At 36.9% G+C, this 113,830-nt stretch overlaps 1 protein-coding gene across 1 annotated transcript; it reads left to right on the forward strand.

Moving 5' to 3' along the window:
- The first annotated feature begins 14,422 nt into the window (after positions 1-14,422).
- On the forward strand, positions 14,423-64,392 carry LOC113231345 (runt-related transcription factor 3). Its single transcript, XM_026465634.1, has 5 exons — positions 14,423-15,114; positions 33,997-34,110; positions 59,820-59,936; positions 61,347-61,532; positions 63,215-64,392. Exons 1-5 carry the CDS (start codon positions 14,697-14,699, stop codon positions 63,841-63,843), a joined length of 1,464 nt encoding a protein of 487 aa, XP_026321419.1. The 5' UTR covers positions 14,423-14,696; the 3' UTR covers positions 63,844-64,392.
- The last annotated feature ends 49,438 nt before the right edge of the window (positions 64,393-113,830 follow it).

The raw sequence follows: 113,830 nt of genomic DNA on the forward strand, positions 1-113,830 counted from the left end.
AGTTGTAAACTTTGAAGAGAGAAATAAACATTTTTGTATTTGTATTTGTATTTATTTGTTGTTTATGATGTTAGTAACATAGTCATGGGAGGTTGGAGGGAGGAGGTCAAAATACTAACATTTTAAAAAGAACCCTGTATAAGACTGGGATTTTAAGAGCAAGTAAAGATTCTACTTCACGAATAAAACAAGTTGTGATCAAGTGATTTTGTAAATATTTATAAAAATTTATTAAATATAATTGACATAGGACATCGGGGTAACCTAAATTTCGTGGAGAGAGATTTTTGAAAAGATTTGAAGCTTAGAAACAATAAATGCTGCCCTATGTTCACAGACATTTGTAGCATTAGAGCTCCTAGTCAAAGAGTTCATCCAGGGAAGTACTGTCTCAACTATTTCTGTAATGTGAGCATTACTGCGTTCCGGTTTATAAGGGTAAGGGTGCTGGTGAAATTATAGACACGTAAGACTTATTAACGTCTCAGGGTGACGGGAGCAGCGGCAGTGTTCCTCAGATCTTTGCGATTTAAAAATCCTGAGTGGCACTGCAATTGTCATGGACAGGCGTGTCGCTTACCATCAGACACACGACCTGTTCGTCTATGGTATTTCCAGAGCAATGAGTACTCTCAGACCAGACCTGGTTAAAAAAAAATTTGTTCCCCAAATTGGTCGTACCGGGAATCGAACCCGGTGCTTCCACGTCTAGCGCCCACACTGCATGTTACTACGTAGATTTATGTTTACGTATAAAATAATTTACGTTTAACGAAAAACATATAAAATCTTTCTGAAAACCGCACCACCTGCATAAATCGTATGAAATTAGCGAGCGAACACGCATAAAACACAAAGGACGCCATTCTGTAACCCCTTCGCATAAATTCCGTGTGCGATTTCCATTTGGAACGCAAGGATGCGACTGAGGGGCCAGTTCGACCAGTGGGGAAGAAAGGGCTCATTTTCATTAGGCGACTAAGCGAATACGTAGGTTTATATATAGTACGCACTTTTAGTCATTCTCAATCTGTTAAGGTAATTAGAAGACTGTGGATTTTATCTTCGTAGTGTCATGTCCATAATATTTGCAGTAATTCAAACCCAGATAATATTATTATAGGAATAATAATAAATTTATTTACAAAACTAAAACTTTAACAAGAATAAAAGTGCATAATTAAAAATGCAGCATATGTCAGCAGGGCTGAAAAGGCCGTATTAGCAGAATCATAGCCGCTCACGCGATTCATGCGTCTCTGGAAGCATACCACACCTAGAGGTGCCGATGATGATTTTATACCGATTTATCGGATATCGAAGTTATAACAGGTAAAATAACTAATACTAATTGCTATTTCGGTAACTTTAAAAAAAAAAAAAACTTCAAAAATACGTCACGACAATCGTGTGTGTTATTGTTTGGGCTGGTGATGTCGGTGTTTATTTATTGAAAACATACCGTAAGTTGCGTTTTTTAAGTTTACCCTGAATATAAATGTTTATAAACTATACTTTAAGGAGTAATTTCCTGGTAAACGTTAGAACCACTCAAACGGAATATTATCATATCTGCCCAAGTACACCAAAAATTTCATTAGTGCTTTTTAAGTGCAGGATTTGCGGTGTATTACAGCATTTCATTTGAGATGTTTTTGTTGTAGTACGGAGGTATTTATTTAGCAATGCAGAATAATAATTTTTATTTTTAAAAACTTGTATTTAAACTGAATCCTTTTCTAATTTGCGAAACCAAATGCGGTAGGATGAGCGCATCGCGTGAGCGGATAATATACTTCCGGACACATAATTCGAGCCACCTCGCATTTTTGTCTTAAAGTCTTAGAATACAAAAGTAGTCTTATCGTCGAAGACAAAGTTTTCCCCCGGTTTTGTGAATCCAAATTTCCAACATGGATTTATGGAAAAGGCGTTTAGTATACTAATTTCAAAATTGCTTTATAGTTTTTGACCAATCAAACATTGTTTAAACGGAGGGCATTTAACACTGAAAATGCGAGGTGGCTCGAATTATGTGTCCGGGAGTGTATTATGATTATCTGACAATTCACATTATGAATTTTCAAACAAAACAAAAAACCCAATTCATTTATTTGGAGGTCTCCATAGAACATTGTTACCTCTGCTGTGTATGGATTATCAGATAATCCATATTATCATTCTGCCAATACGACCTTTTTGGCTCCCCAGAATATATCGATGCCTTACTTTCTCAAACACGTATCTTATAAAGAGTTATTATTCAGGAGATGGCAAAACTTTCTATTTATTTTAAATTTTGGATGCTTTTCTTTAAGAATAGCTAATAAATTATTAATACAAAGATCGAACACTCAGAAAAAACACTCAGAAAAATTCCTTTGATCCGGTCGGATTCGAACCGACGTCTTCTTGCATACCGTGCCAGACGCTCTCGCCAGGTAGCTGTAAAGGTACTAACTGGGTGATAAATCTGCAATAGATTTCTCATAGATGGCGCTACGACTAAAAAGTCGTTGAAAGACCAAGTACAAAGACACGACGCAAGCACATAGAAAAATTCGTGAGGTCCGTTGGTTCGTTCCGTGGCTTAGTTGGTATAGCGTCTGGCACGGTATGCAAGAAGACGTCGGTTCGAATCCGACCGGAGCAAAGGAATTTTTCTGAAAGTTTTTTCTGAGTGTTCGATCTTTGTATTAATAATTATAACAAACTAGTGGAGTAATTTTACAAAAAATAATTGAATATCAATTCAATAAAAATTTAATTAATAGCCAATAAAGCCAGTGTATCAATCAGCATGCATTTGTATATACGATGAATTTTTTGCATTTCAGTTACTTTGTGCTTTAAGATACGAGTATGAGAAGGTAAGGCGACGATACGACTCTTAAAAAAATAATTAATTTTGTGCTTTGAGTACGCTGGTACTAACTAACCTTCCTGTGTCATAGAGACGCCACTCTACTACACTGGTATCTCTGTACCACCCAAGTTATTTTGTACGGACAAGATAAAATAATGTTTAACACTCGAGCGTAACAAAAATGAAAACATAATATTAATTTATAGTAACAATAGAGTGAAGTGAGAAGTGCACGAGTTTGTTGAAATTTGTGTAAAGTTCGTGGAATAATATCACATAAATTCCGAGTGTACGCTATAACGGTTTTTTTAAATTACCTGCCGAGTCCTACCGCTTGGCAAAGGATTCTCCTCTCGACTTCCAGAGTTCCCTTTATTAGGCCAGTCTTTTATATATGCGTCCAAGTCGTCCCACCATCTCCTTCTTGGTTTGCCTCGTCGTCGCTGGCCGTTCGCCGGCACCTTTAAGGCAGTGGAAACTATACTGAAAGGGTGACGTAGTGTACCAATAGTAAAAGTTTAAATGCATAAATAGTAACCTACATTATATTAGTATTATGTCTATATAGTCGTTTGGTTTTCATGGTTCTTCTTTTCCTGGTTTTCATGGCTTTTTGCGATTATTTAGTAGCACCATTATGCTTTTTCATTGGTGCACTTATCGAAAATCAACAGCAGAATCAGCAGAATGGCAGAGAGCGCCAGCGCAATCACGTGCATGACGTTACCAAATAATTTACTATTCAGAAATAGACTTGTGTATGGCTTAGAGACAAACATTATTAAGTGACTAGTTTTTTAGATATATGTTGACATGAAATTAGTGTTAAATGTGTATGAATGTACAATGTAATTAACGTATATATTTAATATTTTGACATTGGTAGTTATTCTTTTGTTGTTACTGACTGATTGTTTCTCGTGCATATCCAACGACAGTGTTATAATTAAATTCATTATAAGTAAACATTTGCATGCTTACTTAATTAGGTAAAATATGTGTTCTGGTATAATGCTGGGTTCTATCTTTCGTTCACCATGTAAGAAGCAAATAAAATTACTTTCCATTAGTGGAAAATGTGATTATTTGCCGCTTCGAATTAAAAAAAAAAACTTTGTTTGGTATTAAGAATTTAACAGGTAATTCTTCAAAGTTTGAGGCCCGCAGTCCTCGTTAACGAGTGGCTCGCTGAGGGCCGAGGGATGACCCTCCGTTAGAAGCGGCCAGAGGCCAGAGGCACTTTTTGCCTGCACTTACATTCCTTGTCCTTCCGAATTCGAGAGGCAGGTAAGGACGCTGTTTATTACTCTTAACAACACTTGCGTTTTACACTGAATTTATTTATTTATTTAAGAAGAAAATGTCTTCAATGGCACGCTTAAGAATTTGTCCGGGTTAAGTTTACAAATTTATAGTGCTGGATTAGGTCAACTTAGAAATGATAACTTACAAAATCTAAACCAGGTACAAATAATTTTACGAAACTATGTTTTCTATTCAAATATTAACCAGGTTAGGTAGTCACAGGAATACTCATTTCTATCATATACATATATCCTATCCTATATAATAATAGATTTCATGTAAAATTTACGTTTAATTTCGTGTGTTCCAATTTTTTCAATCTGAAAAACTAACTGTTAGATGGCGCTATATTCAAAAAATCGTTAATGACTTGAAGACTCGTTTTAGGAATGAATATCTTTCGGCTCTAGTTCAAAAACGTAATAATAAAAAGGTGCAGAAATCAATACGTTGTATTAATTGGGTCTGATAATAAAAAAAGGAACAATTGGCCTTTGGGGTTAATCTTAAGAGACCTACAAGGGGGTTGACGGAATCGTACGCGTTGCCCTTGTGAGGACGGCAAACGGCGAGTTTGTTAGACCAATTCAGAGACTGTTTCCACTAGAGGTCTCCTCAGTATCAGATGGGCAAGCGGTGGTCACACCTGCAGTCACGGGTCCTGGACAATCTTCCCAGGACTAACAAATCTGAGAGAGTCTCATGTGCTGGGCGACCCATCAGAATCCCGCACAGATTAAATTTGTAACTATGAGTAGTTTAATTTTTGTGTTATTAAGAGGTAGTTGCAGATGTATCTATTAACCCTTCACCTGGAACGGCGGGAGAATGTCGCGAAACCTTAACCTGGCTTAACATATTATTTTTAATTTTCCTCATTAATGTATGTCACCATTGTCCGTATCACAATTGTTTTAGTTTTTTTTTTTGCTAGAAGACATGTCTCGCTTTTGAATACAAATATACGGAAATTATCTCTCAATTCAGTACGTGTTTTAATAAGGGAGCAAAGTCTACGGCCGCCGTATCGTCTATCCATAGCAGAACCTGAAACTATCTCGAACAACGTGAGTGTAATCAAAAGTGGCGTGTAGCGATCCATAGAACTATAGAGCTAACCACTCTGGTTTATTCCATTGCGTTCTATACCTACTACTCCAACTCTGTAAGTTCTATCTTTTTCATTATTTAAAACCTGCGCATCACATTCAACCTGGGTCACGCTGGTCCAATGAAAGTCGGGGATTTTTCACTTTTTCCGAGAGTAGTGAACCTTCTTCGACGTGCAGATATCATTGCGATGTTTTTCTTCACCGAAAGGCTCATGGTAAATTCAAATTAAATTTCGCGAATTAATTCCGAAAAACTCAGAGATGCGAGTCTCTTGCAAGCATGGCCTCTGCTTGAGAGGCGGTAGGTCAAACTATTAGGATACCACGACTTTTTTTGCTTATGTATCACAAAGAAATAAATGTATTAATTTGATTTAAGAGTATATACTATCTCAGCTCGAATTGAATTTCTTTCCCGTACTAATACGGTTCTGGATATTGGTTTTATATTCTGAATTGATTATTTTACTAACGAAATGTTAAAGCCATTTGGAAAATGTATATGGTACAGCATATGTATTCTATTTAGTTATTTATTTAAAAAAATCACTGGTACTAAGTACCTCTTAGAATAATAACGCATAGAATGATAGTTTCATATCAAACGAACTGTCACAAGTGAGGCAAAAATCAAATTCATATAGGCTAGTTTTAGTAGTAGGTTAATTTTCGGTTTTAGTGAATATTTATATAAAAATACAAGTTGAAACGCGTTACTTCCTTGTGGAATGTGATGTTAGTATCTATTTTATGTTTGTCTGACGTATTTTTACACTCATTTACCGCACATTTCGTCATTTTTAGCTAAAATTCTTGATCTATTCGCGGTGCAAGTTGACCTTGAGCACTGAAGGCCCGCCCGCTCGTGTAGGCCCTTTTGGCGCGCTTCAATTTGCCTCACTTAGCGTGTGCGGACTAGGTTTCTATGCGTTAATATTCTAAGAAAGTACCTATTAAATACAGCGGTTTTGTTGTGAAATGTCCAGGTAAATATTAATATCCTCAATTTCACTGTCATACGGAATCAACCAAAGCCATTTGAGATTGTTTGCACTCTTGTGTGTATTGTGTAGGTACGTATCACACCTAAAAAATGCCTATTCACTCTCGCCTTGAAAAGGCCTAAGTTATAACTTTCAGGGAACAAGTCTGCAGGCAATTTCGGGTGTACGAAAGGAGTCTCTCCGCATGACGTGACGTACCATTTCTTTTCTGTACGACCACGATGCATTATAGTGTATGCCATCGAAATGATAAGAAGAATTTAATTTGATTTGATTATTCGTGTATATTCTATCTTTGTAACTTTATATCACCATAGTACAAAATGTGCCCAGAAACAAAATTAAAACCTCCATTAAACAAGCGACGCGTCGTGAATTGTGAAGGGCGAACAAGCTCCAGCCATTATCATCCCCTTTGTTTCAAAACGTAGAAATTAAACTTTCTTTTTTCAGCTGTCCTAACTCGCGCCCAACTTGCGTTTTAGCGACTCAACCAGCGCCGAACCCTCACATGTTTCCTGAACTTTTATAAGTTTACCCGTACGGACTTTAAATTGTACTCATTCCCCTTACTCAGCTGGTGAATATTTTAATTGGACCTTCAGATGCAGATGAAAATGCTTTCCAGTGTGGTTTCGATAATAAAACGCATAAATAAAAACCAATTATCAGGTTCTATAATATAATAAATATTTGGTTATCCAAATCTACATAATTTATTAGATTGACAAAAAAGAAATTGTGTCAAAAAATGAATTAAAAAACCTAGTAATTGGCAAAACCGTGACACTTTTGATGGGTGTATATTTTACGGGTTCATCCAGGGAAGAAAAATTTTGAATTTTTTTAATATGAGAGCTCCTCGACAATGGCAAATTCGGTAATAATATTATATTATATTATTAAGTATACATGTATAGTGAGTAGATATTGACATAATTATTCATTTAATTTTAATGCAGTTTCCTAACATGTTTTTCCTTGTACTTATATTGAACCTCTTTATACAGAGCCCACAGTATAAACCGTTGGATCACCGAGATCGTCAATCAATCTATATAAAAAATCAACGTATCATTATTGTCAGGATATCAATGTGTATCTTTAAAATTAGAATAAAACATGTAGTTTTATCTTTGTGATTGCATAAATATACGTTGTTATACTATATACTTACTTTTCTTTATGAGTTGCAAATACCTGTAATGTCATAAAGCACCTTCCAACTACTGAATAGCCTTCATTTATTCAAGGTGAAACTGACTCACAGGTTCAGTTGATCAATAGCTCCAGCAAAGGCAAGCCAGATTAATCAATCTGGCAGAGGCGGCAGCGGGAGTGCAGGAGTAGCGGAGTGGACATGGTAATTAGATTTAAGAACAACTGGGCGGCGTCAGTGGGAGAATGGCCTGCATTAATTTGAGCTTCTGTAACGAGGGCGACGGACGGTCCGACCGACTGGGCCTTAGCACATGGAGCGGTGTGGAGTCGAATTGGGTTAGATTAATTTGCAATCTTTAAGAATGTACCAAAATCCATTCTGTGCTTAATGCAGGTAGCAATTATGTTTAGAGAAAAAATATTTTCGGATTATAACTGAGAGCAATGTTGTTCTAAATCAATTACGTCGTTAGTCTTATTTAAATTTTTCATTATTTTATTTTAAATGTTTTAGCGTGTTAATGAAGTACTGTTGTTAATTAATGTCTTTTATATAGTTTGAACTCTTTTTTGTGCTTGTATTATGCTTTTCTGTTAGTTGAGATGAGAACCTTCACGTAACAAATAAAATGTCAAAAAAAGGTAAATAAATACACACATACCATCATATTTAGCACTACTGTGTTCCGGTTTTGAAGGGTAAGGGTGCTGGTGAAATTACAAGTACTTAGGAATTGTGAACTAATGCCTCAGCGTGATCAGGCGCATAATTAAGAGGTTGATAGAGAGGGTCACTATAAAACAAACTTATGTATGTATAAAGATATGGGGCTGATCAGACATGTTGGTCTACAAAAATACGAAGTCGGTGACCGTTTGTTGCTTACATATTTATATGTTTTGTTTGATCGAAGCACCTTTAGCAAAATATTAATATAGTGGCTACTCTACAATGGGTACTGTGCTCCATAGTCAAGCTGTGTCCAGTAGCGGCTGCGTCCTCCTCTATGTTTATTGCAATCTGGCGGCTAAATGCCCGCTTACCCTGCTCATCCTGGTTTATACCGCCATTCCGGATTTCACACCCTAAAAACGTATATCCTCTTTTGCCAATTAAGTGTTATTTGGATAAATAAAAGATGTATTAAAGCATAGAGACATTTATAAAACTTTTAGAGCTAGTCTTTTATATGAACTACTTTTGTTATACTGCTTCTGGAAATTAGGACTGAAATTGTTAGTTCTCCTTAAAAAAAAAATTGAATTGTCACCTTCTTTTTTCGCAATTTTTCAGTTTTGTTTCATCTAAATATCGCACATAAGGCTACATCTGCTAAATGAACATTTTTCTTCAGGAGAGAAGTTCAAAGTTTCTACGAACTACATTAGTAGATACTTTTTTTATACATTGTATATACATATGTACATATACTTTCTAATGTAATTTATAATTGTATTTATAATTTGAAGAATTTAATTTATAAGTTGAAGTGGTTTATAATTTTATTTCATTTATTTAATTGTAATTTGTGTTGTGTTGTGAATTTAATTCAATTTAATGTTATGATAATTTTCATTGTTAACATAGGCTCTAAGTTTATTTTATGTAAATCTATGGACATCGTTTGAAATAAAAACGTTTGGATTGATTTGATAATAGTGGTTTTACCGTGTGATCACATGTGGTTTTATTAGGCCAAGGGTGCGATGGTAGAATTTAATAAATTCAATTTTTTATTATAAAATTCAATTTTAATTACGTAACTTTGAAATATAATATTATTTGAAATATTTTTTTTTATATTTTTTTATTATCACCGCCGTGAAAGTGTGTACCAAACAAAAGCCCCATAATGCTTAGAAAACATCAAATCAGTACAACTCTTGAAGTATGTAAACTCAAAAGAATGCAAGTAATCTACACAAAGCATTATATTAATTTCCTAATCGTTTGCCGACCTCTGATACCCTGGTCAGCGGAAGGGTTGTTGAACTACCCTCCCCTGCTTAAACAAAGCCCGGTCTTAAATAAAAGGTTTGATTTTGTGTTGTATGGGCCCCCTTCGCTAATATTTGCACGACGACCTGCATAGCTTTATTATCCTTTGCAATGAGATGAGGAATATTGGAATAAGGGTTATTTTGCGACTCGTCGCTATGAATAAAATTTTGAGCATGGTGGATCAATCACATCTTAAAATTTACTATATATTTTTTGTAATGTGATTGATCCAACACTTTCACTGCTATGCAGAATCAATCAAAGCCATTAGAGGTAATATAGCATACATGCGTTTTCGTTAATATTTAAAATTTTCCATTTATTCTGTACATATTATTGAACCCCCGTAGCAGGTAGAGTTGCGAGGACGTTAATTAGGTATATAAGATCTTGATGCTTACTACATTCAGACAATAAATTAAATTAAACATTCTGATTACCGTACGGTGTGAAAACACGATTCATAAAAATTTTCACGATAGAAAAAAAACACAACCTTAACTCGAAAATTTACAAGAAAACCGACGTACTCAAAAGGTACTTTACATACACCAATGATATTAAAAAAAATTTTTTTAATATCAACTGAACTAAATAGAAGACAATCATATATTATATGATATAAATTTATCAAATGGCTGTGATTTCGTTTGTAAAATAAATAAGTTCTGAAATAAAGCCAGTGTTTTTGCCGCTCCACCTAAGCAAAATGAACCGTATTACTACGGGAAACATTTGAATAGTAATAGTATGTTGATACATCTACCTCAGCCCGTGTATCTTAAGCAAAAACGATAATTAAAATACGATTCACTACCTCGGTGGCTGAACGGTTACCACGGTTACGACTACCACACAGAGGTCCTGGGTTCGATTCCCAAGCCGGGTGAAATATGTGTATGGCCTACATTTATTTCTCTCGTGATTTTGGGTGTAATTTGTGGTTGTCCATGTGTGTGTCCATGGCACCCGCGACCCGGATATAAAAGTATTATTGATTAAAAAACAAAAATATTAAAAAACATGACAAACTTAAAAGAAACCTGCTTCCTTTGAACAACGTTTCAGACTACCGGTCGGAAATGTTGTTCAATTTGCATTGGAAACATCAAGATCTTCAGTTTTTGCGACTTCGCGATTGTTACACATTGGAAACGACCTAAAATCGTGTATATTTGTTTTTACAAACAAATCTACGTTTCAGCCTTTTTACAAGGTCCCCTAGTTAAGTTGATATGTGCTACCTCATCCACCATGTTTGCCCGACATAGCCCATTCAGATTTTCTCCTGTTTTGATCTTTACAAAATTTGTTGAATGGACGCCACTTTGATAATGAGGAGACTATCAAACGACACTTAGAGCTTATAAGTAAAGACAGGAATTTTTATGAAAAATGAATTCTAGAATTACCTGAAAGATGGCAAAAAAATTGTAGATCAACACGGCTCATACTTAAAGTTTTTTTTTTATACTTAAAGTTTGACATTATTTTTTTTTATGTTTTTCGTTTATAGTTTGACAAAGACGTAACATTAGAACATTATGATCACCATCGTAAGTTTAGAAGCAAGCAATAGAGCTGTTTGTGAAAGAGTTCGTCCTGAGACGTACTGCCACTTTACCTAGCTCTGACTGCGACTGTTATGGACAGACTTACCACCAGACACACTTGTTCGTTCTGTTATAAAAATTTAAAAATGTAAGTATATATGTATGTATGAATGTTTGTGTACACAATTCGCAATTGATACGTGGTACGACGCAGCTTTGTCGTCGTTCAGTGATCGCTGTCCTCCCAGGGGTGAGTTGATAAAGAGGCCTGTCACTCCAATGCGGTGTGCGTTTGGTGCATTTGTGGATGTATTCACTCTCGACTGTGGTGTTAAATAGTTTAGTTAAACATCATTTTTGTAGTCCAACAGATATAAACTTTGGCCTTTAAACTAAGGCCTACTTCATCTATATATCTGTAGATGAGATAGACTTTTATAGAACTGTATAAGCCACTGGTCCATACATAATAGTTTATTGGTACGCGGAGAAAGACTACCAAAGAAAATGATAAAAGTATAATGGGTTGAAGTACAAAGTGTTGTGGTGGTATACTTTTATTGGTATAGTATATCGGTAAACAATTGGTAACTTAAAGTAATCTCAGTACAGAGTACTAAAAAACCGACCTCAGAAGTAAGTGGAATTCATTTATTTGTCAAGTTTTATTGATATCGATTACCGGAAAGTGCGCATACCCGGATTCATCCCTAGTTCGCCACTATGCGGAACTTGACACAGGAGATAATAAAAATCCGTTCTCACTACTCAAAGTATATTGAGAGAAAAACGCCTTGAATTGGTGTATAGCAAAATCAACCATTAAAATAATTGCTTCTTATAATAAAATTTAGGCGCTATTTATAAAATTGAATCTTCATGCGTGAACAGCCACCTTTAGAGGTGGATGATTTTCTTCAAAATTGAATAGGACCACTATGGAGGTACCCTCTTTCTAACAAAAAAAGTATCATCATAATCGGTTCACAAATACCGCAGTTATCGCGTAACATACATACAAAAAAAGCACAGTCGAATTGAGAACCTCCTCCTTTTATTGAAGTCGGTTAATAAAGTATTATTGAGGTGTTGAAACTAAAGCGCGGCACGTGGCTAAACTAGGTCGTCGCCTGCTTAGTTATCCAAAAATGACTTTTTGTTTATAAATACCTAGTGACGGGACAAACATGTCGAGCACCTGGTGATAAGCGACACGCCTATCCATAACAGTTGCGAGTTTTAAATCGCCAAGATCTTAGGGCACTGCCCCTGCACCTGTCACTCTGAGACATAAGTTGACGAGGCCCACGTGCCTGTGATATCACCAGCACCCTCACTCTTCCAAACAGTTCGCAGAAATGCTCACATTACCGCTTGGCGGCAGAAGTCTGAGTGACACTACAACTATGCTATGAACAGGTGTGTCGCTTAACATCAGGTGCACGTATTGCACGTCTCGACACTTAGTATTATAAATTTTAGCATTGTTCCGCTGCAACTGGCGGCATTTTTCATCAAACAAATAACTTTAGACACAGGAAATGAAACAATTGTTTTTGGATCTAAATTACTCATATATGATTTTCAAACGACCTAACGTTTCGAGACCTTTACAGGTCCCAAGGTCACGGCTGACTGAGATGGTAAAGTCATCAACTAGTTGTGTCTCAACCACCCCATTTTTCAAATGTTGGTTTGTTTGAAAAAACCAATATATGAACGAGATTTAGATCCGAAAAAGCAGTTTCATTTTCAATATGTAACTATTGCGAACGTATCTAAGAACTCGATAAGTAAATGTACAGTTAAGGCGTTATGATTCACGCTTACGATTATGATGCACTCCAAAGAACGATTGACTTTTGCAATCAACAATAAGGAATAACAAATCCGAGTTCTAAACTAAAGCTGTCAAGAGAAGTGTACAATGGTCGCTTGTGAAAATGTCAGCTGCCTTCCAATGGATTTTCGGACGTCCAGCCCGTATGTAGACTTAATTACAAAGTTTGAAGGTTCAAATTCATATGATTCAAGGGCGATATGAGGTTGTTACAGAGGGGTGCAAACTTCACTATCAATTTATTGTAGACTACGTTGAATGGAATCGTGTTGTGACGGAGTTTCGATGTATTAGATGCTTTGTAAGTAAGTGCACTTTGTTAGCTTTAATGTGTCAGTGTATTACGTAGGAATTATTGTGAAAATAATAATAAGATATTATTTTGATAACAATTGCACAACTCTACACATATTTATTATTATTTTAATGTTCAGTTCAAGTTAAATGATCTTGCTACGATTAAGCTACGCCGTAGCGCTACGATACCAAATCTCAAATTCAAAATTCTTGATTTCCACGCTTTAAGGAGGGTGTACGAGCTAAATCTGACGATAAGCAGATTTTCGAGCCCCGCCTAACAGGCTTCGTTAACTGCATCCTAACTAAGTCGTAGCCCAAGGGTTCCTTTTAGATTATTAGGTTTGGAGAATTAACTTATTGGGCGAAGTTTTGTGTCATTGAATTTATACGGTTTACTTACAATATTTTTTTTCTAAATTTATATGGTTTACTTACATAGAATTCTTATTTGTTTTCTATCATAATGAAACACACTAATTAATTGATACGGAACTGAAAATTACATACAAAAAACGTAATGATGGGTCATCATTGATGACATCCTAAAGATCACTGTTTGAATTATGAACACTTTTCACAGATTAGAGGGATATATTAGATTGTCACTAGTGCGATTGTGTTACTTGAAGCGGTAGTGGCGTGAGGGTGGCTAAGGGCGGCAGTAGTTTCGGCAGCGGTGAGCGTCAGTCGAGGAGCGTGGCTGCTAAATGCCGCACAGTGCCGCGCCGCCGTCCCGCTCGCTCCGCCGCGCTCGCCGCACCTCTCACTCGCGCCGGCGCGAACACGTGTTTATTTGTATGTTTTATCCTTCGGCGGCTTTAAACCCAACCCACCCTGACCGCAAAGTGCGCTCCGCCGCCCGCCGCGCCCGCACCGTCGCCGCCTCTCGCTCGCCGCCAGCACCGACTCGCGCGCGAAACTTTGGCCGAAGTCGTCGAGCGCGGACGTACGTGTGTATTAATAGCCACCGCGACGGACACCACACCGCGGCTGCACGGCCTACGCGTACTACTCGCATCACGACCGCGCGCTCCAACGCACGCGTCGCGTCGCGCTTTATTAACACAGCTCGAGTGTTAGCTCTGAATAGGAAAAGTGAGTCTCGAAACGGAACACCCAAAAAGTAAAAAAAGAATTGACGTCGAAAGCGAGAGCGACGTGCGTGCGGCGATCGTGTAAATACGTAGCGCAAAAAGAGCCGCCGTCAGTGAAACTAGTGAAAAGTTTTTTAGCCGCGCGCGGGGGAGTCACCCCTCGACGCCGGAAAAAAATCAGCCCCTCGCGTCCCGCGCACGCCGCCGCCGAACTTTTCATTCACCGGGGAAAAAAGTGTGGCAAGGCCGCTGTGACGTCACCGCGTCAAGTGGCCACGCGCGCGTTCCCTAGCAACGTGACGTCTCGTCATTAGCCCTTCGCGGGAACTTGATAAGGAGTGCGTGAACGTTGTGCGGCCGAGTATGTTTGCGGTGAGTGACAATGTATCGGCGCTGCGGTGGAGTTCGACAGTGTGGAGTGGCGAGTGACATGTAGCGCAGCGGGACACGGTGGACTTGATGTGCAGCACGCAGCGCTCGCGGGTGTCGAGGATGCACCTGACGGGCGCCACAAGCGGCGCCGTGTCGCCCGATACCAGCTCTACGCTGCTCCATGAGACGTACACCAAGATGACGTCGGATATCCTCGCCGAGCGAACGCTGGGGGACTTCCTTTCGGAGCACCCTGGCGAGCTGGTGAGGACGGGAAGTCCTCACTTTGTGTGTACTGTGTTGCCGCCGCATTGGAGATCAAACAAGACGTTACCAGTGGCCTTTAAAGTGGTCGCGTTAGGGGACGTCGGCGATGGAACGTTGGTGACGGTGCGGGCTGGCAACGACGAGAACTGCTGTGCGGAGCTGCGCAATTGTTCGGCGGTGATGAAAAACCAGGTGGCGAAGTTCAATGATCTGAGGTTCGTCGGACGGAGCGGTCGCGGTGAGTGCTGAAGGTGCAGTGAATGATACACGCGACAATACACTCATTATTCATTCTCGCTTTGAACCCAAGCCTTGTGACGAAATTAAGATTTATGAGCAAGGATTTCTTCCAAAGTTTTAATTGGCGCTAATGAAATGGTAAACAAAAACACCGAGACAATAATAACAAACGTTAAAATGGCACGTAAAGTTGTTAAGTAGGGTAAACCCGTGACATTGGGGAGAGGAAACTTTTTCGCGCGTCTCAAGATCCCGGATGAATGGCAATAAGAGAGGGCGGGCGTCTTGGGCGGTTATTTCCGCCCAAATGTCCCGCCCGCCCTACACGTTAAAAGTTAACTTTATTACATTTTAGAATTTTTATTACATTACACGTTAGAAGTATACGTTTTGAGGCAAAAATATGCAATTTCATATTTATTTTATTGATTTGTTATCACAACTACAGAATATAAATCAATATTGATAAATTAAACGACATTTATGGCACATAGAAAATTAATCTACATTCCATTATCATATAATTAAATACAGCAGAAAAAAAAATTTGCCAAAGTCAATAAAAAAATACATGATAAAATTAAATTATAAGTTAAGGTCTTGCTGACATAAAATAATTAAATTACGAAAGTAACGGTCTAAACAATTATATGCACGGAATAATTACACGGAACGTCACGGCCTTTTTTTAATAAGTTAATCAGTATTTTTTTAAAGTTTTATTTATTTTCTGTACTAAATTCTTTGATGGTAGTTAATATGTTAAACGTTGGTTACAACGTTTAATTTATTAACTTGGAACATATTAACTTGGAAATTTTAGAATAAGAACTGCTAACTAAAGACTTAATATGTCCAGTAAAATTACAGTTCATTAATCTCCGTAAAGATCAGTTATATTTTTATATCATTTAAGAATTAAATATTTGATCATTTCAAGAACTGTTACTTTAGCAAGAAAATGCTAAACGAAACTATGAAAACTAAATCAAAATAACACATGAAGACAAATGCTGAAATTAGGTCGCGATTATGTTGGAACGGAATAAAAATTCGTCATTCTACATGATTATGAAGCAATCTGAAGTTCAAGAATAGGTTGACCGATTTTGGTTGATTTCAATCTCCCATGAAATTTTAGTTTGATTTTAGAAATTAAGAAAGAAAGAAAATACATTTATTTGTTTACCACAATGACACCACAAAAGACAAAAGACAAAAAAAAAAGAGAAAACGGAACAAAACAGAACTAAAACAAAACACGATCAAAACATTCAAAGTAAAACATAAATAAATAATTTTAAATAAAGATTTCATATAGTCGTATTTAATGCACGCGATTGTACCATAGAACTGGTACGTCATTCCCTGTGTATCTCTTTGCTTGCTTTAATCCCATATAATTTGCTTTTAAATTATAAATTGTTCGGTTTGAATATTATACGTTATACTCATTGACTTACAAATAAATGGACGACGGGTCTAATACAAAAACCACGAAAAAAATGTCCCAAGTCAACCTATTCGAAATTTAAATTGTAATGTCATCGCAGTATCGCGCTGTCAGTAGAATAAATGAAGACTAAAGCGGAGTGTCGCGCTCTGTATACGATTTTAGCGCCTTGCCCTGCACTTGTAGTGCGGACACTTTTTAGCGCGGACCCGACGTCCATACAATTGTAAGTCAATGGTTATACTCGACTTTTTCTTTGTCCAAGTTCATCAGAAATTTTCACAATATTAAACGGTTGTTTTTATCTTAGTAATCTGCATATGTCACATGGGACTTGTCAACTCATGTCTCAGGGTGAAGGGCGTAGTGGCAGTGCCCCTAAGATCATTGCGATTTAAAGCTCTGAGTGGCACTGCAACTGTTATGGACAGGCGTGTAGCTTACCATCAGGCGCACAACTTGTTCGTCCCGTCACTTGATATCATAAAAAATAAAAAACACTCGTTTCGCTACTTACGCTGTCTAATTGTGTCTGCTCAATTTCATAAAAATTATCGCATGCTAATTTTCGCCACAGTAAGATAAACCAAGATTATATGTAATTTATAACCAGACCTAATTTAGCAAGCCAAACCAAAATTTAGCAGTCAAAAGCTACACGTCTATGTTTATTTCCAAGTTAAACTGACAGAAGCGATGGTGAAAATGCGCCAGCGCAAACCACATTAAGATAGTTCATTTACCAAAACTCTACAGCCAATGCTGGTAAGAGACGATGTGGACAAAGTCGCTATCTGTCTCAGTGGCAGAACGGTTACCATACTGGACTGCCACGTAGAGGTCCCGGGTTCGACTCCCGGGCCGGGAGAAATATTTGTGTGGGTACATTTCATTCTCTCGTGAGTTTGGGTGTAATTTGTGGTTGTCTACGTGTGTGTCCATGGCACCCGCAATACAGGGTTTCCCTAGTGCGGGGCTATGAGTGTGCGCGATAAGAAAAAACCTAGTATTCATTTTTATTTTACTATATTCATAAAGCTGATAGCGAGTAAGAATTTATCGAAGAAAGTTAATATGTATTTTCTCACAAATGAAACATAGGTTACTCGATTACTTACCGAAGCAAAGTATTATTTATTATTTCTGATTATTTTTCTTTTTTTCATTGTAGAGCACGCTATGTGCGTAAATATTTTTGTTATGTTATTGTTGAAATTTTTGTTTTCATTGTTCCGAATTTAATAATAGAATATTTTTCACATAGATTTAACATGGTACTATTTACCTCAATTATCTAAAGTCATAGATCGAAATTCTAATTGTGGACTTTATCACGACCTGTACAATTGCATTTTTTATGCTAGTTCCAAATTTCATGGATATCGGTTGATAAGACCGAGTATTTCGTTCGTAGATTATGTAGTAATGGGGGACTGACAATCACTCGCTTTTCTCACTGTTCTTCGAGTAGCAGTATTTAAAAAAATATAAATTGAAATTCTACATGACTAATTAATGATTCTTTTTTGTTGGAAAGAGAATACCTCAATAGTGGTGCCATTTAAATTTGAAGAAAATATTCCACCTCTAAGGGTGGTAAATCCGGTTTCGCGCACTTTCCGGTAACCGGTTTTAATAAAACATGGCAAATAAATGTAATTCCACAAACTTTTGAGATCGTTTTTTTTAGTACTCTGTACTGAGATTATCTAGGCTAAGCTTGGATTCATTTGACAAGTCTTTTATATTCATCATACGAGTACGTACCTACTTACATACTTATTTATTTACAGACTTTTATGGTGACTTATTTTATCAGTGAAGCTCTCCATCACCAGTTATCTATTGCGAGTAGACCCTAGAAGGAATCAATTAGAGTTTTCGATTACATATTTTTATAGAAATAACTTAAATAATTAATTTACAATTTATAATAAATAATTTACTTACAATTTCTGTATATCTATATGTATGTGTATTCCCATCCCATTCTAAAAAAAATGCACGTTGAGTACTACGTCCAATGACGTACAAAAGAATACAAACACAAGATAATTCTTATATCAAATGAAACTATTGTTTCGGATCGAAGTCGCATGTAATATATGCTGTTCGAACAAATCAATATTTCAGGCCATTTATAAGGCTGTTTCTGCATGCTCCTACTGGTAGGAGTACGAAGACTAATATATACTTACGCTCCAGGTTCCATGGTCACGGCTGAATAATAAAAAAACAAAAAGAACGAAACAATCTTTAAGTGCCATTTTCGCAAAATTATAATCAATCATCAAATCTATTTGTTTCCTGTAGGTCCACCTATCACAAACTCGAATTTATTTTCTCCGAAATAACGTTTGTTCGAATTTTCTTTACCCCGAAAACCGAATTATAACGAAACCGTTGTTCTTTCAGTATATGTTGGATATTTATCGCAAAGACACGATTAGGTTCAGTTAGATTTAAAAGAAAAAACATTTTCCTCTCAAAATTGTTTTCAAGGTTATGAAAATTCGAGATTATTTCTGGAAAATGTCATTTCGGACTTCTGATATGTAACCGCACTTTTGACTTATGATCTCATGTAGCTTTATAATACCTGGATATGATCCCCTTTCGTCAACTATCATCCTCCTACCCAACTTTATTTAAGTTCTCTTATACGATCTCCTACGTGTTGGACCTTAATTTGTAATAGGACTTCAATATTCGGAATCCAGTCTTTGAGCTTATTAGTTTCATACCGAGCGTGCTTAGCTTTTTTTAAATTAGTATAGAGTACTAAAAAACCTACCTCAAAAGTTATTCATCCCCTAGTTTGCCACCCTTAGAGATCGAATATTTTCTTCAAATTGAAATGGGACCACTACTGCGGTACCCGCTTTTCGCAAGGATCATCATAATCTGTTCACGAATGGAAGTATCGGTAATAATCGGTGTTACATACGTACAATTTGATTTTTATATGCATAACAGGTTATGACCCCATTTTACGTGATGTTAAATTGAAAATGGAATCCAAACGTGAAGGAACCTAGTGCGGTGTCGATATAATCACTGCCCTAACCACCTCCACCCTGCATGCCTACAAGATGCCTCTTCACACCTCGTTTGAAGGACCCCATATCGTAAGACGTTGTCAAACGTACAGTCGAACATCCTCCAAAGTCAAAGTCAAAGTAAAATAATAATTTATTCCATTGATAAAACTTTTACACTTGAAAACGTCATTTTTAAATTACTGCTCGTTCACTACGCTGACCTCTCTGAGAAGAACGAGCAAGACACTCTAGGGATTGCTCTTTTCAAATAAACTTAAATGCTATATAATACATTTTGAATCATATTTATCTCTATACATCTTTATCTAACACGTAGTCTATGATTTTGTAATATAACTTTACAATTAAAATAGTTTTGATGTAAGTTTTAAACTTAGGAAATGGTACTCTTAATATAAGATTCGGAATCTTATTGTAAAAACGTATACAGTTCCCCATAAAAGAATCGTTTACGTTAGGTAAACGAAAACGTGGTACCATGAGTTTGGACTTAGTTCTAAGGTTAATATTATGGATATCTTCTTTCTTAACGAAATTATGTATATTTTTACCGGCATACAAAATATTTGAGTAAATGTACTGTGATGCCTTTCTCTGAGAGAAATCCGAGAATCCAAACGGCATACAGAACGAATCGCTCTTTTTTACAACACAAATATGGTTTGAACACCCTCTTCTCCTTTTTTGAAGTCGATTGAAAAAAGAGCTAGCGCGTTTGAAAGTGTAGGAGAAAAGGCCGATCGAAGGGAACTTGATCAAATTGAGGACGTCCTAAAGGAAGGCTAGACAAGAACACCCGTAACCTACGAGTGTATTGATACGTATTGATGGGGCTAAAGATGTGTCAGGATCGTAGCAAGTTGTCACTGCTTATCCCAATGGGAGAAAGATTACAACTTTTTTTTTAAGATTACGTATATATCGTATTTCCTAGTTTTTACATAACGACGGGAAGTCCTTATTTAATATTTCTGTGTTAAGTGTTCTACATGCCGTTAACACAAGCGATTTGAAATTTTGTTTTCTTTAATTCAAAATTCAAATTCAAAACTTTGTATTTCAGACCATGTAAGTTAGAAAAAATAAACTTATAGTCAATTTAGTAGCAGTAGAGCTACATGTGAAAGATTTCGTCCAGGGTAGTACTGCCAATTTACCTATTTCTGCCGCCAAGCAGTAATGTCATGTAAGGGTGCTGGTGAAATTACAGGCACATGGGACTTGTCAACTTATATCTCCGGAAAAATGGTGTAGTGGCAGTGCGCCTCCGATCTTTGCGATCTAAATCTCTAAGCGGCAATGCAACTGTTATGGACAGGCGTGTAGCTTACCATCGAGCGCACGACTTGTTCGTCCCGTCATTTGATATTATACAAATATGTATGTGTATGTGATATGTAGATATTTATTGAATATTGTATGTGTTCAGTTGGGGTACCAAATAAATCAATGTGGCGGTGCTTCCACGGGCGAATTGTTTCTCAAGAAGTTCTACTGTTAAATTTATACCGATGCACATTTGTACCTACGTTTGATGATAATATATCAACGGCGCTTTTTATATCTGGTTCGACGTTCTTTTATTATATCTTATTGAAGTAATAATTACGTAAAGAATGAAAAATTCCTTTGCTCCTTATTCTCAAAGCTATTAATGCAAATGGAAGATCTACTGCTGCTTATTTCTGCAGCAAACAAAAACCGTCTCAACGGAAACCACAGCGGAACTCGCTGCGCTTTAATCTCGAGCAATATTTTAGCTGTGCAAATGAAAAGTTGCGGAAGACTTGAAGACGTCCCCCGCCCCGCGCCCGTGCCCCGCTTCCGCGCCCACCAGCCAATGGAAAAGGTTGGAAAAGCAACGTCTTCCGCGGAGGCGGGGCCCGCGCTGCGGTCGCACAGCCATTTGAATTTTTCCTTTGAAGAGTTCTTTATATTTGAATATATTACTGCATACGTTATACGAGTACTTTTATTGCAATGGCGATTCGCTTTGCGGTTTCTGGCCCCTTTTCTGAAGGAATTTTACAAGAATATTTCTATTAAAAATTTGTTTTATGACCTCCACTTTGATAATTTCTATAACTACGAAGTTGCTTGTGCACGTTTTTCAAAGTAATAAATAATACCAAATGAGGGCGCTCAACCCATCAGCGGTTTTCACAAAAATCGTTCTTACTAGCTATCAATAAAAAGTCAAACAAAAGATGCGAGAAGTTTCTACGATTAGGTAAAGCAAACACGCAAACATCGTGTAGGTTGTGGCGAGTGGCGGCGTAGAGGCGGCGTGTGGCAGCACGCAGTCACGTCAACCATAACAGGCCCTTGTCAACCGTAACGCGGCCACAGCGGCCGGCGGGTAACCATCGGCGACCCGCGCGGTTCAAGCCGGCATCGGTTACCCGCGGAAAACTACCATTTCATTTATGGTCGCCCCTCGGTTTCGGGGTAGTTGCGCTAACTAAGCAGAACCCACAAGTTGTGTAACTATGCTTTGTGATACGCGGCTTTCGCACGCCCTGTTAGCCAATCATGTGTTATGAGACGGGATATTGAACTTGCCGACTTGAATCATTTAGGTGAAACATATAAGGTTCTTGTTATGTCGTATGCAATATATTAATATAAACAAATATTAGACAACATTACATACGTTGCTCTGTTCCTAAAGAAAAGTAACTAAAGCTCGTTCGTTTCTGATCGTTATTAAGTTAATTTTGTACATTGACCCGGCCGAGGATTGAACCGGAGACCTCATAGATGAAAACCGGTGCATGCCGATCGTCCACGGAGTTCATCTTAAAGTATACTGCTAATATTTAATTGAAAACTCGCTATCTCATTTTTTTATGATATCAAGTGAAGGGTCGACCAAGCCGTGGGCCTGATGCTAAGTGACACGCCTATCCGTAATAGTTTTAGTGCCTCTCTAAGCTTTTTGAAACGGGATTTGATGGGGACTGCCATGAAACTTGTTACCCATAAAGTTGTAATATGCCTATAATTTCACTAGCACCCTTTCTCTTCAATACTGAAACGCAGTAATGTTCAGCGTTACTGCTTGGCGGCAGAAATAGGTTAAGGTGGCAGTACTTCCCTGAAAGAACTTATCACGAGCTTCCTGACACCGTTCAAGCATGTGCCGTAGGTTGCAGGTTGTAGTGTAGCCGGGAGAGCCTTGTTGGCATCCTTGTAGTTGTCATTTCGTGATGTATCAGGTACTGTTTACGATAGCTTCGACATTTCGAACTTTTCCACCAAAACGTGTATGATGTATCTGCAGAAATACGTTACATCACTATAAAACGTATATAAGAAAATTTTCACATTTAATAAAATTCAAATTTACTAGAGATAAGCACGTCTTGTCGGTTTGTGGGAGTGACGACGGAACGAAGCAAAGTAACAATGACGAAGAATAAGAATTAGAGAACGATTCAAAATTTCAAAAGTAAGTGGCCAGTAGGTCGATTCAGAACCTTACGATAACTCAGTTACGATATCTTTTCATTTTTATTCACAACACCCGAATCGAACGTCAAATTGTCGTATTCGAAACCGAACAGAAATGATGTCACACCCGGACGATTACTCATACTTCTCGACCGGCAAGGCCACAAACGTTATTCATTACACAGTTATCGAATGAAAGTTACCAAACGTCCTATTGTTAACAAAGCAAGAATGTAATATGGAAATCTCTTATTATTTTAAATAAAGTCTGGATTTTTCATTTACTTAGAAATAAAAGGACGACGGGTCTAATACAAAAACCACGAAAAAATGTCCAAGTCAACCTATTTAAACGTAGTGATATGTAAAGGAATATGAAAAAGCTAAAACGTTGAATTTAAATTGTAATGTCATCGCAGTACTGTCTAATTTTGCTTGCTTCGCTGTCAGTCGAACAAACGAAGACTAAAGCGTGAATGACGCTCTGATAACGATTTTAACTCAATATAAGTTCGGACACTTTTTAGCGCGGACCCGACGTCCATATAATTGTAAGTCAATGGGATTTTTGTTAATTTATTTTAATGCAAGACTAAGCATGAAATATATAATAGGCCTTTAAAGTCTTAAAAATGTATATAAGGGGATTTTCATTTTCTTATCTATTTCACCGACTAACTCTGTAAACGCTGTTGGATAAAGATATCGTATTCGAATCCGAATCGAACGTTTATCTCGGAATGTTTTGATCCAGGAACAGAGAGGGAAAAGGGATGAAAAAGGTGGAATGACGATGAAAGAGGTCCCATCGTCACAAACTCTTTCACGAAAAGCTCTAGTGCTATTAATTACATAGTTTTTTATTACATAGGTAGGTAACACTGTTCTTTTGTTAAAATAGCTTTTATTTTTCTTGTTTTCACGTTTGAATAAATTATCCTTTTTTATTAAAAACATTATTTCTTAAACACTTGGAACGTATTTAAATGTAAAGTCTGTCTAAACTCTAAAACTAACAAAAGACTAAAAAACTGTAAAAGTCTGTTTGTAAAAACAGTCTGTCACTCCGAAAATTACCATATATATCATTGACTTACAATTATATGGACGTCGGGTCCGCGCTAAAAAGTGTCCGCACTTGTAAGGCGCTAAAATCGTATACAGAGCGCGACACTCCGCTTTAGTTTTCATTTGTTCTACGGACAGCGCGATACTGCGATGACATAACAATTTAAATTTCGAATAGGTTGACTTGGGACATTTTTTTTGTGGTTTTTGTATTAGACCCGTCGTCTATTTATTTGTAGGTCAATGATATGTATACACAAATACAATAACATAGAATTAGCGACAAACCTTTGTTCTGTAATGTAAACAATTTATCGCTTCGATATTGACTCATCACTGCTTATTACAGTCTCACGAGGGTCCTCTTTGACACCTGTCACTTCGCAACCAGTCCAACTATTCAAGATAACGTTACAATCTCTGTCTCTGCAGGGCCCAAGTTCACTAATTTTAAATCACCTCAGTTGTGTGTGGATAGTTCCTCCTCGGTCAAACTATTTATTTAACTTTTGACTTTTGATTGGAATCGTAATGTTCGTTTGACAATTTATGAACTCAAGAATTAATGATCAATGTTAATGTGATTCAAGTGACGATTCCCGTTCATGTCGAGAAGAATCCGACGATTCATTTTAATAAACAATAAGAATTCATTACAATTATTTATAATTTATGAATAATCTTCATTACATAATCTGTTGGCTTAAGAAATATCAGAGCTAAGGAGCACGTCATTAATATTAAAATATAATAGAGTCCAGGAAGTATTGCATTTTTTGCCAATATATACAACCGTATATCAATAATTACGGAACTTCGGAGGCATGCATATATCAAAAATTAAATAAACGATTCGACAGAGTATAATGGCTGGATTTTGTAAATTTGGTATTCTGCTCAATGTTAAGAGTAGTAGCTTGTGAGCATCGAGTATATAACCAGAAATGAGACGAAATGTCAATTAATTTGTTTGAAAACTATTCTGCCATATCATTACTGTGACAACTGCGCTCCGATTGGCTAGCCCGAATTCGAAACAATTGACGGGTGTCGTCAACTGTTTCACTTCAAATCGACCAGTTAACTTTAGCTTTGCTATAATGGACGAAAATCGCAAAATTGCATTTTTAATATTAAAGTACCGCTGAAATGTGATTCCGTTTGTTTTGTAATTAGATGTTTTGCTGTTTTTCTCACACCACCGAATAGAACAGCACGGCATTGTTAGAGATATTGTGTTTATTACGATAAATACAGAATATTTTTGGAATATACGGAGACGTACACACAGGTCAGCAGTTGGCCTGTCTATATTTCAGTGCAAACGAGAGTTGATATGTATAAGAGCTGTATCGCTAATGTGTTACCAGGAATACATGGCCCTTATTTCGTCTCTATTTCTGGTTATATACTCGATGCTTGTGAGAGACTAGCCGTTGAGCTACTCAACAATTCAACTGCCATTGAAATTATTTTTTATTCTGCTCTTCAATGGCGAGTCGGTGACATAAAAAAACATTAAATAGAAGGCTACATTGCTGGTTAAACGAGATAAAATTTAAGACAGTTTCCATAAGGCAACATCGACCATTGGCAAAGATTGTTTTACAAGAAAAAGATTTACAACCGCAACACCACTGCCCAATAACTACAATTTTAGTTACATCGCCTTACCGCTAGATGCCGTTGGGATCAAAATAGAATACTCTATCAAACAGCAAGTATTGTTATTGAACGTCGCATTTTATACTGTAGACTATTTTAGGGCCTGTGTGGCACACCTAACTTGCTTCCGGGTAAGCTTCCACTTGTGGGACTCTGTTGGGACTTGCTTCTTGCTATATCGCCGTAGAGCATATTAATCTTGTAACGCTGCCTATACACGTTGTATCCATAATTAACTGCATATTCTTACCTGTCTTATGTTGTTGTCTGTGCCTACCCCGCCTCGCTTCGTAGCACTACACAACTAAATATTTGTTACAATCGAGTTTTGTTCAAATTGAATGATATTATTACAAAATGTTTATTATTTTTTTATCTAAACGATTTGATTTGCCTTTCTCTTCAATGGATTCGCTTGAAAATCGCGTTGAAATAAATCAATACAGAAAATAGATCGTATGCACTTGAATCGATCTTCATAAAACTGGAATCGTAATATGTATCCTTAGTAGCGAGAACACAAAGGATTGCTAAATGCGTATTGATAATTTTAACAAACTAGTGGATCAATACGCACACACACACACACACACACACACACACACACACACACACATTTTAATAGTTATTACATTAATAGCAGATACATAAACTGCCAGAAATAAATAAGTGTAACTAATTATGAGACAAGATACCGATTTCCGTAATACCGGTCATTGAATCTAGCTCGGAAGTCAGGGTCTTACAATAAAATGTAACGTTTCTGTTTAAAATAAAGAATTATTATTATATTATCACAAAAAAATAATTGAATAGCATGGCAGTGAAACATTATTAAAATTATAAAAGTGACATCTCTAGTCAGCGGCTGGTAGCTGTAATTATCTCCCAGAGCGAAGAAAAATAAGTATTCTTTTTTTTGTAATATGTTTAGACTTGTACTTTCAAATGCTTTACTCCACTGGAATATAACTACAGACGCCCCAGTAAACCAGTAACACCAACAAATTTACAAATCATAAACGTAGCAGTAGAGCTCCTTGTAAAGAAGTTTGCCCAGGGAAGTACTGCCCGCTTAACTATTTCTGCATGAGACTTTTTTTATAAGTGACGGGACGAACAAGTCATGTGCCTGATGGTAAGCTTAATACGCCTGTCCATAACAGTTGCAGTGCGTTTTAAGCAGTGAGTTTTAAATCGCAATGATTGAGGAGCACTGCCACTGCGCCCGTCACCATGAGACATAAGTTGACAAGTCGCATGTGCCTGTAATTTCACTATACGTAAGGTGGCAGTACAAATGGTGGCAGTAGGCGGCAGAAATAGGTAAGACTTGTCAACTTATGTCTCACAGGGACAAGCGCAGTGGCAGTGTCCCTCAGATATCTACGATTTGAAGCTCTGAATGGCACTGCAACTGCTATACTGTCCGGTCTGCCACTTGACGTCATAAAAACCAAAGATGCTGTCATGAGCCCCTAAAAATAATCTTTTTATTAGATAGATTTACCATCAAAGCAACACTTCATGACAACATTTAACCGAACTGATGATAAGGTGACGTTTAGTCGTGTTAGTGAAGATATCTCAGGTGACACTCGCGTACAAGGGAATATTAATTCACTCAATTAGCGCCTAGGATTAGCACGTCGTTAGTTGCTGTAATCGGAACGTTGACACGGCAAGGAATGTGTTTGACAGCTGTCAAATTGGATTGCATCCAGCTATTAAGGGAACGTCGCTCCGCCCGGCCCGCCTACAACGAGATGCGATGTTGGATGTGATCAGCGGTTTGATTAAAACAAGTCTATTCATAAATGTCTAAATAACACACTTTAAAATCAATAAAGTCAAACAAAAAAGTCAACTTTTGATGAATGGCCATTAAAGTGGCATTAGAACTTTTTGTGGAAGAGTTTGTGTAGGAAAATCCTTTTTTCATAATAGTTGCAATGCCACTCAGAGCTCGAAATCGCAAAAATTACTTACTACACACAATATTAATTACATCTTCATATGACATATGTATATATATATTAATAAATAGGAATGAAACTATTTTTCCGGATTTAAATCGCGTATATTTGTTTTTTCAAACAAACCGACGTTTCGGGCCCTTTACAGGTCCCATGGTCACGGTTGACTGAGTCAACACTATATATATCTATATATTTATCTATGTATGCGTATTATATATTTAGTGTAAATGTTTTAGTATACCAAGTTTCACGCACATGTTATGCATGTATTTGTTTTGTTTGCGCTCGAGTCCATGCTTCACTCGGGCTTGCTGAAAACCAGCGCTACAGGCTGAAAATCTATCAGCCTGTAGCTAATAGCTGAGCAAATTCCGTTTGCGTGCGCCGCGACACGCATTTATTATTATAATTTTTTAATTTTTTAATCATTATTATGTTTTAACTTTTGTTGTAAGTACTGTATTTTAGTTTAAAGTTTATAATATTGTATTTTAATTTTAAAATCATGTGTGTCTCCGTGCTTACGCAATAAACTATTGTTATTTTTATTCTTATTCAAAGCTTTGAGGGCCCTACCACTGAGCACTCTGAGACATAAGTTGACAAGTCCCATGTGCCTGTAATTTCATCAGCACCCTTACCCTTCAAAACTGGAACGCAGTAATGCTGACATTACTGATTGGCGGCAGAAATAGGCGACGTGGCAGTACTTCCCACAACGAACTCTTTCACAAGAACTCTTTCTTTCATTCTAACACTGCAAGTGCTAAGAACAGGCGTGTCGCTTTCCACTAAGTGCACATCGTTCACATCCGTTACTTATGGTATCGTAAAAAAAAAACAGTTTTTGAAATAAAGTTTCAATCTGATAAAGCGAGAGTTTCAATTAGTGATGGTATTGTTTTCAACGTGCTTTATTATAAGGCGAGTTGTAGACAAAAACATGAAAATTGGCCGAAAAGCATTACTAACTGCTAAAATTCATACAGTCGTATTCCTTAGAAGATAATTAGAAAGTGGGATATTCAAAATAATCCTAACAAAATTTGATGATCATATCCTTAACATGCTATCGCCCATATTAAGATGTCGCAATGTAATTGTAGAATCGCGAGCAAGGCCCTAAGCGACTAATTAAGCATTGTTCACACAACTCGCATGAGATCTAATTAGGACCAATTTGTAGTTATATAACTAAATAACGGTCTTTAGCCATTTAGTAGTTTTTGGTCATAGATTTTCTTACAATTTTACTGTTTATAAAACACTTCATAAACAATAAACCGCGCAGGAACCAAAATCGAACCTTGCGGTACCCTCTTCGAACTTTCAAACAATGTTGCACATCGTGATTTACGATTTTTCTCTCCCAGTTAACTGCACCCCAAATTTCGTGTTACACCTGAAATCTATCGAGGGAGAGTTTATAAAGTTTTTCATAAGGCGTTTAACATGACGGGTGGAAATGGTGAGGCAATAAAAAAGCAATGGTATCGTGCGGCGCGCTTGTAAGTAGGGTTATTTATTTAAGCGCGTCGTGGCAAGCCGCGGCTGGTACCGTGTGTCTGAGACTTCACTACATCATTCAAAGTCTTTAATTTGATTTGTGATTCATGTACCAGTATGATTCGTTTGTGATTCGTTGAATTTTAAATTTTATGGTGTTAGTTGAATTTGGTTCTAAACACTCAATGGTTTTTTGAGCAACTAGCAGAATTCTATACCTAAACTAATGATAGTAGCTTCTGTATCGGGCTTCCATAGAAAAATTAAGGAAATAAAATTGATAGAACAGATAAACGACGACAGTTTCCATCTAATTTATAATTATTCTATCATTTATGTTAGTTATTATAATTATTAATCAGTCATTGTTTATTTCAATTATTACAATTATTTATCATTGCTTTTAAGAACATTTATTTTAACCGACTTCAAAAAACGGAGAGGCTTCTCAATTCGCTATAGGTATGTTTTTTGTTGTTACGCGATAACTGCGGCATTTGTAAACCGATTTTGATGATTATTTTTCTCTTGGAAAGATGGTACCTCAGAAATGGTCCCATTTAAATTTGGAGAAAATAAACCACCTCTAAGGGTGGCAAATTAGGGGATGAATGACTATTGAGGTTGGTTTTTTTAGTACTCAGTACTTAGATTATTTATATTGTAATGTATACGCTTTATTAAGAGCACAATGCACATTTATAGAATCATTTTTAATTATTATTGTATTCTAGTTGTTAATTAGTTTTATCATCTAGTAACTTGTAATATTATTTTATTTTACTCCTGGTTTTTTGGAAACCATCTACCACTTCTTAGGCTCCAGCTGAAAACCAGCGCTGAGGCTCTGCCCAGCATAAAGCTGAGCTGGCTGATCTTTTCAGATACTTTATTTTTTTTATTTTTATGATTGTGTACTTTAGTTTTTAATCTATTAGTTATCTTCTTTTGTTTTTTAACGGATCTCGTGTTAGTTGTTATGTTGTAATTTATCTTTATTTTTTTACAATGCCAAGTGACGGGACGGTGGTAAGCTGTGCCTATCCATGACAGTTGCAGTGCCACTTAGAGCTTTAAATCGCAAAGATCTGAGGGGAACTGCCACTGCGCCCGTCATCCTGAGACATAAGTTGACAAATCCCATGTGTCTGTAATTTCACCAGCACCCTTAACCTTCAAAACCGGAACACAGTAATGCTGACATTGCTGCTTGGCGGTAGAAATAGGTAAGATTGCAGTACTTCCCTGGACGAGCTCTTCTGCTACTGTGTTATGCTAAGCTGCTATATTTCTTTCTTTCATATGATCATTGTACGCTACACATCAAAAAGACGTGTTTATAGGAACTAATTGGTATGTGTTTTAACCTAAAATGCTAAGCATCTAACCGCCAATTAATAATCATGCGGTGGATATCCAAAATCAACCCCAAAGCTGCGTAAACACGCGTGGCGTAGTACTCGACTCGTACGGGCAGCGGCGGTCGCTCGGTCAGGTTAATAAACTCTGATAGGCCGCAACAAGCTGGCTTCATGTAGGCCTCCATTTTTAACGAGCTCCGCCACCGAGCCCACAGAAAGTAGCCCATGAAATCACGTATGAATGAGGCTTTTTTCAGTTTTTTCGCTTGTACCCCGCGGCATGCCGCTTCGGGCCCCATTAAAGCTTACATGTCACTCTCCCTCCCCGGGGGAGTGGGCGGCGGGGGGGAAAAATCACAAAATCGGTATTGGCTGCATCCCGCCAAGCGGCGAACGGCGAGTGCCGGCAAAGCCCTCACAATATAGCTTTGACGGACGTTCATTTAATATTAACTGTGGTTTTTCCGCAGATGGAAATGTTTTTTTTATTGGCACCGTTACGCTGTGATGAAGTGGTCGGCCTGTTGTTTGTGACGCGCTCTGATGTGTTGTGGATAAGCTGCGCTTTTATACTCGTCACATTTGGATTGGAGATTGTTTCGTTTCAAGTGCAGCCTTTGTTTGTTCGCGGGAATGCTCGTTTTTATTACCATGTCTTTGTTCTGGTTAATTGATTTCTGTTGTGCTTTTCTCTTATCAATATCAACGTAGTTAATAATAGGCCTTTGAAACTTTACTTTATTTACTAGCAGTAGAGTTTGTGAAAGAGTTCGACAAGGGAAGTGCTGCCACCTTACCTATTTCTGTCTCGAAGCAGTAATGTGAACATTACTGCGTTCAGATTTGGAAGAGTAATGGTACCGGTGAAATTACAGAAATCATAAACATTTATGTTACAGGCACTTGGGAATTGTCACCTTATGTGACGGGCGCAGTAACAATGCCCGTAATTTTTTTGTGATATCAAGCTCTGAGTGGCACTGCAACTGTTATGGATAGGCGTGTCGCTTACCACCCGCCGCACGACTGGTTCATTTCGTTACTTGGTATTATAAAAAAAACTTTGTCACGAATTCAAGTGCCGTAGAGAAATATTAGACAAAGGGGCACGTCGCTCTTTTTTTTGAGGTGGTAAGCGACATCTGCCACTGCGCCCGTAACCCTGAGACATAAGTTGACCAGTCCCATGTGCCTGTAATTTCACCAGCATCCTTACTCTTCAAAACCGGAACACAGTAATGCTCACATTACGGCTTGGCGGCAGAAATAGGTAAGGTGACAGTATTTCCCTGGACGAACTCTTTCACAAGAAGCTCTATTGCTACTAAGCCTGCTACTAGTCTTCATTGCAGACAATCAATTGAACAAATATTTTTCATCCAAAATGTCCGTCTAGTTATATATTTATATTTTAGATTTGTTGCAAAAACTATTTCTAACAGAGAATTCTCCGGATACCAAACCATTCGCCAGCCAAATTGGAAACAAGCTTGCAATAAATTGTAAACTTTTTGAACAAGTGATCAAAAATTGAAGCATTACAAAAAGTGAACGCCAGACGAGAAGAGAATCGACCGCAGATTCAATTTATGGCTGCCTCCATTTGATTAAAAGTTTTTGCGATTATTTTTAACTGGACAATAAAATTCGTCGTTTTACAAACATTTTCTCTTGGCGCAAACATGGAAATATAATGCTTACGAATTAAAAAATGCATTTTTTATTATATATAGAATCACTATCAATTCGACAAATTTTAGAATCAGAACTCCTTGTGAAAGAGTTCACCATACGCATTCTTTCGCCAAGTAGTATATGAGCTTCAATGCATTGCGGTTTGAACGGTGTCAGCGAAAGTATAGACACATGGGACTTATTAACTTTACGTCTTTCCTGCCAGCTGAGCGCCGGCCGTATCTCCCGGCATGCAGCCCTCAACGACATCATGCGCCGGGCCTTAAACACGGTAAACGCGCCCGCTATACTCGAGCCAAGCGGCATGTCGCGAACTGATGAAACAACGTGTGCCGACAGACTTGGCCCATCCCATCTCCAGCACACCAGCAAGAGGGCTGTCTCCGCAGCTGAGCTGGTGGAAAGAATAAAAAGTAATAAGCAGGCCTCGGCTCCGACTACCTACCCTTCATCTGTATACAATTGTATCCAAAAAATTAATAGCCTGTCTGGGAAACCCAAAGACCGGCAGCTACCTTGCCCAACGCATTAACATACCCATACAAAGGGGGAACGCTGCCAGCATGGTGGACCTTGCCGCGGGGACACAATTTTATTCATGTAATTTGATTCTACTTTAACTTTCTAGTATTTAAGCTCTTATTGTACCTTACCTGTATATTTCAATCCATTTAAATCAAAGTCAAAGTCAAAGAATCATTCATTCTACAGGTAAAATAAATTTGCACTTCAAACCGTCACATTTAATCTACTGCTCGTTCACTACGCTGACTTCCCTAAGAAGAACGTGCAAGAAACTCTAAGGATTGCTCTTTTCAAATAAACTTAAATGCTATGGAATAAATACACTTTGAATCAAATTTGTGTGGATTCTAGAGTCATGTCGTCTTTTCGTTTTTCGTCAAGGGATTTGAATTCTAAATATTTCCTCTTAAAAAGGCCTTTGATATTTTTTTATTTTTTAATACAACGAAGACCGGATCATCAATTACTGAAGTTGAAAAATACTACATATATTAAGGCCAAGCTTATTTCGTTCTTGTGACTTTCAAACTATTTAATTAATTAATAATATTAAATTAATTTAATATCACGTTGTTTTGCTACCACGATATTCAATTACTTTTGTGAAGTTATTCTAATACTTCGTTATAATAATTATTAATACAAAAATCGGTCACGAAGAATTACAAAAATCGACCTCAAAAGTCATTCATCCCCTAGTTTGCCACCCTTAAAGGTGGAATATTTTCTTCAAATTTAAATGGGACCACTACTAAGGTACCTTCTTTTTTGAAACAAAAAGAATCATCAAAATCGGTACTCAAAGTTATCGCGTAACATATATACAAAAAAAATACATTTATACAGTCGAATTGAGAACCTCCACCTATTTTTGAAGTCGGTTAAAAATTCCTTCGATCCGGTTGGACTCGAACCAGCGACCTCGCCCTACCGTGGCTAACGCTATCCCAACTGAGCTACGGAACGAACCAGCAGACCTTACGAATTCATTGTTTGTTTTATAATTCTTAACAACTTTTTTGCCGTGGCGCCATATGTGTGAAATCTATGATGTTATTATTTAGTTAGAAAGATATTACCAGTAAGTAATTACTCCGTGTTCTCTTGTTGCAGGTAAATCGTTTACACTAACTATAACGATATCGACGTCGCCGCCGCAAGTAACTACCTACAACAAAGCCATCAAAGTCACTGTCGACGGACCCCGGGAGCCCCGCTCTAAAACCAGTTAGTATTTACAATTCACGTAAAGAAGGGTGGCAACATTCCGTGTATTTTGTGACCCAGTGTTTTTGACGACGTGCATTAAGCAGACCTATCGATACTTGTGATTCATTATCAAAGCATTAAAAAAAACTAATTAAGTACAGCCTGTAGAAGCTGGGGTTATAAAGTTCATACAGGTTATGTTTATAACATTGTACTGTATTTTGCTTCAGATGTTTGTCCGTAGTAGCAGAAAACAACAAGTTTGCATTTTGTTCCCAAAAATAATAAAAAACTTCCCGAATTCCCGAAAACTCCCAAATCTGCCAAACTCTTCCACAATTAATATAACTTATCATCTTCAGCAACAATGAAAATAAATAAAAATTAATCTTCCCAAGTGGCAGAAATCTGCCACAAATGGTCGCACTATTCTCAATATCAATGTGACATTGACATTGGCAAGAGGTCTGTTGTCAAAACGTGCCTTTGCAACTTTCATTATCTCTCATTTAAATATTGTCTAAATATTTTGTCATATTGAGTTGTATTTTTTGCTTTATGTCATTACTGCTAAATTGTTTATTTCATTAGGTATTTTGTAGCTCTAATGTTTTATGTGTGTACTGCAAAATAACCAATACTTCAGGTAGATAAACATAAAATCATGCTTAAAATAAACGTGCGTACAAGAACGTTATCTAATCTATGGTCGGACTGAATCAATTGCGCTGTGTTCTTGCATCTATTCTAAAATACAATGTTTTACAATTTTTTTATTTCCGACTTCTAAAAATATACAAAAATATATCGATAACTAGGCATAAACTAAAACGCAATTATACAGGCAAAGTCCATGAACGGCTCTTCATCGTTATTGGGGTAGCTTTCGCCATCCTTCTTTGAAAACTCTTTTTAGTACAGTGAAATAAATCAACAATTTCAAGGATTGCAATATTTTTATTTTATTGATATAAAGATCAAACAAACACAAAGAAAATGTCCTTTGAGTCCAAATGACGCTATGGCAAAAAAACCGTGTAAGGGAGTCGCCACACTTGTTAATGCTGAATCGCTTTAAGTATGACAAAAAAGCTTTATGTCCATGAACGTAAGAGCGAAGATGACTTTTTGTTTTTTATAGAATAGAATAGAATCATTTATTTCATATTATCAATTTCATAATATTACATTTCGAAATATAACGTCAAGGGATAACGTGATCGTCATTAATGTAACTAATAATTTTATTGTTAATGTAAAATAAACTAATTAAAAGAAATGAAAAATTCGTGAGGTCCGCTGGTTCGTTCCGTGGCTTAGTTGGTATAGCGTGTGACACGGTAAGCTAGAAGACGTCGGTTCGAATCCGGCCGGATCGAAGGAATATTTTCTGAGTGTTCGACCTTTGTATTAATAATTATAACAAACTAGTGTAGTAATTTCACACAAAAAAAAATTTATATGAATTCAATAAAAATGTAATAATTACAATTTCTTTAAAAGAAATTCCTCTATACTATACAATTCATTATCCAATAAAAGGTCTTTCAGTCGGGAACAAAAATACTTCATCATTTGAAGCACTTTCGAGACTTGTGGGTAGGTGTTCGTAAAATCGGGGCCCGATTACTCGCGGATTTCTTGTTGCGAGTTCGGCTCGATGACCAACGGCTTTCAGTGTAATAACTATACAAAAGTAAGCGACACGCCAGTCCATAACAGTTGAAGTACCACTCAGCTTTAAATCGCAAAGATCTGAGGGGCACTGCTACTGCACCCGACAGCCTGCGACATAAGTTGACATGTGTAATTTCACTAGCACCCTTAATCTTCTAAACCGGAATGCAGTAACGCACGCTACTGCTTGGCGGCAGAAATAGGTAAGGCAGTACTTACCTGGACAAACTCTTTCACAAGGAACTCTATTGCTACTAAAAGACACAGGTCAGCAACGAATTTCCGATCGCGTCCGTATGCATGCCGACAACAGCTGATCCTGGTTTAGAAATAATTGGCGCGACAGCGCGCGAACGGTTGCATCAATGGCGAATCGGCTTAATGCGGCAAGTGTGGTTAAACACGATCGCATCAAGACGATTCAGCCTTAATAAGTTTGATGATTCCCTTAATCAAAATAAAGGTTAGCAACAAGCACACAGAGAAATTCCTGTGGTCTGCTGATTCGTTCCGTAGATCTGTTGGGAGAACGATAAGCGCCGGTCTGGCAAACAGTTGTTGATTCGAATTCAACCGGAACGAAAGAATTTTTCCTTGTATTTGTTTGATATTTGTATCAATACTAATTTCAACGATTTTATGCACATTAAATAACACAGGACCCAGAATCGCTCCTTGGTGAATAAAAGCATTAAGTATTGTTTTGTATTAGGTAATGTATTGCTACATCGTTTAAGTACGTGATGCAAAGCAAACGATTTTATTATAAGGAAACTATTAACACGTTCGTCGCCGTGGTGTGTCAAAACGACCGGCATTTCATCTACCTATTGGGCCCGTGAAGGGTTAAAATGACCCGCACGGCGCATCTAACTTTGCGATGCTCGTTCTCGCCGCAGGTGGCAAACGTTACGTTTTTAGCCATATAACATGACCGGCGTGGCCCTGATGAACTGCTGTTGCCACTTGGTTTTTATGATTTTGGATGGCATATATACTTTCTAGACTAAGAGGAAAATCCTAAACTAGAGCCAAATAATAACATAAAATATCGCGAATAATTTATATACGTACACAAATGAGACCAAAAACAGTCATATAAACCAATGTCATATTTTCAACATTTTTGAATATAGAGAAGTATAGTCGGTGACGAACCTGTTAAGGTTGTCAGAAAATGCAAAGTATGTTTAAAATACTCTGTATTTATATCAAATTTCAAGGCAAGGAAAACCAAATAAATTCGAGTTAGGCAAATATTTAAACAGTAGTATTTCTCGGACGGTGTTTGCACAGACAACATCAAAGGTACAAATTTAGGAGCACTCGAAAACAAACAAGGGCGACCGCAAACATTCGAAGCGACCGCGTTAATGAAGGTAATTTATTAATAATTTCAGTGGTGCCCACCGGCTTTTCCTTTTCGAATGCGTGTAGCGTGAAATCGAAGTACGATGTTAGACACTCGTCCCTAATTTTCACTTTTGGAAATTGCTGTAGCTACTATATAACTTTACACAACTACGTTCATTTCTATCGTACTACAAATTGAGATCGTGCACTCATGTAAATAACTACCTGTAACTTTTGTTCTACTCTAACCAAGCTTATTTCATGTTCTTGTTGAACTTGTGTACTTATAATGAATACCTCGACATTCCGCGTGTCATTTCAAAGAATTCCATTATGGTCTTGTAATGCCTTTCTCTTGGGCGTATTGTCGTCTATTGTTTTTTTACTTCACTCAAAGCATTTCATATCAGCTCGGACGAATAATTGCCAACTTAAAACGTACATTCAGTTCAACTTTCTGTTTCCAATCTGAAATGCAAACAATCGATCAGCGAAGCAATTTAAATAGTTAACGCAGGGTTCGTGGGACGGGAACAAATGACTGCGCCCGCGTCTTGCGGGTCGCACCTAGACAGACAGACGCGCGGAAGAAATTAAAATAATTGCTCACTCAGTTGAATATTGAGGCAGGGGTGAAGTTATTGAGATCAAGATCGTTTATGAAGCAATAATATGTTTCATAAACGATCAAGAATTATTATTAACGCTTATTGGAATATGTTTTGTATTTGAAATCAAATGAGACGGTTACGGAGTTAATTTTGCACGATAACGCAAATGTTTCAGCTAAAATGATTCTAGACAAGTTAGAGTTATAACTTTGTAAGTTAGTCAGTGCACTTAGAAAATTGATTGGAGTTTGTGAGGATTATGCCGCCTCGCATGGATTGATGCACAACGTCAAAAAGACTGAGTATATGGTTTTTGGGGTCGCCGGTAAGAAGAGTCCTAACAATGTGCTTCCCATAAGTCTCAATGGAATTCCATTGAAGAGAGTAGCACATTTCAATATTTAGGACACTATATTGCCGACGACCTCAAGGACAATATGGATATAGAACGCGAGCGCAGGGCACTGTCGGTGAGGGCGAATATGCTGGCTCGCAGGTTTGTTCGATGTACGGTGGAGGAGAAGGTCACTCTTTTCAGAGTTTACTGCACACCACTCTACGTGGGGGCTCTGTGGGCCAGCTATACCCAAGTCTCGCTCAGGGCCATGCGCACGCAATACAATAACGCCTTCAGGACGCTGATGCGGCTGCCGCGGTTTTGCAGTGCGTCTGCCATGTTTGCTGAAGCCCGTGTGGATAGCTTCATGGCAGTCTTGCGCAAAAGATCAGCATCTCTGTTGAACAGAATACGTGGCAGCGGTAACAGCCTCCTGAAGACAATTACGGTTAGATGTGAGTGTCCCACAATGCGGCATCTCATTAATAATACAAAATCTGTTCTAGAATTTAAGTACTAACCTAATTATAAGTTTCATTGTTTTAACACTTATGGATCCTAGTTATCTGAATAAATGAATTTGAATTGAATTAGACTTGCGTCTTAGCCTTGGCAAAATTGAAGAGAAATCTCGGTCCACACAATTTTTATAGTAGAGGCAGAAACAAAGAAAAGGTGAGGAATGGAGAAGGGAAGGATGTAACAAAAACAGTGGTATAAAAACACAGGTCTAATACTATAAAACATTCCCTATATTAAATTACAATCGGGTATGCTTATGGATGAATATAAAGTAGACACTCACCCCAAAAAGGCCAGTATTCGTACACATATATAGCTGCTCTATAAGCAAGCAGCCAGGATGTCAGTTTACATGATTGAAGAATACGTGTTTTCTCTCCGAGAATCTTGATTGGAGTGACGACGGTACGAAGCAAAGTAAGAATGACGAAGAAAAACAATTGCATAACGATTCAAAATTTCAAAAGTAAGTGGCCAGGAACCAGAGAAAATGGTGATAAAAAGGTGGGATGAAGATGAAGGAGGTCGCAGCTTCACAAAATGTAATATAAACGGACCATGCGTCATGACATCAAAACAAATTATCATAAAATTAGTATAATAATTATAACAGTTTGTCAGCTATTAGCAGCACTAGAGCTCCTTATGGAAGTGTATAAAAAAAATTATGTACTGCCACCTTACCTATTTCTGCAGCTAAGCCGTAATGTGAGCATTACTGCGTTCCGGTTTTGAAGGATAAGGGTGCTGATGAAATTACAGGCATGAGGTATTTGTCAACATATGTCCCACGGTGATGATCGCAGTGGCAATGTGCCCTTCAGATCTTTGCGATTTAAAGCTCTGAGTGGCACTGCAACTGTTATTTACAAGCGTGTCGCTCACCACCAGGCGCACGACTTGTTTAATCCGTCACTTGGTTTCATAAAAAAAAATCTGCATTCACCTTTCAAGATATTTTTAATATTTGAATCCTGATCTACAAATTTGCAGAATAATAAAAATATGTAACCCGTGCAACTAACATATGGTTTTTTAAAGTACATACAAAATCAGATTCGAATGACCGTAAAATCCAGAAAATCGACGAGGCTTTGACGCGGAAGAAAATTAAAATAATTACCCTCTCCAGGGATAGTGCAGCTTACGACCCTCGCGAGCCAAAGGGTTAAATGTGTTAGGACAGTCAGCAAAATAGTGTTAGTGCCGCAAATTAAACGTACTATATCCCGTGACAGGGACTAATTGGCAACATCTGTGTCTTGGAACCGTGTGTAAATGTTTGAGGTGAAGTCAATACTTATTCATATATATACCAAACACAGATTGACAACAAATACCAATACATGCCTAATAATTTACATTGTTAGCATAATTAACTTCATAATAAAGCGATTACATCTAAAAGTAATTTTTGAGACAGTGACAAATAAGATTTAAACAACATATTACGTGGCAAATATCGTTACTTCAGGAAAGAAAAATTAGCTATTGATGTAATTAGATTAAACTTTCAAGTTCTTTCTACCTGTTTAGTGGAAGAAATATTTTTATATGGGTAGCTGTTAAAAATTGAAAGTACATGAACCGTGGACGTTTGTAAAGGTAATGTTTATCGCTCTCCTTGCAACTTTGTAATTTGGCTTTTGCGCCAAATTCACTTTTCTTCTCTGAAGTACCAATATGATAAAATTATTTTTGATATTTCTAACGTTATATTAGTTTTGATTTGTACGCTGTCAGTTGTCCAAAAATTTTACTTTTCAAACCATTGATTTACAAATAAATGGACGACGGGTCTAATACAAAAACCACGAAAAAAATGTCCCAAGTCAACCTATTTAAACGTAGTGACATGTAAAGGAATATGAAAAAGCTAAAACGTTGAATTTAAATTGTAATGTCATCGCAGTACTGTCTAATTTTGCTTGCTTCGCTGTCAGTCGAACAAACGAAGACTAAAGCGTGAATGACGCTCTGTATACGATTTTAACGCCCTATAAGTTCGGACACTTTTTAGCGCGGACACAACGTCCATATAATTGTAAGTCAATGTTTCAAACCTACACTTTATTATTAATAAATAAAATTTCATTTATCAAGTTAACAAGCCATTCAGTGTTAGCAATTGTCAAATGAATACTAATTTTAGTACACACAAACAACAGAGAGGACAAAATAAGATACTGCTACGCGTTTTCACGTAAGTTGGATCATAGTAACAATGTTTAACGTACGGGCAGTCGAGCCAATTTGCGATCATTCATTATTAAAATTGCGATATGGATTACATTTTTTAAAGTCATGGATGATAAAATTATTTTTGAGAATCTCTTCCTTCCGTAAAAATATTACAAATGTTAACCTTATATCTAAAGGATTAAAATACTTAATCTCTTGATTGACTACAATGCTTTCAATTCAAAATGAAATATCACTGCGTAATCTTTATTGAATTTAATTTTCTGTCTATGAAGGTAAACTCGCACCCTCGGTATAACAAGGCCACATCTGCAAAATTACAATTATTCAGATGAGAAGTTTAAAAATTCTACAAACGAAATTAGTGGATGACTTTTATATGCCTAAACATGAGAGTTATAGCATCAGTAGAGCTCCATATGAAAGAGTTCGTCCAGGAAAGTACTGCCATCTTACCAATTCTGCCGCCTTGGAACTTTTCAACTTATGTTTCAGGGTGATGGGCAGTGGCGGTGCCTCTAAAATCTTTGAGATTTAAAGTATTGAGCGGCACTGTAACGGTGAAGGACAGGAGTGTCGCTTATCGCCAGATGCCCGGCTTGTTCGTTGCGCCATTTGGTATCATAAAAAACAATACACACATACATAATTTGTTTCATGTACATCGTATTATTTTATTGACTTTCATGTGATAATAGTAGATTGCACAACAAGTGCACAAAACGCGTCATTTTAGCCGAGACAAGTATACATATATATATATATATATATATTAAGTGGACACTTAAGTCCAGGGTAAAATGGGTTTTATGAACGAGTTTTGCACTCTGCTTTTCACTTCGATTGTGAGGAAATTAAACAGCAATATTACAAAGAAACGATTATTTTCTACACGTGACACAGGTAGGACTACGTAACGCTCTATTATATTTTACAAGCTTTTATTTTTTATGCATTTCTTATAACTTATTAGAATTACTATTTACTAGCCTAATTTTTTATATTTGTAATATAACACGGATTTAAAAAATAAAAGTAAAACTTTATTTTATAAAGTTCTAGTGTACGTGGCTGTTGGCGCAGGCGTCATTGCCTCGGTCTTAAAAGACGATTTTATTTTATGCACTAGAGCATAAAATCTATTTTATGCAGCCTACACGCAGCATAAATACGAACTTTAAGAGCATGAGAAATGAAAAAGCCTTTTGACGTATTTTCATATGTGACTTTATTACACCAAGGGTACATGAACTTTTAATTACCGCGGCGAACTGACTGACAAAATTATATATTTTTTTATAATACCAAGTGACGAGACGAACAAGTCCTGTGCCTGGTGGTAAGCGACATAACAGTTGCAGTGTCATTCAGAGCTTTAAAACGCAAAGATCAAAGTGGCACTGCCACTGTACCCGTCACCCTGAGACGTAAGTTGACAAGTCCCATATGCCTGCAATTTCACCAGCATCCTTAACCTTCTAAACCGGAACGCATTAATACTCACATTACTGCTTGGCGGCAGAAATAAGTAAGGTGGCAGTATTTCCCTGGACGAACTCTTTCACAAGGAATTGTACTACTGCTGTTGTTAAATGATACATCAGAATGAAATACGTAAAAAATGCAATCGTGAATTTCCGAAAAAAAATCCCGAATAGCTTCCCGAATAGAAAATTTCGTTTTTCAATAATAGTTCATATTATCTTATATGTTAATGCTAACAATCATATTTTTCTATCTATATACACCTAAATACCTTAAAATCAACTTTGCCCAAATAGACACCGCACGGATGCTATTGTCTATTGATGCTTTAGTGTCGTACATTAATAAGGGTTGTAAAAGATTAAGTGACAACCTTAATTCCTTAGCTGCTATCTGTACCTTAGCTCACTAGACGAATGTGAGGGCACAAAGGAGGCTGCTGTAATGAATCGGTTGTTTAATTAATTAGTCAAGAAAGGGCCGAGGGGGGAGCGAAAGGGGGGAAGTGTGGTAACCACCCACGCGTGTGTGCAAGCCCTGCATATTGATTTATTATGCCTCCAGCCTCTATACGGAGGCGATAAATTATTTAATTCTAAGTTCCGATGGTAACACGGACGTCTATAGATATATGTTATCCTGGTACGTACGCATATGAATGGTACGTGTTGTACCGGATTGTTGCACCCTTTGCATTATGGATTTGACAAGTAAGTTACAGGTATATGTTCATATAGAACTACAAGGGCGTAGAATAGACTAAGGTAGTTATCACACTTCCCGGAATTAATAAAAGCTTTTAGTGAATAATGAAAAAAATGTGCTGTTCGCTGCGGCGCACATTAGGGTCCGTCCATACAAGGTAATGCTCAAAACTCAAATTTCAAAATGCGTAAAGTTCTAATGCTGAAACCTGTGCACTGTTTACTAATATACAAAGCTTTCCGTTTATAATAAAGAATTATTCAAAAATAGAACATTGCGCATTTAGAAAATAGTATAATTTAAAATTTAAAATTCCACAACCAAAAATCTCGTACTAAAAAAAAAATGTTAAGAAACTCAACATACCTTGCTTGGTCACTGACGTAATGTATTAAAATCGATTTTAGCATCAAAAGTGAGAAATAAATATCTAAAGATTGCACATAAATTAACGTACGTTGCGGAATAATTATTATTTAGCCGTAAAGAGCAAATTTTGAGCTGATGAACTTCACAATTGACAGTATTTAGCGACTCAGTATTTTTAAGCATGATGTAATACTTTATTACGACTACGTCAATGCATACATTTTTTTAAATACCCACTTTTTCAATATTGAGTTTTAAGCACTACCTTGTATGGATGGGCCACAGTGTGCGGAGACCCGAATTAGCAGATGCATGTGAATAAGTATTATAACTCTAGTAATTACAACGATTACTTTAGTATCTACTAAAAAGTGTCCGAACTTATAGGGCGTTAAAATCGTATACAGAGCGTCATTCGCGCTTTAGTCTTCGTTCGACTGACAGCGAAGCAAGCAAAATTAGACAGTACTGCGATGACATTACAATTTAAATTCAACGTTTTAGCTTTTTCATATTCCTTTACATGTCACTACGTTTAAATAGGTTGACTTGGGACATTTTTTTCGTGGTTTGTGTATTAGACCCGTCGTCCATTATTTGTAAGTTTTTAGTTTATTACTAATTAATTAAATATTCTTTAAAACACATGAAAAATTACAATGAAAACAAAAGACTAATAAACGAATATTTGAATAGGCTTATGTAGAACAAATATTAAAGTAAATAAATATTATACACAATTACATACGTTGCTCTGATCGCAAAGTAACTGAAGCACTTGTGTTACGGAAATCGGAAACAACGACGGTACCACAAACACCCAGACCCGACACGTTGTTCTTCTTCGGCCGGGGTTTAAACACAGGACACGGAGGTCGTCATTACAACTTTAGGATAGAAAATAAAGAGATGCAAAGTATTTATACATATACGTATACATGTACAACCTGTGCGTTATTACAACCCACAGGTTACACGTGTAAAAGGACTGGCAACATGCTTTAAAAAGCGTTACTTTCATGTCATCTGTGTTTTAATGCAAACTACTCTATATTTTACTAAAATTTTAAAGTTTATTAATTTATTATAATTATTAATACAAAGATCGAACACTCAGAAAAATTCCTTCAATCCGGTCGGATTCGAACCGACGTCTTCTTGCATACCGTGTCAGACGCTATACCAACTAAGCCACGGAACGAACCAACGGACCTCACGAATTTTTCTATGTGCTTGCGTCGTGTCTTTGTACTTGGTCTTTCAACGACTTTTAGTCGTAGCGCCATCTATGAGAAATTTATTACAGATTTATCACCCAGTTAGTACCTTTACAGCTACCAGTCCTGGCGAGAGATGTCGCTATTCACTGTATTCATTAATTTTTTATTGAATTGATATTCAATTATTCTTTTGTGAAATTACTCCACTAGTTTGTTATAATTATTAATACAAAGATCGAACACTCAGAAAAATTTAAATAAAAATTATTTTTTATTACAATTTACGCTATATACGTTTTGGAAAATATTTTATATGAACAACATGGATTTTTATTATTAACACAAATATTTTTTTTCCAAGTCCCGGGACGAACAAGTCTGGTGTCAGTGTCTGGTGGTAAGCTACACGCCTGTCCATAACAGTTGCAGTGCCACTCAGAGTTTCAAATCGCAAAGATCAAAGTGGCACTGCCACAGTACCCGTCACCCTGAGAAATCGCAAATTGAAATCGCAAAGATCTGAGGGTTATTGCTACTGCGCTTGTCACCCTGAGAGATAACTTGACAAGTTCCATGTGCTTGTGATTCACCCTTAGCCTTCAAAACCGGGTAGCAGTAATGCTCACATTACTGGTTGGCGGCAGATATAGGTAAGGTGGCCGTACTTTCCTGGACGAACTCTTTCACAAGGGGCTCTACTGCTACTAAATCTATCGATCCAACGCAAAAAAAATCCTTTGCCCCGACAGAATTCAATCTGGTACAGATCGCCGGAACTCTTCTATGTATCTGTCTGATTATTTTCGGCTTTCAACCCGTAAGCATGGGTTTTACTAAATGTAATTTAATAATTAAATAACTTAAACTTACCTTAATAATTTAATGACTTAAAAGGCAATTAGGGATAAACATATTAATATTTTTTATTGTCTGTGTGTCTGCTAAAGATTTTTAATCTCAGGAAATACTGGATCCCAAACTGGTATAGTACGATACGATAGTACATCTTCCCTATTGCAATAAGGATGTTATATTTTAATTTCAATGGCCTCTCGCAGCTAACGGATTGTCAAACTTAATTGAAATAGGTTTATCCAAGACATTCGCAGACTGCAGACTTATTTACATAATGAATTTTTTTATTAATTAGTAATTCTCCACATTTATATGTATAAAAATTTAATTTGTAAATTGAAAATTTAACAGATACAGTTAGGAAAAAGTACTTACGTACTCTAAATGTTAGTAATGACATGCAAGAGCCAGGTGCGGTTTATGTATGGACAGTCGAACCCTTCTATCATGGACGGGATGATGTTGGAGCTGGCCTGTACTCTTCTCACCAGTGAAGACGCGCGTTTGCGTTAAGAATATCGCATAATGCCTATTCATTCTCGCTTTGAAAAGGCTCTGTTATACCGTTCAGGAAACAACTATGCAGACAGGGAATTCCACTTCATAGCCGTTCGCGATATAGATGTGGAAGCGAAATGCTCGGTGCGAATTCTTGGAATGAAAATTGTATCGAAGTCAAAGTCAAACAACCATTTATTCCACAGGTAAAATTTTTACACTTGAAAACATTGATTTATCTTGAAAACGTCATTTTTTGACGTCTCCCTGAGAAGAACGAGCAAGAAACTCTAGGGATTGCTCTTTTCAAATAAACTTAAATGCTATGGAATACACTTTGAATCATAATTGTGTGGAATCTAGACTCTTGTTGTCTTTCCATACTTTATCTAAAACATACTCTTCAATTTTGTAATATATCTTTTCAATTAAAATACTTTTAATGTAAGTTTTAAACTTAGAAAATGATAATCTTAATGTATACTCCGGAATCTTATTGTAAAAACGTATGCAATTACCCATAAAAGAATCGTTTACCTTAGTTAAACGAAATCGTGGTGCCATGAGTTTGGACTTAGTTCTAAGGTTGTATATTTATGCGCGCATACAAAATATTTCAGTAAATGCATGTGTGTATATGTTTAGGACTAGCCCAACATACCATCAGTTAAACTTCTAAGTTAAATGTACGTAGTCCAAGTATCTTTGCAAGTCACTATAATAAATTATTGGTTCTACGTGTACACAGAATGTTTAAAAGATGAATAACGTAACTTTAACAGCTTCACTGCGCACACGCAAATAGCGACGGATATTATACAGTATTAAACACATTGTATCCCTCCTTGGCCCTATTTTTACCGTTGCCTGCGCCTGGGTGGCTCGGTTTATGACCAGTAGCCGCCTCTAGTTAATATTCGTACGATTAACGATGTTTTGAAGGCAGCGCTATTTTGGGTGCGCGGGCGCAAGTTAAGACCACCCGCTTTGTGGCGCCCCGCCATTGTTTTCGGGTTCGTGAACTTATTGTTTACAAGACTTAAGTTTTGTTATGGCCGATGGAAGCTGACAAGTCATGCTAAGATTAGATAATAAAGAGTTATCGTTTTAATATGAAGATGGCTAAATTTCAAGTTTCATGCAGTTCAATTTTCTTTAAAATTCAACTAAGTAATAGTAAATAGACGGGGTGTCTCACGGCTAATCCACACGGAGGGAAAGTACATTAATTACCGTAGATAGAAAATTTTACAGAAAGAAGACTTCGTTTTTATTTTAAAAACAATTCGAACTGCATTCAAAGACTTTTAAATGATCGCTTGTCTGAACCGGGAATCGAACTCGCCGCCGCAAATAAAGGCTATTTAATTTCAAATTACATCGATGGTTTTCTAGAATAATGGTCTATCTCAAATCAACAAATCAATTCATCAGGAAGATGGTTTAGAAACAACTATATGCATATCTTATGGCCAAAGCCGACGAATCTTACCCCTGCCAATGTTGTCACTTAAGTATTTTAACCAATAAAATACTCGATATTTTTCTTATAATAAAATTTTGCATGTTCTGGAACGCAACTGTGTCTTAAGATTAATATGAACTATTTTGGTTGGAGCCACTATTCTTGAAAAGCAGCGACATGTTAAATTCATGAAATTTGATTTCAGTCTGCCTTTTTATTTAAGATGTTGTGTTATTAAGAAGAGAACAATCCTTGTTATAAAACGTACTTAGGCATAATAAAACTGTAAACTTAAATAAAATATAATTACTATGACGATAACTAGGAAAGAGAGAAACTGTGGTGCTTGTGGATTCGATTGAGAAGTTTTTTAAAATTACTATCAAATATAACCATCTCTAAATCGTCGCCAGGGTCAGCTATAAGGTAATTTTTTTATAATTGAGGCTTTTGATCAGTATAGTAAAATTGCATGTGTTTTTTTTCACTTTTGGTGGGTTCGATTCGCGGTTCAGATAGGCGATTATTTAAAATCTTTGAATGCAGTTCGAATTGTTATTAAAATAAAAACGAAGTCTTCTTTCTGTAAAATTTTCCATCTACGGTATTTAAGGTGCTTTCCCTCCGTGTGGAACAGTCGTGTGACGCCCTATATATCATTGAAATTGACTCCAATAACTAATAATGTTAAATTATGGACTTGCATATTAGTTCTATGTACGCAGACCCAAGTGATATTATCAAAAAAAACGACATGTTGTTAATGTTAGTAGCAGTAGAGGTCCTTGTGTAAGAGTTCGTCCAGGGAAGTACTGCCACCTTACTATTTCTGCCGCCAAGCAGTAGTGTGAGCATTACTGCATTCCAGTTTTAAAGAGCTAGAGGGTGCTGGTGAAATTACAGGCAATGGGACTTGTGAACTTATGTCTTAGGGTGACAAGTGGAAGTGTCCCTCAGTTCTTAGCGATTTAAAGCTCTGAGTGGCACTGCAACTGCTATGGAGATATATATTGCTTAACACACCCAAACCAGAACCAATTTAGAAAAGTTAATTTGTCCCAAATTAGTTCTACCGGGAATCGAACCCGGGACCTCCGTATTCAACGCCTACAGTGCAAACCCTTAGGCCATCGTATATATATATTGTAATTTTATTATTCAATTTTAGATTTAATTTAATATTTAATTTTCACTCATATATTCTTTTTAATTAATTTCTCAATTTGGAATTTTGATACAGTTTTAATAATTTGTCTTACTAACATAGGCTATAAGCTGTTTGTTACTAACATGATATGGACTATGTCCGAAATAAAAAATTTGAATTTGAATCGGAGTCGTCAATGTCAGGGTGCATTGCCATTAGTCGTAACGTTTTATTTATCGTTGGACAACTGTCGCGTTGGGACTGTTCCCAATACACGACTATCTGTCGTGACTGTGTCATGGACGTTTGTTTTATCGTTGAACAACTGTCGTGGCTAGGTCTTCCCACTAGATCGTAACGACAAGTAATCGGGTCACGGCAGCCGCCTTGTCGTTTGTACGACAGAATCGTTTAAAGCTGCGATTATAAACATTTGAACAACATTTCAAAATTAAATATAAAATGGCTTTGATATAAAAAAACAAATTGCTGCGGCGTATTTGACTCACGTTTGCTGGAAAAATCTTATTTTTAAAAATTTCTTCTAAACTAAATTGGACATACTCATTAATTCACTCACAACTTCCCATAACAGATAAATACATCCACACACACTCACACAACACATCTCACACACTCAGAGACACTCTGAGACACACACAAACACATACCCCCACACGTACACATGCCACTAATATATAACTTTTTTTTATTTGATATTGTTTAGTATTGTATATAAGTTTTTCTTTTAATTGCTATACCTTCTCCTATTACAGTATGTCCCGTTCTAGATCTCAGGGAAAGGGGGAATGGCTGAAAACTAGTGTTGAGCAAGGCTTACGGAGCTGAGCCAATAAGAAGCTTAGCCATTGCCTTTTGCCTCGGAACTCTATATTAGATTTTTATACATTATGTTTTTGTGTCGTTATTGAGGCAATCAATCTTTTTATTATAATTATTATTATTATTATTATTATTAATAAAAATCAAAAATTTATCTGTCGTCACATTTTTATCATAACGTATTATTTATCGTCTGACGACAGTCGTTCTAGCTTTTTCCATTGTCAAGACAGTCTGTCGTCGTAACGTCAAAAAAGTTGTGAACGACAATTAATCGCGTTGTTCTATTTGTGAATAACTTCATTGAAATATACAAACAACGACATTTTAAACTGCACGACTATCTGTCGTCACGACACAATAGGAACGTACCCTTACACCTAATTTAGTCTATATTTGAGCAAATATATTATTATATACAATATACCTTCAAAATGTTTGGCCGGGCATAGTGAAACTATACTTATTTTGTTTCATGTCAACTTCTATACAACCTGTGTCTCCATAAATAAATGATTTGTGAATTATAAATAAAGCTATTCATACACTCTTACAAAAGGAATCTGGGGACCTACCACAGCCTCTTAAAACAATATTACTTTAATCTTACGTTGATTTTTCGTACCATGACGCGCTTATAGTAATCTTATTATAATGTTACAACTGTGACATTTTATTGGCAGCTTTGTGACTATTCATTCACTGAGTTCGTACTATGACGTGACTTACAATTAAAGTAATATTGTTCTTATGTCAAATTTAACAATCTTAAAATAGTTACACGGATGCAATGGAAATAGTATTATTTTCGAATTTATAGTCTAAATGTTGATTTGTAATGATTAAAAGTCAAGTTGAACTTATTTATTTACATATATCTCTTCAATATGTTGTTTATTTTTTTTATTTAATAGTACTTGGGAAATAATTTCTCGTCAAATAAAAATACGCAATGTTTGTATCGTAAAATTATTATTATTGTTAACTGCCTCCGTTGCCGAACGGTTAGACTACCACGCAGAGGTCCCAGGTTCGATTTCCGGGCCGGAAGAAATATTTGTATGGCCAACTTTTATTTCTCTCGTGAGTTTGGGTGCAATTTGTGGTTGTCTGTGTGTGTGTCCGTGGTCCACCCGCGACACAGGGTTTTTTATCTAGTGCGGGGCTATGTTGAGTGTACGCGTTATTATTATTATTATTATTATTATAATTATAACAGCGTCATCTGTATAGTCCTTGGCGACACTAAAAGTTGACACCAGACTATGGATCGTATTCCAGAACTCTACTCAATGCTCAAGTCAGGACTTGAGTACGATATAAAGCACTAGAAATCATACTGAAATTCTTGCCATTAGGGTTGTATTTCCTATGATTGAAATCATACTCAAGTCCGGACTTGAGCACAGAGTAGAGTTCTGGAATACCCTCGAATTCCGAATTCACAACGTGACAATCAAGACTCTGCATGTTTTATTTACTTTTCATGAAAATACGGAAAAATAATTGAAAACAAGGTAATTTTAATAGATTTTATTATTACACACTTTTCTTTTTTTGGCAGTTAAAATTCTCTGAATATAAATAATATTAAGTACTTTAACATTATACTACGATAGGACGATTAGGAACGTGGAAAAAGAAGAGATGGCGTTATACAGTTCATATAGCGTTATTTTTAGTAAGAAATAAACAATATATATATTTTTTTTTTTTTATTAAAAATGGACGAACTCTTGACCACTACCTAGCCCTAGAGCAAAGATGAGGTCTACGTTGGTACGAGCTCGCCCAGAAGATGCCTATTCAATCGCACCTTGAAAATATTCGGGTTGTATGTACTCGGAAAAATAGACGCAGGCAGGGAATTCCAGTCACGGGCTGTGCGCATTATAAAAGATGACGAAAAGCGCTTAGTACGACTTAAAGGAATATCAACCAGGTGAGGGTGATATCCCGCCGTTCGTCTAGATGTCCGATGGTAAAAGGGGGCGGATGGAATGAGCTGGTGGAGCTCATGGGCACACTCTCCGAAGTATAATCTGTAAAAAACCGACAGACCCGCGACCTTTCGCCGATGGGCTAAACTATGAAGTTTATATTCGAGCTCATCGTCGCCAATAAGCCTCCTGGCTCTGCGATCAATCGAGTCAAGAGCCTCTAGTTGGTATTTCGCTGAGCCATCCCACAGGTGACTGCAATACTCCATGCAAGACCGGACCTGCGCTTTATATAAGGTTAAAAGCTGTCCAGGCGAGAAGTATCGCTTCACCTTGTTAAGGATACCCAGCTTCTTGGCTGCAGTTTGTGCTTTAGACTCTATAGAAGCGCCAAAGTTGAGGTTTGCGCTTAATGTCATGCCAAGAAGCTCTAGGCGGTCGGTAACTGGGACAGATACACCCCGAAAAGTAGGAGTCAGATCAAATGGACTCCTTTTTGCGGAAAAAAGACAGGCCTGCGTTTTGGTGGCGTTGAAGCTGACCAGATTGTTGTCACCCCACTGGGCAACAAGACTTAAGGTCAGGTTCGTTCGCTCTACCATAGCCTCTCTCAGCGAACGAATATCTTCCCTGCCGTCTCTTGCGCTAGACAGATATCTCTCGGTAACTGTACTATCATCTGCATACCCAACTATACCCGGGACCAATAGGTCATTGATGTGTAGCAGGAAAAGAGTCGCCGAGAGAACAGACCCTTGAGGAACTCCAGCATCAATAGCCATCAAGTCAGATGAGCAGCCTTCAATGACTACTCGAATCGACCGTTCCCCAAGGAAATCTGATATCCAGCTGCAAAAGTCGGCAGGGATGCCGTAAGCAGGAAGCTTGCTCAGCAAACTTGCATGCCAAACCCTGTCGAAGGCCTATGAGATATCGAGCGATACGGCCAGTGCCTCACCGTGTTTCTCGATGGATATTGGGAAATCATTCGTTCTTTCAGTCAATTTAGCAACAATACATTACTTGGTTGATAGATTTGTCATGGTACGAATATGAGTAATGTTATAATAAGCTTACATTGAAATAAGATTGTTTTTTGAAAGGTTATGGTAGGTTATGGTCTGTACGAGTGCCCCCTGATGGCACTCGTACAGATGTAATATATTAAGTTTCAGTTAGTTTTGTAAAGTAAAATTCAAATCCCAGCTTAAATATTGTGTGTAGTCGATGTCCGAATAAGTAAAGCGGCTAACTAGTAGAAATTACTTGGCATAATAAATCTAACTACACCGGACGCCACCCCTTTGTAATCCTTTAATCAGGTCCACGGTAGCCCTTGCCCGCACCCTATTTTTCCCTCCCATCTGTAACATGCAGGGGGGGTATAGGACACCCCCTACGGCCCCTCGAACGGTGCAAATGACAGTTTCTAATTCCAACTTGCCATGAAAGTGTATAATTGTTGCACCGTTGATTTATACACTCGAACCTATTGCACGGGAATTGTGCATGTGTGCGCTTTACTATCTATGGTTCGTATATACTGTACTGTGTTAACCGCTTGGCATTTGTTTTTGAGTTTATGCGTCCATTTGTCAATTTAATGTTTTGTCGAGTACATAATTCGTAGGTGTTTAGTTGAAAGTGCGAAAGCGCCATTTAAAAAAAAATACAGGGAGTATGTGTTAATTTCACGACTGTTTTCCTGTTATCGATTTTTCGATTTCGATCGTACTCTAATTATTACGATAATAACTTAAAGCAATATTGAGACTAAACATCATATAAACAATAAATTTTTGAAGAAAATTGTGCCAAGTGGATTGATCATTGTTGGGTAAAGATAACACAAGACATGAAACGTTAACGACAACTTGAATTTCAATAAGATTTTTACACGATTAAATCTTTACGTTTTTGAGTTTTAAACAAATAAATGCGTCGATTGTGAAACCTCTAACTTCAGAAAAGAAAAGAAAGAAATTCACAATCTTTCTGCAGATAAAACTCTTATTAAGTTTATAACTTTTTCGTTATTGAGCTTCACGTGCAGAAAAGTAGTGATTTTCTTATCATAGCTATATAAATTAAAGACTTCTACAGACGATATGTATCTTTTCCGATTTCTCCGTCAATTGTGGACCGACTTTGATAATTCTTTTTTGGTTGAAAGGATGCACTCTCTTGGTGGACCCATTGTCACCAAGTCAGAATTGGATGAGGTGATCCGCAGAAATCGAAGAAAATCCTCAAATTTTATACCGATTTCTCCGTCAATTGTGGACCGATTGTGAATTATTTTTTCGTTAAAAAAGGTCTTTATAAATACTCTCGAGGTGGTCCCCGATGCCAACGTTGCTGTTCTGGGTTCGTTTCGGCTATCACAAATTTAAAAAATATTTTATGCAAATAAAAGTCGACACAATAGGAGTCCGTAATAGTCCCATTATCACCAAGAAGTCAGAATTTGATAAGAGAATCCCATAAATATCACAAAAAGCCAATAAGCAAAGGTTTGAGGTCGTTTTTTCAATGAAAAAATTATATACGATATATACAATCATAACTCTTATATAACTAGTGTTAGTAAGTATAAGGGTGACGGTAGTAGACAGGGTAGTATGTACAAGGTTCACGGGCGCAGTGGCAGTGATTGTCATATATTTGCGATTTAAAGCTATTAATGGTACTGCAACTATTATGGGCAGACATGTCGCTAAGCACTACTACGTGGCGAAACGATTACCATACTAGACAGCCATATAGAGGTCTCGGGTTCGATTCCGGGCCGGGAGAAATATTTGTATGGCTTACATTTCTCTCATGAGCTTAGGTGTAATTTGTGGTTGTCTATATGTGTGTCCATGTCACCGATTATATTGGGTTTCCCTAGCACCCATGTGCACTTGTTCGTCTTGTTAGAACAGAATTTCCAACTCCGAAGGCTGTTGAAAAACTTGTATTTTAACTATAATTGTGTTCTGCAACTGTCGAAAGAGCCGGATTACGAGTTACGAGAGAGAAGATTGAACATATGCATTGCAATTTCAGCGATACCAATAACAGGAGCTCTCTCTATCTTCAAAACGTCCCGCTCAAACAAGTCGACTGTTTCAAATACTTCGGTTCAATCATCTGTAATGATGGGACAACAGACGCAAACGTCACCATCTGAATGTTGGCCTCTCAAAAAGCTGCAAGAAAATAGAATACATAGCGTGGAAATTAAAATGCTAAAATGGGCGGGCGATGTTACAAGACTAGACCACGTTGAAAACATCCACATCAGAGGCAGTTTTAAAGTGTGGCCTATCCCGGAAAAGTTGCTAGAGAACCGACTTAGTACGGACATGTTATGTGACGAGTGCCTGATCATATGACAAGGAAAGTCCTTGACATAAGTAACCAGCCGAAGGGACGTCGTAGACCTCGCCTCACATGGATATCCCTTATTAATAAAGATCTGCCAGTGCAACAGTTAAGACCACAGACGACCCAGGACAGACCGCTTTGGAGAAGAGTGACCAGAAGTGCCGACCAAGAATTGCGTTCTGCAACTTGACATTTTATGTAACTCTACTAACTAACTAACTGTTTTTGTATATATGTATAAGCTAAATACAACATTTTGACTAGGAAAGGCAGAGACTGCGGATCTGCTATATGACGACCTCCGTAGTCAAGTGACATGTACCTACACTGGTTCTCAATAACGCCATTGGTGTAAAAAAAACAACTTTTCTGTACTGTATCGGGTTTGAGTGTTTGTGGTACCGTCATTGTTTTCGATTTCCATGGCATAAGTGCTCTAGTTACTTACTTTGCGATCAGAGCCACGTATGTAATGTTGTCTAATATGTTTCCTATGCTTCTGACTGCTTCAACTTGCACTACATGAGTCTTTTCACATACCTACGCCCGTCTCTACTTGGTATTTATAATCTAGCCTTTTTAAGGGATATCAACTACATGATCTAGATATGTATTCTAAAGTCAAATTTTTCCTCCACATTAAATTTGTACCGTGATCAAAGTAACAAAAAAAAAATACTTTCACTGTCTTGTGAAATTTTTATGACCTGATTTTTCCTACTGACTACACTAAAAAAGATTTTAGGTAGTCGCATTAGCAGCTATATGATTGAAATATGTATGCCGGGGTTGACATTTCCTTACATTTTTCCCCACTTATAAATTTGTGTCGTAATCAAATAACAAAAACTAAAAATCGACAAATTTTAGATTGATACCTTACCCGTCTTGCGGAACTCCAATGAACTTATTATACATATAATAAGCTGACTATGCTAACAAAGATTTTAAATAGTCGAACTAACATCTACATGATTAAAATAATACTGGGGTCGGCCTTTCCCTGTTTCCCTCCATATATAAAGTTGTGTCGTAATCAAAGTAACAAAAACTTAAAACTGACAAATTTCAAGTTGATACCCTCACCGTATTACGCAATATTGAGGAACTTCTATTTCTTACGGATTACACTAAAAAGATTTTAAATAGTAGAACTAACAACTAAATGATTGAAATAATACTGGGGTAGACCTTTCCCTATGTTTCCCTCCACATATAAATTAGTATCATAACCAAAGTAACAAAAACTAAAAACGAAAAACTTCACGTTGATACCCTCACAGTATTACGCTATATTGAGGAACTTGTATCCCTTACGAATTACACTAAAAAGATTTTAAGTAGTCGCACTAAAACCACAATATCGGGGATCTTCACAGTCTCTATATTGATACATTCTCATATCACAAAGTCCCCATGAAGAGGGCTCTTCGGCAAGTGGAACTTAATAAAACCGTTTCGCGCCTCACAAATACGTACACGTGCTCTCAGAGTGTCAGGAGTGTCGGCCGAGTGTCGATGAATTATCGAGTGTCTCGGATACCCCCCGACACATCGCAACGTGTCGTGATATCGTCTAACGGTATTTGCTCGGAAATGTTCCCTTAGGGACTTGTACGTAATCACTATCCAACACAAATATAGATAGGTACGTAATATACGGGATCAATTGTAAACTTGTTAAGATATCAAGAACTATAATCGCATAAGGTTAACATCTGCAAAATGATAACTTTTCAAGAGAAAGCTTAAAGATTCCATGAACGAAATTAACCTTTTTATGCTTAAATGGGAGAGTTATAACATTTCACTTCGTCTTAGAGTGAAAAACTCGTATGTGATTTCCATGTAATTTTTCAGAACGAAGACAAAAATGTGGTGTAAAATCATTGACTTACAATTATATGGACGTCGGGTCCGCGCTAAAAAGTGTCCGCACTTTTAAGGCGCTAAAATCGTATACAGAGCGCGACACTCCGCTTTAGTCTTCATTTGTTCTACGGACAGCGCGATACTGCGATGACATTATAATTTAAATTTCGAATAGGTTGACTTGGGACATTTTTTTCGTGGTTTTTGTATTAGACCCGTCGTCCATTTATTTGTAAGTCAATGTGTAAAATGTAGTAAACGTAATAATGTTTGTAGTTACCATTTCAATTACTTATATTGTACACCTTTCGGTATTACAGTACCGGCACGCTATGATGGCCGTTTTGACAGATTACAGTAGTGAGGTGAAATCTCAATTCATTATCGAAAAATATATAATCAAATGCGGAGTCGCATGTATAAGTTTGTAGGTTTATATATTTGCAAGTGGTAGCTGATTAAAAAGTTTTAATAAAACGAAAATAAAAATGTTTACGTACTTAATATATCGTCAATTCGAAACTGCTTTGTTTTGCATTGAGCTTTGACGCGAGTTTGCCGGAGGTAGTTGTGTTGGACATCGATCCTATAAGTGACGATCGTATTAGATTTCATTTTTTTAAATTTCGAAAAACAAATGCCGAGTTGTGTCGTAAAATTAGACATCCATACATTCGTCACGTCACGTCGCCATTGACAACAACGAACATCAATTAGCTCCTTCAACGTAGTTATGAATTAATACGAAACTTGATGAACGGACAAACGCCAAAACCGCCATCATAGCGTGCCGGTACTATAGATTACTTTAATAACATATTTGAGCAAGAAGTTTATAAGTTTTTCTGTAACAAAAATCAGCATAAAACTATGTGAAAAGGCATATGCGAGGTTTTCACTCTACGTAATTTATTTCATATAAGTAGTTCGTATTATTTTTATGACTATTATATGTGATAAAAGCACTTTAGACATATGATCACATGACTCTTTATTATAACATGGGTACGTAATTGTGACATTCGTTCCTTGTTCTTACTTTATTTCACGTTTGTGGGCACGTGTAGCTGCGTCATACACATTGTACAATTCTCGCGACTTATATTTTTTTAAGAAGTGGCTTTTAAAAATATTTCAAATGTGATAAAAAGAACAAGAAGTTGGCTATCGTCGCATGATTTAGAGACCTTTGTAAAGAACTATAGGGCTAGCTCGATTAGGTGAATAGCAGTATCTCGCGCTTTATGTCGCTCTCGCGCTAGTCGCGCCCTATCGTGCAACCCCTACCGGCCAGATGTAACCCAAGACTGTGACTAATGGAAAAAGAGGGCGGCGATCTTTGCTCAATAGTGGGGCACAACTTTCCTGAAAAGTTGTCTTTTGCAGATGTAGCTTTATTACACCACGGATGCGAATTGGTTTTTAAATGAATTCAAGCCAATTGTTTCATATTATTTACATCATTGATATACATACATACACCTTGATAACATATTGTAGATTTTTAGTTGCAGTCAAAGAAACTTTTGGAAAAACTGACGGCAAAAACTGAACGGCAAAAACCTAGATAAGTCGACACGTAGACTTTAAACGATGCGCATTAATGCAGACAAAGAAGCCGAACTTTAAACTTCAATCAAAGTGTTTCGGAGTTCGCTTGAAGCGAAGTTGCTATTCTTAGAATTTTAAAGCGAATTTTAAACTTAATCTATCCGTATATTGCAACGTGTAATGGTGGCGTTTATTGTTTTTTTTATTCACAGCTTTCTGCTTGTAATAGAAATGTAAATAAAATTCAGTTTTCTAATTGGATTTTTTAAGTCAAGTGTAAAATAGGTGGTACTTTTTAAGTAAGAATCCCTCTAACGTCCCGATTGTGCTGGCCTATTACTCATAAGAAAAATTAGTTTAACAGAAGTTTTACAATTTAACTAGGAATCTAAATTCTAATCATTACATTCTGGTTGCCAATGACAAGATACCCAAATGGTTTTGATCGATTACGCATAACAGTGAAACTGTAGATTCTATAATATATGAAAGATGTGGCATGAAAGAGGATGTAGTAACTAGAATATAGAAAGGAATGTTGAGGTGGTTTGGGCATGTAGAGCGGATGGATGTAAGAAGTATTACCAAACAGATATATGATGCGAATGTGGATGGAAAGGATGTCCCAGAAGGACTGACATTGACTAGATCGGTGACGTCCTCAAAAAGGCAAATTCAAAGTGACAAGAATAAAAGATGTTGTATGAAAAGGGTAGTTGGTGCATGTGAGGCTCGCGAGTTGTGTCAGGATAGAGTAAAGTGGCGTTCCGTGGTCTCTGCCTACCCTTCCAGTGGAACTAGGGTGTGAGTATGTGACGGTGTGACCTCCTTACACCGTCATCTCTCCTCTTTGTATCGCCTCACTCCTCTTGTATCTTATAATTTTTTTTATTTTACTTGTATTTAAATTTTAAATTTGAATTGTTCCATCTTCCTTCACTTTCTCATTTTGTTTTCGTACCATGGTCACTCCCAGCTCGACCGCCACAACAGTCAGAGCTGTTAATAAGCTAATCATGTGTAATAATTTATAAGTCTACACCCTTCATGTATCTATTTCTGTAATTCAGTTTCTCGGCCCATTTAGGGATAAGTGCCTTAATAATAAAGTATAGGGAGTGTTTTATACTGTTATATATGTTTTTTTACATTTACCTTTATATTGTTACAGCCTTTCTTTAAACTTTACATCTTTAATAAATTTTGTTAATATTCACATTACAGACACAAAGATAATAATAAAAATATTCATTAGAACCACTAGAAGGTCAGTTCTCCCACTTTTCTCTTAAATGTATTTAAGGAATTTACAAACATATCAACATCATAAAGACACTTATCATAAAAACTATCGCGAGATAATTAGTCACGACAATAGCAAATTGAGCACAAGTTTGAGGACTTAAGTTTGCGGACTCGTGACCTTTTTCTCTTTCTAACCAAAAATTACTCAGTCACGTGTTGTTTTAATCTTAACTAATTAAATTTAAATGTGTATAGTGACTCAGTTTAATGAATAAACGTTTCTTCTTTCATTCTTTCATTGACATTTCCTATGATGTATAATTTCTCTACTCGTCATCATCCACCATCTCGTGGGAGACTTTTCCCTTTTACCTTTTCCCTACTAACAATATAGAAACTGTGATTTATTTGCACGACAATGTTCGTTGGCAAGGGCAGCCTGTATCGTACTGATGTAGTGTTGTCTCTCCTAGGGCAGCAGCAGCAGTTCCACTTCGCGTTTGGCCAGCGACCGTTCCCGTTTCCACCGGACCCACTGGGCGGGTTTCGTATGCCGCCCATCACAACTTGTCAGAGTGAGTATAGATACCTACTTATAGTTATTATATACTAATTAGTACAGTTTTAGTAAACCTTTATCATGCTAAGGCCCCGTTTACATCAAAATGTGTGGGAAGTGACTCAGACCCAGTCAATATTATTCCTATGATCACGTAAACGCCGAGTCTTTTTTTTATCAAAGTAAATGATGATGAAGTGGACGATGGAGCATGTACACCTAAATAATGCCTATTCACTCTCGCCTTGTCTCAGTCTGCTTTATAATGACACTATCGCATCCAAATTTAGAGCTATTCTATATAACCAAAGCGTATCTAGAAGAATATGTTTTGCATGTATGACCGAGGGCATACGTTGCATACATTTTAATGCACATTGGGCGTTTAATACTTTTCCCATAGTACATTGTAGAACTGTTAAGACGTTATAAAAAGTTATAAACAGTTCAGAAAAACAGATTTGAATCGGCGGCGGCAAACGTTCATAAAGGTCTAGTTCAAAAATGAATGTGTGACCGCGGTACGGCGATACGCTAAACTACGTTCACTAAAGCGCGGATTCTATCAGCCGGCGCAAAAAGAGGAGCACTGACTGCGGACGCAATCGAACAACCATGCACCGACTCTGCTAAAATCCACGTCCACCCCAAAACAACTCACGCGACTCAAAACGGAAAAAACATCCACAAATCGACTCAGCGGGCGCGCACATATCGTATAAAAACCGACTCCGCCGACGGCCGGCCAAAAACGGAACCGTGATACCGAAAAATAAAAGCCGGTAATACTGTGGAAAAAATAAAGTGAACGCAGTGCACGTAGCGATCGCTGCCGTGCCGTTTTCCCTCCGATATCTTTATAAAAGGATTCACGTTTGTTATTGTTTTTGGCTTGCACACATGCAGTGTGCTGTGCGTAGTGTATTTGTGTATGGAAGTTGCAATAATAAAAGATTTAAAATTATAACTAAATTAGTTGGCAACGTTGAAGGCAGAATTATAAATCGACCGGAACTGTAGGATACAAGCTGTTATTCAAGCCACCACTATCCTCATGAATGAATGAAGAGTTCCGTGAGTGTGTGAGAGTCCTTGTGAAAGATCTTACCTATTTCTGCCTCCAAGCACAGTAATCTGAGCATTACTGTGTTCCGGTTTTGAAGGGAGAAATTACAGGCACATGGGACTTGTCAATGTACGTATCAGGGTGACGAGCGCAGTGGCAGTGCCCCTTAGATTCTTGTGATTTAAAGATCTGAATGGTACTGCAACTGTTATGGACAGGCGTGTCACTTACCACCAGGAATTGTTCGTCCCGTCACTTTGTGTCATAAAAAAATTATGGGGCATGTTTGATGCAGCCTCTAGACTTTCGATAGTTAGTGAAAGCAACTAACAAAATGTTAATTTAAACTTATTTCTACAGACATGAGCCAGTTCGGCCTCAGCTCGAGCAACTCACACTGGGGCTACGGCGGCGCGGGCGCATATCCCGCGTACTTGCCATCGTGCGCTGCACCCGCTGCCTCACAGTTCAACCCTCCGGCGCTCGGATTTGCCGGCACAGTGCCTGAACAGACACCTACGCAGGACTTTACAGCTAACAATACTGGTGTGTACTATAAATGTTTCTATAAATGTCAGATTGCGAACGGCATTCGCCATGGGCTACCATAAGCTATAATCGCAATGTCTGCTGACTAATTTGATCGCAATCTACGATCACTTTTGTGTTACAACTTTTATCGATCGACCATGCAGACGTCAAAAAGCCTCAATGCACTACCAATAAATATATTTCACAAACAAGTCTCGTTATGATTATGAACAATATGGCCGACTAGGTTTAGTAGTGGCACATATAGACAAAACTCGCGAGAGCAAAGAAACTTTGCCTAGTCTGCCAACTATAGTGCTATAGTAATTTTAGTGAATGCCATGCATCTGATCTGATCAGATGGTGATTTTTTTCGATCTTTGTATTAATAATTATAACAAACTAGTGGAGTAATTTCACAAAAAAACAATTGAATATCAATTCAATAAAAATTTAAAATACAATGAATAGCGACTGTCTCGCCAATCATCAATCTCTCAACCAGGGCCGGTAGCTGTAAAGGTATCTAACTGGGTGATAAAACTTTCACAGATTTCTCATAGATGGCGCTACGACTAAAAAGTCGTTGAAAAACCAAATACAAAGTCACGACAACAAGCACATAGAAATATTCGTGAGGTCCGCTGCTTCGTTCCGTGATTTAGTTGGTATATCGTCTGGCATGGTATGCTAGAAGACGTCGGTTCGAGTCCGGCCGGATCGAAGGAATTTTTTCTCAGTTGTTACTTTTTATTTTTATATTTTCTTCGCAAAAATGAGTTCTAGTGAGAAAAGCAAAAATACAATTGTGAACCGTAGTGTACTCTGCCATATAATAGTAAGAATTAAAATTTGTCATGTTAAACTTGTTTTGCTTTGTCTATTATACATTCTCATTAATTCTTTAGTCATTTATTTCCTCGCATTGTTTGAGAAAAGCATTATGCATGCCTCGGCGGAAACGGGAATTTCCTGACTAGTATAATACAATTATATGTCCCAGCCTCTACAATAATTACTATTAACGCTTTGCTCAAGCTATATTGTCATTATCTCAAAATGGTATATTGTACAACAGTAAATGTGGCCAATGTAAACATGATTTTTTTCCAGGAAATTGTTTGGGAAATTTATCGATTTACGGTAGGACTATAACTCATCGAATGGTGAAATTAAACACACCAACATGTTTTACGACCGACATCCTCCTTGGAACCTACGGTGTCCACACTTGCAATGAAATGAGCGACTGTTGTTTATCAATATCTCTATGTATGTCCAGAAATTTGTCAATGATTCACTGGCACAATCGTCAAATTAAATGTATCTTATCCTTGTAAATACGTAATTCAAATGATATTAGATGACATTTTTAAATTTTATTATGTGCTACTGACATGATTATTGCGAGACTAAGGCGCGACTACGATACTTGAAAAGGATGGGTGCCAAAATATTACTTTGGAAGTACTTTTCAGTGATGGCAGTTTACTGGTTGTCCGTCGGCCGGCGAAACTCGCGGCGGGCATTATCCGGCTCTCATTATAATTTACAGCAGCTCGGATCCGTCCGATGCCGCCGATAAATTTATTGCCGATGCGTGCTCGCGCGACATACGAAAAACACAGCGCTATATTAAAACCATAGCAGCATAAATGATGTTAATCCACTTTCGTAACTATTAACTTTCCGTGCAGTTCTCCCGGACACGACTGGTGTCGACCTGGACCAGCAACTCTCCGGGTTAGTGGGCTCGTCACCATCGCACCACGGCAGTCTCATCCCTCGCTACAACAACAACACGGACTACAGTCTTTCAACTGGCCCTAGGTCTCTAAGCGACAATAGCTCACAACCCGAATCACCAGTGCAGGACGATCTCCTAACTTCTAATACTACTACAAACGTCGGACACAATAACACGAATACTTCCAACTTTCCGTCCCTAATGGGCTCTCAAAACTCCTCGTATGGAAGTAGTAATTGCAACAATTCTCTGTACCCCGTGTTGCCGGCGAGTTTGCTCTACAGCCAGCTTTACACGGCAGCAAATCAGACGCATAATTTCCACCCGCTGCATTCGAATACTATACACTCGACGCAGAACCATCATAACGAATTACAGACAATGATGGATCAAATATCTTCGACTACTAACAATCATCGGCAGCATAATCACAGCAATCATGGTCAAGGGGACTTGCTGCTCGGTGGGGGAAACTCATGCGCGGCTGCAGCAGCTAGAAGTGAAGATGTGAGGGTTAATAACCTTGGCCAAAGAGGCAATCCTCAACCAGACAGTAATACTGTATGGCGGCCATACTAAAACCAGTGCGACGCTGCTTTTTCTCAGGTGATGTTCTAATCGAAAACATTTTATGTGTTGTGATTCAAGTGTAATTAGTGAAGAAAAGTTGCGTCGATACCTCAAAGTACTTTTGTATAGTTTACAGTAGATATTTAAGTATTTAAGTAATGTGAAAAATGTCATATTGTTTTCGTTACCGTGCAATCACACCTTATAATAATTACGACGATGTTGTACCAGCTACATCACTTAGGTAAGTATTAAATAATATTGCAACGAGATAGATTTTTGATTAATGTTATTATTAAAATTAAAAATACTTTAAACTTTCGGGTTATTTAGTGAAAATTGTACATTAATGTCGTGGTTTTTCTAAAATTCGCTCCCGTCCTGAGAATATACGATTTTTGTGTTTTCGAATAATACCTGAAGAATTGTGTTGTATTGTTTTTAAATTACATTTTAGAAAACGAATTGGTCACACGCTAGATATGTGAATGGAAGCAGGTGAAAACTGTATTTTTGTAATTTTGTTGTTATCACTATGTATTGATAATTAATTAACCGACTTTAAAATAGGGGTTTTATGTGTGTATGTTACTTGATTACTTTTGTGATGCGATTTTGAGGATTTTTTTGTGGTTGGAATGAGGGTATCTCAATATTTCGTCGCCTTAATTTCAACAAATTCGTGCACTTCTCACTTCACTCTATTGTTACTACAAATTAATATTATGTTTTTCATTTTTGTTACAACTGAGTGTTAAATATTATTTTATCTTGTCCGTACAAAATAACTTGGGTGGTACAGAGATACCAGTGTAGTAGAGTGGTATCTCTGTGACACAGGAAGGTTAGTTAGTACCAGCGAACTTAAAGCACAAAATTAATTATTTTTTTAAGTGCAGTCCTTAGAATAATAACGTATAGAATGATAGTTTCATATCAAACGAACTGTCACAAGTGAGGCAAAAATCTAATTCATGTAGGCTAGTTTTAGTAGTAGGTTAATTTTCGGTTTTAGTGAATATTTATATAACAATACAAGTTGAAACGCGTTACTTCCTTGTGGACTGTGATGTTAGTATCTATTTTATGTTTGTCTGACGTATTTTTACACTCATTTACCGCACATTTCGTCATTTTTAGCTAAAATTCTTGATCTGTTCGCGGTGCAAGTTGACCTTGAGCACTGAAGGCCCGCCCGCTCGTGTGGGCCCTTTTGGCGCGCTTCAATTTGCCTCATTTAGCGTGTGCGGACTAGATTTCTATGCGTTATTATTCTAAGGTGCAGTCATATCGTCGGCTTACCTTCTCAAACTCGTATCTAAAACCACAAAGTTACTGAAATGCAAGAAATGGATTGTATAAACAAATTTTGCAGTCTGATTTCACATCACAATTCCTTCATATTTACACACTAGTTTTAACCTATTCTTAAAGTAATGCATCTAAATTAGCACCCTTGATAAGGAATTTAAAGCAAATAGAAAGGTTTGCACTCACAATTTGCACTCTCCTGAATAATCACTCTTTAAGATACGAGTTTGAAAAAGTAAGGCGTCGATTTGTCCCATTTAAATTTGTAGAAAATATTCCATATAAGAGTGAAAAACTAGGGGATGAGTCCGGTTTTGCTCACCTTTTCTTAATAAAAATTACTTGATAAAATAAAGTCACAAGTAATCATACGTCAAAAGTACTTTTATTAAAGTCACAAGTCAAATAATACGAACTACACTTTGACTTACAAATAAATGAACGACGGGTCTAATACAAAAACCACGAAAAAAATGTCCCAAGTCAACCTATTTAAACGTAGTGACATGTAAAGGAATATGAAAAAGCTAAAACGTTGAATTTAAATTGTAATGTCATCGCAGTACTGTCTAATTGTGCTTGCTTCGCTGTCAGTCGAACAAACGAAGACTAAAGCGTGAATGACGCTCTGTATACGATTTTAACGCCCTATAAGTTCGGACACTTTTTAGCGCGGACCCGACGTCCATATAATTGTAAGTCAATGGAACTACATTAAAAAAATGTGTATTTTACAACTCTTCTATATAAGCGTAAAAATTATTGAATAATTTTGTTGGTAGAATCTGAAAAGTTGTAATTTAGCAGATGTGGTTTTATTATTATACTAAAGGTCCGTTCGTTTCTTAATTTTACCATGCATATATCGAATGGGAATTTTGTCTGTTACAAACAGAATTGAGATACTGGAATAGTTGAAAAAAAATGTTTACTCACAATATCAAAACTTTTCTTCTAAACACGCTACCGTTGTAAAGCAGTTGCTTGTTACACGTCAAAAAATATAGAATAAAACACGATACAATGATCCGGAAATACAGAGAGAAGTGTTATGCACTCTATATGTATTACTTAAAGTTTACGTATGTGTATTCTGTCCTTTCCGGTCTTTGGTTGTAAATAAATACAAGTCGATAACTGTCACTGTTAAAATGTATATAATAACTAGCTGGTGCCCGCGACTTCTTCGTAATATAAGTACTTCGTATAACCTACTCTACTATATTAAATTTTCGTAGTTTTATTGGTTCTCCATACATACTTTCATCCCCTATTTCATCAAGACTTATTTTTGTGACCAAAAGTAGCTTATGTCCTTCTCAAATGTCCCACTAGATTATTTAATTTTTAGTTTGGGACTTAATCATGAATATATAAAACATATTTTCATTATCTCGACGTTTCGGACGTAACGTCCATGGTCTCAAAGGGTCTGAAGAGGCGGGTGTCAGCATCTACTAGCCATGCGAGTTTTTCTAACTACCTTCACTTGGTCTTCATTATTTATTTGTGCACTAGCAGTGGTATAGATCAGGTTAATTGTAATTGTAACTAGGGTTGTCACTAGATCGACACACAACACTCACAACACTCGCGACTTGTCGGGCGATACTCGGTAATGTTTACATTTGCTGACGTTGCAATACGTCCGTAACGACGAGGTAATTAAACTATGTTTTATACATGATTATATCCCAAACTGAAAATCAAATGATGTGTGAATGTCCTGAAAGTTTGTCCCATTAAATATACCAAAATTCATCAGCATTGGTTCATTGGTTTAGGCGTGAAAATGAAAATTTTCTTTCGCATTTATAATATTAGTTTGGATGAGGTATTCTCTCTTTACCTCTCCCTACTGCCACGTTTTGTATATATCTAGCATTTGACCAGCTACTTGTTCGCAATCTGTAATAAAATTGTATATATAAATGTGAATAAAGATATAAGTTGTTGTAAATGCATCTTGTAAAGTGCAATAGTCGTGCAATGATAAAAAGTTGTAGTCATAAGTATATTGTAATAGTTGTATTAACAAATTTCTGTTATGATTAATAGCTATCTGTGCAATCTGTCCTGTTGTAGACACAAAAGTATGTATTTTGATTTTGCGTTCCGTTTCGCATTAGAGCGATGTCATACGATGCGTTGCGTTGTACTACATATAAACCAGAACGATGTGGCTCACGGTGCGTTGAAACTACAAGCAACTTAGTACGTTGAAACGTTGTTGAAACTATAGCGTTGCGACGACGCAGCGCCTGTGTGGCAACGCTCTTACTCGTAAATATGTAGTGTACCTATTTGTCTATTTTATTATTTAGTTGAATTAAAAAATCATTTGAAAATCAGGGTGTTTCAAAAAGATGCAATATTAAGGGAATATTCTACACAGCATTTTCAAATTTACTCTATTATTTTTCTTATAAAATACTTTAAAACAGGTTGTTAATTTGTCACGATAGTTAACCTGTTTTTTACCGCATTATTTTTTTATCGAGTAGCCAGATTTACAATTGCATCACAATTATGGGCCAACTGGAGAGGCTGCATTGTGTACAACAGACGCCAAAAAAGGCGCACTCAATTAAACGCTTGTAGAAGCGCGATAGCAACGGCGTGGCAACTGCGCGCCTGTAACGCTTCAGTAATTTCTGTGATTTGCAAAAGAAGCGCGCGCGTGTCACGACAATGGCGCTGCAACTGGCTTCTAAATGTTGTATGAAAATTTGTGGCGCCACTGCAGCACTATAAGCGAGCAATTTGAAGGCACCCTAAGAGTCTATTCACATGGCGTATTTTATATGCGCCGTGCCGTAGAGGCTCTTTTGAGCAGATTGTTGCATTTGTATGGATACGATACAGACGCGCGCGAGAAGCTCACCTGTATCGCGTGTTACGCGCGCTTGAATCGATTCAAACGCGCGCAAACATCGCGTTGCAAGCAAGAAGCGTATATACTCCTCTGGAGTTTACACATAGAATTTCACGTAGTTGCTTCATTTCAAAAACTAACTGAAATAAATAAACAAAACTAAAATTAAAAGTGTCACTTATCAAAATGCATGATACATACGTGCGTCTGTGGCGCATATACGCGCAAATGACGCGCGTTTACGGCGCCACTGCATTTGCGAACGTGTGTAAAAGTTTATAGCGAGTAAAAAACGCGACATTGCGTTTGAATCGCTTTTACGCGCGTCATCTGCGCGTCGTCGGTGCGTATAAAGTACGCCATGTGCATTGACTCGAGTGGAAATAATAACCGCAAAAGTTTACAGAAAGAAATCGAAAAATTTTAATTTTATTGCAGCGTATTGTACCTCTCAAGAGGTGAAAATTATTAACGAACAAATATGTTCCATGTGCCATAAATGATAAGTTATAAAATGTTTATTTAAAAACGTCATTGTATTTTCCGCTTGCTGTTAATTTCTGTTATAATTAGCGGAATTAATTTTTCATTAATTAAATAAATTATACAAAGTATGATGTGTCTTTTCTTTTAATTAACCTAGCTGGTGGTTTACTTAGACGTACAGTTGAAGTTTCGTATCGTAAAATTTAAATCACGGTGATAGCAAAAGTAGATCTTTACTTTGGAAATTGTTTTCTCGGATCTAAAATCCCGTATTTTTCAAATAAACCATTTTCGATCCAAAATTAACTTTTAGGGCACTCTCCAATTATATTACACTCATGTAAATTCTGTTATGTTTATAAATAATAAATTAAAAAAATCGACGATAACATTATTCGATTCCATTGATAGATTTGTTGTGCATTTTGTGACATTATGTTAATGTTAGAAATAATCAATGAGTTTCGACCTACTTATATTTAATATTTAAAGTTGACGAGTGGTAAGTTGTGGTGTGGAAGTACCAACTGCTCGGCTTTGTTTATCAATAGCTGCTGATTTCGTTTTGCTTCATGCCGGGGACCGGCCTAAGCGGGAGAAAGAATCGCGAACTCAACACGCACCGACTGGTAATTTTACAATTCAGAACCAAGTGCTCTAATAATAATTATATTTAACCTGCTTGTTAATAATACGAGTGATGTGCGATGTTGAAAAACACGTCGATATGGTCCATCACAGTGTTTCTAACAGTAACGATCAAACTAGCGATGCACCAGCAATTGATAGATTAAACAAAATGATAAAATGTTAGAATCCCCACATTTTCCTCACATACCGCCAATCCCCACAAAATCCCCAATATAAATGAAATTCCCCACAATTTGGGGAATTTCCCACAAATTGGCAACACTGGATACAATAGTTGTAATTCACGCGCGAGCCGGTCATGGCTTCATTTGTTGACAAATAAATAAAAATTGTGAAGTAATTCCGTGTTCTGAAATGATAAAAACAATTGAAATGAGCGCGTAAACTACTGTACTTCAATGTTGTGTATATGTATTGTGCCGTCTATCAATAGAATACAGTGGAATCATTGTGTGAAATGTGGTTGGCGTGAAGAAATAACCTCAATTTTGTAATGAAAATTTTATTTCTTCCAACATAAGTTAGGTATGTCATTAAAATATTCCTTATATGATAGGGAATTTATCCACCTTTCTAGTCATATATAACATATTCCATATAATTATATATATCATAACTTTTTTTGAGACAAATTTTAATTTTTTCAATTGTTTTTTGACCTAGTGTTTTGAAAAGTTTTTTATTGCATAATACGCTCACTATTAAAAGTTATAGGAACTTTTATAAAGGTTTTGTAATACTGTCAAAAGAAAAAATCGCTTAGGAACATCGCGTTTTTTAGACAATCGCAAAAACTTCATAGGAGGTCTTGTACAAAAACATTCAATTTTTCTACAAGATCAACTACACTAAAGCAAGTAAAAATAATCTTTACGTATTCTAAAGTTTTTCTATCGATAAAGCCATAGACATAATGCTCCCAACAGTGTTTTGAAAAAAGCTTTAAATTCTTATCGCCATTTTTATTTTTAAAGAATGACTATGAAGTAGCCGAGAAAAATTTATTTTCTTTTTAAAAAGTAAATCTAGGTTGAAATTAGCTTGAAGAAGCCTAGAACTTCTTGGAAATGGTTTGCTTTGTGAGTTATTTTGTGTATTTAAGCTTTCTAGAAATATTTAAAACCAAAAATCGATAACTGTATTTTTATTAAGTTTATATTTTATACATAAACGATCGCATTACTTTTATGGCAGATTTTACATCTATTTTCACAATGTATTTAAAGACGCACGTCAATTTGCGCTTTCTAACCGATTAAACATTGCGCGAAAAAGTCAGAAATATTATATCTAATTTCACCATGTTCCAATTTTGATAGTTTATATTTTGTAAGCCATTAAATTTGAAATCTATTAGTATTAAGAGAATTGCGTCTTATGTTTGTAACGCTTTAGTATTTTGGTTTTAAAATAGCATTACTAAGAAAACTATCATAGACTATAAATTATCTAGAAACTGTTCACAGGATTAAATCAAAACTGCCTACATTCTACAAATGGTCTTGTAGCATTCTAGATGGGTTACTTGTGAAAAAAGATAAGAATCACTCTTAACACTACCTACAGATAGTTTCTCAAAGCACTCTTGTGATCTTGTCATCTTGTCATCAGTTGTGCCCACTTTTACTTTAAATTATCTAGAAACCTTCTTCGAGATATCTTGAGGGAATTTGAACTCTTAAAATATTCAATCTAATTAAATTCTATTAGGTATGTTATAGTATATATTTAGATAAGGGTGTGCTGCTTGGGAAGGGTAAGGGTACTTATGAACAGGCAGAAGCGACTTGTCAACTTACGTCTCAGGGTAACGGGCGCAGTAGAAGTGGGACACTTTCAAACCTTTCCGCTTTCAATTTCTGAGCAGTATTGCAACTACAATGGACCGTCACTTGATGTCACAAAAAAGTACGTAATTTCTTTTATAAATTAATAAATACCTATTAAATTATACATAAAGATAATTAGGTACATTGGTATGTATATATACGAGTACTGTATGTGACACCTCGACCGCAGCGGTACCTATAGCAACTTAATGAGCTCATTACGCCGCCGGTAGCTACATTTACATATCGCCCGCTTTTCATGCCTCTATAGTACGTTTGTATATTAAATCATATACTTTATATGTGTAGTATATTGTTGTGTATACGTGTTTAAATTATACATTTTAATGAGTTGAGTTTTACAGCATTGTACGGAATGGTTTCTATAATGATTTAACCCCTACGGAATAGAAATTTCTTTGAAAGAAATTTTAATTTATTTTTAGTTGATGTTGTTATATTTCGGCTATAGTTTATTTGTTTTTAGTTTCTGTATCATCATAAGGCTTAGTCTTCATTCAGGAGCAGCAGCAGTAGAGCTTCTTGTGAAAGAGTTCGTCCAGGGAAGTACTAACTGCCACCTTACCTATTTCTACCGCCAAGCAGTAATGTTAACATAACTGCGTTCCGGTTGTAGAGGGTAAGAGTGCTGTTGAAATTGTTATTGGTTTTTGCGATTTAGAGCTCTGAATGGCACTCCAACTATTATGGAAAAGCGTGTCGCTTACCACCAGGCGCACGACTAGTTCGTCCCGTCACTTAATATTATAAATTAAAAATAAAGCTTCGTCGTATAGTTCAAATGCTCTTAACATAAATGTCGCAATACTCTTTGGACTCACAATGTTAACTGCCTCCGTGGCCGAACGGTTACCATGCCGGACTGCCACGCGGAGGTCCCAGGTTCGATTCCCGGGCCGGGGGAAATATTTGTAGGACCTACATTTATTTGTCTCGTGAGTTTGGGTGTAATTTGTGGTTGTCTATGTGTGTGTTAATGGCACCCGCGACACAGGGTTTCCCTAGTGCGGGGCTATGTTGAGTGTGATAAAAAAATGGGCTCACGATGCAGAATCGTGCAGTGCAAGCGTTCTCTGATGCAATTGCATCCGGTGAGCAATTGGGATACTGCGTAGTCCGGGTCCACCCCAAACGAGGAGAATCGGAAGGAGATTTCAGGGAATAAACTATACTAAACTATCACGTTGCTCTGACCATTGGACTTATTAAAGAGCCCGAAACGTTACTTTGATTAGAAAAACAAAAATACGCAATTTAAATCCGGAGAAATAGTTATTTCCAAAGCTTGTTACGTATGTATATTTGCAAATTGATCCTGTTCAGCTGCTCCTGCACAAAAAACTCCTAGAACTGCTCGAAGAATGCTCGCGACCACAGGTAACATTCAGCGCTGAGCTACCCGTATACCTATAAGGGTAAGGTGTGGTTAAATATTTCCTAATCTTTCTCCGTGGCCGAACGGTTACCATGCCGGACTACCACGCAGAGGTCCTGGGTTTGATTCCGGGGCCGGGAGAAATATTTGTATGGCGTACGTTTCTTTATCTCGTGAGTTTGGGTGTAATTTGTCGTTGTCTATGTGTATGTCCAAGGGTGCGACACAAGATTTCCCTAGTGCGGGGCTATGAGTGTGTGTGCGTGTGCGCGTTATTAATCTTTCGAAGTAGTATTAATTTTGTTGTATGTTTAGGAAAGTAGAATTTAGGTACCTATTATTTTGTACTACTGCATCGGAGTCCTTAATGGTGGTCCGGCCACAGAAGATCATACAGGGTTATGTTATCAGTGACCATACCCACCACTATCCCATGGTCCTTCCTGCCTCTCGGTGTGCGGACCGAATCTTAAAAGGGGCTCGCGGTACTTAATTGGAGGTCTTTCCCGTCTTAGATCCTTGGGGATTTCCAGTCACAAACATTTGGATGTTTGTGACTGGTTTATATGAGACATACGCTACAATTGCACAGTGATATGTTTTAAGCAGCTATACAGATGTGAGATTAATTGATATTTTGCCAGCAAGTGAAAATAAATATCCTCTCTCATTAATTTGCGCCAATGCGATGCGATGGACAGCGGACGCCCATTGGCGGTAGGGCCACCATGATGGCGATCACTGCTTGGATAACTTGTTACGGACGGCATATAACGGCAAGTAACTAAGACTTTATTTTCTAAGTTACGTACATTTGATAGCTATACTTCTTACGATGAAAGAAAATAATGTGATCAAACCGGCCAACCTCCAAATCACTTTGGACCTGCAGCGTGTCGGAATACGACCCTAGCCCTTACCTTGAAGGGAAAACGGGCCTACCAGTGGAAGGAATAATGATGATGATATTCAAAATTTGTTATTTACATCTGCAAAATAACTACTTTTCAGGAGAAATGTTTAAAGTTTCTAATAACTTAATTAATAAGTCGATAACATTTTTATGCTTAAAATTTCACATATGAATAATTTGTTTCATGTAGTTTATATTATTTTTGTTACTTTTGGAAAGAACTTTTGACGCGTGGTCACATGTGATTTTATTATACCAAGGGTATGATATAAAAAAGGTTTATCAGAAACGCAGTTTCTGCGTACTTGGATGACAATAGTCCATTATCACTCCAGTCCAATATCACTAACAATGTATAACCACGATAGCACCGATTCATTTTATACTTTTAAATTTTAAATAAAGACACATATTTTTGGTCCCGCCTATTGAACACCGTCATCTAACACACAGACATTTGTCTAGTTTAGGAGGCAGAGTCCTGAAATCTGTTACGCCTTTTCTACCTATTTGTTTTATTTTATTTTATTTTATTTACATTTGTAATCAGTAAATTTCTTTTCTGTACTATATATAAGGATAAGGAGTGTTTTTGAATAAAGATATATTATTCTAAACAACTTCAAGCTTCTATGATATTTTAAAATGTTAAAGGTTTAAAACTCATTTGTCTCGCGGGAATCAATCAATTTGACAATGTAATAAACTTATAGTAAAGGCATTTTGAATGTTTCGATTTCTTTCATCTACCACCCTGTAATTTGTTCCCAAAAGATTTAGTAAAGAAACTATAATATTTGAAATAATTATGTTTTTATATCCAAGGAATGATTGTCACCTCAAAAACGATAATGTATGCGAGCGAGTTGAACATCTGCACTACACCGGGAAAAATCGATGCCAGACCGATTGGTGCCGCAATGAGATTTAAAATTACAAAGCAATTAATGAGGATTAGCTCTTAATACCACTGACGGAGCGATCAGTTGGAACCTGAAAAATCTCTCGATTGTTGCAACCAAGCATTGCCTTTGTTTATCTACTATACCTAATAGATATAGGAAACATTGAGAATAAATCTATTCACGTTCAGAATGAAAGAAACTTGATTTGACACATCATCTGTGACCAAGGAATATTGTAAGGAACTCGAAAGGTACGCGATCTAGATTCGAAAACACAGTTTTATTTCCAACGTATACCAATCGCAAAAACCTAAAAACTCGGTAGGTATATATATATATTTATGATATCAAGAGTCGGGAGTTGAAAGCCTGGTGGTAAGCGACTGAACATAACTATTGCAGGTCCGCGCAGAGCTACAATGCTGAAATATAATTCAAAGTTTTAATTACAATCTAAACTCAAGACATGTACAACACAAGAGACCAGAACCAATTAAGAAAAAAGCGTTTACGAAATTGATCTTACCATGAACCGAGACTAGAAGCCTCCATATTGCTGACAACAGGGCCCAGAGTTTTCTTTTTATAATATTAAGTGAGGGGACGAACAAGTCGTGTGCTATCCATAGCGGTTGCAGTTGCAAGATTTTTGCAATTTAAAGCTCTGAGTGGCACAGGGCTGTTATGGACAGGCGTGTAGCTTAGATGTTATAAGAAAAGTACGTGTCAGGGTGACGGGTGCAGTGGCAGTACCCGTCAGATTTTAGCGATTTAAAGGTCTGAGTGGTACTGCAACTGCTATGGAGAGGCGTGTCGCTTAACATCAGGCACACGATTTGCACTTCCAGTCACTTGGTGTAACAAAATAAAGTATTCTACTATAAGTAGCAGAGCAACGGAATTCACTCTGGGGCACTTCCCAGAATATCCAGAGCAGAATCAATTTAGAAAAGTTCTTTTTTCCACCGGAAATCGAACCCGGAACCTCCGTATCTAGCACCCACAGTGCAAACCATCGAAGTCGTCAATTTTACAACTAATTTAGTTTGTTAAAGTGCATTTGAGCAAATATTTTTAATTATATACAATATACATACTTTTAAAACTGTTATGGACAGGCGTGTTGCTTACCATCAGGCGCGCGGTTTGTTCGTCCCATCACTTGATATTATTAAAAAAAAGAATACAGAACATATAAAACGAATATTCGGCCTACCCCTAATGAAAAGTAGTTCAGTGATGAAAATAAGCAACCAATGAGGGCACGAACTGTTATTAATTTTGTATGTTTGCTATTAATTACAACAATCGATAATTTCATGCGCCGCCGTGCGAAAACTACAACGAGCGGGATGAGAGATAACAACACAAGAGTTTACGTAAATATACATAGCCTGTAATTAACGCTTTATACAATTTTGACATAATAATAAAATAATTACAGGCCTACCACTTAACTGAAACGGTTCTTAAGGTAGCAGCTCGGTGCAGTGGCAGTGACAGTTTATACAGGGTGTAATCGTTAAGAGTGCTCAGGCGATTATTTCGTAAACATAAGAGATATCAAAAAGCTTTAAACTGATATCGAAAGTACGTAACGAAACATTCAAAATTATTATACGCCCCCACACATTTCACATTACATCGCAGAGAAGCTTTACTTGACCTACTTTAAGAGGTAACAATAAGTTTACAGATAACAAAAAACCGCTATAAATAAAGTAATAAAACTGTCGTTTAATTGTCCATAAAAATGAATAAAATTGATCAAATTTATATTAGTGCTGATCGACTCTGTTTCATGTAAGAATAATACATTGTATAGGACGAAAAAGATCGGGACAAAAAACGTTGGTTAAATTTAATTAAGTACAATATAACAACAATTGACTAATTTGGTAAGCACTTTTTTCAATCTAACTAAACTTACTCAACTGACCCACCTAACAGGATTCGCTTTGTTGTTATAACTCCAAATTAATTACCTAATTGTTTAATTTCTCTTTTAACAGTGACTTTGTTTTAATTCAAAAATATTTCTTACACTTGTGATGTTTTTGTAATAAACCAAATGTTTTATTAAGTATACATTTTATTTAGTACATTAGTTTAGTTTGTGTTATTTGTTTGATGTTAATTCAAGTTGTTTTTGCATTGTCTAGTAACTAATTGCAAGAGGTATTTTGTTCCTAGTGTAAGTTCCTATGTTTGTAACAATGTACTCAAACTCAAATCTTAAGTAAAAAATAAATAATTAAAAAATCAACTATATATTGAATACCGTCAAAAAAAATCTTATTGAAATTGTCCCATGTGCAGCGCGACATAGCTGTTACGAAAATTGTTTCCAGCCGCACCTCGCAACTACTAGGAACCGACTCAGTAAAACGGTAGGCCAGTAGTAAAGGCCGCCTCCGCCAGACATCCGCAGAAATGTAGTGGACACAGAAATCTTATCAAAGATTACCTATTTATTTAGATTTCTGTGGTAACGGACTCTAAGCATATTAATAATAATAACGCTCACACTCATAGCCCAGCACTAGGGTAACCCTGTATCGCGGGTGCCATGGACACACACGTAGACAACCTTATACAAATTACAGCCAAACTCATGAGAGAAATAAATGTAGGTCAAACAAATGTTTCTCACGGTAGAAAAGGATGGTAACCGTTTGGCCACGGAGACAGTTACGGGTTAAAATGGCTGTCGACACTTAGCACCCTACACATGATCACATCAGAACGCAACAGAGACTGAGGAGCCGGAAAAGTGCCGATCAAAAAATGAGTCGATCTCAGGCTCGGGCTCTTTTTATGGATGCACATTACGATTCGATTTTTATGAAGATATATATCACGTGTATACGATCTAGCGATTTTTCGTATCGATTCATTCTATGTGAACCCGGGACCTGTAACCTTAGGTGGGGCTACTCTTGAGGTTGTGCACAATTACGTCTACCTTGGCCAAAATATTCAGCTCGGCAAGCACAACTTCGAGAAGGAAGCCGACAGGAGAATTCGTTTGGGCTGGGCGGCATTTGAGAAGCTTAGCCACATCTTCAGGTCGTTAATCTCACAAAGCCTAAAAACTAAGGCATTTAACCAGTGCGTTCTACCAGTTATGTCCTATGCAGCCTAAACGTGGACATTAACAACAGTCCTCGTCCACAAATTCAAGGTCGCTCAGCGTGCTCTGAAGATGATTGGGGTTTATTTGATGGACCCAATTCCTAACGAGGTGTGAAGTGACGTCAGAGAACTAAAGTGACCGACATAGCTCGCAAAATCACCTGAGCAAGGTGGCCGGCAGTGGCTGGATGCGGGCGGCACAAGACCGAAAAGTTGGCGTGGCTTCGGGGATTTTTAAGTAAAACGATTCAACATTAAGGCGAATAGAATCGTCTAGATCGTATACATAATTTTAAAAAATAGTCTCTTTCTGAACCCCTTTTTTATATTGACCTGCAAGAAAAGCAGTTTGGCAACATCTACAATAAATCTACAATATTTGGCGGCTTTTGCTACTTCTGTGCCATCTGAACTTCTTTTCTCACTCGCTAGTATCACTCTAAATGAAAGTTGCAACCGATTGAAGCGAAAAGAGACGTCAAAATTATATTTTTTTATCGAAATAATTTTGAAACGATTTTTATGAGATCGATTCAAGAGCATATGATCCGATCTGTGGATCGATTCAAAGGTACGTGATCCATTACGATCCAAAAAATCGTGTATCCCTAGCTCTTCCTTCTCAAACGTCGCGAGACCATCACCGTGACACAGACCATGCACGCGTGTGCTTGCGCCACACCATGCACCATAGCCAGTCCTGTATATGTTTTAACTATTATATAGACAAATTTGTATTAAACTAACGCTGGATAATGAGACCATTACCTTATCTCAAACTAGAAAATGAAATTCAAAGAAATGAAATGTTACTCACTCATGGAAGCAGTCTTAAGAAACCACTGACAAGTCTTTCTGCTGACTATATCTATAACTGTCATTTTTAAGCTGCTTGATTCCCTAAGCTTTTTTTATGATACCAAAGATCTGAGGCACAACCACTGCGTCAGGGTGACCCCTAAGACATAAGTTGACAAGTCCAAAGTGTCTATAATTTAAAGTAAGTACGAGAATTATCCAATATCCATGATTTTGTGCATGTAATATTTCGATACCTCCAATTAATACTACGCCAACTTAATTTTTGGAGCTAATATGTTATTATTTTTATTTTTTCACAAAATACGTTTTTCGTGAAAAAAAAAAATTAAAACCACACTGCTCCACGACCTGTATTCAACGATCACAAATTGCCAACACAATCGCTCCCTCTATCTGTCCTTAATAAAGTGTACAATTGATACAACAATTATTTATTTTAAAGTGAACATTCGTAACGAAAAACAAACTATACACTACTATACATATACAAATTTGCTATCAAACCATTGTAACGCTTCTTTTGAGGAAATCTAGTTTTACATTAACACGTACAATCTAAAAAAGGTACAAGTGTAGCATATTAGTGCCAAAACCTGCTATTAGAATTACAACTAAAATTAATAGTTACAAGCAAGCCTACTACTGCGACTATAGAGCACAATATCTATTCAAAGAATAATGTAAATAGTGACACCAAAATACATTAACGTTACATGGTACGCGGTCGAAAATTTAGGCACAGTAGCTAAGGAGTTCGTCAACAGTGCAGGGTTTCTCGCAGCACTCAGAAGCAATTCCATTTCTCTTACCACGATCTAGATTGTGCGCGCGATGCGGAGTGATCCACGGCCACTGATAGCTGACCTCCTGTTGATGCGGCATTATAGCATTGTAAGGCTCTGATCTCTTTATCAGCATTCCGTTCTCGCAAAGCAATGCCAAGGCTTTTGCCAAACTTCTCCCACAGTAAAATCTTCCTTCTTGTGAACGTATTACCGCTACAGTGCCAATAAAGGCCAACAAAAGTAACAGTGTTCGTGCCTTCATCTTGGTCTTTCGTCGTGGAGATAAAGGTAATGAATGTGCCGTTAGAAGAAAACCAGGCATTTTATACCGAAGACACTCATCAATATTCATCAAGTATTCAAGGGCTTGATAGCGCGTGGGTGCCATGTGTTTTGACGTATTCAACAATTTGCTCCTGGATGAGCAATTGAACAATTATTATTCAATTCGTTCCAGCGAGGACTTTTCTTGGAAAATATATTGAGACAGAATTAGGTTAGGGATGGATGTATGCCGTCTAGGACGTATGTTTAATCGAATAAGTGTTAACTTGTTGAACAGAATGTTACGTGAGGAATAATAAACGTTATGACGCAGGTCATTGGTTACATAACAACAATTCCTCTAATTTATCATCACACTCTTTACAAGCTTCTTACATTTTAATTTTAAGTAAAATGAATTACGGTCTTTCGGCCGAAATGATTATGATGAAAAAGGGTAGGGTACATTACACATGTTGATAGTAAAAAAATAATTAGAACTTAATCCTGTTCAGCCTTAGGCAAAAGCTTCAAAATAATAATAAAAAATAAGCATGCATTATTCAATTAAATTAATTGATACAGGATATGTCATAATTGTGAATGTTATAATTTAATTACATTATATTATAAATAATTGTAAAGAAACTATATGCATCAATTAATTAGGCTTTACATTTTATAAAATCGTCAACTGAGTAGAAGAAATATTGGTTATTAATCTGTTATTTTTTATTTATAAAAAAGTCAACATGACGCATACACATTGACATGTGCATACACACAAATATTAATGTATACATTACAATAGGTACAATAAGTTATAAAGTTTAACGGTATGATTATACATCATACTTACTGTTTAACCCAGTAAGCTGTACAGAGTCAACAAGTTTTGTAATTTGGAAGAGCGGGTTTCAACCAGATTGGTACCCAGATTATTGTGAAGTAATTTGCGTTTTAAACTAGTTTTATTAAAGAAGTTTTAATTTGAATTATAATGTAAAGAGTGGACAATAATAATAATAACGCACACACTTAACATATTCCTGCACTAGGGAAACCCTGTGTCGCGGGTGCCATGGACACACACATAGACAACCACAAATTACACCCAAACTCACGAGAGAAATAATGTAGGCCATACAAATGTTTCTCCCGGCCTGGGGATAGAACCTGGGACTCTGCGTTGGTAGTCTGGCATGGTAACCGTTCGGCCACGGAGGCAATTAAATGTAATCAAAGTTGGATCACGAATGCGGCGATATTTGATGCACTGCGCCGGACTGTTGTTTCTATCTTCGAAGTCAATGCACATTACGATTTATAAGAAGATCTATTCAAGTGTATATATAGTGTTAATTTCAATGCGATTTTTAAGTAAATCGAATCAACATTGGGGCGAATCAAGTCATTTAGATCGTATACAATACTGATTAGTTTGTTCACATCACTGCTTGGCGGGAGAAATAAGAAAGTGGCAGTTAGGGCTTTCATCCCGGGAATTTTTTAGCATTTTCGAGATTCGAGACTGAAATTTTCAGAATTAATTAAAAAGTATTAAAAACCTACTATATACTCTTTGTTTGATATTCTTTGATTGTGGTTTCATGAATATGGCAGCATGTTGAGTGGAGCTTAGTATAGGGCGTGGAGATGGAAGAATGGTTGTAATGAAATCAGTATCTATAACTTTAAACGGCCTTTGCTTCTCACATAACAGCTACAAAAATGAAAAAGTAACTTTCATATATAAATTTTTGGTGTTATAATTTCCGTTAATAAATAACTTAACATCATATCTCAATATAATAGATATGTTCTCTCAGAGTTATAAAACATTTATGAGTAACTCTTCACTAATATTGAGTAAGTTTTTTTGTCCCTTAAATCTCATTTTAAAGTAGGAAGTTCCCGTCTTTATTTCAATGTTGAGCATAGCTATAAAAGGAATACAAATTTTATAATAATAATAATTTATTTAGCAAGGCCTAATTACAGAATAGATAACTAAAGTTAAACAAGGTGCAAAATATTAGGCTGTAGAATAAATTCTAAGGTAAATGACCACTGACTTCCCATACTAGAAAAAAAAACTTTATTATGAGTGTCAGTCATCTTCCGTGACAGTTTACAACCTTGACAAACAATTTTCAAATAAGTGCTGTATTATTTTTAATTACCTAATTAAAACAATATAATATAAATAGATTAAATTTGTGTGTGTGTGTGGGTTTATGTGTGTGGGTTTGTGTGTGTATTTGTGTGTGTGCATGTGCGTGTTATTGTGTATATGTGTGTGCGCGCGCGTGCGTGCATGTGCGTGTGTGTCTCTCTCTCTCTCTCTCTCTCTCTCTCTCTCTCTCTCTGAGAGTGCGTGTGTGTGTGTGTGTGTGTGTGTGTGTGGGTTTGTGTGTGTCTGTGGGTGTGTGCATGTGTGTGTGTGAGTCTGTGCATTATTGGACTTGGAATGAAATCTCATTATTCACCTCTGCGTAATACGGTTTCTGTTTCGGTTTGTGTTCGTTATTTATGGTAAGTAACCATTTGCGAAGTTTGACTTTCATGTTATATTTGGTTAAGGAAAATATCTCAAGTTTATCGTCTATTTTGTTGTACAGGTAAGAGCTCACACAACGGTACTGTTTTCTAGCGAAGTTACTTACATTTTTTATGTGTCTGCCTGTTAATAGTTAAGTTTATACTTTGTGTTCTGTAGCTGTGCCAAATAAACAAAATAAAATAAAATAAAAATAATGTTTTAACGCCCAAATGCCTACAAGTATGAAACCTATTTTTGAAGTAGTATCGAAAGTTTTGTTTTTTCCGGGAATTTCGAGACCGCATTGAGACGATATTTTTTTCCCGGAACGTTTTAGTGTCATTACTTCCCTGGATGAACTCTTTCACAAGAAGCTTTACTGCTCGTAAAATCTATCTGTCACATTATTATTCCATATTTGCTTAGTGTTAAATGCGAGAATGTAATTGTGTACAAATTTAAATATTTTTTACATGGAATTTTAATGCATATTTATCGGCCTCTCAACTGTCGGGGCTTATCATCGTCATTTTCATAATGCATCTGCATTTAGCCGGTGTATAATGTAGATTCGGCGGACATGCCGTTTTAATTACATACATCGCTTAATTATTGATTTTTAGCATTAAACAAGGGGGAATTTCGGCGTCGCGCGCTCGCTGCTAGATTTATGCCCTTTTGCAATGTATTGAATCCTGTTTTTGCACATAGATACGTAAGTTTATTTAGTTTAGTTTAAAATAGTGTTTCATTTAATAATTTGCTTTTGGTTAAATATTACTTGCACAAAATCTCAGTATTGTACATTTTGTGCAATACAATTACAGTACGTGCTTAAAACTGCTTTTATCACATTACCATCACTATTAGCCTGATGTATCCCACTGCTAGGCAAAGGCCTCCTCCTGATCCCTCCACGTATCCTGATCTTGAGCTAATTGGACCCAAGCCTTGTCGTAGGCGTCCAGGTCGTCACGCCATCGCTTCCTCGCTTTTGGGGCTCCACTCGGTGTTACATTGGCCCACGGGTCTTCAGGCATGTGGCAGCCCAACTCTATTTCAGCTTTTTGGGCTATATCAGCAATCTGAATTTGGGAGCGTAGTGTCGTGTTCCGAATTCGCTCGGTCCGTTTCACACCAAAAATACTGCGCTCCATTGCTCGTTGACAGACCCGAGCTTGGACTTTTGGATCTGTGTAAGTGACCAAGTCTGCGCGCCATATGTCAGTATGGGAAGGACGCACGTGTCCATCAGCTTCTTTTTGAGAGATATTGGGAGAGTAACCACCATAAAATCTTTCAAGAATCAATAATCACAAGGAATTACCAACCAATAAATCAATAATTACAATATAGACTTTAAGGCTTTCGTGGCTATTCACTAAATCATTATCATTAATTTCAGCCTTCTTACCACTTCTTATATCGGTCAGACTAAACGAACAATTGTCGATCGTATGAAGGAACACATCCGAGCAGTAAAAAACAATGATCCAAAGAAGTTGGCTATAGCACAACATCTCACACAGACTGACACTAACGACACTAACCACTGGATCGAGTTACATAGCCCCCAGGTATTGTCGACAGAACGTCACTACATAAGCGGTTGGTATGAGAAGCCATCGAGATCACGAAGAACAAAACATTTAACTGTGATGATGGTTTTAAACTGTCCAGTGCATGGTATCCAGTCCTTAGTGCGTGCAGTAATAAAAACAAAAACACCTTGAGTCCAGTTTCGCGTGTGGATACAGTGAGTGTGGTTTGTGTGAAAAAAGTGAGTGATAATGGTAACGCCACAACAAATCGCTATGAAGGTAGTAGTCGTCGACAGCGCATGAGGGTAGACAGATATGCTGCTCTTAAAGCTGTCATCTGCCGCCGTCCAGTCAACCCGTGACCATGGAACGCGCAACCGTTCCGAAATATCGGGAAAATAAAAACAAGTCATACCGTGGCAAGAAGCCTGAAATTAGAGATAATAAGTAATTACAATTATCACATGAAAGTCATAAAAATAATATGAACTACATAAGTCATGGTAGACGCCGTGGATAGAATCCGGGCTCGCGCCTTTGAGTTTCTCGGAATTTATGTGCGAAATTGTATTTAAAATTTATCATGAGTTTGTGAAATTACTCCACTAGTTTGTTATAATTATTAATACAAAGATCATACACCTAGAAAAAATTCCTTCGATTCGGCCGGATTCAAACCGACGTCTTCTAGCAAACCCTGCCAGATGCAATGCCAACTAAGCCACGGAACGAACCTGCGGACCTTACGCTTGTAAGTAAATGCTTTGTGGGATCTTTCGTATTTGGTTTTCAACGACTTTTTAGCCGCTTTAAGCTTTTTATCATTCTCTTTATCTAGAAAAGCATTTTTGTGACAAAGAAGAGCTTTTTATTTCCAGAAATCAAATAATGCAATGATGCTTATTTGTTTATGATTTTTCATGACTTAGACACTGTGACTTATTTTATTGTGAATTCTAAATAACGTAAACATTGACTTGTAATATCGTTACAATAAATTAATAACTCTGCTGAATCGATTCCCGGACCGGGAGAAATATATATGGCACCCGCGACACAGGGTTTCCTAGTGTGGGGCTATGAGTGTGTGCGTTATTAAAAAAATATTGTTTAAATACACAGTCCCTCTGCTGGGCATATACCCCCTCACACAATGAAAAGGATTTCACACATCATTAAATAGATTTGCAGATGTTGCAGGTTTACTCACGACGTTTTTCTTCATCGAAAACCTTAATGCAAATTTCGCACATAAATTCCGGAATTCAGAGGTGCGAGCCGAGATTCGAACCCACGACCATCGTTCGAGAGGCGATAGTGCAAACCATTAGGCCACCACAGCAGTTACTACCAATAATTCGACTCATCCGAAGAACAGAGTCCGATGTGATTATACGGCGAAAAGACGATAAATACATAATTTCGTAATTCAAAGTAAGGCCTATCTAAAGGTATATTCAGAATTTTTATGTCATTTCATTTCGGAAATATAAAATCGAACAACGGTCAATCTGATATCCACAGCGAAGAACAACGATAGAAGTGTGTCCTGAGAATAAGCAGTGTTGCACATAGGTCTTTGTTCTACGGATGAGTCGATTATTTCATTTCAATTAATTGTCTTTTAATTTCTTTGTCGTCCATTCGACTTAACTGCCAAGTGCGAGGTTTCATGTCACGTGGAAACCACATAAACAATTATTACATTCTGACGTGAACAATTAATAATATATGAAGCGTTCGTGAATGATTATCTCGCTGAGTGAAGAGAAACTCTCACAGATGGCGCTACGACAAAAAAGTCGCACAAAACCAAAAAACAAAGATCTGCAACAAACATATGGGATAATTTATGAGGTCCGTTGGTTTGGCACGATTTGCTGGGAGATATTGAGTCGTTCTGATCTGATCTTTGTTTAATAATTATGATTGTCTCATTTTGTAAACTTCTTAGTTTGGCCTTTACTCCAAAGTGTTGTATCTTTCAGTCCAGTTATTATTAAAGTTTGAAATCTGACGTTCGTTATTGGTTCACTGTTCATAATGGATCACCACTTCTCTTAGGAACATTGTTTGAATGAATTGTGAAACTATCGGTGGAACTGTATAAATCATCAAACTACCCGACTGTCGAACTGTAATCGAGGGGGAGGCGTAATTTAAAACCGCACCCCCAGCGAAATTAAGTGCGAGGCGACTGGTACGTGACATCGGCAAATGCGCTGCTACGTGTGCTCCGACCTTATTTGTGAAGCTTCATTTGTGCCCTGTCGGGTGCAGGTTTGTGACTCCTCTAAGTAACTTGAATTACTATTCAACTGGACTATATGGGCCACTGTCCATGCTTACTCAAAGTTGTTTGTTTGTTTGTTATCTAAGTTTTAATACTTTTATTTTTTTAACTGCCTCTGTGGCCGAACGGTTACCGCCCTGGACGGAGAGGTCCCGGGTTCGATTCCCAGGCCGGAGAAATATATGCATAGGCCATATTTTTTTTAGGCTTGGTTGTAATTTGTGCTATGTGTATGTCCATGGCACCTGCGATACAGGGTTTCCCTAATGCGCGTTATTATTATTATAGTAGATACAACACGAAAAGATATGTGTTTTTAACCGACTTCAAAAAAAGGGGATGATTTCAATTCGACTGTATTTTATATGTATTTTTTTGTATGTTATTTGATTGCTCCGGTATTCGTGAATGGAATTTCTTTAATTGATTTATTCATAAAAATAAAAATTTTAAAAATAAAAAGACATTTATTTTTACACAAAACATAGGAAACACAATACTTAAAAACTAATAGAAAATACAATTTGAGTTGTGTACACAAAAATGTTAAATTGTTTCAGTCTTCACCTGTAGCTAGCTGTTCGTTTGCTGCACTAAGCTGATATGCGGAGTGTACACCAAGTAATAATCTACCTTAAGTAACAACTGGTAATAATTTATTTATTTAACCTAAAATTTAAAACATTTGTGCTGCTAGAGGTTTTAATTGGGAAACAGTTGTTACTCGATGTCTGTACAGATAGGAGCCATATCATATGATATTGCCATAGAACTGTAGAAAAGGTATTACAGTCTGTTTACGAGGAGATCAACTTGTGTATATAGAACCGTATTTCGATGTCTTGAGAGTCACAGGCCTTTTGGACAAACGTGAACTACTACAGACTAATGGGTACAATATATGCAGTCAATCCAATTATGATCTACGAAACTTATTTAAACAAAAGTTCTCTATAGTTCCACTTTTATCCAGAACATTTCAAGTACTACAAACCTAAATTCAAAGCACTGTACCGGCAACAGCTACTCTCTCTTCAAAAATCTGTGTAGTGTGTTTTTACTCTTTTACGTAGTCTGTCTAGAATCGAATTTCGTTGCTGCTATGATCTATTCACTTTATGTATATACATTATATTATATACTAAATACATTATACAACATTCAAACCTCTTTACGATCACAATTTAGTCCTACAGCTGTAAATAAATTCACACTCGCTCATGCACTTACATATCAAATAGATGATTTACATTTTATTTAAATTACAATTACATTAAATGCTCTATTTACACTTTACCATGTACATTATTATTAACAATGTTTAACTTTACACATAGTCGTTATTTTTTTCCTTTCAAATAACTTAATCGCTCTCGATGGTCCTGATGGAAAACCAGCGCCTCAGGAAACTTTGGCATATGCTGAGTCAGAGCCGTTTCACTGCTATGATAATCATGTTATGTTTTTTCTTTTATGCTTAACCTGTAAATGTGTTATATCAGTTAAATAAAGTGTTTATTTATCTATCTATCAACTTTGTTCAGATTTATTCACTTAGCAGCAGGCAAATGAAAATAATGATAATAATGAAAAAACCACTACTAATTAAATTTCGTAGGACTATAAATGGTGCAATGTTTTATTATGTATACATATATGTTTAGTATTAAATGACGTTATAAGTCTGAAGTAAACAACGTCCATTATTATACATTTAGTAGCAGTAGAGCTCCTTGTGTAAGAGTTTGTCCAGAGAAAAACTGCTACTTATATCTGCCGCTTAGATCGTTTTTTTAAAAGTAATCAAAGTTATAGCGTTTTTTTACTAGAGGTGGAATGTCATTCCCGCACTTAATCGCTGCGAAACGAAAACTGCCTCTGTATACAGTTAAACGAGGGAGAGTCAATAACTGAAGATGCGGGTACCGCATATTATCGGACATTACCACTTTGTAACTGATCGCTCCAGCTAACTTTTTATATCTAGTCGTTGTAATACCCTTACAGTGTTCATGTACTGGAATCTTTTATGTAACACCTTCGTTAATCCACATAAAACAATGAACTAAAATAAATCATAATATAAATATATTATGATTTATTTTTAAAAAAATGTATGACAATAACGATGAAAATAAATTAACGTGTGTTTTACGTCGTAAAATGTTTACGTTCTAACGAGAATTTGTGTGTTTGTAAATCCTAAATATAAGTCACGTAAGGCCTTTTCACATTGTTATCCTACTTCAAAAACCTTTCGCAAATAACATATCCTTTCAAAAGGCAAAGAGATGACTAATTACATTCATTATCGACATTGCAAAGAGAACAAAGCAGAACAAACGATGCGCGCTCTTATTGCAATAATTGGCGTCGACGACGTCTTCAAACACCCTACAGTGCGCTGTGATTTAAAGGCCGTGTGAATACGCCCTAATTAACAAGACTGTAGACTGAATTGTCTATATGGCACGAGACAATTCGAGATATAGGGATTGTAATTACCTTTGCATGTCTATTTCTAATGAAATTTCTAAAGACATAATGTCTTTAGGTAAGACTTATTCATAGTTTAACTTATTCACTCAAATTGGAAAGGATGACAGCAATATTTCAACTACCAATCATATTCTGCTATTTTGACATCTTGACCTTGACATCGTACCTTTGGTATAATAAAGTCATATGTGATAATACTTCATACATATTATCTATATCTATTTAGTAGCAGTAGAACTCCTTAAGAAAGATTTCGTCCTGGGAAGTACTGCCACCTTACCTATTTTTGCCGCAGAATAATAAAGTGATGATAACGAAATAACCACTACTAACTATAAACCACACTTGTGGTTTGTGTGAAAAAAGTGAGTGACAATGGTAACGCTACAACAAATCGCGATGAAGGTAGTCGTCGACAGCGCAAGAGGGTACACAGATATGTCTGCTCTTAAAGCTGTCATCTGCCGCCGTCCAATCAACCCGTGACCATGGAGCGTGCAACCGTTCCTAAATATCGGGAAAATAAAAAGAAGTCATACCGTGTTAAGAAACCAGAAATTAGTGATAATCATTTAGTTAATAACCACGAAAGCCTTAAAATCTATATGAGCCTTACTAGTTTCCGGCTTGAAAGGGTATGGGCGCTGGTGAAATTATATTATCGGGTGCAGTGGCATTGCCCCTAAGATCTTTGCGATTTAAAGCTCTGAGTGGCAATGCAACTGTTATGGATAGGCGTGTCGCTTACCAGCAGGTGCACGACTTGTTCATCTCATCACTTGGTATTATAGAAAATAAACCTTTGTTTCTCTATACGAAAACCTCATTTCTAGCAATTCTAGCATTGCTTCAACCTCACATCTAGTCCACATCCAAAATAAATAATAACAAACATAAATAGACCGTCTTCGCTCGTTCTTATAACTAAAATTCTTAAATGCACCACCTCAGAAATTCATCAAACCTGATTTGATGAATACTGATTAGGGTTGTTTTTAATCAGCCGTGGATGATCAACTCACTATGGTGAACGTTTTAATTACCGTCACCCCTGCTTGCCCCTACTTGGCCCTATTTGCCTCCACTTTCCCCGAGCGGGCTACGTAAATTTCCCACGACTGCAATAAAGAATAAACATTGGTACAGCCTTAAACCCCGGCTAAGTCACTGCTTCGGTAGGGTTGGCGTTTGTTGGAATTATCAAAAAAAGGAAATTACAAAAAAAATCTTTCAACAGTTTGGTGGAACTTGGATTTAAACATTACTTTTTAATAATCTATTATTGTGTCTGAACATGCATTTATTTATTTACCACAAACGAGAGCACAAAAAAACAGAATAAAACAAAATATAATCGAAATATACATTGACTTACAAATAAATGGACGACGGGTCTAATACAAAACACACGAAAAAAATGTCCCAAGTCAACCTATTTAAACGTAGTGACATGTAAAGGAATATGAAAAAGCTAAAACGTTGAATTTAAATTGTAATGTCATCGCAGTACTATCTAATTTTGCTTGCTTCGCTGTCAGTCGAACAAACGAAGACTAAAGCGTGAATGACGCTCTGTATATACGATTTTAACGCCCTATAAATTCGGACACTTTTTAGCGCGGACCCGACGTCCATATAATTGTAAGTCAATGGAAATATACATAAATAAATAATTCGAAACAAAAAATTAAATAAATTATAACACAAATCATTCACATAAACCAGATATTTGGTGTCGTGCCAGCTGTGGTAACACAAGGGTCACTAAACTAACTCAGTATAAATAAATATACATTTATAGTCTGCGTATCGACAAGAAAGTGCTGAAGACAGATGGGGCAAAGTGACGACCAAATTGGTAGTTAAAAGTAGTTATAGAAACGTGACACGTCCTGCAACGTAATTAGTAGAAGATATATCGCATTGTGGATAATTATGATAATCATGAGTATGTAGTTATGACAACCCTAGCAGGTCTGTAATGTCTCAAGTCGTCGGCCGTCGGGCCCGGCGGCCCCCGAAAGTCCCAGCGGAGCCATTACGTGGTCGTCGCCTGATTACCGCCGTCTTAGCTCAACCCTTCTTTGCACTTTTACTCAGTGAATGAATGGGGTTAAAATATCAATGTTACCTTTGATGTAATACGGATTGTTTAGGGTGTTTGTTTTGTTTTTGGCTACGTGTTTTTTTCTGCAGGTGAGTGACGAGTTGTTAAAATTTAATATGACCAATTCTGAATGAATTAATTTTAAATCACTGTGATCCGCCTTGCGGCTTGCAAAGTTTTCAAAGTTTACAGGTAGGTAATTTTCAAGCAAAATTTTCAAACACGTTATAGTTATGCAGTTCAATTAATCGCAACCTTAGAATAATAACGCATAGAAACCTAATCCGCATACGCTAAGTGAGGCAAATTGAAACGCGCCAAAAGGGCCTACACGAGCGGGCGGGCCTTCAGTGCTCAAGGTCAACTTGCACCGATAACTGATCAAGAATTTTAGCTAAAAATGACTAAATGTGCGGCAAATGAGTGTAAAAATACGTCAGACAAACATAAAATAGATACTAACATCACATTCCACAAGGAAGTAACGCGTTTCAACTTGTATTTTTATATAAATATTCACTAAAACCGAAAATTAACCTAGTACTAAAACTAGCCTACATGAATTTGATTTTTGCCTCGCTTGTGACATTTCGTTTGATATGAAACTATCATTCTATGCGTTATTATTCTAAGATCGCAACCTAGTAAATAAAACATAAAGGCAATAATAAAATTTAACAATAAAACAGACTTAATATAAGACTCATATAAGACCTAATAAGTTAGTATAATTAATAAAATAGAACACACGAGTCGTGCGTTTTATAACAAATCTTCAATATTGGAGAATGTCATATTGCACTGTTAATACAATAGTGTATTTATTAACTCAAAAAGTATTTTTTCACTTCTCATGCTACAAAAGTACGTCAATATAGCCTTACGGAGCGGGAGTAAAATGCATCCTGTAATCCTTAGGGAGTAAAAAGTACCTAATTTTTTTATTATGTACGTGAAGTGAACAAACTTATACAGCCAGTTGGACGCTCGGTTTTAGTTCTGAACCTTTTCCGCATAGACGGTGGCGCCATATTATTTTCCCGCGTTAGTGCGTTTCTTGTATTGGTGTTTGGTTGAAAAAAAAAATACCTCGAAAACTTCAGAATTTTGGTTCTTAATTTTGTTGTAGAACGAAAACGATTGAATTTATTTTTCCGCAAATCGAAGTGAAAAGAAAAATTTTCACCTCAAGACTAAAAGTAAATATAAACCCTCGGAGTAATAGGCACCACTTCGGGCATATATTGGCTCGTTTCGGTCTCTCGATAAAAATATACCATTTTTCTTTTTAAAAAAATGAAAAACGAATTACTCACTCCTCGTAAAAGATTACTAAAACTTACAAATAAGTTAAAGTTTATTACCGACATTTGAACAATTTCCTACTTGCCAAATATATTTAAAATAAAAGGGAATGAAAAAAAATAATTTAATACTTATTTTTGAGTAAAGACTGTTTTTTTTTTAATTTTTATTGAATTGATATTCAATTATTTTTGTGATTACTCCACTAGTTTGTTATAATTATTAATACAAAGATCGAATACGCAGAAAAAATTCTTTCGATCCGGCCGGATTCGAACCGACGCACGTCTTCTAGCATACCGTGTCAGACGCTATACCAACTGCGCAAGGAACGAACCAGCGGACCACACGAATTTTTCTATGTGCTTGTTGTCGTGTCTTTGTATTTGGTTTTTCAACTTTTTTTTTTGGCTTAGTTGGCATAGCAGTATGCTAGAAGACGTCGGTTTGAATCCGGCCGGGTCGAAGGAATTTTTTCTTAGTGTTCGATCTTTGAATTAATAATTGTAAAAGACTGTTTTGCCCAGAAAAAGCTTACATTTCTGTAAGAGACTGTTTTGCCCAGAAAAAGCTTACATTTCTGTAAGCTTTTTCTGGGCAAAACAGTCTTTTATAAAACAAATAGGGTGGTTTGCGTCAATGTTAGACATACTGGTTGAAGACTGTACCACCTTAGTCAACTGTGACCATGGGACCTGTAAAGGGCCCGAAACGTCGGTTTGTTTGAAAAAACAAATATACGCGATTTAAATCCGGAAAAATAGTTCATTTGCTATGTGTAACAATCGCGAAAACCTAAGAACTCGTTAATTACATAATCTAAAAATTTTTCGAAAAGAAATTCTAAGTTTGTTGTAGTATATTTTGAAAGTTGCAGTTTTTCGTATACCTTAAGATTTTCGTTACGAAAGGCTAATTTGCGGTCGAAGTAGAACACCTACATTTTTAGCAAGAAAGCAAAACCTACAAGTGACAACTTAATTTCGTCAATGTGTTGCCCCCGTGTTGCCTCTAAACTTTCTACCCTAAATGTTTCCTAAGCAATGTCACCTCCAACGGTGCCATAATGCGGTAGTCATTTCATTACGACTAAGACTTTTACCCCTTTCTTAAACACTTTCACCGAGTTTTACTTCGATGGGGTAACTTTACTAACAGTTAACAGATTGTTATTAAAATTTTACGTAGCCTGGGAATTCCTTTTTTAACCTACGACGTAAAAAACAGGGGAGTTATATGTGAGTTTGAAGCCTTTTTCTGTGTCTAGCCCAAATGGATGGACCGATCTCAGAGCATTTTTCATATTGTTTTTTTTATAACATCAAATGACGGGACGAACAAGTCGTGCGCCTAATGGTCAGCTACACGCCTGTCCTTAACAGTTACAGTGCCACTCAGAGCTTTAAATTGCAATTGAGGGGTACTACCACTGCGTCCGTCACCCTGAAACATCCTATGTGCCTGTAATTTCACCAGCAGCCTTACCCTTCAAAACCGGAACACAGTAATGCTGACATTACTGCTTGGTGGCAGAAATAGGTAAGGTGGCAGTACTACCCTGGACCTTCACAAGGAGCTGTACCGCTACTATAATATTTGTATAATAATAAGTATAACATAATGATAATTGTGCCAGACAACCACTCCAATTGCCTGGTCTCAAACTAGGGAATTCCTTGTACTATGAGTACCAGAGGAAGGGAATTCTGGGGCACTTTCTAAAGAAAAAGTTCATTTCCCGAATTGGTCCAATCGATAATCGAACCCGGGGCATCCGAATATAGCGCCCACAATGTAAACCAGTATGCCACCGCAGTCATTGAAGACTAATTTACAACACACCTGTTCAGCTGCAGCTCTTTGCTCAGGCCGTCGTGACCATGAGACCTTCAAAATTTTTATCTTTTGGATCTTGAAAAATTTTTTTTTATTACAAACCTGACGTTATTTTTCGACTCAAGTTAATTTCAAAGTTTGTTAACAATCCAAATTCTTAGAACTGATATATTAATTTTTATTTGTATAAGTTATTCACAATTTGTTTTAATCAGAAACTAAATCGACTTTCATGAACTTGAGAATCCCTCATCAAACTTCGCGCTATCTGCAAACTAAATTAACTTATATTTACTTACCAAACATACATACGCATCAAAGTGGAAGTAATCAAACTCTTACCAACCCACTTTCGAACTATTATCCCTAAAAGCAATTTTAGCTCATCTTTCAGCGGAAACCTCACAAGTTGCCAGTATATCCTAACCACAAACTCCTACCGCCATCTGGCGGAATTTCCTAGTATTCGTTGCACACTAGCGCCGCTCTGTCAACACACATTTTTATCCCCCTATCTTTATACAACACGCACACATCGAATACAAAAGTCACCTAAAAATTCTCCCCCTTCCATTTTGTACTCAATTCAAACGAGTTGTAGAATCAAAAATAAACCTCAACAAGGTAAACTTAAGGTTTATGTTCAAATAGCAAATGGTGAAAATAAAATCCATTTTCCCGGTTTAGCAAATTATTCGAAAGAAATTATTTTAAAACTAAAACGGCGTACGTTTCGAAACTTGTGCGGCGTTTGTGCTGTTTTGGATATTGGAATTTAAGGTTGAAACTGACCGAGAGTGCAAATGACGTAACTTTGAGGGAAGTGTTATGAAAATTTGACATTCTGCCACGAGTGGCGGGCTTCCCTTTCTTGGGAGATTGAATTACTGTGCCGCTGTGTGCGTGAATTGGGGCATGTAGGTGAACTTTCTTACAAGGAGTTGACTTTCTTAAGAAGGCGAAGAAAGCAAAAGGTTCGCACTTGACGGAGTTTTGTTAAAAATATAGACAAGGAAGTTCGATGCTCTGTCGCCAGAGGGCGCGTTTTGAGTTTTTTCTTATGTTTATATGAAAGACTAACCATAGATAGATAGTAAGAGTTTTGATGTAGAGCTGTGTAGAGTTGAAATACTTTTTTGGAAGAAAAGGTTCTTTTTTTTATATTATTGGTCATAACATGACCAATTCTATGAGGACAAATTTATGTTATCAAGACATTGTTGTGGTTTTTTAATATAGATATCTAATACTATTTCATTTTTTGTTATTATGTTGGTCAATATGTAATATCAATTATGGAATTGTGAAGGGGTGAATAAAGTCGGTTAGTTAATGTCGCGATTAGTCGTTTGTTTGCAGAGTGCGTATCGGATCGACACCTCCGACCGCAGGCGAGTGGAGGGCCGCAAGCCAACCGCGAGGCCGCGTAGCCACCGCCCCGGCGCCAGCCTAAAACCGTCGTCGCCCACTCATACGCGTCACCGTCTTTAACGAATAGCGCTTAGTGGTTAACCGCAAAATTATCAACGCCAACTCGCCCCATTGGTCGACATTTACCCCTAATATATATTTTCCTATCTATTTTTCCAGGGGGCAAATCTTAGAAACCACACGACTAACCGCAAAGGTCAGGTGATCAGCCAATGACACGCCGTAAATATAACCGCAAACCACGCCCTTCAAACCGCAAACCAACCACAACGCGAGACGTTCACGTCTCGTTATCGATCCGAGTAACCTCCTTGATTCTTTTCCCGAATTACGGGCCGCGGTTGGTTATTTACGGGCAGTTGCCGTTGATTTATTCATAGAACGTAGAAAACGAGATTTTTTTCAGGAGCGTAAAAACGCTGTTATATTTTACCAAATAAAACGGTAGACTATTACAGAATGACGTCATTAAATTAAGTCGTGAAGGTGAGTCGAAGCGAAACTGGCGTAAACGTTGGGAAAGATGAAATATCGATTGACCGCTGTTAGAAGACGGGCGCACACAGCGGCAGGCACGTGCAGACGCACGGACACAACCGCTACCGCATAATATTCATAATGAATACAGCTATCCCACTCGCCGGTCGTCTTTGACTTTGTATAAATATATTTTGTCCCTGTCTCGCGGCTCTTGAGCGGTTGCTCGCCTCCAGAGGGAGAGGGACGGGAGAGGGTTAGGAGTTTGTCTTCCAGAGGTCGCCAATTTCTATTTCATTAAGTGGCGCGACTCAAACCGCAGCGATCGATGATCCGACTTGGCCACTAGCAAAAATGCACCAGCCGCTGCACTCTAGAGACTATTTAGAACTTCAAGTGAGCTTATTAAGTAAGTTAAGCTCTTTGGTAAAGTATTTGTTTATTTATATCACCTTAAAGTGTACAAACAGTTTATATTACTATAGACATTCGAATAATAATAGTAACTGTGGATGGAAACTGAATAAGTAAAATAAGCATTGACAACACAGTCAATGTAAGTTGGTTCGTAAGAAATTGTTCTTTTATGATTAGTATTATCTAGCTCGTCATACTTTTTAGTAATTTTTTGGTTGTATCCCCCTTTCGAACTCTTAAATATCTATCCTTCAGTTGCCTGGAACTCATTGCTACTCAACAATAAGGCCGCCTGTTGTATATAAGATTATTCTTTGATGCTTACATTACTGTTTCTATGTTGCCATTGTAATTTTTTAATGTGCAATAAGGAATACGCTTTTTTTTGTTTTAAATACAAATATTATTTAGTAAGTTAAAAACAATGTTATTGAAATAGATACGATGTTGTTTTAGATGATAATGAAACTTGTTTCCCTTTCGCCCATGAAGCACTATGATTAAAACTTATTAAAATTTACTACACAATGTATTTTAAGCAATTAATTTAATCATGTAGTGATTGATTACTTTAAGTATCTTGATAAGCTAACTTGATTAAATTCAATGTTTTTCAATTATGAGTAGCTATTTTTAAACAGATTTTGATACTTGACGTTTTTTACTTAATTTTTAATATTCGATGAAAAAGCAATAAATAAAAAATGAAAACTGTCTGAACAAAAAGTCGAAATAATACCGAAGTAATTTATAGATTTCTTGTGTCTATATAATGTAGAAAATGACTGATAATCTTTAAGCTCCTCTACGTATTACAAATGTATCAAATATACCAGTAAATACAATATACACACAGATACATAACGTATAGGGTGTGACGTAATATCTTTTCGTAATGTATTCACTTGTGTTTCCTTTGAAAGTCGAATTCTTATTGTGATTTGAGTGCGCGTTAAAAATTCATCAGAGGACATGTTGCCGCGGGGGGGCCGTGGCGTGTACGCACACAAACACACACGCATTGTGTATTAATGTGATGTCGGAATCACATAAATTATGAACGCTGTATCGTTCACTTTTAGTACTTGTTTAATTTGAAATTGGATTTAGATAGATACTTAGAGTTTGTTTACGTTTAAATTTATAGATTTTTTTAACTTTCATGGGCGTTAATACCGTAAATGTATCTACTAGTTCTTCAATTCAAAGCCAATAACAAATACTCGGAAAATGGTGTACAGAAGTTTCTGTACGCCACACTCTCAATCGTATGCTCATGTTGGCTTATAGGTACACTAACTCGTATCTTTTTGAAATAAAAAACAGATATCTGTGGTCATTGCAATAGTATTACATCAATAAAAAAGCGATAAGACAAATTTATATCACAACAAACTTTACTGACTGTGGACTACGGACTAAAAAAATGTAATTCAAATAACATGATCGCACTAACAATTTATAAAACTGAATTTATTCATGTGAATTGATTAATAATAGGTAATAAACACGCGAAAAACTTCAGCAAACATGACACGTTTAAAATTGTAAAATATTGAATAACATCACGACACAGAAAGCCAAAAGAAAAATATATATAGTCAATTGCAATGGTGAATTTTCTTGTAGAAGGCGTAAAGTTCGTAATTTATTCACAATTTAGGAGGTGCAAATCTGACTTTTCAGCTTAAAATTATAGCAACAAAAATAACATTTGACCGTTTTTAAAGTTAAACCACATTATCCCATGCTAATAATAATGTCACCTTTTCTAATATTCCAAATACTCCAAATGGATTACAAAGAATCACATACTTTCATACTCATAAGAGGTTAAAGCATCAGACTCGTGAATAATAAAGATCCGGTCACCTCGGGACAACTCTTCAAACATATGCAAATCGGGCTCACCGAGTATACGCCAGAGGTAGAGCCAGCCTCACAGCGGATAAACTTCTATATATATTTACTAAGTAGAATTACGTATACTTTTCCAATGGAAGTAATATCTACAGATTCGCTTTAGGAGACCCAGTCTCTACACCAATATGTAGAGACAGATATTCAAGCAGTTTCCACTGAGAAGAATGTGTAAGAAGTCTAGGGGTTGCTCTTATCTGATGGCTTATCATTTACAATATTTTTTTTTTATTTATACCAAGTGACGGCAATGGCGGATAAGCAGTCTTGGCCGCCCTAGGCCCCAGGCCATGTAGTCATTACAAACCGCCCCTTTCTCAGCACTCATTATATACCTACTGGTATACATAATGAATGTCACTGTCGCTCTGTCTTTTGGTGGATACCGCATGAAAATCCGTTTAGTAGTTTTTAAGTTTATCGCGATCAGACAGGCAGAAAGACGCGGTATTGATTATATGTAGGTAGTGATGTAGTAACATTACAATGTAACATATCTATATTTTATACATAAAATGTACGAACTGATTTAGGAAGATTATAAGGCCCGCCATAATGTGTGTGAGCCTTTAGAATATTTAGGTACTTTGAGTTATTTCTTGTCATCATCAGTGAATTTTTTGTCACGATTAGCCGCCCTAGGCTCGGGCCTACTGGGCCTTAGGGCAAATCCTAGTTAGTGGCAAGCGACACGTTCATAACAGTTGCAGAGCCGCTCATAGGTTTAAATCGCAAAGATCTGAGAGGTACTGCATTGCACCCGTCACCCTTAGGCATAATTTGACAAGTTCCATGTGCCTGTAATTTCACCAGCTCCCTTTGACTTACACAAAACGACCACTGTCTTTGAGCCGCCCACGTGCAGGCTTTGGACGATGCCGAGTATGCACCACTACCCGACCTCTGTCCGCCACCTGTCGCCGCAGGACTTAGTCTAATTAGGAATCTTATAAGGCAAAAGTATTCATGTGTGCGGGATATATTTAAGTGCGTAATGGTTGCGTAGACACAAACGCACTAGCTCGTCCTAATTCACCTAAATCCAGTGGAATGGGAGGCTACGACTGGAGGCGAGCTCGGATACAGTCTCTGGCGGACAACTTCTTATGACCTCTAGGCAAAACCAATTGCTTATCAGCGCAGTTTGCCTTCAGCACCAAGCCAGGCAAGTGCATATTGCGCGAGGTGTCTGCAAATAGATTTGCCCGCCGGAACAAGCGTATCCCCTCGATCAGGTTTAGACCACGCACAAACGTGATTTACCGGGGTGTGGTCGGAGATAGCAGGCAGCTTCAGCTGATCAGTTGGCAACATTCCGGGTACTTAGCGCCACACTTTTTTTTCTATTTTTTTATTAAAAAAATAAGTGCGCATTTGACTTCCATCTCACGTGATGGAAAGGGTCGACAAAGTCGACGACGGAGCATGCACACCTAAACAATGCCTATTCACTCTCGCCTTGAAAAGGTCCAAGTTATTTAGGGAACAAGTCTGCAGGCAGGGAATTCCACTCCATAGCCATTTCACAACACTACACACCAAAAAAACACTACACGTAATACCAAGTTTATAATTGTTATTGATTACAAGGAAAACTACACACTCGTCGTTCAATCTCCGATGCAATCATTAATAATTTCATTAAACAAAACCGTAACAATAACAAATATAAGACAGCACAAACAGGCACCGCCAACAAGCCGCTGTAAATTCCTGACCCTCGAAACGAGCCCTTGTATTAATTAGCACGAATATTTTGGGGGATATTATTTACCTAATAAAGCCTTATTCGGCGTGAAATATGAGCCATTGAGGAGAGTAAGTACTTAGTAAGGCCGTTTATACTGATATTGAAGACGAAGGGTTGAAGAAGCAGTTTTAAATTAGTCGGCTTTCATTGTTTGTTAGTATAATTATATACAAAATTAAGGAAACGAGAATCAAAATATGTTCTCAGAGTTTACGTAACTAATTTTATAATATTTTTTTATGTTTAATACTAAGTGACGAGACGAAGACTTAAATCAAAAAGATCTGAGGGGCACTGCCACTGCGCCCGACACCCTAAGACATAAGGTGACAATTCCCATGTGCTTGTAATTTCACCAGCACCCTTAGCCTTCGAAACCGGAACGCAGTACGAGTCACATTACTGCTTGGCGGCAGTACTTCCCTGGACGAACACTCTCACACGGCTTGTTCACCCCGTTTAGTACCATAAGAAAAACCACAACATGATATTCAATTATATATAAAAAGTAATAAAAATAACTTCACAAATTAACGACGATGGAACAATATAGGCTTTAGAGAGGAGATCCGGTTTCGATTGAAGGACCAATTTAGGAAACGGACTGTCTGAATAGGTACAGGAAATTTCCTAGTTTGAGATCATTTGAAATCGTATCTACACAAAAGTTATATAAATTAATAAATGATACTGAGATTTTTCCCTAAAGTCCTGAGAATTTTACCATTAACAAAGCTTCCAATTACAGACACAAGTACGCCAATTTCGTCTCTTGACCTATCAATTATAACCTACCGACTTATCCCTGAATCAAAGCGATCTAATCCCTACCTTATTGAATCTGTTGATTTGGCAAAAAAAGTCGACACACGCATTATTTAAATACAATGGCCGTTCGTTAGGCGGCGGCAGGCCTCAGGAGTTCGATGCAAGATTTAATTAAATCGCTTCCCCCCTCGCCCCCGGGGGGTTCGGGTGCAGCCTCACCTCCCTCATACTCTACCCCACCCCCGCGCCGTCGTCGGCAATTTCCTCCAGGGTTGATTTATTGTCGCGCCTGCCCGCGAGGTGCCGCCTGCGACCTCTGACGGCATCGTAAAGGATTGTGGGGAAGTTTTCCTCAAAAGAATGATGTCTTCCGAAACCCCAAACAGAATTAGATGACAAATGACGTATGTAGTCGGTGAAAACTATTCAAATCACTCGTGCCACATTATTCAATCAATTGCTGTAAGAAAACTTTTAAGACACGGACATATTTAGAAGAAAGCTAAAAATGGTTGATTTTTTATGTCTGGTGGTAAACAACACGCCTGTCTGTAACAATTGTTGTACCACTCAGAGCTTTAAATCACAAAGATTCAAGAAGCACTGCCACTGTGCCCGCCCACCCTGAGACATTAGTTGACAAATCCCATGTGCCTGTAAATTCACCAGCACCCTTACACTACAAAACCTGATCACCGTAATACTCACATTACTACCTGGTGGCAGAAATAGGTAAGGTTACCTACAGGGCAGTACTTCCCTGAACGAATTCTTTCACAAGGAGCTCTACTGCTAATCAATCCAAAATTACAACGTTCAATAATAATTTTAAGCCATTGGCAACATTATACCAGAACGTTTAATCAAAATCAAAAGACGATTGAAGTCATTCTTTTATCTACACACATATCCTATAAACTCCGTGATGTGTTCAAAAACCGCACATTACAACCAGCTCGAAGATAAACTGTTTTGTTAGAGCAAATTTCTTATCTGTGAAAATGTTGTTATTGCTAACCATAATAACATCGAATTCGATTTTATTATGACATTCAAATTTCGAACATCTCTGAAAAACAAAACAATTTCATTCGACCTCAATTCTAATATTAGTCGAGACTAAGTTTTTTTTTATATATTATTCATTGACTTACAAATAAATGGACAACGGGTCTAATACAAAAACCACGAAAAAATGTCCCAAGTCAACCTATTCGAAATTTAAATTGTAATGTCATCGCAGTATCGCGCTGTCAGTCGAACAAATGAAGACTAAAGCGGAGTTTGGCGCTCTGTATACGATTTTAGCGCCTTACAAGTGCGGACACTTTTTAGCGCGGACCCGACGTCCATATAATTGTAAGTCAATGATATTATTATTTATTCGAGATGAAATGTCAATAGCAAACTATTTTGACAATTTCACACGTTACTTGATATCGAACGATATTATAATTGAGTCCGACTCTAGTTTGTCTATTAATTAAATAAAAACTACGGTTGTGTGACATGCGTGAGTAAGTTTTAATTTGCCGCCATTTCGCCTTAAGCCGTTTATGTAACTGTGCTTAATTAGGCATTAAAACACTCGTGTGATGTTTTTATGAAACTCGCCTGTCGGCTCGTTTCATAAACCCACACTCGTATTTTCATGCCTTTCATTATGTAACAGTCACTTAAACTAGTATTTTCAAATTAAGCGTTTCATTATATGTGGCCAGTGTTTCACATGAACATTGATTTATAATCACGGTCTAATATCACTATGAACATTTCTGCTTTGTATGTCCATGAAAACATAAAAATAGTTACTTCGTGAATCAATAGATGGCGACGGAATCTCCTTTTTTATGGACCTTACAATTTTTATATAATTTTTCAGAACCCTTAATATGTTTTATAAAAGCAGAAATTTACTTCTAACATATTTTCATTTTTATATAATTTACATTAAAATAATAAAGACTGAGATTAAATTATTGCACCACATAATAAAATGGTGTCCATTGAGTTTCATATGATGCATTTACTTTGTTCTTCTTTGATTGTATACTGCATATTACCACTATTACGACAGAAAAATAATAATAAAAATAATTATTTTGATATTTTCGAACACATTGGAGCTTATGATATCATTCATATTAATAATAATGAAGCTTCGTAATAATAAAGCTTAAATGAAACCGAATAATATTTTGTTTGGAAAGGAATGTAATCTAAGCTGTCAAAGTCATGTCAACGTCATTTTAACAAAAATTGCCGTTATTTTAATGTTATCGAGTGATGTTTGTAATTGTTTTATAATTTTATTGTGTTTTTTATGTCACGTCAAAGTTGATTTTGATTGAATAAATGTTTGAAAAAAGAAAATAGGTGCGTGATTTGAGAAAAAAAAATTGTTTCTTTGAAATTATTATTCGTTAAATTAAATATCCCTAATAAAAATAAACCACCCGGAGAACCCAGTAGAAGGAATGAGCCTATAGATACAATGATATTATGCATATATATATTTTCGACTTAGTTCTAAGGTACTTTTATGAAACGGAAACTTTTTGTAAAAATAACAATATCGTCTCAATTGACAAGGAATGATACCAAATATATGAAGAGGCTGTGTATCTTTGCCTACCCAAACAAACGGGTGAAAGTTTATAAAAAAAATGTCATTTGACAATAATTCTGACGATGTTTTCCTTTACATTAATATTATTGACACTTTTTCGTATCCTGGATAATTCATATTTTAAACTAAAGACTTTACACGGCTCTTACTGTACAGAAGACTTAAACTGAAGGATCTTACACTGAAAAAAAAGAGAAACTAATTACTAGACAGTATGTTTTCTGACCTTCGCCTGTTCCATGCGGAACGAAGGAAAACAAAAAAATATATAATTTATTGATCGAAGAAAAAGACCTTTGATCACTGCTTCTTTGTTTACTTTTTAACCGACTTCAAAAAAAGGAGGATGTTATACGTTGGGCTGTATCTATGTTTTCTGATGTCTCCGTCAATCGTAGACCGATTTTGAAAATTCATTTTTTGATTGATAGTGTATACTCTCGAGGTGGCCCCTGATGCTGTTCCGGGTTCGTTTCGGCTACCACAAATAACTAATTATTTTTCTCAAATAAAAATCGACTTTTCACTTGACACAATACGTGTAATCAACAATTTACCGTCATCATGACAACCAGAAAAGAAAATACAAAATATACAAAGGAGTCCGTAACAGTCTCAGAAAAAAGCCGACAAGCAAACTTTTGAAGTCGGTTGTTTTATTTTTCAATGAAAAGTAACTATTATTTTCTTATCTTAAAAAAAAAAGAAGTATAAATAGTGTCTATGAATGGGTTTACGGAATATTTCTTTTAGATAAGGAACTATGACAATGACGAAAATAAACGTCTTTATTTCCAGCAAACAAGATAACACGTGTCCAGTCTCTCTCCGTACATATACGAGTATATCTCGAGGTACCGCGGGTCACCCGCTACGCCCGGCGGGTATAAATCATACTCGCCCTTTGTCTTAATACATTGCGTGAAGTAACCCGCTGCCGACAGGGAAATACACTTTGCCCGACTCGCGGATTTTAGGCTAGGATTTACCTCTCTGACTTATTTTGTTTGATTCGTATATGCACTTATTTATATCACTCACTACTTAATAATAGAGTAGTATATCGCGTAAAAAACCGTTGTAGACTAATGGTTGTACAACGGTTGTAGCTACCGCCTCGCAAGCAGAGGCCGTGGGTTCGAATCTGGGTTTGAACCTCTGAGTTTTTCGGAACTTATGTGCGAAGTTTAATTTAAATCCATGAGCTTTTGGGTGAAGGAAAAACCTGCATGTAGAAGAAGGTTCGCAGCTCCCGGAAAACTATGACCTAAACCCTCACCTGAGAAGAGACCCGTGCGCAGCAGTGGGACATATAAATGGGTTCATGACGATGATGATATCACGTAGATAGACTGCAATTTGTCAATCCATATTAATAAAAGTAGCAACTTTTGTGCAATAAGCCATGCAAAATGCCAACTTTTTTATTGACTACCTCCGTTATCGAGTGGCTTGCACGCCGGTTTTCATGGTGTCGCTATCTATTAGGTCTTGGGTTCAATCTCCGGTCTGGTCAATGTAGAAAACTGAATTTTCTATATTGTCTCGGTCTGGGTGTTTGTGGTACCGTAGTTGTTTCCAATTTCCATAACACAAATGCTTTATTTACTTACTTTGCGATCAGAGGAGCGTATATAATGCTGTCTAATATTTATTTTATTTATTCAGGAGAGAGGTTCAAAGATTCCACGAATGAAATAGTCGATAATTTTTTGATATTTAAATAGGAAAGTTATATAATTACGTAATTTGATAATTTTTAAAAATTAGACAATTTGTTTCATGTAGTATTATTTTAGTGCCTTTCATGTGATAAAAGTATATTTGACCTATGATCTTGACTTTATTATAACAAGGTTACGTAATCGAAGTAAATTATTTTGTTATTCCGCGTATTGTAACTTATGACTTTCTTATTGTTGGGGTAGTTAATTATAATTTTACAAGTAGACATTTTCAAGTTCTTTAATGTGAAACATGATTGCACTGGCACTGTAGTTAGATCTTCTGTTTTATCATGTCTTAGAAAGAAAGAAAGCGAAAGAAAAAAATAGATAGATAAAAAGGAAGAAAGATAGAAAGAAAGAAAGAAACAAAGAAAATCCATATATTTGACTAATCATCCACAGCCTAGTTTGTAGCCCGAAGTTTGTGCCACGGTCCTATGCTAGCCGCATCCACTGACCCCGCGATGCGTACTATGTCGTCGACCCACCTTGCCACAGGGTGCCCGAAGCTTCTTATGCCCATCCTCGGCCACCAATCACTCGACGTCTTGCTCCATCTGTCATCACCTTGCCTTGCTATGTGTCCCGCCCAACCCCATTTGTTCCAGTTCCAGTCCCATGATCCGAGTTCCAGCATCGTAGACTTTCGTCTGTCGTTTGATGATATTATATTAGATGATACATATTTATTTATGTTTTATGTATGTATGTTTATATGTATGTTTTAGATATACGTCGATGATTAAGTTTGATTAATTTTCGAGATACACTGACGTTGAGCATCGGGAGTGCTTCCCTCGCCTTCCCTCGTCTACAAACCGTAAGGGTTGACCGTGAGTTATTATGAGAAGATTTTGTACCTTTGTGTATAGTTGTTTCTGACCATTGGTAGGGGAAGGACACTATGAGTTCTGGTCCTACGGCGTCCGTCTCCGACCCTTTTCTGGCTAGTTCATCTGCTGCGTCATTGCCACGTGAGTCGCTGTGTCCTTTAATCCACTGTAGAGTTACGTGGTTGTGTATATATTTGACCACCTTTTGAGAGTTAGATGGCATTCGTAAATGGGCACCGAGTTTATGTCATAGCTGTTCAGCGCTTGAAGTACTGACATGGTGTCGGAGAGCATTCGAATGGAGTGATTCTTTACTCTCCTCGTTATGATTGCTTCTGCTGCCAACTTGATACCCATACATTCAGCCTAGAATACGGTGTTATCATGAAGCGGTATTGATATCCCGATATTGAGGTCTTCTGAGAATACCCCAGTACCTGTTATTTGTTTTTGATGCGTCAGTGAAGACGCGGACCTTTCTGGGTTTCAGTCCTTCGTTGGAATCTTCAAACAATTGCATTTTGTATTTTTTTTTTGTGTTTTGTATTGTAAGCATTATAACTACATTTTTACAGATAAGAAATTTGTTCTAACAAAACAGTTTATTTTTATGCTGGTCGTAATTTGCGGTTTTTGAACACATCATAGAAGGTTTATAATACGTGTGTAGATAAACGAAATTATTACGAAATCATTATTAGCATACTTACCCATGTGTAAAGAGTATTTGTACTTGCCACTTCAAAGTCAAAAGTAGATGAAATGTGAAATACATATAACACGACTTCTTTTATTAAACTAGATTCAAATACGACTCAGAAAGCGACGTTACCAAGAAATGATCTTATACCTATTTGTGTACAGCCTTCGGAAGTTTTTAATCACATCTCAGGGCCTTCATCAAAGCCGAGGAGAACTCAAAAAGACGTTTTGTACACAACTTCGCTTATTAAAGACGAAACTTCCACGGCCAACTGGAGGTAGGAAACATTAAAGAGGATTCTGGATTGTGTTGATACTCGTGTAAAGTTAAATGTGTAAATCGCATATATATTTGTTTATTTAAACAAACCAACGTTTGGGCCATTTAAAGGTCCTATAGTCACAGCTGACTGATATTTTTTTTATAGTTACAAAAGCATATTTAAATTAATGATAATGTAAAAACATGTCATGTGGAAACATATTAATTGGACTGTACTTTTATTTTAAATAATTCCTTTAATTATAACTTTTGTAAAAAATGTGGTTGTCGAGATTGAAAAATGGTGTCGGGGAAATAAACTTGATCCAGAGTGGACAGTAAAAGATTATCACAACATTGAAACAGCGTAACGATAAAATCTAGTTTTTTATTTTACTGGAAACGACATCACAACTTTTTTTAGTGCAATTTGTAGCAGTAGAGCTCCTTGTGAACGAGTTCGTCCAGGGAAGTACTACCTTATCTATTTCTGTCGCCAAGCAGTAATGTGAACATTACTGAGATTCGGTTTGAAGGGTAAGAGTGCTGGTGAAATTACGGGCACATGGGACTTGTCAACCTATAGGGTGTTGGGCGCAGTGGCGGTACCTCTGATCTTTGTAGATTGAAGGTCTGAGTGACACTGCAGCTGTTAGGGACTGGCGTGACGCTTACCACCAGGTACACGACTTGTTCGTCCCGTCACTTATTATTATAAAAATTAGAATGGAGCTAAGTGCCGTGACTCTTTTATTGGTATCGCTAGAATATGCTTGAAATGGCCGACTAATTCTGTTTTTTTAACGTACTAATAAAATTTAATGTACTCAATTGAACGTTCAGACTTGTATTGGTTCCGAATCCGAGAAATAACACAGGGATCATTTTAGCTCGAGATATACAAGCGCCATTCGTATTTTCTCTGAATGGAACATAGTGCACAAGCGACATACGAGTTTTCTAGATTTGTATGGTCTCGGATTTGGAACGAATATGAATTGGATGCAGTACACATTGACTTACAATTATATGGACGTCGGGTCCGCGCTAAAAAGTGTCCGAACTTATAGGGCGTTAAAATCGTATACAGAGCATCATTCACGCTTTAGTCTTCGTTTGTTCGACTGACAGCGAAGCAATCAAAATCAGACAGTACTGCGATGACATTACAATTTAAATTCAACGTTTTAGCTTTTTCATATTCCTTTACATGTCACTACGTTTAAATAGGTTGACTTGGGACATTTTTTTCGTGTGTTTTGTATTAGACCCGTCGTCCATTTAGTTGTAAGTCAATGGCAGTACACAAACGTTATTGTCTTTTTTTATGATAACAAGTAACGGGACGAACAAGTCGCGTGGCTGGTGGTATGCGACACTTCTGTCCAAGACAGTTGCAGCGCTGTTATGAGCTTTAAATCGCAAAGATCTGAATAGTATTACCACTGTGCCCTTTACTCTGAGATGTAAGTTGAAAAGTCTCATGTGCCTGTAATTTCACCGCCATGTAATAAGACATTAGATTTTTTATAATCGTAAAAGCATTTTTGTGGTACCTCCTTTAAGACGTTGCGTATTCCAAAACAGCATCTTTTCATATCATCCCTAATTATTCAGGTAGGTACCTACAGGGAACAACAAAGTATCAACTCACTAAGCTCGCTAATAGCGTTAATTAATACAAATATTAAACTTTAGTTCACAATACCTCCTTTCAGGGTACCGATTTATTGAAAGCTTTATAATGATTTCTGTTTTTGCTGTAAAAATATCTATTAAAATGAAAACTAAGACAACGTAACATCATGGCGCGGCGGCATGTTAATAGCAAGTGTTCTGATTGGTTACAATAGGTAGATATATTCATTTATTTAATAGTTTATTGCACAATAAAACACACAAATTACAATTACAAACAAAAGGTACTGCTTATTTCTAAAAGAATTTGTTCCTGCACACTTTAATACAGGACACAATAACTAAAACAACGGGCTTACGTGCACAACATAACAAAATAATGCAATGCAAAAACAATACCCTACCTTTTTTTGCCGCCAAACAGTAATATAAGCGTTACTGCGCTCCGGTTTTGAAGGGTAAGTGTGCTAGTGAAATTACAGCACCTGGGGCTTGTCAACTTAACATCAAACACAACAATTAACAACCTATGAAGAATCCGAAACGTTGGTTTGTTTGCCATTTGCCAAGTTTTATTGAAATCGGTTACCGGACAGTGCACGAAACCGGATTCATCCCCTAATTTGCCACCCCTAGAGGTGGAATATTTTCTTCAAATTTAAATGTAACCAATACTGAAGTACTCTCTTTCCAATCGGTTCACAAATGCCGAATAATCACGTGCCATACATGCAAAAAAATGCAGTCAAATTAAGAACCTCCTCCTTTGTTTGAAGCCGGTCAAAAATAGTTTTAGTTACTAATTAGAAAACTCCAAGATACCTACAGCGAAAGACAATGTTTTATTGAAAACCAATCACAAATAATTCTACTATTTTGTCGAAAGAGAATAAACAATCATGAATCTAGCTGAAATAGAAAAAAATATGATACGGTCATAATTCAACAACAATCTAGTCCATAAATAAGTCCGGCGATAATTTGATTTCACTTTCATATCGGCGAGATTATTGTGAGAAATAAATAACTACTTTAGGCTATCGCCGAGACGGCAGCTCCCAGAAGTGTCTGTGTCAAGGAAAGGGCCAAAGAAAGAAATACTCATTCGCTTTCTTTTCGATTCGGGTACGTTTCTATAAGAGGCTTAGTGACTTATGAATCGGAAGTTAAATTAGCTACGAAAATTGCCTGTTGTTTTATAGGATACTTAAAAAAACTTTGCAGAAGACATATTGGCGTTTACTACACAACAAGAGGTCTCAAGTGGTAGAAAAAACGTTGGAGATTTTTTGGAGATTAACTTTCGTTCGTTTTTACGATAAAAATGTTTTAAACAACAGTACTTAAGCATGTTATATGAGATCAAATAGCTTTTTAATTATTTTTGTCAACAATGATTAACTCTTTTTCCGACCATATGTAACGCTAAAGGTTTCAAGATCATTTTAAGCTTTAATTATTTCTTGCACTTAAGTATCTCAACACTTAATTATGTAACTAAAATGCAATATGTGTATTATTATAGGCCATAACCTCAAATCTTTTGTAGCCGCGAAAACGACTCTCACTGACTTCCTTAGTAGGTCCCCTGGACATGTAGGTAGTCAATAAATCGTGCGGGTGGACAAAGAAATGATAAATACACGCGCGTGCGTGTGAGTTATGTGCGAGATTTGATTTACTGCGCGGCGGAGCACCACCATACCCCCGACGGGACTCACCTATCACGCCAGGGGTATAAATTTTATATGCTGGATTTGATATATAATAATTTAATTGTAAGGAGTAAGATATTGTAGAAGGTAGTTTATAATGGTCTCGACAACTTACAATCTTGACTGAATAAAGCTATTTACACAGTTCGATATATGTAGAATATCATGTTCTACGTACAATACTTTTTTGTTCAATTGACTATCACCAGGGTTATATTCTTTCATACCTATCCAATGTTTTATATGTATATGATATAATTTAGGTAATGTACGGACAACGGCACATCAGACAATACATTTTTGTTAGAAACACGCCTCCGTTGCAACGGAACAAGATACGTCAATGTGTAGCTTGATGTGCTGGCGTCTGTACATGTACATATTTACAATCACTGAATTTGGTCTATTTTTATGACACCAAGTGACGAGACGGTATAGCTATAGGTATGCCTGGTGATAAGCGACATGCTGCCTCAGTGGCCGAACGGTTACCATACCGGACTGCTACGCAGAGGTCCCAGGTTCGATTCCCGGGCCGGGAGAAATATTTGTATGGCCTACATTTATTTCTCTCGTGAGTTTGGGTGTAATTTGTGGTTGTCTATGTGTGTGTCCATGGCACCCGCGACACAGGGTTTCCCTAGTGCGGGGCTATGTTGAGTGTGTGCGTTATTATTATTATTATTATGCTTGTCCATAACAAGTTGCAGTGCCACTCAAAGCTTTAAATAACAAAGATCCGAAGGGCACGGCCAATGCGCACGTTACCCTGAGATATTAACAAGTCCCATGTGCCTGTAATTTCACCAGCAGCCTTACCCTCCAAAACCGGAACACTTGGCGGCAGTAATATGTGAGTTACTTCTACTATTAAAACAATAGCAAAAATAATCATTTTTATTTAAGCTGTTATTTACAATATTGCCACCAAAAATTAAGTATCCATGGCCACCTAAATCAACACCATGAAATAAATTAAAACGTCATAAATTCAGTCCGCAAGCCTCGAGCGACGTCCCGATAGCCATTAAAGGATTAAACGTGGGTACAAAGCGATGGCATTTTGTTCCTTGCCCCTTGTCCACTACCCTGCCACCCTCCCACCCTGTCTCACCCTGCGAACCCCAACCCTCAAGACCTTTGAACATTTGCATAGCTTTAGAACAAGCTTAGACTTTTTGTTCGAAGCGTTCTTAAGGGATAAAGGTGCTTGTTTGTTTCTGATTTTCTTTTTCTGACTTCTGTTTCGTAGCAAATGTTAGCTGTGTAAAGCGCACATAAAAAAAAATCCATTAAAGAAGTTATTACAGTCTTAAACTCGCTAAGATCCTGACACACATCTTTTGTCTCATGAACACGCATCATTCACACTCGACGATTAATGGTACACTAGGATGTCTTTTTTTATAATATCAAGTGACGGGACAAACAAGTCGTGCGCATGATGGTAAGCTACACGCCTGTCCATAACAGTTGCAGTGCCACACTCGAGCTTTAAATCGCGAAGATCTGAGGGGCACTGCCACTGCGCCTGTCACCCTGAGATATAAGTTGTCAACTTTCATGTGCCTGTAATTTCACCAGCAGCCTTACTCTTCAAAAACCGGAACGCAGTAACGCTGATATTACTTCTTGGCGGCAGAAATAGGTAAGGTGGCAGTGCTATCCTGGACAAACTCTTTCACATGGAGCTTTACTGTTACTCTAGGTATTTCTTTGTAATGAATATAATGATATGGTTTTGAAGGGTAAGGGTGCTGGTGAAATTACAGGCACTTGTTAACTTATTCCTCAGGGTGTCAGGCGCAGTGGCAGTGTCTCACAGATCATTGCGATTAAAAGCTCTGAGTGGCACTGCAACTTCTATGAACAGGCGTGTCACTTAACACCAGTCTCTTGATATCATAAAAAACCTAAAATAGTTTCGTTATTTATCAGATATAATTAAGTTTCGTAATATCACTAAAAAGTATTTAGACATTAACATACACATACAAGATTTCATGGAGAGAATTATTTAGACAGATTGTATAATTTAAATTAATTTAATTTTAATCATATGCTGTCTCCATAAATCACATTTAATCTTATGCTATTGCATTGAAGTATATCATTTTTGCAATACGTATTACAAAAAATAACAACAATTGCATATTTTATTATGCTGGTACTTATAACACAAGTTTTCCTTCTTTAAGTACCAGATGATTCTTTGAAGCTTTCTTACTATTATACACTATGCATGTTGTATTATTATTATGTAAATAAATTATTATTTTATTTATTTTCTCAGCTTGTTAACTGATTTAAACCACACTTGCGGACCGAAATCAAGCGAATGCAGCATGTCTATGTGGAGGGTGGTGGTGGTGCCTAACAAAAGCCTACTTCGTCCCCTTTCATCTGCAAGAACCTTCTGACAATGCGACAAGTATTAAGGATGGCTGCCTTCTGTAACAAGTGGTATATGTTTGGTGGGAGATTCATGGAATGCAATGACTTGTGTAGCTGTTTAGGAATGACGCCTTTGGTTGAAATAACTATTGATACTATTACTACGTTCTTTAAATGCCATATTGTGCTTATTAAACTGCCTCGGTGGACGAACCACTCGGTTACCATGCCGGACTGCCACGCGGAGGTCCCAGGTTCGATTCCCGCCACGAGAAATATTTTTATGGCCTACATTTATTTCTCTCGTGAGTTTGGGTGTGATTTGTGGTTGTCTATGAGTGTGTCCATGGCACCCGCTACACAGGGTGCATTATTATTATTATTTCTATTTTTAATTCTGTGTATTTAGAGCTTTATTTTTATTTTATTTTATTATCTTAGGGGAGCTTACTGCTACTTTTACAATATGGATTTAAATATAAATAATCAGATGCCAATTAAAAGCTTCCACATATAAAAGTAAGAAAATAACACTACCATAAATAACTAAGTAACACATCTATGAGAACACAACAATCGCTTTATCAGTCACTTGAAAGGAAGTTGTTAGTCATAATAGTTTTTATATTCATAACGCTGTTACAGAAAAGATCTATGCGACAGTCGTCATTGAGTTGGTTAAATGATGCTATAGATGTTGGTAGATAACTATTCATTCTAAAGTTAGTACTACTGAATGGTCTTTGTATTAATAATTATAATAAATTTTAATACATAATTCTCTATGTATTGTTAAATGTATAAAGAAGTACATCGAAGTATAATGATATAGCATGTAGGGAATAGTGTAATAGCAGATCCTAGTAGAGGAAATCTAAAGTGCTATTTCAGGAATAGCAAGCTCTTAAGCCTGTTTTCGCTTTTAATTATTAATTCGACCAGCTCTTGGTCTGCATATTCATGTGGACCGGCTTTATGTGGGATAGGTACATTATGTGTACGTAAGGACCTGTCTAATACCCCACACAAAATATGTGTATGAATATATTCATACTAAATCGTAATCTTGTAAGCATTGGAAAATAAACCATACCCTCATTGTAATAAAGCCACATCAGAACACACGTCGAACAAAAGTGCTTTCATCACATGAAAGGCATGAAAATAAGGATAATATTATTTGATCCTCAAAGAAATAATTGATCTAGTGTAAATGTGCACTTTTTAAATAAACGATTTCTTTTTTATGTTTGTACAACTCCTTGTACTTGTACTTTCCCTCCGGAAAGTGCCATAAATACCATAGCTTGAAAAGTTTACAGACACAAGGGTTCATTGTGATTTTAAAAACAATTCGAACTTCATTCAAAGTCAAAATCAATCGTTAAAAAAGATGACCGCTTAGATGTAAAATGCACATTTAAATATATGCCTAAAAATAATACGAACAAGAAAAAAATTGTATACTAACGATGCCCTAACATGCTACCTAATCCTCTTGCCGACGTCTGGGTTGTGAGAGCCTATACGCATACAACAGAAAAGTCTAAAATGCTAAAGGTATTCCTTTTTGGTTGAAATTTGTACTTACGTATAATAATGTAAATAAAGATCAAATTGGCTTAAAAAATCTTAAAACGTCATTCACTAATGATGTAACAAGGAATGTCCATACCAAAATGTATTTTACGGGTCATTAGTTAAAGGTTAAGTTTCTTTAACACTTTTCTTAAAACTGATACTCAAAACCACATAGTCGGCTAATGAGGCAGGTATCTTGGGTATCGACTATACGTGTAAAATTTTGTAACTCTATTTAAGACTCCATACTACCTCAG

This window comes from Hyposmocoma kahamanoa, unplaced genomic scaffold, assembly GCF_003589595.1.
Source record: "Hyposmocoma kahamanoa isolate Upper Pololo Valley unplaced genomic scaffold, ASM358959v1 65, whole genome shotgun sequence".
NCBI classification, from domain to species: domain Eukaryota; kingdom Metazoa; phylum Arthropoda; class Insecta; order Lepidoptera; family Cosmopterigidae; genus Hyposmocoma; species Hyposmocoma kahamanoa.

Excerpts from the sequence above, each read along its gene's own strand:
- LOC113231345 (XM_026465634.1), top strand. The coding sequence starts at position 14,697 with ATGTGCAGCACGCAGCGCTCGCGGGTGTCGAGGATGCACCTGACGGGC. Across the intron at positions 34,111-59,819 it reads GGAGCCCCGCTCTAAAACCA|TGTTGTCTCTCCTAGGGCAG; the intron begins GTTAGTATTTAC and ends GTACTGATGTAG. Across the intron at positions 61,533-63,214 it reads CTTTACAGCTAACAATACTG|TTCTCCCGGACACGACTGGT; the intron begins GTGTGTACTATA and ends CTTTCCGTGCAG.